This window comes from Neolamprologus brichardi, chromosome 1, assembly GCF_056152115.1.
Source record: "Neolamprologus brichardi isolate AB-2024 chromosome 1, ASM5615211v1, whole genome shotgun sequence".
Lineage (NCBI taxonomy): Eukaryota > Metazoa > Chordata > Actinopteri > Cichliformes > Cichlidae > Neolamprologus > Neolamprologus brichardi.
Genome location: NC_142104.1, coordinates 40,091,076 through 40,235,254, shown reverse-complemented (window position 1 = coordinate 40,235,254; position 144,179 = coordinate 40,091,076). Strand labels below are relative to the sequence as shown.

Sequence of the window (144,179 nt, the reverse complement as noted above, 5' to 3'; positions counted from 1 at the left end):
TCTCTCTCTTTCTGTTCAGCCCGTCTGCTACTGTAGCTGTGCATGCATTTTAATGCCTTTGCCCCCAAGCTGTATAGTGTCAACAGAACACTGTTGCTGCATGAAAAACTGGCACATTTCTTACAGCTTTTTCTGTCTCCACCTAAAGTTAAAGTTTAAACTTTGTGCCAGTGGTGTTTAATTACTCTCAGGCACAGAAATCCATTAAAAACACTGTGTGTGTTATTCAAAGCGCAGTGGTTTGTTCTACCCCTCACATTCCTTAAAGCCTTTTTTCGGTCAATAACAGGATTGCAGAGGCAGTTTGCCTGCTTGCTACAGACATGAAAGAACCACGGGGACGTTGTTCGCTGCCCCGTGGACGTTTTCCTCTAATTAACATTCAAGTTCAGGCACAATCCAGGTTGTAATGTTGAACTGTTATTGCATCAAGGAGGCAGAAACACCTGCCTGTAATCATCTTCCTCTGTGGGTTTACACTAGAATAGAAAGTGATGATTTAATAAATTAGCGAGTGGTTGAATAATGAATCAATGCTCCGGCTGTATGACAAGCCCTTTAATGTCGATATGACAGCACAGTGGAAAACAGGGTTAAAACTGCGTGTCCACAGTTGTGTTTTAATGCGTGTCAGTGTGTGCGCTCACACACACACGCTCAGACATCTTAGGTTCGTTTATGAGTCTGGAATAAAATCTTCTTGAAGGCCCTTCTGAAGTCTCGGTTAAAAATGGTGTAGATGATGGGGTTCAGGCAGCTGTTGCAGTACCCGATCCAGAAGAAGAGGTTGAAGAGCGTGTCAGGGATGATGCAGTTCTCCCTGCAGACAGCGTGGAGGCTGTAAGTGAAGAAAAACGGGAACCAGCAGAGGACAAATGCGCCCATCACCACTGCCAGGACAAATGTGAAGCGCTTCTCCCTCATTTGAGCCACTTTGTTTTTGGATAGAGACGCGTGTCTGCTGCGGACGGGCACCGGAGACGGGAGAAGGAAATGGTTGGAGCCGTGGTCCGATGATGCCCACGATATGGAGGCACAGGAAGGAGGGGGCACAGAAGGAGGGGGTTTCAAACTGTTTGCTGCTCCCTCCGCGTCCTTTCCCTCATCTGTTTTCACCCTCCCACCGCCTCTCCTGGGGAAGCGGAGCGATGAGGAAAAGGACAAGGATGTTTTTATTTCACCTTGGCAGCTCCGTTCCTCTAAGTCGATCTCATCCAGCTCTCCTCTCCTGTGAGTGCTGCTGTTGCTGTCGATGTTGGAAGAACTGTGTCGGGCGGGGGGCCGCGGGCTGTCCAGCTCGTACTGAGGACAGCCCTTCCTTTGGCAAACCCTGGACGTGCCCACGAAGCACGTCTCGGACTGCGACGGCTGCCGCTCCATCATGTTCTTCGCCACGAACACGGTGGAGGCCCGCTGCTTAGCAACGCGGTATATCTTACAGTAAACGAGTATCATGATGACTCCCGGGGCGAAGAAGGACACCAGGCAGGAGGAGAGGATGTACCATGTCTGGTTGTTGAGGAGACACTCCTGTGTGTGCATGTTATCCTCATGGTACGTCCCCAGATCCTCTTTGTGGGTCATTAGCAGCGGTGGGGACGAGATGACAATAGATATGAGCCACACGATGCTGATCATCGTTTTGATCCGCCGGGGAGTACGTTTGCGGTTGTAGCTCACCGCTTTGGTGACGGACCAGTATCGGTCAAGGCTGATGGCACACAGGTGGACGATGGAGGAAGTGCAAAAGAGGACATCCAGAGCCAGGTAGAAGGAGCACCAGGTGGAACCAAAGTACCAGTAGCCCATGACCTGGAAGGAGGACAAAGTGATTAGGACGTGTACGAAGAAAAGTGCTTATTCCTCAGTCAGCATCTGTCAGCAGGGAATCGCTTAATCGAATATTTCACTGCAGTATAAATATTCTGTCAATACCTCATAACTGCCACACTGGCTGCTGCTTTTTTACTCTGGAGGCTCTCACAGCGGCTGCTGCTCTGGTCTTCCTCCAGCCAGTTCAAAACTGATGTGAGCCAGTAATCTTTTCCCAGAAATATTCATCAACCCCCCCCCCCCCTCCCCCCATAGCACCAAGTCTGTCCTTTTGCAATGTCCCTTCTCATCTGCCCTCATGTACTTCACTTTTTTATGACCTGCTTGGTAAAAACAAAAAGTAGCACATGTTACCCTGTTGCACTCCTAGTTTATCGATTTAGAGGTGTGAAATGAGCCTGCATGTTAGATGAGGGTTAAAATAAATCGACTGTTTTTATTTGCGAGATCAGCACGCAATCATAAACAGCAATTCCTAAAACCGGGCCAATAGTTCTTCTTACTTTTCAAGCTGCTGATCATAGCTGTGGCAGACTGAAATAACAGAATACAGCAGGATCTTTAAGTGCATTAAACAGAAAGACAGACAGTGAGATAAATGGGAGGGAAAGCCACAAAAGTCCAGGAGCACAAATCAGTAGTTTCATTTCAATACTATTGTTGTTAAACTGTAAATCTTTATATGGAAGGATCACCATGGAATATTCCATCGTTTTTCTTTGAACATCGTACTTCTTGAATTTCAGGCGGTGGGGTGAAGCTGGCTTCAAGAACAGATAAACAGTTGTGAAGATAAGCACTCAGCTGTAGACTGAGGTGTAAGCTCAGCATTTCTCACAGATTCCGTTTATACACAAGACACAAGCGCACTTTAAAAGTGTTGCAAACATCTCATTTTATGAAATGCCTTTTCTGTAAATTGCCTAACTTCTAATAATTAATAGATTAGTACAATCGTCTGTCTCTCCAGCGAGTCTCCCGTCACATTGAAAGACGCCAACTCCAACATGTTGGACTGCAGCTGGAGCCTGTACTCCTTGTTCTGTTCATTAGCCTCCGAGTGCCTAGCGAAGCACCACGTGGTTGATGGTTAGAGTGGCCCCCTTCTCGTCTCCACCAACTGCAGTCCAAGACAACAACATCAAAGACCACTGTAACCATGACCATCCATCAGCAGGGAACATAAGCCATGTTAGACGGTTAAAATAAGGGCTTTGTAGTTAACTGGTAAGTCTACATATTGGTGCAGTTTCTTTGTGTTCTCTCCAGTCTCATCTCTTTTCCTTGTCAGAGTCCCTGGTACAATAGCCGTGTCCAAATTCAGAGGCTGCATCTTCCTGAGGACCCGGCCTTCGCGGTCTACGTGGGCCGGGTCCTCCGAAGGCCAGGTAGGCCAGAAGTGAGAGGCTGTGAAATTGGACGGTCTAGCCAATAACATTTTTAAGTTATCTAAGTGACTTATGTATCATGTTTAACCTGAGTAGTGAAAGACCGCTGGGGTTTGAAAACGATTTGCCGGGACTTCGCCGTTCTCGCCGGCTCTAGTGAGCCTTGAACCCCCGGCTAGCTATCGAGCTGGTGGGTAACAGACGTCTCCGAAAACGTCTGAGCACTTTTACAAATATGTGATTTGAAGTTTACACAGCAACATTTTCACTTGAAAATATCTTAAAAGTTTATTCTGTGACCCAGAAAGAGTAATAAGAGTAATATTAAAACTAAGTAGCTGCCGCCATTGTTGGAAACTGGAATTGGCCGTCTGAGCCACGCTATGAATCACACGAGGGATACACCCGACCCATCCTTCAAATCTGGGGAAAAGGAGAATGCAAATTTGGACCGCCTTCATCGCGTCACTGTGATGTAATCGACCTACAAATGTGGCCTCAGGAGGATGCAGCCCATGAATTTGGACACCTCCAATGACTCTTCATAACTCCACCCATCCTTCAGCTGAAGAAAGAGGTAGCAGACGAGACTAGGTAAGAACTAGTTACAATGTAACCAGTTAAGTAGGAGACTAAAGACGGCTCAAAGTACCAGGATGACTGTGGTGTGAGAGTGAATACAAAGACCTGAGCAGGAAGGAACAGAAAGTACTGCAGATATGAAGCCATGTCTAACACAATACAGCTGCAGGATCATTTCAAGGAATAATAGCTGTTGAAAAGCAGGAACAAAGCACCAGGCAGTTATTGCTGAGAGCAGAGGAGAACATCAGAGTGGATTCAGCAGCTACACATCAAACAGGTGCCTCCGAACTTGAGCGAGGGGAAACAATTAATTAAATTGTTCAGAATTATTTGTCACTTTTTTTAACAAGCCAAGATGTTGACAGTCTACTTCTCACACGTTTTCATGCAGAACGCGAGCCAGAGAGCGTCTCTTCATTACTCAGTAAGACATTCAAATTGATTTCATGTTTCCAGCTCAAAGGACAACTAACACTTCCAAGTAAAACATGAACGTTTCTCCATATCAGCCCTGACTAGGCTTCCCCGCTCAGTTACTCAGTTACAATATCATGGTCCAGGCTGTCCGTCAGTGTGTAAGGTGTGTTTTTCCTACTTCCTGTCTACCTCGCCTGCCTCTCCTCACCTGCAGCTCATCGGCAGTACTTAAGGAGCAGCTCAGACCTTCACTCTTCGCCAGATCGTCGGCTACTCTGTAGCGGTAAATTAGCCCTAATGGTCGGTTTGACCTTTGTTACTTCCTGTGAGACGGACATCTTATTTTATTAGGATCCTCTATCCAACAAGAATGGGTCAACACTCGTTTTCCTGCAGCAACTGTCCCTTAAGTTCCCAAACATGTTTCAAAGATGGGAGATGTTAGACTGTGGTAACCATGGCTCCGTGTGAGCATCTTTAGCTGTTTTGTGTTATTACCATCAAAAGCAAAATGACTCAAAATGCTTCATTTTCTCAATTGAACCATTTGATGGTTTCTATGTTCTGTTGTAAATAACATGGGTTTATGAGATTCTGCAAAAAGAGCATTCTCTCTAACATGAATCAAAATCCACACGTCCACCACCAAAAATAATGATATTAAAAATGTACCTGAAGTTACACCACCAGGCACCTCTGTGTGTTTGCACCCAGCACATGTTTGAGTACTCACTGGTATTACTTATACAGGTTTTTCCTACAAACTCAGGGGTTTTCACAACAAGCCACATGCTCCCATACCCACGATGCATCATTCGATCCCTTTAAGACCTTTCTAACTAACCCTCACACACACATGCACACTCACAATCTGAGAGATGCATCGGGGGTTTGGTACATTACCTTGCCCATTAAGGATTGGATGAGGCTCAGCTCCAATAATTGACCTTTGGTGTAGTAGATGACCTGCTCTACTTCCTCAGTCACAGGAGGAATCGATAACCCTCTGAGGTCTACATCAGCGTACTGAAGGCGGTGATCCTGACCCTCGCACTAACCAAACACTACACTTTAAAAAAAAAACAACAAAATTGATGTTGTGGGAAATATGTGATTAGCTTTTGCTGCGTGTCAGCAAAGCGATCATGTCTTTGTTCCAGGTCTGCCGAGACTTTGCCTTTCAATAAACACAAAGCCTGCTGATTTCCTGGGGTTAGGGTTAGAGTTGTCCCTGACCTCAGAGCGTCAACATTCAGACTGCTCAATCCCAGCTTTAATTTCACACACTGCGCTGAATCCCCATCGGTGTTCGAGAAAATCTAGGAAACAATTCCATCCATGACTTTTATGCAAATGTATGAGCATGAGTGAATTTATGTGTCTGTCTTTTGTGGTGACAAGAAAGCTGTGTGCTTAGGTGAATGCACCGGAAAGAATCCAATCACCGAGATTGAGCTTCTTGTGTCGGGGCTCAGCCTTAGAGATAAGACGAGGAGATCAGTCAAAGCCATGAGGTGCTTCGGGCATCGCCCATGCCTCATGGGTGCCCTTTTTCTATTTGTCATTTATCCAAGTGAATGGTAAATATGGTAAATGGCCTGTATTTGTAAAGCGCTTTACTTAGTCCCTAAGGACCCCCCCCCCAAAAAAAAAGCTTTGTCTTTCCCAGAGGAGACAGCTCAGAGGAGGGGAACAGTAACTCAAACAACGACTCATTACAACCAAAGTGTGCAGAAGAGCATCTATGAATGCATCATACACTGGACCTGGGCCACAGCAGCAGAAGACCACACCAAGTGCTAATCCTGTCAGCTAAGAGCAGTTTGCAAAGGCTCACCGAAGTGAACAATAAAAGGTTGGACAAATGTTGCCTGATCTCATGAGTCTGGATTTCTGCTGAAACGACATGAAAGCATATGTAACGGCGGATATGTAAAGCTAGCTCATATTCACGTAATATAACGTTTGTGCCTTTATTTTGGTAACTTCCTGTGTGACCGGAAGTGAACGATGTAACGGTAACCAACTTGATGTACAAAAAAGACGGAAGAAAACGGAAAACTAATGCTAACGGAGAAAAGGGAGAGAAAAACATGGTTAAATTGTACAAAAACGAATGGTTCTAGCTACAGTCGACAGGGAAACAAGGTTTGTAATGTACATGATTTAAATTGAGCAATCTGAAATGCATAATATGTATTATATAGTTTAATAGAAAACGGTTAGACCAGCGTAATGAGCAGTTAAAATGGTGTTACATAAATAACATGGTAATTGTTTTATTTGTTTGTCTAGCTCTTACGTTGGTTCATTGTCTGAAACACGGCAAGGAATAATAAAGGTCATTCAACAACCATCAGTTCTGGCCTTCTCAGTTCGACTGGATGCTACAGCATAGATCCATCCTGCCTTGAATAAGTGGTTCGAGGTACTTGTGGCGGTGATGGGAGATATTTTCTTGGCACACTTTGGCTCTTTACCAGCTGTGCGTCATTTAAATACCACAGCCCACCTGAGTATCGTTGCTGACCATGTCTATCTCTTTACAGCCACAGTGTACACATCTTCTGATGGCTGCTTACAGCAGGATATGCAAATGATCCCAATCAGGTTTCTTGAACATCACAGGCTTTGAGGGTCATTTCAAACAGATGAGCTATTTGGGTATGAGATTCCTATTTGATGCAATCTCGCGGTAATGGAGCGGAAAATGGGACAGACTTTGTCACAATGGTAGGAGGGCACGTTGCAATGCTGGGATGAAAAGTGTCGTGATCGGCTGTGTGCTGCAGGCAGGAAAGGACCCAAAGGCAGACTCGTAGGCGAGACTCAAACACAGGTTTACCCGCTGAACGAATAAACTGTACAAAACTAAACTGGAAAATCGAATGAACTGAACACACAGCGACTCACACAACCATGAGGGAGATCGCAACGCCGGACAGAAGGAAACAAACAGCTTAGACAGGGAACAACAAGGGAACAGGAAACACATGGGGAACTCAGATGGAGACAGAGGACGCAAAGCTAAACACAACACATGAGACGAAGTACCTTCAGAGGAAGAGAAGCAAAACAAAACATGGTGTACACAGACAGGAGACTACCAAAGTAAAACAGGAAGTAACGCGAACACACGCACAGAGGCATGACTGGGGAAACACGGATAAACATGACGGAGACATGACGGCAGAAACACGAGGAGGGAAGCAAGACACCAGAACTCACAGCTAATATAAACACACACAGAAAGAGACACAAAGCTAAACAGAACAAGCTAGGCACTTAAACATAAATCACATCACAAAATGACAAAAAGACAGGAAAACTCAAAACGCTGGGTTTTCTTGGACCATGACAAAAAGCTTTTTTTAATTCCAAAAAAATAAATTGCCTAAATAAATTTATTGGGTGACTGGACTTTAATTTAAAAAAAAATAGTGGATGCTTACAAATGATGCAGAATAGTTGAGTCCACAGCACAGTCTGACTGGTACTGGGCTGTACTGGCAGCTACACCTGACTCCAAACAGTCATTTGTATTGATTGCGGCTTCAGCTGAAAACGTAGCAACACAAGAAGCACTAAGCTGTATTATATGGTGACCCGCTCTGAGGGAAGTGAGCTTTTGTGTACTCTAATGAATGCCATCAGGAGTTATTATGTATTACTAAATAACTCAGTACCTGCAAGACCAGTGTCCTTATTAGCTGTTCTGTGTCGTATGATTGCACCTGTCATACGCCTAAATCAGGCCAACGTATTTTAACATACTGTAAATATTGTTTCATAAACAAGAACGAGTTTGGATTTTTGTTTCAGCCTTAACATTTATTAACATGATGACATGATTTACTGTTATCATGGCGTGCCTTAGGACGCATTAACAATGCGGTTTGGCCTCTGATGTACCTCATCACCAAACAGCACGAGGCTGCAAGCTCACGGGGCTCGGATCAGTCCCGTACGCTTGGTACTTGCAGAGGGTCGGTCTGTATAGCAGCCAGTGAGCGCAGAGTGAGAGGATGATGAAAGTGAAGAGAGAGGGGAGAATGGAGGGTGCCCTGAGGGTGACACTAAGGATGAGCAGGGGAGAGAGAAAAATAGGATTGCATTTTTCAGGCTTTTTATATCATGGAAATCATAAATACTCAAATGAAAATGAAGAAAATCATGTTCTCTTAACCTTGATACTCCCAGTGAAACTCATTTAACCATCAAATAATTGTAGACTGCAGTATGTTGAGAAAGGAAAGGGCTGCACAGAGTCTACTCGTCTGTCGGCAGACTCAGCGTTGCAGGAGCTCTGTGGTGAGCCCCTGCTTTGGTGCAGTGAATAATATTTTTTCACAAGAAAAGAATCGAGATGGAGAGAAACCTCCAGACCAAGTTTGAACAACATCTAAAATTATTGGACTTTCAGAGATTTGACCTGATCGGCGCTAATACAGCTATTAATTCTTGTTTGTAAACAGACAAGGAACAGGAACACATAGAAAACTGTGTGAACTTGGAACTACAAAACAGTCGCCTCACCTCATTGGCTAGGGAGAAGGGGATGACCAGAGTTGCCACCAGTATGTCCGCTGAAGCCAGAGACACCAGGAAAAGGTTCTGAGGTGCCCTCAGGGCTCGACTGGTGAACACCGCCACCACGACCAGCACGTTCCCCACCACAGTCCCCAGGATGATGACCGTGACCACCAGCACGATAAACACCGACGCCACCTGCGAGTGAGGAGGTAGAGGAGGAGATCTGGACGAGCCAGAGGACGCCTGGCTGACATTCTCCAGAGAAGAGTTTGGTATCAACGTGGCCGGCGTGGTGGCCGTTACAGGCGTCAACGCCTCCGATACGTCCATCCTGCTTAAACCACTGACGTTGTGATCTCCATTTTCACTGAAGACCAGTGCATGTGTCTTTATGTCACAAAAAAGCCAGCGAAAACACAGAAATGTCCCCCAAGTATCTTCACCAACTTCAAAATATTAAAGTTTCAAAAAAAAGAAAAAGAAAAGATGATTTGTCTCTTGACAAAAATCGATTTCTGTCATTCTCACAGGACGATAACTATCCTGAATATTTCACACTATTATCCTCTGAAACATGCAGCTTAATATCAGTGGTCGTGCCCAAACACACTCTGCCACTACATGAAGGGTTTGCATGAGAAATTTCATTAAGAAAATCCCTTCTTCTAAAGTCGTTACTTTTAAATTTTATATAAAAGCTACAGACTGACCTGTTTAACTCCAGTGAGCTGAAGGAACGAAGACAAGCATATGGCTGCGTGCTCTAGTTGGAGTGAGGACAGAAAGCCTATTTGGGATGCATGGTACCCTCATTCTGCTGCACTGGGAAAACAACCAGCGGCTGAAAAGTGGAGGGAAAAAATACTCAAAAGAAAAGATTAAATCTTTAAAAATAAAAAAAGAGTCAAGAAAAAAAAGCAGGTCTTCACTTTCATGCGAGTTATTGCTGAGCTGAGTGACGGTGCTGCTGCCGCTGCCGCCGCTGCCGCTCACTGAGTCGGTACTGCTGGAATAGAGAAGAGAGGAGGAGGAGGAGGAGAGAGATGAAAAGAAGAAAGACTTGGACAGGAGCGAGAGAGAGGAAGAGGTGTTTGAAGGAGAAGAGGCAAGGAAAGAGCAAAGGAGTGAGACAGAAACGATGGATGAAGTGTGAGAGTGTGGGAGGAGGGAAAAGGGGAACACGGGGAGATATAGGAATGGGGAATGAAAAGGAAACTAATGAAGCTAGAGAGAGCAAGAAGAAGAAGATGAAGATGAGATGAAAGAGGGGCACTGGAATTGGGAGGAAACTGAAAATAAGGGATCGTTAAAAAGAAAAGAAAGGGGAGAGGGGAAATGAAGGGTAAAGATGAACAGACAAAACAGGAAAAGGAAATGAGAAGGTGTAGGAAAAGGAAAGACTGCAGGGGCCTGTGGAGGAAAGAGGAAAAAGGAAGGATGAATGGCAGGAAGAAGAGGGGAGGAGAGGCGAGAAGAACAAGAGTAGTTATGTAAGAAAAAATAAAGACAGAGAAAAGGGACAAAACAGAGGGGAAAGAACGGACAGGAAAATGAGGAAAACTGGGCAAAGCAGACAAGGAAAGTCTGGAAGACAGGAACAGATGAGGAAAACTATGACAGGCTCAAGAAAGAAGAGAGAAGGAAGTGGGAGGAGTAAGGAACTGAGTGTGAAGGAAGCAAAGAGAGAAAGGGAGAGTGGAAAGTGGGCAGAAGAGAAAGAAAAGAGGGGAGAGAAAGGAGAGGAGGTAGAGAAGGAAATGGAAAGGAGCCTCGGAGAAAAGAGAGAAAGAAGAGTTGTGTCAACTTCTGAGTGCTCATCAGTTTCCATTTATCCTGAGATGAGAAAAGTCAGAGCGAGGAGCCTTTTATTTAACCACTGATGCTCTTAATTTAGCTGCCTGGCACCGAGCGCTCACATGTAGGCAGATCGACCAGAATCCGCCTGCACTGTGGTTACACTTCTCCTGCATGTGAATGCAACTCACCACAGTGACACTCGCACGCCTTTCATGCCAGCGTCAGAGGTGGCTGAACTGTCACAGCCATGTGTGACAGGAATCCATGCAGGGAGGTAATCCTGTGGTGCCACGGCCCGTGGGCACCTTTACAGTGGATTAGTGGATACATACAGTCTGTCTTCTTGCTCTTACTGCCTCGCTGCATCAACATCATCAGGGATTCCTGAGGGAGCGTTCATATTAGCCACGTTTGGAGCCGTTTATTCAACCTGTGGGGCTTTAGGTCATTGAGAATAATGAATCTTCATGGAGGGAAATTAACGCATCACCACCAAATGCATTGTTGGTGGTGCTGTTCCATATGTGCTCTTCAAGCTAGCAAAGAGTGTTCCTCCTCTCCCAAGTCCAAAGCCTCATTTTGCTTTTTATTTTTTGAAGTTGTCCAGATCCACACAGAAATGTAGTGGTTTCTTTATTTACCCGTGCTCCTCCTACCTACCAAGTTTGATCAGATTTGGCTTGGTAGATTTTGGCCAACAAACAGACAAATGGCAGTGATCGCCTACTTCTATTCTCTCCCTGGCAGAGGACGGAAAGAACAAGCCCAGGATCTGAGACGCAGGGAGAGTTTCTGTTCACATCAGGCACTGAAAGCTGACTAAACAACTCCCAGAATCACTCCACCATGTATGCTAACATACTTGTGTATATATAATGTGATAGTGTACTTTTCCTAATTGTTGTAGGATACTAGATGTAGTGTTCCTGCTTCCACAATCTGCATTGAATCAGTGTGTTGCAGGTGATACAGATTGTACCATAGTTTAGCCATTTAACACACAGCACACTTTTCAGTTACTGAAGACAAATCTTGAATTTACAGTAAATCCCTCAGAACAAACCACAGTATTCCTGACATGCTGTGGTTTCCTCCCATACACACCAGAGCACGAGAGCTTAGTGTGGATCCAACTTGGAAAAACACAGTGATGCTCATACAATAGTGGCTTCTTAATTAAAAGTCAAACTCCCCCGAAACACTCATACTGTTGTTTCTTGCACACAAGAAAGCCACAATTCTTCTCACTCCAAGCTCGATGACTAAACTCATTGAAGAGAAAAACATCACATCATCTGCAAATAGTAGAGACAAGATCCTGATGCCATCAAACAGACGCCCTCTGCCCCCTGGCTCCACCTGGAAATTCTGTGGACCAATCGCTGACAAATGTTCTACGGATCCAGAGGCTTTCTCACTTACTTTAATGCAGTCTTGTAGAGCCTTGAGAAACTCAGAGCAAATCTCATCCACTGTGAACAGAAAGCCACTTCAACCTTCTGAGTCATCTGATGGTTTGCCAGCTGACTGAACTTCTTGTTCTGTGCGTTTTCCTCTGCCACAGTCCAATCTGCTTTGCTGCTTTTACCTGCCAGTAGTTAACCTGCTCAATATAACAGCTGCCTTCACCTCCAGTGTCCACTGTCTGGTTAGCGGGTTACCAGCACGGTAAGCACCATCTACCTCGTGACCACAACTCTGCAAGAGTCCAGTGAGGTGTGGATTGTGCACCAGCTGAAGGTGGAGACGTTTGAGAAGCCAATTCCATCTTTTATACAGTCGTCCCTCGTTTATCGCGGGAGTTACGTTCTAAAAATAACCTGCGATAGGTGAAATCCGCAAAGTAGCTAACTTTATATTTTACAATTATTATAGATGTTTTAAGTAAAACCCCTCACTACACACTTTATACACTTTTCTCAGACAGGCATGAACATTTTCACACTTTTCTCTCTTGTTTAAACTCTCAAAGTTCAAACCTTCGTAGAAAAATAAGTCCAGTGTCATAGAATGAAACCAAAGGCTCCCGCAGGTGGTCGACAGTGTTGTGTTTGTTGGGGTGAAAACGTACAAACACACAGTACAGCACTTCAGAGTCACGCTGCTAGGATCGAAGATTTATGTGAATTTGACAAACTGAAGGCGTTCTGTACTGTACAGGAGACACGGCACGGAGATTGATTAAAAATCGTCTACAGCCAATCAGGATGCAGAACACAATGCGCTGTGCAAAAAAACTAAATGCATGCAAAATTGCAGAAAAAGAGCGAGGCCGCAAAAGGTGAACCGCGTTATAGAGAGGGAGCACTTTATACAGTTTATTTGCTGACTACCTGGTATATATAATTTTGTAATCGTTTCGGGCATCATCTGTGATCTCTGACAAAAGTATACATACATACTGATGTTTCTGAGGTGACTGCTACAGAGCTGAACATATAAAGGTAACCATGTACTGTGAGAAGCTGCGTGTACCACAAACAACAGTAGTTCAATTCAATTCAATTTTATTTATATAGCGCCAAATCACAACAAAAGTCGCCTCAAGGCGCTTCATAGATACAGAGAAAAGCCCAACAATCATATGACCCCCTATGAGCAAGCACTTTGGCGACAGTGGGAAGGAAAAACTCCCTTTTAACAGGAAGAAACCTCCGGCAGAACCAGGCTCAGGGAGGGGCGGGGCCATCTGCTGCGACCGGTTGGGGTGAGAGAAGGAAGACAGGATAAAAGACATGCTGTGGAAGAGAGACAAAGATTAATAACAGATATGATTCAATACAGAGAGGTCTATTAATACATAGTGAGCGAGAAAGGTGACTGGAAAGGAAAAACTCAATGCATCATGGGAATCCCCCGGCAGCCTACATCTATTGCAGCATAACTAAGGGAGGATTCAGGGTCACCTGGTCCAGCCCTAACTATATGCTTTAGCAAAAAGGAAAGTTTTAAGCCTAATCTTAAAAGTAGAGATAGTGTCTGTCTCCTGAATCCAAACTGAAAGCTGGTTCCACAGAAGAGGGGCCTGAAAACTGAAGGCTCTCCCTCCCATTCTACTTTTAGATACTCTAGGAACAACAAGTAGGCCTGCAGTGCGAGAGCGAAGTGCTCTAATAGGGTGATATGGTACTACAAGGTCATTGAGATAATGAGTAGTGTTTGGTGGATTGTGGTTTATGTGCGATGGTGTGTGCATGGTAAGGATTGTGTCGCCCAGTGTTTGTTTGTTTTTCCAATGAAGCCTTGGGCACATGGAAATAAGATCCATCGGGTGTTTCCACCCAAACAAAATGAATCATTTATTGTGGGCTTTGGTCTTAATGAGATTTCTTGACCATCCATTTTGTGCCTTTGTGCGCTGTGTTTAATGTTGCTTTCACAGCTGCAGAGTGACACACTGCTCTGATTTTCTAGCCATAATTACCACATTATGGTGAACATATTAGCAGACAATTGCCTACTTACCCAGACAGCATCCAATATAAGCATCCATTCACAGGTCTATTTGTATCCCTCTGATCAATGTTAATCCAACAATGACTCGATGTTTCCACCTGCAGTGACTCCAGAGAGGAACAGCTTTTTCATGGAGTTCCACTATGACTGTTTTTGATGTTTGTGCTTTTATTCACTTTAATAATAATTCTTTGTAGGTTTTCATATGGGACATGGTGATTTCATTCAATATGTTTCCCCCAGTTTTGGGGGATTTATCTTGACCAGGAGATCAGCTTTGGCTAACATTAGCTTGTGTGTGGGGAGTGCCAGAGGCTTTGTTCAGACCAGGCAGCTACGTTATGAGTAAATTTCACACAACAAAGTGTTTCTCATTTGGACAATAATTAGATGTTAAAATCGTTTTTAAAAAATGTCTAGTAGCACATTCAGTGAAACGAGGAACATCACTGAGCACTGACAGTGATGCTGACAGGAGGCCTTACTGTTTTAGGCAAGATAAAGAACTGATCCTTTTTTTATCAGACTGTTGAGCCCAGTGGACCAAACTGACCAAACTCTGAGTGATGATTGTTGCGGGATGTTTTTTATGTGCCATCATAAAATAATACAAACTGCTGCAGGAAGAAAAAATCTTGTAACGTTTAGTCTTATCAATTTTTAATGAATTTGAACTGAAAGGTTCATAAATGCTTGCTTGCTGTGGTGGATTAGTGTATTCAGGCATTTTCGTGTTGCAAATGAAGGCCACCAACAGCCTTTAGAGAAGGTACATCTCCAAACAAAAGGCTGACATTTGGAGCTATGAAAGCATTATGCACTGAAAATGACAGACGCAGCTTAAACAGAATTGCACAGCCTCTTATTGTCCTTTAAACTGGTAGGAGTTGAATGGTGTACAAACTGAAATAACTTTTCTCTGACTGACCACTAAGAAGGATAAAAGCTCAAACTTTTCCACTTATATACAAAGATTGCAGAGTTTGAGAATTGCAGGTGCAATGCTGCCACGTTGTTGTTCATGCAAAACCAACATAAAGAAAGATGCATGAAAAAGAAGGAAAACATCCGATCAGGCTGATATCTCAGCAAAGCGCGTGATCGACATTTCCCACGTGGCATCTCCAAAACATTAAACGTTTAGCCACCTAGCTTAATTGTTTACGGCAATTAGGGAATATCACGTTATTCAGGCAAATATTTAGTACGCGGTGTTTGCATGTGTGGGACTCTCAGCTCATACATGCAAACATATTGACATCTCTTGTGCCACAAATACATTTTATATATACTTTATTTTACTTAAAATGTGATACGGTACTGCAGTATTTTTGTCTTTTTATTTTGTATGTCAGTCTGTATTGTGTGTTTTAGAGGTGGGCCTTCTTCTTGCTCCTGTCCATCAACACCTGGGCACCTGAGCTGACCTCACCTGTTACTGATCAGCTGCTCCTTATTTAGGCTTTTAGAGGGTTGTGCTGTGTTGACATGTGCCTTCTTCAATAAAGTTTTCCAGTCCATGAATACGTTTTATTCCAGTCTCGCGTGATATTATTAGAAGGGATCTATGAGAGCTGGCCAAACTGACAGGTTCCCAAACTTATTTTTTTTGTTAAGCCCCCCTTTGTTATACAAGAAAATCCCCCCCCCCCCTCCCCAGCACAAACACACCTATATTTTGTTTTCAAACTCCATTGCAGTTTATTTCACACCTCAAACATTTAGTAAACAATTAAACAAATACAAGTAATCTGCAATAAATTACAGGCAGCAAAAAAATAAACTACTAACTCTTTTACGTCCACACCTACACGGGTATTTTTGAAAATGCAGCTGTTTCTGGGTGTTTGGGCCTTTCGTCCACACATAAACGGTGTTTCGAATCACCAAAAACTGAGATTTTTTAAAACTCAGTTTTTGTGTTTACATGTGGACGAGGAATACAGAGTTCGTCACGCAACCTCAAAGGTATGTTAATCTTACTGTTAATCTGACCATCTGCAGTTTTTACACGCTTACATACACACACAGTTACTGTCCCTCCATTTACAAAGGCAGAGGCGTCACAGTGTGATTATTTTACATGTAGTTGTTTTTTCCTGTGTAATAATATTCAACATTGCTATCAATACATTTTTCAAAAAATGCCTCTCTGAGCAAAATGGGTTCAAAAAATAAACAGCTGTGGGATACTGTTTGTCTGGGATTTCCCACATGGAAAAGATATATATAAATCTTATAAAGTTTGTATCTGTCTTGTGTGAAACTTGTATGAAAAGCATACAAGAGTGAAAACAGATATAAGATCCCTAGAAAAAATATATAAATGAAACTTGTATGTTTTGGATACTTAATAAAACAATATATGAAAGTAATGAGAAAGTGGCCACTTTCATGAGTAAATCATATAAGCCTTATATGATTTACTATATGAAGCAAGCTAAAGCTGATGCAAGTCTTTTATAAGTTTTTCCTATTTCTTTTCCATATGGGTTGGACGGCCCATCGCTGCTCCCAACGCAGGGAAGCTAATGGGGAGACCTACTGTGGCACTTGTGCAGGTGAAGCCAAAGGCAGGATATGCTTCATCATATTTTCTAGTCTTTGGTTTGGAAACATATTTGGCGATGCTTCATCTTCTGCTTTGCGTTTGTGTGGGAGCCCCATCAAAAACCTGTCCAAGCGCTCTTTTCTTTTCCTTTTTTCCTTTTTTTCCCTGCAATGGCTCTCTGCACTAGATCCATATACTGCTTTCATCCTTTTCTTCCTTTGGCTCTACCCTTTAATGTCTCTGTGGTGCCTCCATCTCACCCCACATCTGTTTCAAGGAGGAGTATTGGGGTGATTACAGAGCTTCCTTATTGAACTTACATCCATGAACCTCCTCTGCGCTCCTCTTTTCCTCCTTTCAGCCAATACAAACAGTAAGAACAGTTTTAAACAGCACTATGTAGCATTATTACTTTAAGGGCAATATATTGATCTGAAGGTTAAAGGAGAGGTCAGAGGTCAAATGTGGCATGATATTTTAAATTTGTATATGTTACTTTCTATATGTTGACAACACACTTGTAATAATCAGAGTTTCCGAGTTGTAAGGCTTTTTGTCAATTTGTGATCAATAAACCATTATGGTGACCTTTGTTGATGTAAGGTAAACGTGAATGGATTGTGCGTGCACGCCTGCTCAGCTGAAGGTTAAAGTGATGATAGCTCTATATAGAGCTATTTGAAACTGTGCCTCAATGCTGCTGTTTTTATGGACAGCATATATGGAATGATACACAGGGATTTTAAATACCAAGTTATAGTTTGCATCCAAATATCATATCTCACTTTTACATTTCACATCTGCTTTTTTTTTCGGGTTCACACTAAAATGCATTCGATCGTCAGAGAATGAGCTGCCTCGTTAGCTAGAAATGTGCTGTAGTGCATATTGAATAATATGCTCAAGTTATTCTTGTCCAGTTTCATACAAATCATTACCTGTGACCTACTCCCGCGTAGTGTTTACATGCTAAATACAATAGCACTCCCTCCAAAGTAAATATTACCCAGAGTGCTTCTTGTTGTTATCCTTGGATTCATTGCAAAGCTCACTCTATATTTTATCAGTCTGTACAATATGTGTTCCAACTTACAGCATTGTTTAATTTACTATGTTTAATTTTTTCAGTCTCATTGCTGCATGTGTGTAAAATCCAGCCGTGCTGTCTGCCTTCACCAACATTTGAGAAAAATTGATCGTCCTAAAGAGGTCATTGACTCTGAGCGTTGGACTCTAACAGGATGCCACCTTTGCAAAAAGTCCTTTTGTGATTTCTTCCCTCCAATGTATTCAACAATCAGCTGTAAGTGATTGCAAAGTGGGAGCATTTAGAAACTGCAGCAGCTGAGCCTTGAGGTGAGAGACCGTGTAAGTTTCAGAGCATGTGTCACGGGGTGGAAAGGGACAAGTTATCTAGGGTTTTTTACTATGCATTTTTTGCTGTGTTTTAACTTTTTAATATTTTAATATTGTACACTGGTTTATTTTTATGAGTTTTACTGCATGTTTTTATGGTATTTATTGGTGACTTGTCCTGGAAAGACTCCGCCCCTACCTGATTAGAAACCTGATCACACCTGGGAGGTCCCGGAGGCCAATAAGAGGGCCTGGCAGACCACAGAGAAGGAGGCTTGAGAGACGGCAGGAGTGAGTGGTATCAGGCGGCGGCGCAAGCCCGGAGGGCTGGTGGAGCTTGGCGTTAGAGGGAGGAAGATGCAGCGCCAGCGACGCGGAGCGAGCGATTCGACTGCTGCAGCAACAGGAGGCCAGATTACACGTCTGCCGGAAATTAGAGGCGGCGGACGGGCCGGTGCCGATTGGCGGTTACAAAGAAACGGCGGGCAGAGTTGAGAGCTCTGCCCACCTGGGGTAAGTCTTTTGACTTTTCCCCTTTTAATGAATGAAAGCTGCCTAAAAGAGTAGTGACTGCCGCTGCCTTCCTTTCTTTAGCGCACCGGGGCGCAGAACGCGGAGAGGAAGGCGAGGACGCCGCCGGTGTTGTGCCAAAAAGTGATTGTCTGCCAAAAACTGATTTCCGGTATTTGCCAAAAACTGATTGCTCGTATTTAAACTGCTATAAGTAACTTGTTGGCCTAAAATATGTTAAACATATGTCAAATGCATCCCTTATGGATGACATAAAGTCATCTTGAGCCACAAACAACATTCGTGTAACAAGGTAGAAGCCGCAATCAGTTTTTGGCAGTGACTTTTATATAACCGTTATTTATGCAGTTAAAAAAAAAATCTCATTAACATTAAAAATGTCTTTTGTAAGAGTAAGCTGGCCAAGAGGACAGCAGAAATGCCAACAAATATTGCAATAGTTCTGTAAAAATATTTTAAGTGGGGATAAAGGACCGGATTGGCTATAATGTAAGTATATTAACACAGAGTTGTAAAGATACTTGAAAAACAGATTTTTTTTTTTTTTATTTCTATATGTAACCCCTTTGTAAACGCTGTTCACCGAAGTCTATTTATGAACATACGTAAAGATATTACACATAAAAAAAAAAAAAAAAAAAAAAAAAAAAAAAAAAATACACAGAAACATTGGAAATCAGTTTTTGGCAGACAATCACTTTTTGGCACAACACCGGGTTTCCCTCCTGCACCGCTTCACTGGATTTTTAATTCTTAGTGACTCTTATAACTCGGACGCCACTGGACTTTTAATGTTGTGTTTTATTGATTTTTATTGTGTTGTCCCCTGGCCAGGGTGGTTTTAATTCATTTTATGTTTTTAACTATTTAAATATAATAAATTATATTTTAATTATACAATTTTTAATTCGTGTGCTTTCCCTTGGCTGCTGCACTGCTCTGTCTGTTTGGAGGAAGGTTTCCCTCCTTTAAAAACACTGTGAAAAAAAACATCACGTTTGCTCCGTTACACACGCTCACCAAATGTTGCATATCAGCGCAGAAAACTGCGAGCTTTGTTACAGGGCTCTGGTCTTTAAGTATGTTTAAGTAGTGTGCAATGTCATGATCATTTTGTAGAAAACAAAAACCATTTCCCCGTCTTGCACTGTAAATACACTGTACTATTGTGGCACGGCCCACATTATGGAGTAGATTACTTTCCATTTTCTATATTAATTTTTTACATCTTTGTTTGATATTCACTGTGCTGATGTGGATGATGAATGTTCTATTATGGAATTTCCTATTATCCTGCCATTATAAATGTGATAAAGATTGCTCTCTCTAATCGACTTACAAGAACAAAATAAATCACGATGACTCTGTGCCTTGTGGCCTGTGGGGCTCTTAAAACATACCTTTCAAATGACTGTACAAGAAAGGCGACACTCCTTATTACCTGCAAGTTAGGTAAGTCACTCCATCTTATATTATTACAAGATCACATGAAGAAAAAATGTTGTCTGTTTTTCCACAAAGTTATCAAGAAATGATGCAGTATTTAAATAATTTGTCTCCTTTCCTGTAAAATACATAAAATTTCTTGAATAAAAAAAAAAAAAAAGGTGAAACTGGGACAATGATTATTTGTTTCCTGTAAAAACCTGACTTATCCCCACATTATAGTGTGTCAACCTCTAAATATTTGTAAGTACATTAGAAATAAAACACCCTGAAATTTATTTTCATCACAGGGGAATCAGCCTCGAGTCGTATTATGAAGTCTTATTAGAGTTCCTATGACTGAGCTGGTCCTGTTCATATAATGTGTAGGTGGTCCATCACAATAACACCTCTTTGCAGAAATAATCAGAAATCACAGGAAGTGTGGGAAAACTCTGACAGCACCAGATAATGATGCAGCCAGACTAATAGATGACAGACAATTGATAACTTACCAATATAGAACAATGACCATTACAAAGGAGCACTGGAAAACCAGCTAATAATATCCCAGCGGCAGAAACTGTCTCAGTTCCAGCTGTGAAGTGTGAGTCTGACTAAAACTGACCACCGACATGTGCCGAGGTCTCTCTGACTTTCTCTTCTATTCTCTGCAAAAGTCTTGAAGCCCAAAGGCAAATATAAAGAAATGAATAAAAACTTTAACTTTCTGGTGTCGTGAGTGCCGTTCTCATTCAGCTGCCGCTAGGGTCATTAACAATACAGTGGCTCCTTTTTCCCCCCAAGCTCAGTCTCTACTGTTTGAATACATGATGCTGGAATGCCTCAATATGTAAATATGAAAGTGCAACTTTACTAATATAAACACACACAGCTGCTGTTTTTCCCTGAAATATTGTCTGAGGCAACAGCTGGAGACCTGCTAACGAGTTTAGTTACTTTCTTTTCACATATTTGACATTCACTGTACAAAAGCATTTCCAGTCTGCCTACAGAATGTGTGCATGTGTATATAACCTTGATGCTAGGAGATTTATAAAGCATTTCATATATGAAATGTTTATCAAATAAAAGTTGCAGTTTGTTCACCTACAGATAAATAAACTGTAAGATGTCATGGTCACACATTTCTTGTAGTTGGTCACCAGGTTTACTCACATCTCATGGGCAGTTTTGGGTTTAAAGAGTTAAAGAAACTCTTTCAGCTTTCTCTAAAGATTTTCAGAGTTCCTGAGACCGCTTAGACCAGAGGTCAGCAATCTTTAACACCGAAAGAGCCATTTGGACCCGGTTTCCACGCAAAAGAAAACACTGGGAGCCGCAAATACTTTTTTGACATCTAAAATGAAGATAAGACTGTATATATTGTTTTTTTTTTTTTTTTTTTTTTTTTTTTTACCTTAATGCTCTGTGTGAACAACTAAGGTGTGTTGCTTATGAAATCCTTGAAGTGCTACAGAGAAAATTACAATTTATTTATGTAATTAACACATTTTGAACTCTTAAAGAAGTTGTTGTGAGCCGCCACCCTTATATCGCCTTTGGGCTTTTGGAGCCTTGACCTGACTTTTAAAAAATAATTGGAAAAAAGCACTATGCTGCTAAAAAATGAAAAATAGATATTTGCAAAAAATTCTGCCTAAATATATATTTTACCTGGTTAATGTGTGTGGCGGGGCGTGGTCTGCAGCACCGCTGCAGGGGAGGCGGGCGCACCAGAGGGGCACCCGCAATCACGCCTCGCCACCTTCACGTCTGTGCTCTCCAGTGTTGGGGAGTAACGGAATACATGTACCGCCGTTACGTATTTAAAATACAAAATATGAGTAACTGTATTCTGTTACAGTTACCGTTTAAAAAGGTGGTATTTAGAATACAGTTACTTTGTTGAAATAAATGGATTACACGGCGGTACTTCCCTGTTTCATATTGTGGCGGGTCAGGACTGTTTGGCTTTGTTCTGTTGTTCCAGGTGGCAGCGTTACGGTTGCCATGGTTTCAGGGTGACGCTCTCTCTCTGCATGTTTCCTGGGTGAGAGAGGCCTTTTTGTTGTTGTTGTGCTAAGCTAATAGGCAGAATGCTACAGGTATAGCTCTAAAGAATGTAGCATCATGGGCAGTGTAGTCCGTGCTGCAGGGAGAATGGACTGCCATACACGTTATGTGTCTGTGAGTGAGGGAGGGAGAAAAAGGAAAAGTACGAGCTGTCATCGAGCCGAAACGGGAGCTGGAAGCATGTAAATATAATAATAACCACTGCAGCCAAGAAGAGAGCCTGACGAGCCCAGTTGTAAGTAAGTTATTAAGACTCGACTGTACACAGTGTTCGTGTTTTCCTCCAAAAACAATAAGTTCTGTTGGAGCAGCCTTTCATCGCCTCTCTCTGTCTCTCGCTAGCAAAGTTGACCCACACAACAAAGTAAAGCTAGTTTTCTGCTACGAGCCCGACACAGAACCCACCGTATTAGCCAGAGGTCCCTTTACTACGGTTCGGAGCCGCGGACCTTCAGTAACAGTAATAAATCACAGCAATAGTACATTCATGTAGTTGTAAACAGCATAATAATATATTAAGTAATCCAAAGTATTCAGAATACGTTACTCTCATTGAGTAACGTAACGGAAAACGTTACAGAATACATTTTAGGGCATGTATTCTGTAATCTGTAATGGAATACATTTTAAAAGTAACCTTCCCAACACTGGTGCACTCTATGCTGTTGTGTTGGCATGTGTCGGGCTGTGAGCTGAAAAGCTACAGCCGGCTGTATGAGTACAGCAACCGTGTGTGAAAAGTGGTCAATAAAGAGATGCTGAAAAGCGCGTTCATGCAAACATCGTCGGGTCTGCCGTGATATGTTTACAATGGGACTTCTGGTCCCGAACCTCTGCGCACAGCGTCTGCAAATCGGGGCTGTACGAGTCACTTTCATCTTTACGCAGGACTGTAAGCTGTCATCTGTGAGGCGTGAGCGGTGTTTGTTTTTAACATAGTTCACAGTGGAGAACAGCTGCTGACATAATGTGGATCCGAAGATCCATAATTGGCCTACCTGGGGTTGAAAGTCTTGATAAATGCACGGCGTTTCGGCGGGTACACCGGCTTCTGCGAGTGTGACGCTTATTTTGAGCGATGAAAAAATAATAGAATATTTATTATTATTTTTATATTTCTAGAACTACAAGTTAAAAGAGAACTAACATAAATAAAATACACTTCAGCTAAATACTTCTAATTTATTTTCCCAAACCACGCGGAGCCGCACTATAAGGACTAAAGAGCCGCAGGTTGCCCACCCCTGGCTTAGACCATTCAATGACCTTGGGATGTCACTGTATGGGATCGTGGCTCAAGAGTTGGCCGTTTGTCTTGTCATCGGAAGGTTGCCGGTTTGAGCCCCGGCTCCGACAGTCTCGGTGGTTGTGTCCTTGGGCAAGACACTTCACCTGTTGCCTACTGCTCGTGGTCAGAGGGCCCGGTGGTGCCGGTGTCCGGCAGCCTCAACACCCTGTTATCAGTGCGCCCCAGGGTGGCTGTGGCTGCAATGTAGCTGCCATCACCAGTGTGTGAATGTGTGGATGACTGAATGTAGTGTAAAGCGCTTTGGGGTCCATAGGGACTAAGTAAAGCGCTATACAAATACAGGCCATTTACTATTTGATGTGCTTCTTTTCAGCCTTGATGTCTTTTAGGTGCTTGTCATGCTAAAAGACCTGACTTCAGTGTTCTGGCTGAGGGAGGACGGTTTTTTTCCAAGATCGTACGTAGCCCTGTCCATTGGTCTCTCGATGCAGTGAAGTCATCCTGTATCCTCAGCAAAACAGCCTCATCTCGTCACGTTTGCACGTCCATGTTGGACTGTGGGGATGGTGCTCCTTGGGTCATACTCAGGGCATGAGCTCGATTTTGGTTTCATCTGACCACTTTGTCATGTCGTCAGATGTTCAGTTGCTCAACCACCACCTTTCTCAAGCTCCTCCTCAATCCATGAGGCAAGATCTTGGATGGAACTCCAGCCTGAGTGGGACTGATAGTCATTTTATATTCTTCTTTATTCTAAATTTTATATGGTGCCTTTCTAAGTGTTTTATACAACATTAACCCAACCACGTTTTTCTATACACAAGTTCCTTCTGTCTGACATTCTCACACATTCAATGTGGAGGAAAGCAACTTGCCCAATCGAACCAACAACTTTCAACTAGTAGATAACTTGCACCACCTCTTGAGCTAATCTTCCATTTCTGATTAATCATGTCAACAGTCACCTTCTCAGCAAGCTTCTTGCAGATGGTATCATCGCCTGTTCCAGCCATGTGCAGGTCTACAACCATCAGTCATCCTTTGACCTCTTGCCTGTGGTGGTGGAGAGGTTGGAACGGAAGAAATTGATTCTGTGGTGTGATTTATATACATAAGCTGAGCTCAGGAGTATCTTTCTTTGACTTATTGATACTGTATCATGTACTTATTTCACTCAGTGACATGTAAATCAGTTCATAACTTTCATGCAGTAGCGGTTTTAGATACGGGCGACACGGGCGGTTGCCCGGGGCGGCATAAAAAAAAAAATTAAATTAAAAAAATTGCTCGTACTCATGCTGCGCGACGTCATGCCAGCGCATATTGGGAATGGCATAGGGACCGATCGGTTTTCTATCACCCATTTGCTGTGAGTAAGAGCGCCCTCCGTTTGCGAGGTGCACCTGCTGCTGGCGGCACAGGGAGGAGAGGGCGGGGCGGCGGGGATTCTCTGGCTGGCTGGAGCAGCATCTAATAACCAACTCGCAAAATGAAAGAAAATAAAAACAAACCAACAAACACGAAAACACCAGACATTATGATACAGACTTATAATTTTCACCGATGTTTTTCCTCGGTGCGCCTGCTCGCTGCTGAATTCAAAGTGAACTTTATTGTCATCTCCACTACATACAGTGCATTATATAGAGAGACGAGACGACGAGGCTCCAGTTACAGCAGTGCAAGTAAACAAACAATAAATATAAGAAGAGTAAGAAAATAAATATACACTTTAGAACTCGAGGCAAAGGGATCACTAACAATTTAAAATTTATATTTTTGAGGATTTAATGTCTCACACACAACCCGTGGGAAGGGGAGGGGGGCCCTGCTGCTTCCAAATAGAGCACATTTCATTCATAATGTTGTAAATCCAAGCCCATTATGTATTCATGATTTGAATCCTGGGTTCAAAGCCATCAGGTCCTAGGTTTAGAAAAAAGAGAAAAGAAGAGGAGGAGAAATGAGCAAAAGATACAGGTAAGCCAATGTGTCATTGGATAATGGCAGGTCATGTATCCTGAAACAATCAGAATCAGAATACTTTATTAATCGCTAAGGAAGTTATGTGGGTTACAGTTGCTCCAAGAAGAAATGGTAAAAACAGTAACAGACTAAACTCCAAACAATATATTATGTTACAGATTGTAATATTAATTAGTCATTGTCAATTGTTGATTTGTCTTGTTCTCATTGTATGATGAATTATGATGGCTGTTTGGTAGCTGTTTGCATACTATGCATTCTCTCTCTCTCTCTCTCGCGCTCTCTCTCGCGCTCTCTCTCGCGCTCTCTCTCGCGCTCTCTCTCGCGCTCTCTCTCGCGCTCTCTCTCGCGCTCTCTCTCGCGCTCTCTCTCGCGCTCTCTCTCTCTCTCTTTTCGTGTGTGTTTCTCTTGTGAAATTCAGTATGGTTCCGACAAAAGTTCTATGTTAATATACAATCCTGTGTGGGGGGGGGGGGGGGCTAGGACCGCCACTGCTTTCATGTAATGTGTTTTCAGTTGATATTTTGTCCCTCTTCATTAAATTGAAACTACCATAAAAATTAGACACTGTTCATTTCTTTGACAATGAGGAAACTTACAGATTTATGCAGCGGATAACAGTGTATAATAAAGTGGAGGAAATGTATTTTTTTTTTTACTTTAGTCAAAGCTGAGTGACAGTGATATATTCTTTCTAATCAGAAATATGAAGATCACAGAAACGGTGGCAAGGCGAGAATGAAAAAGTCCCCGTTACACCAGGCAGGTGTTCAGCTGCCCTCGGTGTTTGGTGATGTATTACTGCAGGGAGCCCGTAGCCACTGTGTCGCTACGTCACTCTGAAATTTCAGTGAACTGCAGGCTTTAAAAAACTGCCTGAGTCCTGTCAGCTATGCATCGTCTGTTTAAATTGGAGCTCAAAAATAAAAAAAAATGAAATTAAAAAAACTGCATATTTTCAGTGATGTGACGGGTGATGTGTGTGGACCCACTGCATGAGTCAGATCTCTAACATGAGGGGACGGGTCAGCACAGTTGGGAAAGAGACGCACACCAACACTGAAGACAGACAGACAAAAAAACCCTCTCTGAGTGCAATGTTCTGAAAGCTCTCAGTTTCTAAACTGTGTGACACTTGACAAAGAGTTTTAAATCCCCGGTCATAGTCCAAAGGTCCGACTAATCTAATGGCAAATTAATCCCCAAAAGATGAGAAAAGCTCATTAAAACGTTTCGTCTTTAAATATCAACTAACAGAGAAGCTTAGCAACCATCAAGAGTGTAATGTTTTTTCAGCTAAAGCTCGGAGTGGCTGGGAGTCCTGCAGGACGCTGTTATGAATCTAATGCTGTTTCTTCACTTGGCCCACTGAGGCTGTTTCATTTGTTGTGTGAAATCCCAAAAAACAGCACATAGGGAAGCGAACACGTTTTGGGAAGTCCACATTTTTATGCATTTTTCTCAATTTTCTTGGCAAATTTATCAATCAATCAATCAATACTTTATTTTTATAGCACATTTAGAGACCAGAGGTACAACAAAGTGTTTCTCAATAGCCTCCTGACTACCAGCAATGCAAATTTGTCCTCTGTAGAGCACCTTTCTAAACCTGAATATCTCCCATGCACTGCATACTACAGAATTGCATCCTTTTGGTATCTACAGAGGACATTTAGGGCTTTCCAATGATACCAAATGTTAAGGGGTGGAGCTTTGGGAACTTTAGTTTTTTCATTAAGGAACATGGTGGCCATCGCTGCAAGCACATTTTATGGGAAGAAGAAAAGTAAGTGCATATAACTTCTTATTGAGCAATTTTTAGCTATAAATGTTGTTAACATATTTTAAATAAGTCTCTTAATAACACATTAAAACATAGTATGCTTAATTCTAACTTCATTTTAGTATAGTATTGAAGTGTTTAAAAAAATGTCCTCCGTAGTGGACATTTGCAGTCATTTCCTCCATTTTGTTCTGTTTTTTTAAATGACCAGAAAAGGAGTCCTTTTTAGAAGCAGAAAGAAATTTATTGCAGTTTGATGAGGGAAACCCAGATCTTGAGGTGTCTGATGGAGAAGATCATAGGGAATAAGCCCTTGAAGAAGAAAGAAGGAGGAGCATCAGGGATGGTACTCAGACCTGAACTTGCTGTCATTAAGTGGTTGGACAGTTGTCAAGGCATCCTCTGCCTATGGCAATCAACCTCAGGACAGACGCACAAGATAGTCTAAGAAAAACAAAAGGTTTGTCCATCTGCCAAGTCCACTGGCAATTGCTGAGTACACTACCAACATAGGTGACGTGAACCTTGTTGCTGAATGTTGAGTTTCTACAGGATGGTCTCTCGCACTCAGAAATTGACAGTATGTGCAGTTTTCTAATTTTGATCTGGCAATCACCAACTCGTGGCTTCAGTATAGCAGTGACTTGCAGTTTTGGGGGAAGAAACCACTACAGTTCCTTGAGTTCAAACTTCTCCTTGGTGAAGAGTTGAAGCAAATATTTGCCATCAAAGTTCATTTTTACATGTTTGGCCTTCCAATGTCCTCTGCAGTGGACATGTGATATCTAAAAAATGTAAACTTTTTTTTCCCAAAAAATTATTTCAGTCTTCTAATTACCTTACAAACATTGGGGGATTTAATTTTTTTTTTTTTTTTGATTGGACAACATTTTTTTTTCCTGGTAGTCAGGAGGATAGTAAAATATGAAATAAAATTAATTACATATGGGTACGATAGTAGAGTACAAATACATTAACAGTACTATGTTAAAACAAATATTTCACTCCTAGTGTAAAAGTTAGCTAAAATCAACACAAAAATATCAACTGGAAAAACCCAGTAACTCAATAGGTTAAAATTACATACAGATGCAATAAAAGTACAAAGTGTACATGCGATAAATCACTAACTAACTGAAAATACTAAATTAAATAAGTTTCAATCGTGTTTTAAAAGATTGAATAAATTCACAAATATCAGCAGGAAGACTGTTCCAGAGGTTCGGTGCAGCAATGGCAACGGCACGATCACCTCTGGTTTTCAGCCAGGACCGAGGTTGCACCAAGAGCATTTGACTCGATGATCGAAGTGCTCTCCTAGGAGTATACAGGCTGAGAAGTTCAGTTAAATAGCACAGCACAATATTATTTACGATTTTGAATGTAAGCAATAAAATCTTAAAATCAATCCGATATTTGATGTGCAGCCAGTGTAGGTCAGCAAGGATCGGGGTAATAGAATCAAACCTTCTAGTACCAGTTAAAAGGCATGCCGCTGCATTTTGGACAAGTTGCAGTTTATGAAGAAGGGCAGATTGGAGGCCCAGGTAAAAGGAGTTGTAGTAGTCTAATCTTGAAGTAACAAAGGCATGGATACGTTTTTTCAAGATCCATTCGGGGTATGTAATGCTTAGCCTTAGAGATTTGTCGTAGTTGGTAAAAGCTAGACTAGAGAGGACACTTGTTTATCAAGTTTAAAGGAACTGTCCAAAGGAACACCCAAGTTACGTACTGTATCAGAGAGGGAGGTAGCAAAGGGCCCAAATATATCGGCTAATTGTCCCCAAGGGATGTGGCTATGAAAGACAATAATTTCAGTTTGCTTTTCATTTAGAAAAAGGGAGTTACTGGATAACCAGCCTTTGACCTCCCTCACACAATCAAGAAAGCAGCGTAGTGAAGATGGGGTATCATCGGTCAGACAAAAATAGATTTGAATATCATCAGCATAAAAATGAAAAGAAATGTTATATTTGTCAAATATAGAGCACAAGGGTAGCATGTACAACGAGAACAACATAGGGCCCAGAACAGACCCCTGGGGCACACCACAACGAAAAGGGGTAACAGAAGAAGAGTAGCTCCCCATCGTAACAGAAAAGGACCTATCCAAAAGACACAATTTAAAGCATTTAAGGGCGTTTCCTTTAATGCCTACTGAATATTTATGAAAGTTTTTGCTGATAACACTGGATATGAAAGCATCGCTGTCCTGCACCTTTGGTTTTACTAGTTTTTAGAGATTTCAGTTCTTGTTCATTGTAGTGTCTGTTTTGTTCTTGCTTTGGTTATCATCTACATTCTGCATTCTTTTGAGTCTTTAGTGCTCAATCCAGTTTGTTTATTTGTTCCTTCAGGTTTTCCTCCTGTGTCTTTTCATATGTTTCTGTTTCCATGTTTAGCTATTCTTCCTCACTTCCTGTTACTTATTTGTGTCCTGTCTGTTGTTTACGCCTCTGTGTCTCATTACTCTACTACACATTCTACATTACTCTATACATTACTTCTATTTCCACTCCATCTGTGTCACGGACCCGGCTCTGGAGGACTCGGGGGTCCGTGAGCAGGATGAACCATTATTATTATTATTAGTGTTGTTGTTGTTATTTGGGGATGTGTGTTTTTCTGCACTATGCTGTGTTCGCTGTTCCACTCATATGTAGAGGCAGGGTGTGTACATGTGTGGCTGGAGGACAGCCACATGCAGGCCTGATGGGTGTGGCCCTGCAGGAGGACTCGCCACACCTGAAGTTCCTGCCACACACCTGTTGGTGATCAGGGCTCGTCGGGGGAGCTACTTAGGAGAGTGTTGGAGCTCCCACAGGCGCAGGATCATTAAGCTAAGACTCCAAGTCAGTGTGTGTGTAGTAGTAGGAAGTGCGGATCGTGTGTGTGCGCGGGTTCAGTGTTTAACGGCTGCTTCTGTTATTGTCCTGCAGGTGGAACGAGGGACCAGAAGGGCAGCACGCACAGGGTGTGCAGAAACACAACTGCTGGGAGCACGAGCACGGACGTCAGAGGGGAACACACACACGGGAGTCTGGGGAGCAAAGGGGATTTATTGTGCATCTGTTACCTCACTGTAAATAAACACACTGTCTACACAAGAGCTCCGCGCCTGGGTCCTCCTTTTCCCCACACCCCCCACGGTTTGCCGTGACAATCTGATTACCCCTTCTGGGTATAAATAGCACTGTCTTCCCTTTAGTCTTTGTCACAGTGTCTGTTAATATCCCCTGTTGTTTCCTGTCAGGCGGTGTGCTTTAATTTAATTTCTTGTATTTTTTTTTTTAACCCTTTTTCATCTTTTAAACCTAAAATAAACGGCTGCATTTGGTCCTTCACGTTCAGAAAGGTCAATGAGTTCAAATTTCATTTAAAAGTAAACTAAGAGGAATAAAACCTAAAAGATCTTTTCCGTCCCTACACAAAGACTGAACAAAACAAGACATAAACACAACAGTTGAAACTGTACGACACTAACAAATTTCCTGAAGCCTACACTACACATTTATATAACAATAGCGCCTCAAAATGGTCCCAAAGACATTTCAGCCTTCAGTCTTACAGTGCTTACACTGTTTACATGCCTGTATTTCAGGTGTATGGTAATAAAACGAATACTACTAACTGAAGAGAATTCAGAGTGAAGTACATTTATATCAGAGTTGTAAATGCTGCTGTATGCTGTTATCAGAACAGACAATTACATTTAGTGAAATCTGTCATTTGTCAATATGATGTCACTCTCATACAACTCAAGCTTTAAAGGTAAGAAAAAAACTTTGGTATGTTTGGACACTTGTTTTTTGTCAGCTGGAGGGAAAGTGGTGTGAAAAGCCTGTCATCAGTGTACGCTTTTCATGTAGACACACTAAAGTGATGAAAGCAGCTGACTGAAGTATGCTCAAACCCTGCATCCTTTCTCACCTCTGCACACCTTGCCAATCACTCTGTGAATTGGATGTGATTGCTGGCTTGGGAAAATCGCCGAAATTGCCAGATGCTGTTCAGTCATCCACTTAATCCAGCCTCCTCACAGCAGATGTTGAACCTGGCAAGCGTAGCTTCGCTCTCATTCAGCCACAAGAGCATTAGAGAGGTCCAACGCTGATGTTTGCTGATAAGTACATGGCTTAAAGTGAGGCCAATTTCTGCACCACAAATGTGTTAGGTGACTCGGAGAGGAATGGAAGAAAGTTGGCTGTTAACCCGAAGAAGTTCAATTCAATTCAATTTCAATTTTATTTATATAGCACCAAATCACAACAAAAGTCGCCTCAAGGCGCTTCATAGATACAGAGAAAAACTCAGCAATCATATGACCCCCTATGAGCAAGCACTTTGGCGACGGTGGGAAGGAAAAACTCCCTTTTAACAGGAAGAAACCTCCGGCAGAACCAGGCTCAGGGAGGGGTGGGGCCATCTGCTGTGATTGGTTAGGGTGAGAGAAGGAAGACAGGATAAAGACATGCTGTGGAAGAGAGACAGAGGTTAATAACAAGTATGATTCAGTGATTTAATTTAAATTAAATATGAATGTTCACTTCTAAATTTGCTCAATTTGTAATTAATTCTTATAAAAGTTCAGACGTCTGATATCAGACATATCACACTGTTTTAAAACAGATCCCCTTTTTCATTCACCCTTCAGACCCGCTGCTGTGAGCAGACATCCAGGAAACATGAGATGTGTTGATTTCCTTTTCTTTTGCAGTACTGAGTATTGATTCACTTCCCTCCCCACTAATCCTGCACCAAGTTCTTACTTTTCCATGATAAACAGGAAGTAACACTTTTTTAAAAGGGCTGTAATTCCTACCTTATACTGTGAACACCCCGGCTCATCTTATGACAGACATCGTGAATGAAAGACTGGTTGGATTTGCTGGCTGGCGTTTACCTTTGAATCAGCCATGAGGCTGTCCTGACCTCTGACCAAACATGTGGGATAGTTTTGTGGTCTGAGGTGTCCAGTCAGGTTTTTCCACCTTAAACTGGTTGATTGATCTGAAATCTGCACTACTGCAGCGTGTGGTAGCAGTCCGGTTTCCCCATAATGGAACTAAATAGCATAGATGTACTCAGTTTGTATCATATCGTGTCCAGTTAGATGTGAATTTTCATCGGTTACGAGTTAAAGGAATATCAGTCTGTGTACTTCATGTCATGTTTTAATGTATTTCATTTTTTATTTATTTTCCAGACATTTTTTCAAAGGCGCTCTGAAACCATTAAACATAATATCTACCTGCTGGCATAGTGGCAGCCCTGATACAGTAACTATGGGTAAGTTTTAACTAAGTAATATGAATTGATTTTTTTCCCTCTCACCCTGTGCGTCACCACTTCTCTGTGTGCGTCACACATCCTTCGAGATCTGGTTGTATGTATTTTTCATGACGCTAACATGCCGGGGCTCCAGCGGCTCGTATCCATTTTCAGCGGCATGACTAAGGCTTTGCATTTACTCCCCCTAAGAAACGTGAACAGACTCAGAACACAGTGTTTCATGTTTCTATGCGGTGATGTCACTGGAGTGCACACAGCCTCATCAAATGGGTGATACTGGTAATTATTGGTAGAACTTTAAGCAGTTCCTTAAAAGGACACATGAGGCTGTCCCCAAACATTAGTGACCCCCATAGACTCTTCTGTCAAAGTGGACCTATCATTACCTGACAAATATGTTATTGTCACGGTCCTGGGTCTGTGACCCAGTGTTTCTGTATTACTATTGAACTTTGATTTTGTCATCGTTTATCTTTTCTTCTCTTTTAGTCTGTGTCTGTTGTGTTTCCTGTTTTACTTTGAAAGTCTGTGTCCTATGTCAATGTATTGAGTTTTGCTTCTCCTTGGTCTTGACATGTCTGATTACTCCCAGCTGTGTTCCCCTTCTGTGTCTCATTCCCTCGTTATCCCCCTGTGTATTTAAGCCTTGCGTTTCCCTCTGTTAGTCGCTGGTTCATCTGCGTGTCTACCCCTGTATGTCTGCTGTGTGTTTCTTCAGGTTGCAGGTTTTTGTTCCTTTCATTATTATTTTGTCGCTGTTCCCAGTTTAGGTTTTTGTTAGCGTAGTTCCCTGCAATGCTCTGCTTTGGTTTATATTTTGCCTTTCTTTGCTAATAAACTTTCTCACAGCTACGCTGTCGTCCGTGCCTGCGTTTGGGTCCAAATCCTCCTCCTCCAGATGATCTGCCTCCCAGATTGTGACAGTTAGACCATACAAGAAGATTGTCGGCTGGTTTTATTGAATGATATTTTATTTATCTGGTTTCATTTCTTATTATCATCTTGGCCTTCACATTGATAGTTTAGCACTTCCTTTCTTCTTTAGACCCATCGTCTGATACTTACTGGAGTCCAGTTTATGGGGACAACAGTCTGATGCCCAGACCACTCTACCATGAATTATTCCAAAGCCTGAAGAGATCTGCCCCAGGGCTTCGATCTGGTGGGACATTTCCTCGTCACCTCACATGCCTCCAATACTATCAGACAGAGTGAGCCTCACTCTGTCTTTAAGGCTGAGCCCAGAGTCTCTGCAGAAATGCTGAATCTGCTTGTATCCCCAGTCTCAGTCTCCTGGTTCTAAGACAGCAGACTGTAGTGTTTAAAAAAACTGTGACAACCTCACATCACAGCCTCAGGTTCTTCTTTGGTTTTTGTGTCTCTTGTAAGGTTTCTTTTCTTCACTTCTACATATGAATTAAAGTGAAGTAAGTCTAGACTACTCTGGTGGCTGTGTATATTTCCAAGGACTAAACAGAAAGATTGTAAATTGTGGAGTAGATGAAAGTGACTCTAAAATGCAGAATACTAACTTTCACATTATTCAGACAGCTCCCTTTATGGTATAGACTTTGTCTGGATGGACATATTTGCCATTTCCCCTCCAACATTAAATACTAGGGGTGGGGAAAAAAATTGATACTGTGTAGTATGGTGATATTTTGTTTGCTAATAATGTATCGATACAGGGACAGCAGAAATCGATATTTTGTTACAAAAAAGTTTTTGCTCTGACTTCAGAGCATGTTGATCCTTTTTCTGAGCAAGAATCCTGACATTCCTTCACTGTCCAAATGTGTTTAACTTTTTTTTGGCAGCAATAAACATGACAGTTTACTTAATTAAAATAAAACATGTCTTAAATTAAAATAAGTTTAAAACTTTTTTATTTAATGTAAAATTATATTTTGTTTTAATTTACTTTCAAATTCTTCAGTTGCTGAAGGGGCTGCATAGTTTTCATAAACTGCATAGTTCAGAATAGCTATAATTGTACCAGATGGTTGCATTCAGTTAAGTTGGACTAGACTGTAATACAAACCGTTCAGTTTGTCAACAATAAAACTGAAATGAGAGAAAGACTGAGTGTGAGACTTTGATATTAGATAAAATGAATATTGATAAAGTTTACCTTTATGTACAGAATCTGAATATCGCAAAATATTTTAAAAAATTGCAATAATATCGTATCGTGAGTTAAGTATTGTGATAATATCGTATCGTGGGATGTATGGTGATTCCCACCTCTATTAAATACCCCACAGTGGAGTGTAATGTGCATGAGTTTAAACTCCATCCACAATATGAAGAGCAAAACGTGAATGGGTCTGAATTGATGGGCTGCAAAATGATACTTTTTGGATACTTTCTAATGCTATTCTTCTTCCTGCCTTCAGCAGTTTTGGGAGACATTTTCATTCCTTTTCAGAGCCGATGGTAGAAAGGTGAAGGAAATGAGGTGAAAGAGAGAAGGGATGACATGCAACATAATTTCTCCAGGCAGCCTCCAACCACAGACACTGCAATTACATGGTGACTGCCTTAAGCCCTGAAGCCTGTGAGTGACCTTAAGTCTGCTTAACCTCCCAAGAACGCATTTTTCAAAATAGAAATTGCACAAGTGCTTCCTCTCCCTATTACATGAGAAAACAGCCTAATATATAGCCACCACCTAAAGCACACCTTACAACATGTATCCTAATGTGGAAATTTGAATTGTGCTCATCCCTACGGTCCAGGCTCCTTGTCACTCACAATAGTTGTCTGTATATACGTCTGCGTGGGTCTATTGTCTTAGTGAAGTGTTTATTTTAAGATTCAGGCCTCAAATCTTTGCACAGTGCCGCATGTTCTCCTGTCATTTCAACGGGGAATTAGTTAGATCCCATTTGTTCGAACAGCCTTTTGTCTTTAATGATGAGTGGGAGCCCTGATTGAAGCGCACCTTTATAACATGGCATCCTACACAGAGAGAATACAATAAAGGAGGAAAAGTTAGTTTAAAAGTCAAACACCTATTTATTCTCATCATTTGTCTTTGCAGGCCTGACTGCCATGTTCAACAGCACAAGGACAGAATTTTACATAACAGCCTATTTTAGACCTCAAGTGATTAAAGAACATGTGGCCAAAGCTCATAATATAAAGGTGTCCTTCCCAGAACAACGAGTGTAAAAGGTTTAGCTAGAAAAACAACAGTTAATGGATTTAAATCCAGTCCTCTGAGAATGTACGTAGTTCAGAGTTCACCTGCTGTAGTGTGTGATGGCCATGACAGCCCTTCATCAACCCTGGGCTCCATACTCTTCTCTTCTTCATCCAAAGAATTTCTCTCAGAACTGTGTCAGCTGTTACAGCTGCTCTCTGCCAAAGTCTAATCTGCCCTTCCTGGTCTGGTTTGCACCTTACTGTAAATCTTCTGTATTTACGTGTAGACATTGATCGGCCTGAGATACGCCCACCTCCTCAAGAATGTTCTTGTTGTGAAGTTGTTTTTCTTAACGATGGAGAGGTAGAGTTATTGCTGACAAGTTCAACAGTTAATGCAATACTTTGGATAAACCCCTTGAGTTAACGCTGAAAGTCTGGACTTTAATCATATTTTGACTGTTTGATTTACAGTTCTCTGTATCGTCACAGAGCAGCAAAATTACAAAAACGATATCATCGTCTAAAACCTCATGTACACACAGTTGTGGTCAAAAATTTGCATACACTCATCATGGTCATGAATATCATGGTAAGTCTGGGCTTTAATAACTTTAAACAACAAGAATTTAGAGCACGATCAAAAGAAGCCTAATGGATTGTCACGATCCTGGGTCTTATGACCCATTGTTTTGAGTTTTAGTTCTTTTGATGTTTATAGTGTATGTTTAAGCTTATTAGGTTTCCTATGTTCATTTGCTTATTAGTTCCCCCTTGTGTTTTCAACCCCTGTGAAGTCTCCCTTGCCCTTCGTGTGTTTCATGTCTGTGTGTCTTATGTTGTCATGTCTGCGTCTCATTATATTTCCTGTTTTATTTTGAAGGGGTCCTGTGTTCCTATGTTCAATGTTTTTAGTGTTACTCTCTCCTTGTGACGTCGTTATGTTCATGTGTGTCAGCTGTTTCTCCATGTGTTCCCACTTCCGTCATTATCCTCCTGTGCGTATTTAGTCTGTGTGCTTTCAGTCATTCTTTGTCAGGTTGTCTGCTCATCCATGTCACAACTTCAGGTATCTATGTCAGTTCACCCAGTTTAGGTTATTGTTTAGTTTCACCAATGCCCTTTTGTTTGTACCCTTTTTGCTAGCCTCAATAAACGGCTTGTTTTTTGTTAAATCCACGCCACGTTCAGTTTTTGGTCTGCGTTTGAGTCCTCTTTTGCAAACACATACAGTCTGCCCCAGCCAGACTGTAACATGGATGGTTTCTATGTAACTGCAGACTCTCAGATCTGTAACTGGACATAAGTATGATGTGTCAGCATATTTCCAAGATCTGTAGGACGACCAAATCTGTCACCCAAACAGGAATCTGTTTAGGAACAACCCAGGAACCAGTAAGCCTTAAATCTTCCATGAACTGGCAGCTGCTCGAGCACCAGCACCACGAGTGAAGCCAGTTACTGTAATGGACTGATTGTGCCAACCAAGAATGAAGCCTCAGCTACAAAACATACATGAGCTCGACTGACATGTGCAGCTGCCTTCTGGAGAAAGTTTTATGGTCAAACGAGACAAAGATTGAGCTCTTTGGTTATAATGACAAGACCCTGTTTTTATTTTGTTTCTTTTAACTCAAGATAATAACCAAGTAAATGCAGAGGATTTGATGCCAATTTTACAGCATAAGTGCTGCGCATCAGCAGTAAATGTCAGCACTGGGTGTCAGACAGAATCCAACAGTTCGCTCGTGTTCAGAGCTTTTTCTATACACACACACTTTCCTGTACAGAAGGCAGACAAGTAAGTGTGCATCGTTTGATGGCAGCTAATCCATCAAATTAGTTCACAGCTGTTCTGTAAAGGTCGTTCAATGGCAATAAAACGTACCAAAATAAATAAACCGTTGATGAGGTAGGTTAGAGGAAGGGCCTAAATACTAAAGATGTCCTCAAAGGGTTCAGAAGCCATGATCACAGCTACACTGTGTTTATCTCTACTGTCTGAGCAACAGAGCAGAGTCCACTTCCTTCTTCCTGTAAGATCAGGAGTTCTCCTACCGCCTGCTGCCCGTGGACCACAATGCACTGCTCTGCGCTTTCCGATATCAAAACCTCCACCAGCTCCTGTTCTGTCCCTGCAGGCAGCGAGCCCTCCGAGGTGAAGAGCAGAGGAGTGGAGCTCGGCGCTGACAGGTCGTCTGTGTGGACGTACACGACGGCGTGCTGGATGTTAGCTACGCTATCTCCCTCTTTTGAGGAGTCAAGTGTCTTTAATTTTGCTTCCTCTTCTCCTTTTTCTTGTGATCTTCTCTGCTTCACCTCACCTCCGTCCTTCTCTGCTGTGCCCTGAGGGATGAAGTTCTTCTTGGGTCTGCCTCTGATTGGCTTTGGGTGACTGCATCCTGAACTTGCTAACTCTTGTGGAACCTCCTGATTTCTGGTGTGCATCTCCTCTCCACGTCCTTCTTCTTCCTCTTTTTGAACTCCTCCGTCTGTCCTGTGCTGAGCTTGGTGCCTCAGCAGACTTTGTCTCACAGTGTAGGAAGCGCCGCAGTGGCAGGTGTATGGTTTCTCCTTCATGTGGGCCGACTTCACGTGCCTCCTCAGCTTGGTAGCCAACGTGTAGCCTAGACAGAAAATTCAAAAGTACATTTCAAATGCAAAGATTTACCAAACATGAATATACAATCTGCTGACTCAGATTAGCAACTCGTAAATCAACCCTAAAGTATACCCTGCTTTATCCTCCTTTTCACTTTAATGGCTGGTGTAGTATATCTATATATTTGTCAGGGTCAAACTTTAGCAAGTTCAGAGCATAAAGTTACAGTCCAAGCTGCACAACATGTCTCTACACATGAGCTGAGCATGAGTTTACTTTAATCCAAGGTCATCTGTCATCAGAAAAGCACAAAGAGCGGAAAACAAATTAAACGTGGATGATGGAAGATGAGCTGACTCGTTGTTTACAGCTTTTTACACCTGTATTGTTTTTACAGTGGATGTCTGATTTCATAACCCATCATTATTTTAATGCAATTTACAAAATCAAGAAAAATCTCATATATTACAGTCGTTGTATGTAAAGCACTCAAGGCCTGTGTTTATCTAAGAAATATGATCCTCTGGAAAAAAGGTTTAAACTAAGAACAGCTCATGATTCTCTGGCGTGTAGAACCATCTTTAGGAACTTGAAGAAATCATTTTCTTCATTAGTCTCTCACGTCGATGTGGAGGAGTTTCAGCTCACTCTTCTTTACAACATGGCTTCAGTTCATTGAGGACTGTCGACATTCATCTATCTTAAGGTCATGTTAGAGCATTTTAATCAGGTCTGGACTAACTGGCCCTGGAGTGCTTGGAATCTTTATCCTGCAGCCAAGCTCCATCTCACACACACCGACTGCAGAGTACTTCAGTGTATGGGGGAGGTCACGATCAACCGTGACTACAAGGTGCCCACCGCTCCACCACCCTGCCTGACAGATGATGAGGTGTTTATTTCTCACCAGTTATGGCCAAACATGTCCTCGTATTTATCCAAAGGACTTTGTTCCATGTTCTGTTTAGAGAGACGAGGCTTTCAGTTCAGTCGTTTTTGATTTAACTGTCATGAACTTTTACATTTAACATACTCGTGAGAGCTGTAGAGCCTCAGATGTAGCTGTTTGTCTGAGCTTTGCACAGTTTGAGCCTGGGTGGATCTGTTTGGATGTGCACTCCTGGGAAGACTGCGGCTTCATATTAACACACACCTACATGCAGCACACTGTCAAACCTCCTGCTTTTAGGGAGTCAGGCTCACTTATACATTTGATCATCAGCACCTGCCTCTTATTTAGGGTGCACTTGTTTCTTCACAGGACTGTAAAGAGTACTGTGAAAGTTCTTCTTCACAACACTAAATAACCCTTCATGTATCTGTTAAATGAGGTATAAATTAGGGCTGCCACGATTAGTCGACTAGTCACGATTATGTCGACTATCAAAATCGTCGACGACTGATTTAATAGTCGACGCGTCGTTTGAAGCTTTGTAAGATCACAGAAGACGCAGGAATAAGTAGTAGGATTTAAGAGTGTAATAACGGACTGAAACAGAAGATGGCAGCGCTGCATGTACAAGGATGCCAGCTGCCGTTAAACCCCGAAGAAGAAGAAGTAGCTCTTTCCCAGAATTCATAGCGCAGCCCAGCTCAGTTTCCAACAATGGCGGCAGCTAGTTAGTTTTAATGTTACTCTTATTATTCTTTCTGGGTCACAAAATAAACGTTTAACATATTTTCAAGCGAGAATGTAGCTGTGTAAACCTCAAATATCTGCTCAGTTTATCAAGACACCACATATTTTCAAAAGCGTTTTCTGAGACGTCTGTTAGCCACTAGCTCGATAGCTAGCCGGAGGCTAGGCTCACTAGAGCCATGAGAACACCGGACTCCCGGCAAATCGTTTTCAAACCCACTGCCGTCTTTCACTACTCAGGTTAAACATATATAAGTCACTTAGATAACTTAAAAATGTTATTGTTTGGCTTTTTTCAGTATTTTATTTGTTCCTGAGTAAATCAGTTTGGCTGAGATTAAAGTTTTTACACAGCTGAATAAACGTCAAGCAGACAACTGATTATCAGCAGTGTGAGATGCTCGAGAATTTACTCCGGTGTCCTGTTATATTTTAGATATCAAGGAGTTTATTAAACTTCACCGAAACAATCTGCAAATGTTATTAAAATGTAATAAACTATCATCTTGTCTTTATTTTTAGTTAGCACATACCTTAAACACTTAAAGCTGTAAGCTAATGATGGTTATATAAGATCAGATGCATGCTGATGCAATAAGCTGTACGTTTTACGTCCAATGGATGATGATCTGATTAGTCGACTATCAAAATAATCGTTTGTGGCAGCCCTAGTATAAATACATCTCAGTTGTCCGTGAAAAATAAAATGTTTCTTGTATGTGCTGGACATCAATAATAAAACCCTGAACTTGATGGATGCATACTTTCTGTTTGATGCTTCATAAAAAGAAAGTTGGCCCAAGTTGTAACGAGTAGTTTGTGTCTTCCAGTCATGCATGCAGGACACAACGTTTGCAGATGAGTGAGACAAACGAGGCTATTTGAAGGGAAATTGTCCAACTTTCCTCATTTTTCACTGTTTAGGTTCAGCTGCAGTTTTTAACAAAAAACTAATTTCTAGTTCTTTGACAAAATAACAAAACAGAGAATATAATGTATATAAGGGGGCCTAGTGCTTGACACGCACTGTTGGTTACATCGATGCTTGCTTTGACTCTTTAACCATCTTTAAGTGGTTCACTGATCTGACGGATGGTAACACACTTCCAGTTTTTTCTTGTGGATGAAGGGTTAGCAGGTTTCTGAGATTGGTGCAGTCCTCTTACTGTTGGCTTATTTATTCATCTTTTCAGGCTCGTAAATGTGCACATTATTTTTTTACACCTTTAAATGCAGAATGACTTGCTAAATATAAATGACTGCCTTTAAATCAATTGTAATCATTTTACTTATATTGAGTCATGTGTATTTTTGCACACGTACTGTAGTTGTGCTTCATTTGTTTGTAGTAAGAGGGAGAATACATCTCTATTACGTTTGATTCAGATTTTGACTCTTCAGGGTTTGATTTGAGGCTTTTGTGTTTAAAGGTTTAGTTATTAATATCGATCACCCTACAGCGTGACTGAAAAGCCTCCCGACTAATGCCTTGTGGTGTGTGTGGTCTAAATGTGGGTTTCTCATAGTGTCGTTTTCAGAGGCTTTAAAGTGCATTTAATTCGAGCTCCTGCTCTATAGCTTACTTCTCTGAATCCATAAGGCTTGTGTTTTTCTATTTAATGTATTCAACTTACTGGTTTTCCAACTGGGATAGTATATATAAAGCATACTGTGCTACACAGAGTTACAAGATGCCACAGAGGTAATTATGCAGAATTATACATTTATACACATTACAGGACTTGAGGGATTTCTCATCCTGTTTCATCCAGGCCGGGTCACGGGGGCAGCAGCCTACGCAGAGAAGCTCAGACCTCCCTCTCCCCTGCCACCTCCCCAGGTCAGCCGAGAGCGTGTCCCGGGTCTGCTGCAGAGCCTCATTCTTTGCTTTAAAAAAATGATTTGACTTATAAAGCTTTAATATGCAGCTCTAACCTTTTCCACAGATAGGGCAGCAATGGGGTCTATCTCCAGTGTGCAGTCTCTCGTGGGACCTTAGGCTGTGGGGGTCCCTCAGCGATTTTCCGCAGTAGCTACAGAGAAAACCGCCTCCGGTGTGGGAGAACATGTGCCGACGCAGCTCCGGTTTTTGGGAGAATGTCTGACTGCACTCTGAGCAGGAGAACGGCTTCTCTCCATTGTGGATTCTCAAGTGGCACTCAAGGTTTCCTGCACACACAAACAGACAGAGACAGTTGCTTATTAAAAGGGAGGGGTGGGGTGGGGGGGGCTGTAGCAGCAGTGGGAGCAGGAGAATGAATATGCATTTGTCCAGTAACGTGTTGCTGGTGTCACTTTGACGGATGGAAAGATAAACTGCAGGAATTGATCACAGCTGGAAGCGACGTCGAGTGGAAGGAAAACAGCAGGGTAACAGTCACTTACTGAAAATAATGATGACGTCAGTGTGACCAGAACAAATGTGACATTGTGGGAAACACTTTACAACAGTAAGAAAGTAACACGTTTACTTTTCAGCAGCGTATCGAGTTGAGAAGATCAATATCAATTTGATCTGTGTGTGTAAACAGTTTGTTTCAGGGAGACGACTAAACCTGAAAACCTGCTTCATTTATGACACTGCAGTTTTCCTGTTATCCAAATCAAAGGCCTCACTTTCACATCTATGGACAATTAACTGAACCCCACTAACTGCTTGTCTTTGACCTGTGGGAGGAGACAACCCACGCACACAGAAAGGCCACAGGGTGGCGTCACACTCGGGACTTTCAGTGATATCCTGGGACACGACTTTAACAAAATGTCTCTCGTTTCATTTTGCTTTCACTTTCATGATGATGCCTTTATAGCATCTGTGAGAAATGACCAGCAGAGTGAAATTATGAATTATAAGAATTTAGCGATTGTGATTCCCTTATCTATTTTACTTATTGATTTCAATCCTTATTGATTCTCTTATCATTTCTCATTGTGCTCTCAGCTTAGCATTAGCTTGCAAAGAGCTGAAGTAGCATGATGCAACTTTACTGCGGCACTCTTGTCCTTTTGTGTAATAAACATAAAAACTTACACGCATATTGTAGTGCAAGAGCAGCAGGACCGACAGGCAAGCAGACCAACAATTCCAAGGAACTGGACTACTGGGAACCAGTTCTCTATAAAGACTGGTTTTTGATTCCCATATTCCCATATTCACCAGCCAATTCAATTCTTACTAACACGTCTACATTAAAAAAGCTGCTGCCCCCCCCAGAAGAAAAGAGCAGCAGCTCTGACTGCCTCTGAGTGACTGAGCTCCTCAGCGTATGTCAAAGGCTGAGCCCACAGAGTCCTTCTTAGATTTATAGACACATTGATGATTTATTGATCCCTGTTATATCAGCAGGATAAAGAAATAAAAATAGCACAGTCCACAATAAATGAGCACAGTAAAGTGCCGCAGGTGCATAGTGAGGGTCTTATACTGTGAGAAAATACAAATCAAAGAGTAAAAAGTAAAACTAAGAATTTGCATTAATAAATAATATGTCCCCTATGAATCAAAGAAACTGCTGCAAGAAGATATAATACAGAATCTATTAAGCCCGACAGGTGTGTTCACCTGTGACAGAAAGGAGAGTTACTGTACAGGAATGATTTCTGCCTCATGGCAGCGCCGGGGAGAAGCAGCTCTGCTGCCTCAGTGGAGCAGGTGAAATTATGGACTTCATCAATCATCTTCCTCACTGCATAGTGTACTAATTTAATATTGGGTTCTCTTCAATGATGTTTTAGGTCATATCTATGGAGAAATATAGAACAGTCTAAAAACTGCAGAAAAAACAATCAATGTTCTTAAATAAACTGTGAAACAGGAAGCCAGTATATTTTATAATCGTGCTCAAGTACACTAATCAGCTGATTGTTAGTTTGTGTGGCGCCCCCTACAGCAGCGGGGTATTGACCTTTTTTTTTTTTTTTATTGCACAAAAGGATGCGTTGGTAAAGTGCAAACTGCACACAGGACAGAAACAGCTGTGCTGGAAGCATCTGCACATGTAGCCTATAGGTTTATTTTGTTAAATGTAATAAACACACAATGAAGTGAACCAACAGCACTATCTGTCTACATCTAGATTCAGGCATTCCTACAGGCTTCATTTACCTTGTTTAGTATTTGTTAATTGTGTCAAAATGTTGCTTTAGAGTTTGCTGCAGCCTCGAGGCCACTCTTGTTGTGATTTGGCGCTATATAAATGAAATTGAATTGAATCATAGAGACAACCATGCAATCTGAAATAAAGAGCACCCTCATTAAAGTCGGACGAACTGATTACACCTGATAATAAAATATTAGCAGGCCGGTTATTAAAGAGAAGCAGTGTGAGTTTAGATCATGCAGTTACTAATGATCATAAAACAAAAACCTTCTGACTGCCAACAGGCAGCGTGACGGAGAATCTCACTGCTGGTCTGAAAGCTGAAATGACTTTGACAGTCACAGAGTTTCAACTAAAATATGCAGACTTATGGCTAAAACAGCTGTTTGCATTTTTTCTGTCTCTTTTCTGCTCATCACATATTTTCTTTAATTATGAAGAAGTGACTTATAAAGCAGGTATGTCTGACAATTTTATTACATTTTCTTATATTAAAACCAGACCTGGTGTTCTGTAAAAGGTTGGCCATTTCCAGCCGAGCACATCTAACCAGTGATCAGCTTGTTGCAGCTGAAGGATCACACCCACGCCTCAGACGTTACCTTTCTGACTGAAGCACTTCCCACAGTGCTGACAGATGTGAGGTTTTTCCCCCGTGTGGAGTTTCATGTGGTTCCTCAGAGAGCCCGAGTTAGCCAGAAGCTTGCGGCAGACTGTGCACTGCACCTGGGAGAGGAGAAACACAAAAGCAGCACGTCTTCTTTCCTTCTTATTAAACATTTTCACTTCAAACTGATGTTCAAGGAGAAAAAAAAAGGAAAACAAGACTGGCATGTAAATTTAAAGATGCTACGTGAGTGATTTCAAACTGTGGTGCTGAGACACAAACAACACTGAGAAACAGCTTTATTCACTGCACACAGGAGGAAATGAATCAATCGTATGCACTGTCCTCCTTATTAAAATTACTTGAAAATGTCGGCGCATGTGAGAGAACAAACACCTCGCAGAGTGGAACTCTTCCCTACCTTAGGAGGCTGTGTGTAGCTCATTCTGCTGCAGTGAAGGAGGCGGTGGATGCGTAGGGATGGGCGGCGTGCGAATGCCTTCCCACAGTGGTCACAGGTATAGGGTTTCTCCCCCGTGTGCAGGACCATGTGCTCCTTCAGGTCCCGCTTCAGGCCGTACGTCTTCTCACAGTGAGGACAGGAGAAGGGACGCTCCCCGCGGTGACTCATCTACACATAAATAGATTTTATACAATATTTAACTCAATCTGTTTCTTCTTGTTCAGTGGATCATCTGCCTCCCCCGCACCCTACCCCAAGCATCTTCTCCTCACACACCGGCCCTCTGCTTGTCCACCTTCTCTTCCTCCTGCCTGGCAGCTCAACCTTTCTACTACCCCTCCTCTCCATGCACATGTCCAAACCATCTCAGCCTCTCAAACTTTGTCTCCAATCCACTCAACCTGACCCCCCAAAAACATTCTGGTGTGCAATTCAGAGGCCACTTTTTCTACTCCTTGGGCTAACCCAGCAAACAGCAGAAATTCACCTAAACATTGACACTACAACACAACACTTTTTGTGTCCACCACTCAGAATAAAAATGAAATAAAATCATTTAAAAACTGTGTTTTTACTTTACTTTTACTGTACTGAAGGAGAGGAACCATTTTGGGACTCAAAGCCTGGGCATAAAAAAGGACACTCTGAACAGCACGAAGAGAAACAAAGATGTGTGAGAATGTCTACAGGTGTAAGCAACCTGCCTGTGGTTTAGCATCCAGACTCAGGTTGTTCTGACCCTGTACGGTCTCAGATGAACAACAGCACTTTGACTGGAAATTGCTGCAGTGACAATTTACTGCTTTTTAAATGCACTTTTCCTAGAAAAGGACCTCCATCCAACCTGATTTTTCCTCAAACTTCAGCTCATCGCAGACAAATTGCTGTATTGTGTATATACAGATCAGCCACAGCATTCTGATCACTACCTTGGGGTGGCTGTAGCTCAGGAGGTAGAGCAGGTCACCTACTGATCGGAAGGTCGGTGGTTCGATCCCTGGCTCCTCCAGTCTGCATGTCAAGTATCCTTGGGCAAGATACTAACCCCAACTTGCTCTCCGATGCATCCATCGGAGTATGAATGTGTATGAATGTCATTAGAAAGCACTAAGTATAGATAAAGTGCTTGTGAGAATGGGTGTGACTGGGTGAATGAGGCATGTTGTATAGAGCGCTTTGAGTACTCCGGGAGAGTAGAAAAGCGCTATATAAGAATCAGTCCATTTTACCTCAATCATTTGGATTTTGTATTCAAGAAGAGGAGAAAATAAGAGAATAAGAGGAGAAAAGGGAGCAACTGGGTAAAGGCATGAAATGAAAGAAGAGGCTTTTGATCTGGTTCTAATAAAGTGTTTTCCAACTTTTTTTTATTTTTTAACACTACCTACACTGACACTTTACATCATTCAAATAAATACTTTTTGTGCAGCCCCTCAGTTCACCCAGTGTCAGAAACAAGCCGATGTACTTTCATTCCCTCTCACTATAAAACACCTTTCTTCTGATTGGTTGCTCCTTATGACATCATTCAAAGCCAGGACTGAAAACAACTGTCTGAAACACAGCGTTTGGAACAATCTGAAGCCAGTGTCACAAGCTTTATTTGTATATAAGTGAACCTCCTAACTGTAACTATATTAACTATATTTAATATGTGCATTCACCATCATGCGGTGTACTTATGAGATAAAATTAAGGAGTCAAAATAAAGGACTAGTCAGTAAGCTGACTGAGTGATACCTGATGAGCCTTGAAGCTTTCTGCTGACGTGTAGTTTTTCCCACACTCCTGGCAGGTGAAAGGCTTCTCATCCGTGTGACTGAACTGGTGTTTCTTCAAGTGGCCGATCTGGTAGAACCTTTTACCACATATGGGACACTTGTAGCGCCTCTCTCTGGTCTCTGAATGCCATATATGGGCGACTCCATCGGGACAAAGCGCTGCAGCCATTTCAGCTTCTGGTATCTCTGTGGAGCTTTTTCCATCTTTGGTGGAGGTCTGGCTCTGTGCCTCTAGGCGTTTGGATGAGTCGAGGCGGGCATGGAGTCGCTTCACCCGGCTGTTCAGGCAGTGAACCCGTCGGGGTTTAGCAGCCAGGCGGGAGCTGCAGCGGACAGGAGCGGGTGCAGGAAAGACTCTGGGCTCTGCCATTATTCCTTCAGCAGAGTTACAGTGTGGCTGACTGTCCACAAGAGACGGGACACTGTCTTTGTTACCAGTTACTGCTGTGTCATTATCAGGTGTCCTGTCTGTTACACTGTCTGTGGTATCGTCCTGCTGTCTGTCATAGTCTGGACTCGGCTCCGACAGCACCCCCTTGACTCTCTTCCTCCCTTGTGTAATTGGGTGACTCCTCTCGATGCATCTTTTGGGGTTTCTGTCTTCATCTTCTTCATCATCCTGCATTTTCTCTTCCTGTTTGTTAGCTGTCACTTCTTTATTTATTGACACACTGGCAGCTGTGGCTTCTGAGTGGTCTCTCTGCTCCACCTTCTCTCCTGGCCAATAGAAATACAGTGAAGCTGTCAAAAACACCACAAATTCTCTGTTTCCAGCTTTAAATATCGAGAAATCTGCATTTGCTGCTTTTTTCTGCCTTATATTATGGTAAACTGAATATTTTGAGGTTTTTGTGATTTGAGTTGGAGAACAATCAGTCCCTGTTGGCTTTCAAAGGGCAGAGCACTTCCACACATGTATTTCAGTAGGAGGCTGTAGCTGGTTGCTTAGCCTACAATAAAGACACAGGTAACTAATACACCTCACAAACTAAACAAAGAGCTATAATCTGATTTTACAGAGGTTAACAAATCAGATCATTTCTTATGCTAGGCCTAAACTAGTTGGCTTCCTGCCGTGGTTACCACAAGACAGTGGCTCTTAAGCTAGTTCTTCCCCTGCCTTCAGTAATTATGCTAAGCTAAGCTAACAGGCTACTGATGGCAGCCTCAGGAGGAGGAAAGTGCTGTCAACTTCCTCATCTAAGCATGAATAAAATCATGTTATGTTGGAAACATCATTTTACTGTACAGCATAAATGTCAGTGTTAAATTATTCTTTACTTCATTGCTCAATTATCACATAATTTTTAACAAGCTATTGCTAGCTCATTCTGGCTAATGTAGCAATTGGTTAAAACATCTAGAATTCAGAACTACCAGATTTCAGACACTGCAGCATTTTTTACATTTTGTATTGCTAAACTATGCCATGAGTTTTTAAGAAGTTAAACATGGGGGACTGCAGCTGCGTCTTCCTCCCCTATTAATCCTCCTATCGTCAGTATGGACAGTGCTCATCGTTGCCTTCTTTTTTCTTACCGTGCTCACTGTATTCTCAGTAAAAAATCAAATATATCTTTACATTAAAGATGGACATAGACACCCACTGAACTGTGGCTGTCACAGCATGTCAGGTTTTAAACAAGATGGCAGGATTATGGTATGGATCTCACTCAGAAATCAATAATCGTTCACAGAGCACAACCTGAATCTACTTTGATCCTTTATACACATCCTGTGGCTGACAGTCATTCAATTTGTGCAACACTGCTGTGCCCATCTGCTGACACGGCTCGGTAATCTGGTAAAATTCCAAGCGTTAAAGATTCCGGTTGTCCAGCCTGTACGCCCAAAGACCGGATTTCAAAATGCACACATCAGGTTTACTGTGAAGTAGGACTTTAACTTACGGGGGGCAAAAAAAATTAAACCTTATTTTGGGGCCACAGTGCCAACCTTTATGTTTTACTGGACTGGTAATTCTACGCACGCACTTTTTATTTTCCACTGACTGAGATTATAATCATAATACTTGATGGTAAATTAGGTTTTCTGGACTCATAAATATAAATACTCCTAAATACTATTTACCAAACTAACCCACTGGAAGTTGTCTCCTCAGTCATTCTACTCAGTGACTTGAATATGAAGTGTACTGAAGAAAAACTAAACTTTACAGTAAATGTTTATGCTGTGCTTCTACAGCCTTTTTCCACATTCACTGCAGCCCTGTGTAGACTTGACAGAGATGCGTGTGAGGATGCCAGTGGTACCTCAGCCAATCTTTAACCTAGCAAATGTGCACTTGTTAGTGCAAAGTGATGATGGTGATGGTTTGCAACTTTGCTGTCACTGACAGCCCAGTTATTTAAGCGCTCACATTTAAAGCAACTGAAGTCTGAATGCTAGAACACAGTTTTTGTATCCTAGCAACAATGAGCGCTTGACAGAAGTGCTCAGAAAATGAGGTCGTAGGCACTTAACACGGAAACAGCAGCCTGTGGACACGAGCCCCATCTGAAAAATAACTCAACAAGTTCAACATGTTCAACAAGTGCAGCACAAGAAAAACTAAGCTGTTGTAACCGTCTGTCTCTTATCTCTGGACTGCAGTGAAACATGGACTAAACCAGCTTCAGAACTAATGCGGCAAAGCTTTTGTGCCTCAATTATATCTGTATCACTGTATTTATGTTAATGTTGTGCCTTTATGTCCTAAATATCCACCGAGCACCGCTGTGCTGTCCGTGCGCTAATTAGGTTTAGAAACAAATGTCTTTATTGCATTTAATGACTTATAAACCCATATTTAGACAAACACATACTACTTATGGACAGTAGTTGTCTGTTTTATGATTTGCTTGCTGTGTTTTTCTTCTGGAAGGATTTCAAATATTTTCCATCTATTTCATTGCTTACCTTTGTTCTTTCATTATTTCTTTTTCATTTTAATTCCTTTATGTACTCGTTATTATATTCTTTATATTGCAATTTTCTTTCCCCCCTCTAAATCTAATTACTATCTGCCACCACAACAATGTAACCTCCCTGCAGGGATCAATTGCTTTTATCTTATTATCTTTCATTTAGCATTCAAAATTGTGTTGGAAATGCATTTGAGATTTATAGCTTCAGCCTGAATCAACACAACATAAGCACAAGTTTAATAAGACATCCACAGTCTGGTGCTTTTGGGTATTTTCTGCATGAAGCTCCTCCTCAGCGTCCCATTGATCACAGCATATAGCACATCACTCCTCCACAAACATAAATAATAAAAGATAAGCAGAGCTGGAGAGTATATTATTGTCTCTAAAACAAATAAGCTCAACATTTGTTTTCTTCCATTTTCCCTTTTAATTAATGCATTCTGTGTTCCAGATTTTTTTACATCTACTAATTATTAATCCCGAGCTTCCATCCTAGTTTTCAGTGACTTTTATCTGACTGCAGAGATTTTTCAGCGTGCAGTTCTCGGCTGAAACTAAATGATGCTGTTAAACATGAAATAATGTTGACATAGAAGCTGAAACATTCAAGTCTCAGACCTACGGATTGGAAAATGTCCCCCTCGATCCTGCAGGTGAAGCACATAAATCAGCATAGAGAGAAAACTGCACCTTACCCACTCGAACTTCTGTTTGCACACTTCACAACAACAGCTATATGAAGTACAAGAAGTACTCCAAGAGTACGAGTATTTCCAGCAAATGTGTCTGATTTGTTAACTCATCTTGACATTTGCAAAGGGTTGGTGTGCTAGGTGTGCTCGTTTAAGCAACTTTACAGCCAGCCGATCATGTGATCCTGGTTTAATACATAAACTCTTACAGATACGAATCAGGAGCCACAGATACATGAACATGTAATAACTGAAAGGGCAAAATGTTATCGCAGACTTTAACTATGACAGGCTGGTTTCTGATGCTGCTGATCTCCTGGCATCTTCATCGCAGCAGCACTGAAATGTCTTGTTCATGAGAAGCATTAAGAACTCAGATCACGACTCTTTCTAACTGCACTGAGCAGAGACAGCCACACAACGGTTGAGAAAAGTACAGAAACAGTAAGCTGCAGTGGGTTTAAGCTCAACCAAACTAGACTGCTGAAGAGTGGAAATAAGGAGACTTTACTGCTAAAAGTCATTTTATGAATTGAATCCACATATCATCATAACAACAGGCTGATGCTTGTGTTACAGTGTTTTTAACATTAGGACGATCAGCATAACGAGACAATCCCTCGAATAGCCTGTTGATGCCACCACAGCTTTCCTTGGAGGCCAGACGACCTGATTACAAACATCATCTTCTTTTGGCTAATGCTTAGCCTAGCTTAGTGTAACTTAACTTGTTTGCTAGAAAGCTAACCCTAATAAGGAGCCACATCTGCTTTTTTATTTGTGGAGTTTGTAGCTAGCTGCTCACTGTTGGATTTTTAAGACAGCATTAAGGCGATGCATTGAAAAGCAGCATACGCATCATATTCTTTGGATTTTCACAGAAACTACATCATTCAGACAGAAGTAACGAGCTAATACAAAGGCCACATGAAGCTGGGAGGTCTGTAGTGGCTAACTCTGCAGAAAGTCTGCAATTCTGCCTCAGCATCGCTCATTTGTTGCCAGTCAGGAATATTCAGCAGCGAGGACATTTTGTGACTGGACAGGTGGCATCCTATCACGGCACAGATGCTTGATTTTACGTACTTGTGACCATGAAAGTGATTGGAAGACCTGAATTCAATGACCTGGATGCGATTTTACACACAGCCTTCTATTTTGGGGAGCTAAAATCTAAAGAGCCGCTCATTCGTTTCCATGACTAACTGCAGCTTAAGAAGAAAGTCTGTGAAGGTTCTCAGTCATCCAGGTCATCGTAGTCAAAGGAGCTTGCAAAGAAAAGCGTCTGGACTTCTTTAAGTTGCTTGAAGACGTTTCACCTCTCATCCGAGAAGCTTCTACAGTTCTAAGAGTCAAATGGTGGAGAGTCCCAGATTTAAGCCCAGTGGGAGTTTCCCCCCAAAGAGGGACAAGTGTAGGTCAGATGGCCCAGGATGTGAGTGGGCGTTAAAGCATCTAGGGAGGGAACACAAAACTGGATTATAGATGGCAGACAGTTGGTGTCGTAAACCCTGCCTCTGTTCAAAGATGGTCGCTCACAGTGGACATAGATGCTTCTTTCACTCCTCTTTCAAACCATCTGTCCTCTCTGTCCAAAATGTGAACATTGGCATCCTCGAAAGAGTGACCTTTGACCTTCAGATGCAGATGGACAGCTGAGTCTTGTCCTGTGGAGGTGGCTCTTCTGTGTTGTGCCATGCGCTTGTGAAGTGGCTGTTTGGTCTCTCCAATGTAGAGGTCTGGGCTCGGTCGCAGCAGATGGCCCCGCCCCTCCCTGAGCCTGGTTCTGCTGGAGGTTTCTTCCTGTTAAAAGGGAGTTTTTTCTTCCCACTGTTGCCAAAGTGCTTGCTCATAGGGGGTCATATGATTGTTGGGTTTTTCTCTGTATCTATGAAGCACCTTGAGGCGACTTTTGTTGTGATTTGGCGCTATATAAATAAAATTGAATTGAATTGAATTGAATTGAATTCCTCGCTACACTGTACAGCATACACCACATTGTTAAGTTTGTGTTTAGGAGTTTTGTCTTTCGGGTGAACCAGTTTCTGTCTGAGTGTGTTGCTAGGTCTGAAATGCACCGGGATGTCATGCTTGGAGAAAACTCTCCTGAGTTTCTCTGATACACCGGCTACATAGGGGATGACAATGTTGTTGCGTCTGTCCTTCTTATCCTCCCTCGCTGGTGTCTGATCTTCTTTTCTGTGCCTCTTTGCTGACTTTATGAACGCCCATTTAGGATAGCCGCACGTTTTGAGTGCTTTCTTTACATGTGTGTGTTCCTTCTTTTTCCCTTCAGGCTTAGAGGGAACATGTTCTGCCCGGTGGTGTAGGGTCCTAATTACTCCAAGTTTGTGTTCCAGAGGGTGATGGGAGTCAAACAGGAGGTACTGGTCCGTGTGTGTGGGCTTCCGGTAAACTTCGATGTTGAGGTTGCCATTCTCTTCAATGTGCACAGCGCAGTCCAGGAAAGGCAAACAGTCGTCCTTTGTGTCTTCCCTGGTGAACTTGATGTTTTTATCCACAGCGTTAATGTGCGCAGTGAAGGATTCCACTTCTTGTGTCTTGATTTTGACCCAGGTGTCGTCTACATATCTGTACCAGTGGTTGGGTACTCTTCCTTTGAAAGAGCCAAGAGCCTTCCTTTCCACTTCCTCCATGTAAAGGTTGGCTACAATAGGTGACACGGGGGAGCCCATGGCACAGCCATGTTTTTGTCTGTAAAAGCCTTCGTTGTATTTGAAATATGTAGTGGTGAGGCAGAGGTCTAACAGTGTGCAAATCTGATCGGGTGTGAAGTTGGTCCTGTCTTCCAACGAGCTGTGTTCTTGTAGTCGTTTTCTGACAGTCTCCACTGCCTCCATGGTTTCATCTGGATCCAGGGTAAGTTTCTGGACCTTGTCAGTGAAGTCGGTGGAGTTCTTGATGTGGTGTGGGGTGTTCCCCACGAGAGGTGCAAGGATGGTAGCAAGGTGTTTTGCAATGTTGTAAGTGGCTGAGTTTATGCTACTGACTATGGGTCTGAGTGGGACAGCTTCCTTTTGGATCTTAGGAAGTCCGTAAATGCAGGGTATGGCATCCCCTGGGTAAAGGCGGTGATATGTAAGGCGGTCAATGATTTTGTCCTTTTCAAAGTCTTGAAGGCAAGCTATAACTTTCTTTTTGTAGCTGCTTGTGGGGTCTCACTTTAAGGCTTTGTTGGTATTGTTGTCACCGAGGGATAAGGGAAGGTGCACCGTGGTCCTAAACACTACAGATTACCACAAAGATCACTACGCTCCTCAGTGGAAAATAAAAATAAAAAAGTTCATCTGCATCTACAGGTCAAAGGTCACTCTTTCGAGGATGCCAATGTTCACATTTTGGACAGAGAGGACAGCTTCTCAGATGAGAGGTCAAATGTCTTCAAGCAACTTAAAGAAGTCCAGACGCTTTTCTTTGCAAGCTCCTTAGACAGCTTAAGAAGAAAGACGTTCTCTAGGACCAGTGAGGGACAAACCCGAGCGAAAAAGACGATAAATATTGGATTTGAAACTGTTAGTGAAACAGAAACTCTTCCTTGCAGATGACAGAAGATGTTGGTCTCTGTGTTAAATAGATAAATAAACCTTTGATCATCTCATATATTAAATGTATTTTAATTGGCTGTGATTTTATTTTAACATGCTGCAAAGTTCTGTGACGATGCAGTTAAAAAAGACAAATACAGATCTGAGTAAAAATCCAACTGAGAAAAAGCTCTAATATTCCTGATATAACATGAATGACAGACTCTGACATGAGGAGACCGTGTTCTCGCTCTCACCTGTATGTCCAGCGGAGTCACCACGAACATGTGAACACACTTTTCCCACGCTGTCAGCGTACAGCAGCTCTGTTCCCGGCTGGATGTCCCGACACAGACGCAGACGGACATCCACACACTCGCCCTCGCACACATCCCCACACACACACTGCACCGACACGTTCTGCTGGGCTCTGCTTGGTGCCTGGCAGGCAAAGCTGGGGGAATTCAACAGAAATACATACTAAAGAAAAATTTATATAATCAGAGAAGCTCCCAGAATTTATAATGCATTATTGCATTTGATTACTGAGAATTAGGGCAAAAAGGCTGAATGCCAACATAATGTATGTGAGGTGATGCATAATGTGGCAGCAGAGTCTATTTGATTACTCTTTATTTTCTTTGTCTGTGTTTGAGTATCTGATGGCCCATCGCAGGAGACAAGCGTCAGAATGTGATGGTAATATTTGTGTTTCCAGTTTCAGTCAGTGAGAGATAAATGGTCCAGTTTTCAATCAGGGAACCGTGGAGTACACTGCCTGCAGGAGGAGGTAATGTGGACGACATGCAGGCTGCAGCACTGAAAAAACAAACCACCTGGTAGAAACTTCCAGAATGGACGGAGATGGCTGAGGAACAGGAAGTTTCAAATAGTGATGCAGGAGCCATTCCAGCATCCAGATGTTGAATATGATGGGTGCTTTATACGAAAAGCTAAACATTATCTGAACACTCCAACACATCTAAGCAGCAGCTGCAGCAGGAGCCCATGGTGTTAGCACCGAACACGCCTCCACCCAGGCTGCCACTCTCCTTCCATGCCACACATTGAACACGTACCTGAGTCTAGTAGAATATCTAAGCCTGAATATTTTCAGGAGAAAATCAACGTCTCCCAGTTTGTCTTGTTTCCGCTTCTACTGCATAAGTCACGATGGTAAAATCCAGACTCCAGGCTTACTGAACCAAATCACAATCAATCAGAATACTTCAATAATAAATTACACTGAATGTGACATTGAATCACATCACCTCCATGCATGCTGGACATTCACGGACCCACTCAATGAATATTACACAAACGTGTCCTTGACCACGAAGTTTGTGCTGAAATATCTTAACAGTTATTACCTGCTAACTATACTTAGACTGCACTGTCATGAATTATAATAACATTATTAGCCTTTAGATTAGTGTAATCATTCAATGTCCTGTATTTGAATAAGCAATTATTAATATTTTACCATTTTATTTCCCTGGTACATGGAAATTATCACGCTAACTTGTGTTATTTTTATACAAAGTGTATTTGTTTGCTGATGAAATAAAGGAACGTTGCATTTAAGGAAGTCCAGCCTGTTCAACCTCCTCTGTTTTACTGGGTGGTCAGTCCAGAGCTCAGTCACTGTGCATCTGAAGTCCAAATGTGATACTGGACAAAGTAGGCAACCCTCACAATGAATACAGCCTGTGACTTTTTAAGAACTGCAACTCTGTACTGTTAGCATGCTAGCGTTGTCTGTGGGACAATGTTAGCATGCTAATGTTACCTTCTGGACAAAAAACCATTGTAAATAAACTTCTGGTCAACCACAAGTTAAAATGTTGCTAGTTGGTTAAACTACTCATTAGTTTTTTTTGTTTATTTAATGTTGATAAATAAACAGCCGATAATGGTTGTAAGATGTTAGCAGCCACATGCTAGCAGGCAGATAGCAGCAACACCTATCTCCTTTTCTTTGTGACAGGAAGTTGTAAACATGGTGTTCATAAAACCAACCAGACTGACGTGTAACCACACTGAGTGCAGGGTTTGCCACGCCCGCATTGACACACGGCGCCACACGTGTTCGTGACATTTGAAAGCCACTTTAATGATTAGAGAAGCAGTTTCACATGCATCAGGAGTATTTGCAGGGACAGTGTTTGACCTCACCCATTACATCCTCCTCAGTTTTCATAGGTCTACCATACACTACTACAGTTCCTGTAGGACAGTGATGGACGTGACAAATTTGATGTGTTTTTATTTCAGTGGCAATAAATCAGAGGAGGGAGTGTTTGATTTCACTGTGGTGGGGTGGCTGTAGCTCAGGTGGCAGAGCGGATCAGCCACTAACCAGAAGGTCGGTGGTTCGATCCCTGGCTGCTCCAGTCTGCATGCCAAATATCCTTGGGCAAGATACTAACCCCATGTTGCTCTCCGATGCATCCATCGGAGTGTGAATGTGTACGAATGTTAGATACTCAGCACTTAAACTTAGAAGTGCTTGTGTGAATGGGTGTGATTGGGTGAATGAATTAGCTGTATAAAGCGCTTTGAGTGCTCGGACAGAGTAGAAAAGCGCTATATAAGAACCAGTCCATTTACCATTTACTGTCCAAAATAAATCAGATTAAATGTCTGCTTTGAAAAACTGACTTACTTGACCCAGATGACTCTTTGTATGGAAGCTTCTCGAGTTGCTGCTTTCACCACTGAAGCCTGGAAAACACAGTTAATATATGTTTTATAATTCACACACCGTCTCACATCATGCACCGGGACTGACTCTGCCATACGTGGATGAAATATGTACTTTTATTATAATGTTCAGAATTGTGATAATTACCCTCCCGTCTGTCTCAGAGGGGCAGCTTGTGCATTGTACGTGGATTGATCGAGGTGCCCTTGCAAATTATCTGTGAGAAATCTTTTTTTTAAAAAGATTAATCACAGATAAAGCGACGCATCGCTGACCAGATCTCTTCATGTTTTTTCTCTTTAAAACGTTTAGTAGAAATTACAAGCACTGATTCATTATCTTCCCACAGGCTCTGCACTTAATTAAGCAGAAACACTCCCATTTACTGCTCTCGCTCCGTCTGCTGCCGACACAGCATCGGACAAAAGCTCCCACACAATGTGAAATTGTTATGAAGCATCTCAAGGCTGACCCCACAATGAGATGCCTCAGTCAGCCAGGAGGGATTCAGGTCTGAGACTTCACTCTGCTGGAACGACGCTCGAACGTTTCTTTTCTTACAGGATCAACGTGTTTGCTGCAGAGTGCTTACTGCTTTTGTCCTGCAGAGCTGATGTGAAGAGCTCAGGTGCAGCCACGATTCAGGCACAAAGATGAGATAATTGAAGGTTTCTGTACAGGTTCAATTTAATTACTGCCGATTTGTTCTATCTCTGCTCAATGTTAAGCATGCAGAGAGAAACTCTATCACATGCACTTAGGATGGCAGCGCTTTAAAGGGCATTAAAGCAACAATTTGTCCCACAGCTGAGAGTCAGCTGCATCATAAAGGCACAAAGCTTTGAGGCAGGAGGAAGGAGTAGAGCTGTGAATAAAGAGTCCAAAATCACACACAAACAAATCAGACTGCCGCCCCTTATTGAACTTGACGCTAATTTAGTTCACTTTTCAAGTTTGATTTTTCACTCATTCTACATGCAGTAAATATTCAGCACGTTCATCCATGTCCCGGCTTAACCACAGGGCACTGGAGCTTAACCCAGCTTCCACTGGGTGAGGTGGGAGAACACGCTAGAGGAGCTCCAACACAGACAGTATAAAACATGGATGGAGCTTCCAGGTGGGAAGCGTCAGCCACAGCTCCCAAAAATCACTTCTAGAAAAAAATGGAGGATCATCTGTGGTATGAAACTGCATGCTCACAAAATCACCGTGAAAAATATTGCGATATTCTGGGGTGTGTGTGGGTGTATGTGGGGTGTGTTTGGGTCGGGTGTGTTTGGTTGGGATGTGTGTGGGGTGTGTGTGTGGGGGGGGTGTATGGGGGGTGGGGGGGGGGGGTGAGTGTGTGGGGTGTGTGTATGTGGGGTGTGTGGGTGGGTGTGATATTGTCCACTGGTGGTAAAAAAGCTGTCACAAAGAAAGTGACTGCTTTCCCCTCACCTGCAGCAGACACTACCTTCTGATAAGTTCAGTGCTTACAGAATGACGAGTGACGTCCTGCCTTACTCATCATCACTCACTAAGTAAAACTATGATATGTAATCATAGTTTGAATGCAGTGTACTTTCTCTTTAGCGTGACTCTTTGGCTGCAGGCTGTACTCTCTGCTCAGATTCAGCCTGAGAAAACAATCAGAGTGCAAACAGGTAATGACCCGAGCAGAGCAGAGCAGAGGTCCTCAGAGCTGAATCCTGAAAGACCCACAAACAGGCAACAAATGAAGGCAGCTGCTGTAAAGGCCTGACAGAGGAAAAGAAGCATTTTGTGATGTTTGTGGTTTTGAAGGATTTTCATCCAACTGTTAAAATTGTGTGTGTGTGTGTGTGTGTGTGTGTGTGTGTGTGTGTGTGTGTGTGTGTGTGTGTGTGTTTAGCCTGTGGGAAGATTTTGTACCTGTAAAAACCCTGAATGACAAATAAAAGTCAGTCATTTCAAACACAACTTAATTGTTCGACTTAGAATCCACTATAACAGCGTGCAGAGCCAGTAATGTGTCACTGTCCCAAAGCTTAGGGACCTAAGTGTCATTTAAAAGTTCAGTTGCTGCTTCACCCGTTCTCCCTACAGGCTGATTTTCTGGCCAGTGCTCTGCCAGTCTGTGATATCATTCAGCTGCACCTCCTGTCGTTTTTTTTCTCCCACCATCGGGACTCCAGCTCTGCGATGTCACTGAGGACAAGATGTTTGACTTTTACTGGATCAGCTGTCTGTTTATTTCTGCGAGACAGAATCACTGAAAAGACTTTCAGGAACACCAGTGTGTGTTTACTCTCCTCACTTCTTTACATACCACATGCACAGAATCCAGATCTGCAGCTTGTTTTTGTCTCTGTCAGGCTTACAGTTCTTACACAGCCAAAACAATGTCATGAATCATGATTCACATGCTGGTCCAACATATATTCTTCTGCACATGCAGCTTTCTTTACATGTCTGAGGCCTTCCACAGCTATTTAGCATGTTTGAACTGGACAGGTGAGTACTTGGAGGTAAGTACTTGTCTACAAGTTTCCAGATTGTGAGGATAAAGCCAGATGTCTGTCTCTGTGTAACTCTTGGCTACGAGCAGAGAATAATAACAGGAATGTAATCAATGCAGAGGCTTCTTGTGTGAAGACCTTGAAAAAGCCAGCAGCTCTGACATGACGCCGTTGTTGCTCGGGCCAAATAACAGGCTTGTCAGTGAAGCTTCTCGATACTGTCGGTTTAGCGTTCTGGCAACCTCCAGTGCTGAAAAATGAAGCCAACACGGAGACCAAAAACTTCATGTCCTGGAGTTTTGGCTGGCTCCAAACGCGTTTCAATCTCCAAAAACATTTTACAGCATTAAAAAGTTTTTTTACAGCTCTGTACAAAGAGTGGTGTTGGCCTCTGTGGATGGTTTAGCCCCTTCATAACAGCTCTATGGTTTTCCTCCAGAGCGACAAAGGAGTGCTGATACAGAGTGTCATGGTCGGACGGTCCTTCCCGGGGGCGACCTGCCTGTGTGTGTGTGTGTTTCTCTCTCTCTCTCTCTCTCTCTCTCTCTCTCTCTCTCTCTCTCTCCTCCTCCCCTACCCAGTGGCTGACACACCTGCACCTAATTTGCCACCCAGCTGTCACTGATCATCCTTCGTTGTGGGCTGAGGTATTTAACTGTGTGTCCAGATGGCAGTCGACGCTGGATTGTACTGGAAGCTCGGTAGTGAAGTGTTTGTTGACTTGTAGCTTAGCCTTAGCCGGCTAGCCCCCTCACTTGGTGTTTTTGCTCATTTGTAGGAGGAAAAGATACAGAGCTGGAGGTTGAAGAGAAGGAGCCCGCGGGGTTAAGCTATTGGAGGAGAACACACACTTGGATGTAACTTTGGGAACTCACCTGCACACCACTGGGAGTTTGGAGAAGATCACCGTTGGACTTTGCACTTCACTTTGTGTTTTGAAACTGTTTTTTGGGCACTGTAAATAAACGCACTGTGTACTTTGCACCCAGAGCTCCGCGACTGAGTCTGCATTTTTCCAGTATCTGTGACACAGAGAGCTGTAGCTGCCCCACAGGCCTCACCTCCACTCATTCAAGTTACTCAACTGGGCAGTTCACACACAATACAGGTGGTAGTTTAAGTTTAGCAAGCATTTGGTTGGTCTTTTGCCCAGCCCTAAACAGCAGTGTCTACATGTGTGAGTCACACACATACAGCTTATAGATGCAGCTCGCTGATATCGGAGCAGTTCCCCCTCTCATCCAAATATGCTCACCGTCACTGTATCCAAAACAAAAACCAACACGGCTGTGGCTAAGACGCTGACGCTTCAAAGTACAGAGTGCAGAAATCTACAATGGGTAGGGTCACTCATCATGTCCATCTTTTATATACAGTCTGTGATTTTCTCCAAACACTAATACCTTACAGTAGCAAGATCAGACTCCAAACAACTTGAACAATCTCTCCAAACAGCAGCCTATTTGCTATTATCTCCCTGCATTATATGTTAGCTTTGCACACCAGCTGCCGGTACTGCATGCTGAAGCAAACAGAGAACAACAAAGTGCGCTGAGTGGATGAAAATAAGGACATGAAAGTGTGCTCATTGATAGCCAGTGCAGATATTTAGATCTGGAAATATTTATAAAATAGGCCCAAATGAAAAATATACACTTCTCCTTCAAAATCAAGCACAGTCAATATTAATAGTGACTATAGCCCACTCTGTCTGCATACTGCGAGCACTGAGCATTACCTGTTCTTCCTCTGTTCTCGTGGTCTGATCTCTTTCAGCCTCAAAGTTTGTGGCGAGTTTGCCGTCTTCACTGTGAATTTCCGGCTCAGCGTGATACTCTGAGGCCCACTCAATGTCCCCGTCTCTCCCCAGCAGGGATCCAGCCTCTAGTGAGCGTCCGACCCACCAAAGCCCCAGCCTGCCCTCGTGGAGACGTGAGGGGCCTACAGCAAAGCCACAGGGAAGCGACGAGTAGAGAAATGAAGCAAGAGCAGATGGGACGGGAGGACCGAGAAAGGCCATCGAGCTGTAGAGAACAATACGAAGCAGGTTACAGGCACGAGTTAAACCAAGGATAACTTTGTAAACTTGCAACGCTGTGCTGCACATATTTGGCACTGCAGAAGATCTAAGCGTCCCATGAACCACTTTCATTGCAGCTCACTTCCACCACTGTTTACAATAGCTTTTAAACAACAACTCATTTTTACACTACAATTCCTTCTTTATTGTACTTCATTTGAACTCTACTTTTGAACGCTTATTTGGATCCCTCTTGAATTTTTGCAGAATACTTAAAAGTTCCTGCTGAAGTTCAAGATTATTTTTTTGTTGAAATGCTGCTGTAGTTAAAATGCAGCCTTCTGACTGTAATTCCAGGGACTCATTAAAACCATAGCATTAACAATGTAGGCATTATAGCTAACAAATGAACAATTCTTAAAGATACAAAACGCCCTGTAAAGCTCAGCTATACCGAAAGGTCTGTAAGACAACAAGCTGTATCTGAAGGCAGGTGCAGCAAAGGTCCAGGAGAGGATCTCAAGGGATGAAACACATCACTGGACAAAGTCCATGGATTCTGCAAAGGATTTTTATCCTAGTATTAAAATATCTTTCATATTTATAGCTTAATGTTGCTATATCTCAATATTATATACTAATACTGTTAAGTCTGTGTAAAAGGAGGGGGTATTAAAAAAGTTCAAAACTGGTTAATGCACTATTTGTAAATTATATTTCAGTTTTATTTCCATGTGCAGAAACCAAATATCATTATAACCATCTAATGCTCAAATATAGCTACAACCGGTCATTTCAACAGAGGTGGACTGACTCGTTTAAAGATGCACCATCAAAACTTTGGACTTTTTCTTTTCATCTTGAAAATTGTTGAACTGTTTGTAGTATTTACTTCTCACGTTGTATATTTGACTCTCACCTCTGATTATCTGAAAGGATACTGCTTTAACCTCCTAGGACGTGGCGTCCACATATGTGGACATCATATTTTGGGCTGTCTAGCCACAATGCTAAATTTTACACATTTAGGTGTAAACATGTTCACACGTTTGAAGTAGCACTTCTGGACAAATGTTTCGTGTTTCGTGCGATGTTCAGAAATCCTTTACAATAGTTTTACACTGTCATAGACATACGTCTTCCTGCAGCTGTTAGCAGCATTTCAAATGAGCCATACTGCTCAAAGAGGCACAACTGTTGTTTTTGTACTCAGGACACCAAAATAAAGACACCAAATAAAGAGTTTTGCACATCATTATTTAAATGTGACTTAGTGTTCTATCGAAATTTAAAGCGAATGTCCTCATATGTGGATATCAGTTTTCTCAGAAACTACATCAGGTAAAAAAAAAAAAAACATTCTTTGTTTACAATCAGCCCAAATAGCAAAGAGAAATTAAAAATGCATGCCATGAAAGAGTTCGGGTCTAAGGAGGTTGAGCAGGACTAACGCAGGGAACACGCATTTCTGGCCAACTGTGATCGCTACAGCTGCGCTCCTAGGTTAGCTGCAAAGCGTTTGGCTCAGTGTAAGCAGTGCAGTCTCATACAGCGGACCGTGGACTTGGTCCGTTCGTTCAAGGCACCTACGTTGCTGTGAAAGTCAACAGTAACTATTGGTGTCGATGTTTTACAGCCACCAACTTTTCAGCCCGCGTAGCGCTGGTTAGCTAACTAACTAGCAAAAGTCCGTGAACCACAAACGACTTTAGAAGTTATTTCTAGAATTATAATAAATGTGTACATACACAGTGAGCGGTCGCTATCTCGAACAGATAGTTTATTATAACACTATATGTATTCCGCTTGAAACTCTGGGAAAGCCATCGTTATCCAGCAAAAGAAAACATCAACCAAAGTCCGCGTCTTCTATTGTCCGACCTGGAAACTCAAACAGTTCTTTGGTTCCGGACCGGAAACAAGGCTCCCTCTCTCTGTCTCTCTCTGTGTCTCTCTCTCTGGAATCTAATGTCCAATAATTATATTTCTAAGCATTTTTTTTAGTTATTGTCACACTTTTACTTTATATTTCAGTTTTTATATATTTATAAAAGTATTAAAATTATCTACACTACATATGTTTATATGTGTTATATATTGTACATATTATATATTTTTTGTTTCTTTTTTGCGCTATTTTGAGCCAGGAAATAGTTATTTTTTTTCTGCACTGTTTAGTGTATAGACTGGATGGCAATGAAGTCTATCTATCAATACAGTAATTTCTAATGGTAATTTTTAAAAAAAAAAAAAAGAGTAAAATTAGTCTTTATTTGTATGCACATAAAAATACATATATATACCTCAAAAACGTAACGCTTGTGACATTTTACTAACTATTTTTTATATTTCTATGTTAGCTGTATTAATTCAGTCCTATTTGTCAGAAAGACTAGGCAAAAACTGCTGATCGTAGAGGGGTGGAAGGCATGATGAGAATCCATATTTTGTGCTTATCTGGATAATTTTGGGGGGCATTTGCAGAGGAGTGTCCTTTACTTTAGATTTTTAATAATAAAGGCCTTGAGATGAGGCATTGTTTGTCTGATTGAGTGCTGCCCTTAACTGTCAGATTAAGGTTTTGTTTTTTTTTAAGAAAGAAAAAGAAAAGAAATAAATAATATTGCATAAAAGCACACAGGCGAACATTTCCAAACCATTCCCAAGGGAGGGGCGGCCATCTGCTGCGACCGGTTGGGGTGAGAGAAGGAAGACAGGATAAAAGACATGCTGTGGAAAAGAGACAGAGATTAATAACAGATACGATTCAATACAGAGAGGTCTGTTAACACATAGTGAGCGAGAAAGGTGACTGGAAAGGAAAAACTCAATGCATCATGGGAATCCCCCGGCAGCCTACATCTATTGCAGCATAACTAAGGGAGGATTCAGGGTCACCTGGTCCAGCCCTAACTATATGCTTTAGCAAAAAGGAAAGTTTTAAGCCTAATCTTAAAAGTAGAGATAGTGTCTGTCTCCCGAATCCAAACTGGAAGCTGGTTCCACAGAAGAGGGGCCTGAAAACTGAAGGCTCTCCCTCCCATTCTACTTTTAAATACTCTAGGAACAACAAGTAGGCCTGCAGAGCGGGAGCGAAGTGCTCTAATAGGGTGATATGGTACTACAAGGTCATTAAGATAAGATGGGGCCTGATTATTTAAGACCTTGTATGTGAGGAGCAGGATTTTGAATTCAATTCTGGATTTAACAGGAAGCCAATGAAGGGAAGCCAAAACAGGAGAAATATGCTCTCTCTTTCTAGTCCCTGTCAGTACTCTTGCTGCAGCATTTTGGATTAACTGAAGGCTTTTCAGTGAGTTTTTTGGACATCCTGATAATAATGAATTGCAGTCGTCCAGCCTGGAAGTAATAAATGCATGAACTAGTTTTTCAGCGTCACTCTGAGACAGGATATTTCTAACTTTAGAGATGTTGTGCAAATGGAAGAACGCAGTCTTACATATTTGTTTAATATGTGCGTTGAAGGACATATCCTGGTCAAAAATGACTCCAAGGTTCCTCACAGTGTTACTGGAGGCCAAGGTAATGCCATCCAGAGTAAGAATCTGGTTAGATACCATATTTCTAAGCTTTTCAGCGCCGAGTACAATGACCTCAGTTTTATCTGAGTTAAGAAGCAGAAAGTTAGTGGCCATCCAAGTCTTTATGTCTTTAAGACATTCCTGCAGTTTAACTAATTGGCGTGTGTTATCTGGCTTCATGGACAGATAGAGCTGGGTGTCATCTGCATAGCAGTGAAAATGTATGCTATGTCTTCTAATGATGCTGCCTAGGGGAAGCATGTATAATGTAAACAGAATTGGTCCTAGCACTGAACCCTGTGGAACTCCATAATTAACCTCAGTGTGTGAAGAGGACTCTCCATTTACATGCACAAATTGGAGTCTATTAGATAGATATGATACAAACCACTGCAGTGCAATACCTGTAATACCTACAGCATGTTCTAATCGCTCTAATAGGATATTATGGTCAACAGTATCGAATGCTGCACTAAGGTCAAGAAGGACAAGCACAGAGATGAGTCCACTGTCAGAGGCCATAAGAAGATCATTTGTAACCTTCACTAAAGCTGTTTCTGTGCTGTGATGAACTCTGAAACCTGACTGAAACTCTTCAAATAAACCATTCCTCTGCAGATGATCTGTTAGCTGTTTGACAACTACTCTTTCAAGGATTTTTGATATGAAAGGAAGGTTGGAGATTGGCCTATAATTAGCTAAGACTGCTGGGTCTAGAGATGGCTTTTTGAGTAAAGGTTTAACTGCAGCCACCTTGAAGGCCTGTGGTACATAGCCGATTATTAGAGATAGGTTGATCATATATAAGATTGAAGAATTAATCAATGACAGGACTTCTTTGAGCAGTTTTGTAGGAATGGGGTCTAAAAGACACGTTGATGGTTTGGAGGAAGTAATTATTGAAGTTAACTCAGAAAGATTAATTGGAGAAAAAGAGTCTAACTTAACATCAATGGTACTAAGAGTAGCTGTAGATAATATTACATCTGTGGGATGATTATTGGTAATTTTTTCTCTAATGATAAAAATTTTATTTGTGAAGAAGTTCATGAAGTCATTACTAGTTAATGTTAAAGGGATGGTTGGCTCAAAAGAGCTCTGACTTTTTGTCAGCCTGGCTACAGTGCTGAAGAGAAACCTGGGGTTGTTCTTATTTTCTTCAATCAGTGATGAGTAGTAAGCTGTTCTGGCTTTGCGGAGGGCTTTCTTATAAAGCAACAAACTATTTCTCCAGGCTAAATGATGATCCTCTAAATTTGTGACACGCCATTTCCTCTCCAGATTACGAGTCATCTGCTTTAGGGTACGTGTTTGAGAATTATACCACGGGGTCAGGTACTTCTGATTAGAGACCTTAGTTTTCACTGGAGCTACAGTATCCAGAGTCGTACGTAGTGAGGAGGTGAAATTATTAACAAGATAATCGACCTCTGTTGGGGTAGCGTTCAGATAGCTGCTCTGCTCTGTGTTGGTACAGGGCATTGACGATGATAACAGTGGCTGGATTATATTCTTAAACTTAGTTACAGCGCTTTCAGAAAGACATCTACTTTGATAAAGTCCACTCTCCACTGCTGCGTAATCTGCGTACCCAGCCGTCTTTCCCCAGCTGCTTGGGACCTGCCGGGGAACAGCTAGCGGGGCCTACGCTATCTTCGGCTGCACCAGCTACAGGGGCCTGGCTAGCTAAGGGTGATAGCAGGGTGCAAAGCCGAGTCTCCAGTTCAGTAATCCTGGCCTCCAGAGCTGCAAATATGCTACATTTGTTACAGATATCATTACTGCTAAAGGAGGCCGAGGAGTAACTAAACATCTGACACAATGAGCAAGAAAGTGCAGAAGGGACAGGTGAAGTAGCCATGGTGCTAACGGGTCGGCTACGAGCTAAGCTAGCGAAACAGTACAGAGACAGTGAGTGAATACTTTGGCTATAAATTAGGTAGTGAGTACACAGAAAGTGTGCTTCGGATGAAGCACGTGAAGATTATACTGTGAAAAAAGAATGTATTTAAAAGTTGTTAATTAAACTGCTAAGCAAATAAGCTACTCAGAAACACCACTGTGTTTGAGCAGGAACAGGAAGCGATACTATACCACAGAGCGAGCGAACACCAAGTGACAGCCTTGGTGTATAGAAGTGCAAAACATGTTTAGAGCAGAGATGATTCATCTCAAGGGCGGCGATGTTTCTGTTGCTGGACACTGTTGAAAGAACCTTATTCAGAGACAAGGCAGCACTCACCACATGCATCCCACCCTGTTGGGTAAATACAAATTCACCATAATGTTATTATTCCCATGAGTCAGCTCTGTGTTATTTACCACAGAAACACTGAGCTCACTGTGACATCAAAAAGGTGAAAGACCTGTTTGTTGACTCTACCTGGCATGTTTGGGTGGTGACCTCCTGGATTGACACAAGGCTGACTGAATGAAGAAAAAAATTAACAAAATTAACAAAAACATTAGTAAATGAAACGTTTATTAAGGTTTTATAAATATAGGACAGTCTGGGCAGTGAGCACAATGTAATTTTACATATTTACCATGTAGAAAAACTGAGATGTGCTGTTGAAATTTCATTGCTTTGTCATATATTAAGATATTTCAGTGATCATGCTGTACCCTCGACATCCCTCATCTACAGCATCACACATGCAAATTTAAGACTGACAGAGTCATAAGAGAAACACCAGCCCATTACAGGAGGTAACAACCAAAGGGTTTATTTAACACTGAGCAGAGTCACTACACACACTAAGACACTGAGTTGGTGGGTGTATTCCATAATGAGGCAAATGTGTGTTTATTTTCATTGTTACGTGTCAGGGATTCATATCCTGGAGCACTCTGCTGCTCGGTGCTCAAACACATGCTTGGGTTGACGCTCTCATTTTCACAGGCACATGTGAAGCACACGGTTGGTTTTCCCTGATAGAGGAATGTCACTAAAAGACTAAAAACATCTGAGTTCCTCTCTCAGTAGCTGAATATTTGTACAGGCTCAAAGTTACCTTGTTCCCTTAAATGATCATAAGATATAATTTATATATACATGCATGTGAAAATATGATTTACTGCAAATATACTCTTGATCGTGGCTCAAGAGCTGGCAGTTCATCTTGTAATTGGAAGGTTGCCGGTTCGAGCCCCGACTCCGACAGTCTCGGTCATTGTGTCCTTGGGCAAGAAACTTCACCCGTTGCCTACTGGTGGTGGTCAGAGGTCAGTGGTCAGTGTCCGGCAGCCTCGCCTCTGTCAGTGCGCCCCAGGGCGGCTGTGGCTACAATGTAGCTGCCATCACTAGTGTGTGAATGTGTGTGTGAATGGGTGGATGACTGGATATGTAAAGCGCTTTGGGGTCCTTAGGGACTAGTAAGGCGCTATACAAATACAGGCCATTTACCATTTATTGTATTTACAGCAGACAGAAGTGTGTGTGTGTGTGTGTGTGTGTGTGTGTATTCCTGAGTCAATATACAACAATAACACAGTACATGTGAGAAAGCATTCTTTATAGTTTTTTCGTCTTTTTTAATCAAACCAACAACACTGTCATATAGACAACAATAGAAACTATAGAATAGATGCATTTTATTCAGTAAAAAAGATTCTATGTCAGAAACATGCACAGCTTTGAAGGTGAACTCTTGCTCTTTGGTTTATGCTTTTTAAAGAGGCACAGCCTCCATGTACAGCATCAGTGACATAAAACAAGTGTACAAATGAATGCAGTCAAAGTTGGGAAATAAAGAAACTGTAACGTCTGCAGCAAAGAGCCCCTGTGGTCCCATAAGGGGACATTTTTCTACAGTGTGTCCCAGTTTATCTGTGACAACAGAAACATCTGTGACGAGTTATTCATCTGTGTGTTTGAACTTCAGCAGGCTGTCCATGTCTGCATGACTAAAAGCTTTGACTTTGTGCATTACTGTAATGCATAGGCGTACCTAATAAAGTGGCTGCTGAACGTATTTAGTATGATGAGAGAACTGTGCCAGAATGATCGAGAAACACCAAACACATAATGAAGTCTCTCGCACAGATGAAGAACTTCTCTGTGGACATGACTCGTCCACACAAATAAATCCTGTGTTTGCAGAGAAACATGGCAGCTGACGGGCTCCGTGCATTTCTTCTGACGTTACAGACATGAAACAGGAAACAGGTTCATTGTTGTAGCTCCGCTGAGAAGCTACGCACTGCACAGCTCGTGGCGGATGATTAATGCCTGAACATAGAAGAGAATGCTAAAACCAGCCAGCGTGACAAACTGACTGCTTTGGGCATAACATACTTAAGAAATAAAGCTTGAGCTGAGCAGAAGCTCGTGTGTGCTGCTAATGCTGCTGTTGTCTTGGACAATAGTTACTGGCTCAGTAATAAGGCATATTGGATTTAGCTCGGCCATGCTTCATGTCCATAAGGCCTCTCTGGGCACACAGAAATAAAGATTTCATACAATGTCAATAATACACAAGTGCTGAGTTTTTCTTTACTGAATCTTCTTTCTCTGCAGTAAGCAAATATAATATTCATATTAAATAATATAGATTTTTGGCTAGTTCTTGCATAACATGGATCGCCACAGTAGTTGAATGAACCTCTCAGCTGTATACCAACAATAAAATCACAGATAAATTCACAATATTACTGATTTATTTAAGGAGAACTAGTGAGAACCATTGTGACTTTATGTCCTCAGTTTGTTACAAAGTCTGTTCACGTGACACTCGGAAAAACAACCCCAGGTCTAAATTAAACCACCTGACAGGTGTGATAGCACAGTCCCCTCAGTTCTAGTTAAACTTGGATCATTTCTGCCCAAACATAACCCAAAAGTCCAAATGACTGAACTCATATATCTTCATGTATGCGGCCTGTTAGGGATCTCTCGGCTTTAGAGCTGTCTTACATGCTCATGCCTTTTAAATGTAACTGCACTAGTTACACTACTGTGTAAATCTTTAACTGAACCTCAGCTGAATTTGAAAAAGAAGGAATAACCTTGAACCTGCAGAAGTATCTCCGGCGTGCCACATACACCCACACGTATGACCTTTTTGGTGCCTGACTTCATGAATCATGTTAACATGATTCCTGCACCAGCGTCCGTCTCTATGATAACATCTACAGCAGAACCATCTGTGAATCAAAGTGTGCCAGCAATACTAAACAAAAATATATTACAAGACACACAATAACCATTAACAACCAGAACAAAAAAATAAGGACAGGAGCCACAGAAAAAAAAAAAATCACATTACCACGGTGTAGCCACTCCCATGTGTGTGTTCCAGAACATTACCTCTAGAAATCTTCTTGACTTGTATAGAAAATTCATTTTTGTGTCCCATTAATGTTCTTTTGAAATAATAAATTGCTATTTCGACTCCTTAGCGACGCCTGCTGTTGCGTTCTGGACTCCTGCGGCTCCTCCTCTGTGCTCTCCTTTGACTTTTCACTGCAGCGCGGGAAAAAACAAACAAAGACTTATTATGAGAAATAACTTCTCAGTACGAGTCTATACAGAGCATGCTCACCATCAGTGCATTTCACTTGGGGCTCCTCCCACTGTCCGTCTGGTTGACAGCGCACCAGCGGTAGATGGCGCTGTCTAAATCCTGGATTGCACTGATAACGAATGATGGAGCCGACGGGGTACACCACCCTCTTTTTGCCAAACATGCAAGCATTGGCCACCTCCGGCGGGGCACCACAGGACACTGAAGGTAGTACCAGAGGACATCGTATCAAACAATGTGTTTCCTGCAGTACGTATTTTAGGTAAAAAGCTAAAGAGTTGAGTTTGTTTTTGGAGACCAACAGCCAAAATCCAACACGTTTGTTTTGTTAGGGTTAGGACTCTTTCACAGAGCCCAGTATGAGTCACACTGTAGGACGCTTTAGCCAGTCTAATGCAAAAAGATAAACCTGCTCCACCTATGAAGGAGTCCAAACCACTGGACATATATTCTACCATTCAGATATCTGCCTTGTATTGATAACCAGACCAAACACTAGACTTGAAGGTTTGATTCTCTACACCAGCAAGCAGAAGAACTGACACCACAAAAGAGCCAATCAGGAGAAAGTTCCAATTAATGGAGGGCGACCTTGAAGGACGTGGAGCTAACACTGCTAATTTTAATAAGTCCATAAACCGATTAAAGGGTCAGTGCAAAATAAATAATGATTTCTAAAGCTACTTTGAAATAGTCTAAGTATAAATATATAAATATAAATGTATACATTATACATGTGTAAATATAAGAGGTCAGTTTTAAAGGTGACATTGTCAGGTGCTGTGAGTCTGCCAGTGTGTGGTGGAGCTCCAGAGGTTTTGCTGAGCCAGCCTACCTGAGCCTTTCTTGCAGGTGAAGGGCAGATGATAACTACAGGGTACATCATTCCACTGGCCGTCAGAATGCCAGATCATCACCACACAATCTTCTTCAGAGTTCACGTAGTTGTCCGGCTGGTTCGGCCTCCAGTTCTCGTATTGCTGAAGAGACGAGAGCAAACAGGTAAACCTCAGAGTGTAAACAGGACCACAACAGCTTTACCAGTTGTCCTGTATGTCATCTTTTACTGCTAAATTAGATTTTATTGTTTTGTCTTTTCTCAACAGCAAAAAGTTCAAAAAACAATAGAAGCATTAATCAATGAAAATGTTTCCACACATAAAGTCGAATTAGACTAAAAAGCATAAACGGCAAATTGTCTTTGAATGGAATCGCTTCATGCTCACAGCTGTTACACACTCGTTTTCAGACCCCCGCTCTTTCGCTACTCAGGTTAAACATGATATATAAGTCACTCGGATAACTTACAAATGTAATTGTTTGCCTTTTTTTGGTGTTTTATTTGTTCCGGAGTAAATCGGTTTGACTGAAATCAAAGTTATTAGATTAAATAAAACTTTATTAATCCATCGGGTGGGTTCCTCCGGGATTTTCACACATCTGAATAAACGTCAAACAGAAAACTGATTAAACAGAAGTGTGAGACGGTCGAGAATTTACGCCAGTGTCCTGATATATTTTAGATAGCAAGGAGCAGACGGCCGAGTTTATTAAACTCCACCAAGACAGCGGTGACGCAATTCTGAAGGCTAGACCGTCCCATTTCACAGCCTCGCACTTCCGGCCTTCTCGGTCTTTGAAGGACCCGGCCCACGTAGACCGCGAAGGCTGGGTCCTCCGAAGGATGCAGCCGACGTTTTGGGACACAGCTATGGTCAGCATCCTGACAGCCCAATGGACGAAGCTGTCTCTCAGTCTGTTCTGGCCCGGAGGCTCTTCAGTATCATTCCTGATGGCAGCAAACTGAAGACGCTGTTGAAGGGATGAGTGGAGTCACCTGTAATGCAGAGGACCTTCCAGATGAGGCAGGTGCAGTAGATCTTCTGGGGAGGGAGGCAAGAGAGGTCCCCACAATGCTCTCGGCTGCTCTCATTACCCGTTGTCATTTTTTCCTGCAGAACCCAGTATAGGAGTCATACCACACAGTGATGCAGCTGGTGAGGATACTCTCAACTGTGCCTCTGTAGAAGGTGCTCATAATGGGGGTTGAATCTCTTGTGCTTCTCAGTTTGCAGAGGAAGTAGAGTCGCTGTTGGTCTTCTCCACATTCAGGGACAGGTTGTTGTTGCTGTACCACTCTGCCAGATGGTTAACTTCACCGCTGTAGTAGATCTCGTCGTGGGTCAGCAGAGTGAAGAGAAGGGGGCTCAACACACATCCTTGGGGAGCCCCCGTATTCAGTGTTCTTGGGCTGGAGGTGTCGCTGTCGACCCGTACTGTCTGCTGTCTTGCTGTCAAGAAATCTAGCAGCCCGTTATACAGCAAGGTGCTGATCCCCAGCAGATCCAGGTTGTGAATGAGTTGCTGGGGAATGATGGTGTTGAATGCTGAACTGAAGTCTATGGACAGCACTCTGACATATGAGTCTCTAGTGTTCAGATGTGTGAGGGCTGAGTGAGGGGCAGTTGATTCCATCATCGGTTGAGCGTTTTGACCGGTATGCGAACTCAAATGGATCCAGGTTGGGGAAAAGTGGTAATTTGATTTGATGCATGACTAACCGTTCAAAGCTCTTCATAATGATGGAGGTGAGTTTGACAGGACGGTAGTCCTTAAAGCAGGAAGTAGATGACTTCTTGGGTACAGTAATGATGGTGGAGGCTTTGAGGCATGTGGGAACGACGGCCTGACCCTAGTGATGTGTTAAAGATGTCTGTGAAGACATTTGTGAGTTCCACAGCATAGTCCGTCAGTGCTCGTCCAAGGATGTTATCAGGACCTGGAGCTTTGCGTGTACTGATTTTGGCAAGGGATCTCCACACACTGTCTGGGGATTGTGTCACCACGGTCTGTAGAGTGGGCTTGTAGTCTGTGATGGTTTGTATTCTTTGCCACTGCCTCCAAGTATCTCTGCCTTCGCTGAAGCTTTGCTGTAGCTGATGCCACGTGACAGGTTTGCCCTTGCTGTTCTTAGGCTCACCTAATTCCCGGCTCTGAAGGCTTGCATTTTTCAACCTTAGGAGCATTTAAACCTGACCTGTGAGCCATGGTTTCTGATTGGCCCGGACAGTGATAGTCCTGGTTTCTGTGACATCATCAATGCATTTTGGGATGTAGGCAATGACAGTTTCTGTATATTCCTGAAAGTCTGTGGTGTTGTCGTGTGTGGCAGCCTGTGGTGGAAAAACCTCTGAGGACCCTTCTGGCCACACCTGTACCTGCTTACGAACTGGTTTGGTGACTTTGACCAGGGGCCTGGGGGAACACATGGCACACCTAGGTTTCTGCCTGTACTGACCCTTATGCAAAATAGGTGGAATTAAGACACAGTTCCAAAAGCAAACACAACTGATCAGTGCTGAGAGTGGTCCTGTTGCTGAGGTTGGGGTGATCCGGTCATCTCTTATGAACGACCTCCAACGCTTCTATGACTGGGATGCAAGTGAAGACAGATGTAACATCTCTCTCTCACTGTACATGTACTGTGTATAAAATTAGGGAAACATAACCTGCACAAACAAAATAATTTGCAGGACAAATGTTTGACATCAATTTTGTTCGATTTGAAGAAGGTAGGGGGGCCAACTTCCCTCACATGTGTTTATAAGGTTGGGAAAACCTGCAGTCAGCTGAGACTGAAGAAGTCACTTGGATGAGTGACGAAACATTTCTCCAACTGAAAATGTCCAGATGAACAGAATCAACATTTTGGGATTTACTTACCTGGATGATTAAGCACGCATCAAGATGTTATTTTATTAATATTTTTAAAATGATAGCAGCACAAACAAAAAATTTCGCAGCACAAACCAGCACAAACGTTTGACATCAATTTTGTTTGATTTGGGTAATGTGGGGGGGCTGGTTGACCTTTTGACCTTTACATTTTCATTAATATCTTTAAAACAGAAGCAGCACAAACAACAATTTTAGCAGCACAAACCAGCACAAACGTAGCACAACTGATTGAAACCCATTTTGTTTGATTTAATTAATGTGGGGGGGCTGGTTGACCTCTGATGACCTCTAGAAAATTTTATTAATATCTTTAAAATGATAGCAGCACAAACGAAAATGTTTGCAGCACAAACCAGCACAAACATTTGATACCACTTTTGTTGGATTTGAAGAAGGTGGGGGAGGCAACTTCACTCACACTGGCCCCTAGCCCTACCAGTGTAGCAGAAATGATGATGATGATGCAGCAGCAGCCGTTCTTCTCTGCGTGAGTAGCTTAATGTTGTTCGTGTATAATTTACGTTGAGTAGGCTAACCACGTTATTACATTAATGCATGTAAGGTGAACTAGCAAATACCATCATAGCTACATGCGGCTGTCTTCTTGTTTGATGGCAGATACTCCCTTCACCCTGGACAAAAAGGCTAAAATGACCAAAGAAAAAGTGGAAAACAGCTGAACATGAGAGGTTTTTGGACAAAATTTGTGTTCTCCATTCTTTAAGCACCGGTTCAGCACCGTTTAAGCACCGGCACCGTTTCAAAAGTACCGGTTTGGTACTGGTATCGGATAAAACCTAAACGATACCCATCCCTAGTGACACACTGGAGGGGAGCACAGCTGATCCTAATTCACAAGACGACAGGAAGACACAAGCTGACACAGTGATAACAGACACAGACCTTCAAAGTAAAACAGGAAATCCACAAAGACAAACTCAGGGACACGAACAAAGATGGAGAAACAGGTTTACCTTTTAGGTGACATGAATGAGTTGAAGAATTTATAAACTGTTTCTGAGAGACAAATAACACCAGCATCCTTTACTAAGTAGCTGACAGCTGGTAACTGTGCAGGGGCGGGTCAGGTGGGGCATTAACAGGGAGAGGGGCACAAAGAAATACTTTTCTTTCTTATTCTCATTTAAAATGTCTCGCTTTTAATAAATAATTATCTGAATCTTACAACAAATGTTTTCATCTGATGTCAAATGTATAGAAATCCATTATTGTACATAGTCATTTTTTTAGGCTCCCATCATAATTTCTTCAGAAGTAGCCAAGTACTGTTTATGATGCCAGTATTTTCCCACATTTTCTAGATTCTGTACCAGTACTGTGTGTAAAATGCCATCAAAAAGTCAATTAAGTTTTATTCTTTCTCACCTGTCTTTCTGTCTAATTTCACTTATTAAAGGTTGCCATGTTAGAAAAAATATTTTGCCCTGCCATGCTGTTTATTGATGTGGCAAATGAATGGTTTATGAAAATATATCTAAATCTGTCATCAGTAATCAGTAATGATCATGTCTCACCTCTAGTCTTCTCTGTCTTAATTTCAGGAGGAGGATGGTGTAGGTTTAAGTTTATTAGATTGGTACATATATACCAACAAGACAGAGTACATCACTGTGACAACAGCGTTTGTTTTCATTCAAAGGCTTTATGGTTTTTCCTATAATACCCGGTGGGCCGGTCTCTAGTTAAAATGCCCGGGCTGATTTTTTGTCCCAGTCCAGCCCTGTCTAGAACTGGAAACCCTGGAAATGAAACCTACATACTAATAAATATAACCATGAAGAAATTAAACATCATATCAGCTAATAATAATAATAATGCCAAAACACAAAACGCTGGGTCAACTACCCAGCACCATGACAATGTTGCTGCCATCACACTCAAATTGTACGTTTCCTTAGTTCAAGCACTGATAGATTTTTGTTCTGACCCAGTGTGAATAATATCCTGTTCCCTCACAGAGTAAAACACCAGTCCAACACGCCCACTCACCAGAGGAGTGCCGTCAGTCCACTGGAAGTCATTCTCTACAGTCTTGTCATTCAGCCCGATCCACTGGTAGTCTTGTGCATTTGCTGTGGAGACAAAACAAAGTGCCTCGATTCTCTCTCTGCTCCCGTCTCTCACACACATCTGACAAATACTTACCGTTGACAAAGTTCTGCTCTTCTGGGGAGATGATGCTGACCAGGTGGGCGTTGTGATCGCGGCAGCGCTGCTCCGCTGTCACCCACGTCTCTCTCTCGGTGAAGTGTCGGTAGCAGTTCCCCTGAAACTTAGTCCAGCCTTCTTCACACGGCTGCTCCTCTGTGGCCGCAACAGCAAAGAATGAGCACTGTGAGACCGCTCGCTCACTTCAGCGCACAGATTTCTCAATGCAACGCGTCTTTTTCAGGGCTCAGAGTTTAGATACGAAGTGTTCATTAAAGCTTGTTACTCGTCCACAACTACAAACGAGCGTGCTGAGTCAAGTTCAATTCAATTTTATTTATATAGCGCCAAATCACAACAAAAGTCGCCTCAAGGCGCTTCATAAGCGCCATCTTCTCTTCACTTTATTGATTTTTGCTCTCGGCTGTTGATGTTGTGAGTCAGTGAGAAGCACACTTTGCCCTGAGTGGGTTTGCTGTTGTGTACAGTTTGACAAAGGGCAGCGTTTCCATCCTGACCTACAAAACAAACAACTCTTTACGGAGAGGAAAATCAGGCGTAGCATCCTGCTGGCCAGTAGGGCCTGCCCAATTTCCACCTTTTACTGCAGCATTCAAAGGCTTCATTCACTCTGTAGCTCCGTTCTGTTCATTTTCATTTATGGGCCACTTCAAACAAATGACACAAAACACACACATTTTTCCGTTTAGTCCTGTTTAGCTGTATTATAGCAGACAACTCTGGATTTATCTGAGACATCCACCCCTGAGATGCTTTGCCTGTCCACATACAACACGTCTTTAATAATGGAAATTATTTCTGTAATTAAGAAAAAACTCGCAATGTTGGATTTGGGCCTAGAAATCTCAGGAACGTTTCTATTTACACTGGATTTTATTCTACTGGCCTCCAGTAACACCGTGAAAAACCCTTTTAATCTGCACATGAAACGTGTCCTTTAATCTGCACATGAAATAAATCTGTGGACCTGATTTTACTCATCTGTGCAACACTGCTACAATTAGAACCACCGCGTCTCACAGAGATGCACAGACACTGATCCCTGCACAGGCAGGGCTGTGGAAAGTCCTCGTTTTCAGGTGGAAGAGCCGTCAGTTGAACCAAAACGCTGCTCTGATTAAAAAGAGATCCTATATTATTAGTTTCTATTCTAAGGTCCCAGTTAAAAGAAGAACTTGAATGAATGATCAGACCCCATCATACGATCAATCAAACTAGTAGGGGTGGGGGGAAAAATCGATACTGTGTAGTATCGTGATATTTTGTTTGCTAATAATGTATGGATACAGGGACAGCAGAAATTGATATTTTGTTACAAAAAAAGTTTTTGTGACTTCAGAGCATGTTGATCCTTTTTCTGAGCAAGAATCCTGACATTCCTTCACTGTCCTAATGTGTTTAACTTTTTTTTGGCAGCAATAAACATGACAGTTTATTTATTTTAATTTAAGACATGTTTTATTTTAATTAAGTTTAAAACTTTTTTATTTAATGTAAAATGAATGACTGAAGAAGTCACTTGGATGAGTGACGAAACGTGTCTCCCAGAAAACGCTACGTCCAGATGAACAGAATCAACTTTTGGAAATGTAAAATTATATTTTGTTTTAATTTACTTTCAAATTCTTCAGTTGCTGAAGGGGCTGCATAGTTTTCATAAACTGCATAGTTCAGAATAGCTATAATTGTACCAGATGGTTGCGTTCAGTTAAGTTGGACTGTAATACAAACCGTTCAGTTTGTCAACAATAAAACTGAAATGAGAGAAAGACTGAGTGTGAGACTTTGATATTAGATAAAATGAATATTGATAAAGTTTACCTTTATGTACAGAATCTGAATATCGCAAAATATTTTTAAAAATTGCAATAATATCGTATCGTGCGTTAAGTATTGTGATAATATCGTATCGTGGGATGTATGGTGATTCCCACCTCTACAAACTAGCCCAACAGAGCACTTCCCTCTCACACTGTGGGCTGACTTCCTGGGGTGTTTGAAAGTAAACTGGGAGGCAGAGCCTTCAGCTCTAAGGAACCAGCTCCCAGTTTGGATTGGAGACAGTTCTGCACACAACTGTTGGTCTAGTTTTTATTCTGAGCCTAACGTGCCTGCTGTCTCACTCCTCTGAGTTTGAACTACACGTGCTGCTGTCTTCAGCTTTGTTTTGGTTAGTCTAGTTTATTTTGTGTAGTTTATTTTGTGTAGTTTATTTTTAATCATTTTAATCATTTTTAATTTAAATGTTAATAAACTTAGGGACTCCAGTAGAGACAGACAAACTCTCATTATTAATAAAGCTCTGTTAGGACTGGACCTGGTGAACAGGTTTCTTCCTGTTAAAAGGGAGTTCTTCCTCCCTCTGTCTCCAAGCACTTGCTTGTAAGAGACCACCTGGTGGTTGGGCTCGTTTCTGAATATTGTCTATGGTCGGTTCTTTCCCTGACACCTTACAAGTATCTTGAGATGACTGTTGTTGTGAGCTGGCACTATGTAAACAATGTAAGTGAATAACTGAAAGAAATTATAATGATAATTCACACCAAAGATCTGCAGGCCTGAGTGTGGACTGAAGTTTATGAAGGTCTAAAGAATGTTTTTGTGTACATCAAGATGCTCTGTAACCTGTTCACTGTTACTCTGGCTCACCTGTCTGCTGCAGTAAAATGAAGTTTAGTAAATGTTTGCAGCAGTAAAACCACTAAACCATTACTGCCTCTCTGACAGAACACAGGCTCCCATTGCAAACCAGGAACATCACAGATACATGCCATGAGCCACCACAGCTGCTCACACAACAACTAATACTGCCATCTGCTGGTGATGCCTCTCGTTCTCTTGCTTCAGTTGTTTTTGAGGTTGTTAGTATTTTTTAGCTGAAGCTGATCTCATACCGATCTCACAGCGCTCCCCTCCGTAGCTGGGCAGGCATAAGCATTTGAAAGAGTCTACAGTCTCCACACAGGTGGCTCCATTGGCACAAGGGTCGGAACGGCACACATCTACCTCTGCAAAAAAGGGGGGCGGGTAACACTACTGTTACAGCGAGGTGTGGGGACGGGAGGCGGATCAGCAGGGTGGGGAACAATACCATGCAGTGCAACTTCAGATTAGACTTACTGCACCTAGAATCATCATCCATGTTCCTGTGTTAACAGCTCTCTCAGGTTAGCATGTGTGAATGACATTGACATTTATATACTGAAATATACACCAAAATATCCGATTGTTGCAAAGAAGGATGATTCTAGTCCCTGCAGTAAGTTTATCTTTGAATCCTTTGCTAGTTGCAGCAGAAAATCCCCATTTAACTCCCAGCAGGATGAAAGCACAGGTGTTGCAGCAGTTAGATTTAGCATGCATGCATGAGCAGAGGAGGCGTGCTGGCATGGCAGACCAAAAACAGCACACAGGCTGAAGAAGACACTTGTGATGAACACGAGACACAGACGCGGTAAATCCTCAGAGCAGAGACGATGCACATTTGACAAACGGCCGAACGTGGACATCTGTCACACAAACACAAAGACCCAGAGCTCGACACAGAGAGACAACAAACCCAAGCAAAAATACAGTCAGGACACAACAGCAGAGAAGGAAAACAGAGACTGTGAGTCTGCTTCATGAACACTGACTACAGTTACAACAGGTTAAATGTTTATCTGGAAATAAACCCTCAGATAACAGGCTGATTAATGCACAGACTGCAGACCAACAACAATGTAACACATGCAGACAACAAACAGAAATGTTTCAGGCAAAGTCTGTTAACAGGTGCTGAACGAAGCTGCTGTCAGAGAAGGAAATGAGAAACTTACCGTCACAAAAGGCAACGCCGTTCTCTGCAGTGCATGAAGCATCGCCACAGGGGTTCGGTTCACATGGGCCAACATGTCCTTAAAAACAATGCACACTGATTCACACAACACGTCCTCCATGAATGACACACACCAGCACAACTTAGAAAGACACAAGAGGCTTTGGCTTTAGCCATCTCAAATATCTCTAAGACGGAAAAGACTGTGAGATGAGCACACTCACATGTATACACTGACTTAATTATACAGATGAACTGCTTAAAAGGTATAAGTGTGACAAATTCTCAATATAGGAACAGAAAACCAGAAACACAAACCAGAACATATTTACCAAGAGTTTAAAACAAAACACAAAAATTCTTCTACTGGAATTAATATGAGCAGAGGAAAAAACACAAAAGTAAGTATTAGCTCCATTAACACACCAGAAAATTACAGTTAAAATAATAAAGAAGACAAACTGGGAACAAAACACAACCTGACACTAATAAAAACTGAGAGCTCAAGAAGAATAAACACTCAATAAACCAGATCAAAAAAACAGCCAAAAACAAAATAGAAAAGAGATCCATGGAGGCAAAATAACAAATGAGACACGATGAAGAAAATATAGATAATAAATTATTTAAAACACCAACTGACTAGATTTCAAAAGTAACAGCAAAACAGACAAAATGTTCACTGTGATGTTGCACTGGAGTGGAAAAGCATCACAGTGTGAGGCTGAGAAGGATGCAGCACATGCAGCTACACTGTGTGTACTACACTGTATACGGTGTACTAAAGAAAAAGAAAGAAAGACGTAGATTAAGAAGCAGAAGAAGCATGTTGTTTCGAGTGTTTCTGTATTTTTAAACTATATTTATTGTTAAGCTTCTCAAAAAACTGTGACAGCACGAATGCAGTAATTTGTTGGGCTCACGACTTATCATCTTGTCAGCACAGTTAGGCTGAAATGTAAACACTGAGTCTGTGCTGGCATTGAAATTTTGCAAGATACAAGTAATGTAGATCCTGCACAAGTTTCCAAAATACGACAACAAAGTAACAGAAAGTGTACTTGTGAAGTTATTATTTTTAAGGGGCTTAATGCTAAAATTCAAGTATTTTCTATTGTGCATTGATTAGCTGAGCCTCAGTGACATCTGTCATGGGTGAAAACCCAGCAATAACCAAAGTTTCACTCATTTAGCAGTTGTTAGCGGCAGCAAGGATTTGGGTTTTGCTATGTGATCACCAGCCAGTCTCTAGGCCTTTATGACTTTTTAAAAGTAAAACTAAATACACACGGACAGCTGTTGCATGTACAGGGATCATATCTTACTTTTCCATCAGTCACTAAACTAAGAATAAAACCTTGCAGGTCACTAAAATCACTTCTGTTTCTGATTTTCTTCACTTAGTCGGGGTTAAACAGTTTCAGTGCACATGTAAAAATCAAACTGATATCCGCACTGCCTGTAACACTGACTGTGCAATATGTCGCGCTGCGAGTCGGCTCACAATCAGGTGTAGGAAAGTAAAAGAAATAAGACTTTATCACAGCTTTGGTAAATGTTCTGTTCTCATGTATACGAGGGCTTTTTTTCTCTACCTGAGCCCTTTAACCTGATGTTCCCAGACTCAGAAGACCATGGATGCATAGCTCCACGTAGAGTATCTGTAGAGCGGGAATCATACCAATGACGTTCTGATTGGTACCAACTGTAGCTCCTGATCCATAAGACTTTAATATAAACGCCTTTTGATCATTTATTTAAGTTTTTGCTCTCTTTAAACTTTGTATCTGTTTGTGACACACTTCAACATTTAACTGTTTCTATTCTTGACATTTAATGTCTGTGTTCATTTTTCTTTGCACAGTTTGAATGTTAGAAGAAGATCATGGCTCGCACAGGTAAAGTATCAACAACATTTAGGCCGGGTGGTTCCCACTCACAGGGTCTCTTTACAACCACAGGCCCACTGGGTGGATGCTTCTGCAGCCCTGCCTTACTTAGTTTTTCAGTGCGCTTTATAAATAAAGTTTATTATTATTATTATTGCTTTGTTCACGGCACAAGTTAAACCATGCATGCAAAACAGTTTACAGGGTAAACCAGCCGTTCCTGTAGTTTGGCATCAAATCAAAGAAGTCGCTTAGGTGAGAATGACTACGTGGACATGTAACGTGCTGCTAACAGTAAGTAGCAGCTAGCTTGGCACACGCTAACTTTTTCAGGTAACAATCATTCAAATCTGATGCACAGCTTAGTTTTTATTGCTGATGAATGATTTGATTTTTTGAATACCACCAAGCAAAAGCAAGTATAAAGTTAACCATCTGTTTCGGGAACTACAATAAAGCAACAGTTTCCTCTCAAAGGTGCATATTTGCAGCAGCTAGCACATCAACACACCACCACCAAGAAAACACACCTGGTGGTTATGGTTATAGTGACACCCTTAAAAGTAATGAACTGAACGTTTTAATTGGCACAAACAGCTACAGAGTACTTCATGTTGATTTGATACACTACCAAAGACATGATATTTTAAATCCAGAGCAGAAAATATAAATTGTGTCAAGAATATATTTACTAACCTTCAACAGGGCCTGATGTCTGAACAGAGGGTGGTGCAACTGTAATGGGAGGTGCTGCTAGTCCTGCCGGGACAACCGCAGGGGCCAGAGTTACAGGGACATCATCGGGGGTCTCTGGCACGACATTAGGGTCCTCCTGTGGTCCTGTGGTGCTCTCTGTCACATTGCACTCAATGATGGGATAGGCCACTGGCAGATGCCTAGAAGGGCCTTCTGAAAAAGTCGTTCTGGTAGCAGATGAGTCAGAGTCTCCACTCCCAGGGTAAGAACCACTGCCACTACTACTTCCTTCTCCACTGTACTCCAACGGCCCCTTACCAAGCTCCGAAAACAGCGTGCCTGAGTCCTCTGGTGATGTGTTTTCAGATACCTTTGTCATTAGATCCTCAGACAGAAAGATAACACTGCCTCCTCCTCCACTTGTTGAGGACTCGTATCCAGAAAGTCCTGATCCAGACAGAGAATGAAAACTTGAGCTTCCAAATCCAGACAGATATCCACCACTTCCCTCTGCAGAACTGTAGAGTAAAACCCCAGACGCCTCCTCCTCCACTCCAGACGATGACCCTGTCAGCTCAGTGAACCCTGAACCCACCAAAGTCACACCAGGGAAAAATTCAAAGACCCCTCCAGAGGCCGAGGCACTGAGGTCCCCACTGAGGTCCCCACTGACGTCTCCACTGAAATCACCACTGAGGTCCCCACTGAGGTCCCCACTGACGTCTCCACTGATTTCTCCACTGAGGTCCCCACTGAGGTCTCCACTGAGGTCACCACTGCAATCTCCATTAAGATCACAAATGAGAACGCCAGATCCTGAAATGTCCCCAGAGCCACTGAAGAAGTCTCCACTAAGCTCACTGTATTTACTGGAGGTGGTTGCATCAATCAGTTTATCATCTATCAATAAGATCTGAGCGTCTCCACTCCCTGAAAGCTCTCCTGACTGTCCACTACCACTTCCAGAGGCAAATGTGGATGGAAAACTGCTAGAGCCAGAAAACTCCTGACTGGTGACGAAACCAGAGGACATGTCTGTGGAAGAACCACTTTCTGTAGAACTGAAACCAGATCCAGACCAGGACGCATCCCCACTACCACTCAGCACTCCAGATCCCACATCAGATGAAAGGAAAGTAAGGATCTCTGTGCTTCCCTCTCCAGCTTCTTGAGGTCCTCCAGAACCTGAGCCCTCGCCTGAAGGAGTGGAGTCAGTGCCTGAAAAACAAATACTGATCGTGGACCCTTCTCCACTACCTGATCCAGAAACATCTGTACTGCTGGGACCTGATTCTCCGCTGGGTAGGTCAGCATGCGCACTGCCAGCCATGTCTCCAGAGCCAGAGGAAGGGAGGTCTCCAGAAGCAGAGCCATCTCCAGAAGTAGCCTTATCTCCAGAACCAGAGGAGTCTCCAGAGAAAATCTCGTCTGCAGGCTGTCCAGATCCAGACGATTCTCCAGAGTGACCTCCAGATGTGTAATCTACTACAGAAGTGTCTCCTGAGCCTGAACCAGAGCCTGAATTCTCTACATTGATGGGAGGAGATATGGAGGGAACAGCTGAGAACAGAAATTGAAAGTTAAGCTTAGAAACAAACGGGAGCAAATGGGTAATCCAGTCATGCTCTGAAGGAAACTCACCAGGTCGTAACAAATGGGTAGCTGATGTCAGATTTAGTAGAGCCTCCTCAATTTCTGTGACATTCAGTCCAGTTTCATCTGCAATAAGTCGAACGTCAGCTGTGAAAATGTAAGTGAATGATGATCATGGTGGTTAAGAGTCAAGTATAAGGTATAAATCGTCAATGATAAGAAGCCCTGTTTGGGAGAAAGACAAATGAATTTTCTGTCCCCTGGTTGCCAAAATTGGGAAAATAGTTTTAAAAAGCAAATGTGCAGTTAGACCTCAGAGGGTTAATGAATAGTAGAGACATTCAGAATTACCTCTGAAACAGTAAGCATCAAATCTGGCATCAAGTTCAGGATAGCCAGTCTGGTGATTGTACACAGTGTGCACTCCTATTTTCCCCGCACCGCACTCCGCACGTGGATTGTTGATGGGATAACGCACACTGCGATCTAGTAGCCAGCCTGCACGGCACTTGTCAAAGCCCATTTTCCAGGCAGCATAGAGATGTCCTGTGGAGGCCGCTGTGGCGTTCTGCTCTTGACAGCTACGAACAGCCTCACTGTAAGTGAAACCTTCAGCTGATCCAATGTGGAAAACCTCTCCTGTGGAACAGATGACAGTGAATAACAAAAATCTATACAATATTACAAAGTCATAACTAAAACTTTAGGCTTTTATCACCTTTGAGCCCGTCAGTGTAGCAGTACACATCGTATCTCTCGTGTGCTGGCCTCAGACCGTAGGATCGAACCCCGGGTCGATCTCCCAGATCTCCTACACAGCTTTCTCGAGGGTAAGCGATAGGATACCTACAGAGCACACAACTATAAAACCTGGTTTAAAACAGAAATCTCTTCACTTGCTCCAGAATAGCGATCCAGAATTACCTTACAGTCTGATCCAGTAGCCAACCTGCGTCACACTGCTGGTATCCAGCTTCATACGCTGCCTGCAGCTGCTGCGGCGTGGCGATTGAGCCTCCGACACTCTGGCAGGCTTGTTGGGCCTCGACAAAGGTGAAAGCGTAGCGGCCGGCAGCTGAACGATAATGGAAGACCACGCCTGTAGAGGAATCAGGAAAGACTACTGTGGGTTGAAATCCTGGAACGTCATTATTAGGGAATCTCTCTGGTCCTTCTTCAGTTATTATAGCATGCATCAGCGGCTCATTTACTGACCACTTGGAGGTATCACAAAGCCTTTGTGTGGCTCCCTGCCAACATCCGGCTGTGCTGTGGCTGACTGTATCAGATCAGTGACAGACACGGTGATGTTTGGCAGCTCAGCCAGAGGCGGGTCGGTGGGGCTTTCTGTGTAGGTGAAGTCCACGTTAGTAGGCATCATAGTCTCCACCTCTCCGGCAGCCTCACTCTCTGTCGTCGTGCTCCTGAAGAACACCTCTGGGCTCTGTGTCACTGTGGTGACTTGCGGCACACCGCTGCCCTCCTCTGTCATGCCTGAGCCGTCTTCATCAGTCGATTCTGAAGGTGAAAGAGGAGATGACGTCTAAAGGTGAGTTTTTAAAGAATCTTCTGGAGGAGCTGGTTTGAGCAAGCCACCTATCCAGTCGTTAAGTGATGACCTGACGAATCCTACTTCCGGGCCTAAAGTAGTCTGCGTTTAATATGGCTTTTGTGTTGTTAACATGTTTAATGTTTTGTATTTTCTTCTATTTAATCTCAAAAAGCTCCTAAAACAATCAGTGATCACTGTTGACCTCCCTCGGCTTTTATTACCGCTAATCATTTATTTAAGCTCAGTTTTTAAAACCTTAGGATGTAACTACAGCCCAGCCCATGCAGCAGTATATGAATGACTAACCTCGTATTGTGGATGGATTATCTCAGTTGTTCTCCTGGCTGAAGTTTGGTCCTTTTACAGCATCCTGCCATGCGATTACATTTGTTCCTGACCACCGAGAACACTCACGTTAACTTTTATCGAGTGGAAAAAAAGTTAGCTTGTTTATATTATGCTAACATAGCTGTGTCGCTAGCGGTCACGTAGCACATCATTATATACCAGCTAGCCAAACTTCAGCAACCCTACAAACGTCACTGCTGTTTAGTTTTCTGTCTTCATTTATGTTGGAAGTGATAACAGAGCTGTACGTTTTAATTTGTTTCCAAAACCCCGCAGTCAGGACATGCTATATTGTATTTAGATAGAAGCTAGCGAGCTAACTTCCTGCTAACTTCTAACTCCGTTTTCATGTATGCCTGGATGTTAAACTCAATTGTTACACCTGGTAGAGCAGAACGCTGATCATTTTATTAAAGATGAAAGACTTTAGACAGTTTTTCAACTCTTAGTAATGCCATAGTGATCGTTTGATATATGGACCTGCAGCGGAGTTTAGGCCCAGACACGGCTAGTGACGTCAGACTTAACGACCGGATAGGCCATAAGGCTAACGCATTAGCCGGGGAATCTGCCCTGGAGCCGTTTACCCAGTCTTACCCAGTCTAACCCTAGCCCTAGTCTTTTAATTAGGCCTTATCCACTCACAGTATTCAATGATACACGTCATTGAAAAACTTACAATATGGTGTATTATTTATATAAAATCCCAAAATGTCATGTTGTGGTCAAAGTCTCACAAAAAGTAATTAGATTACTGTTACTTTCCCGTAAACACGCTGCGTTACTAAAACGTGATTTTGTTTGTGAGAGTCTCTCATGACAACGACGTACGAGCGTGCGACGTCTGTGGTAACAGACATGTGCAGATCAACAATGGATAATATGGAGTGCAGGAGAGAGTACGACCGTGCAGCGTTTACAGCGTGGAAGTAATCACATTACTTTGAGTTTGATTCTGTAAAAAGTGACACAAACATTAGCGTCTGCTGTTCACTCTGCGTGGGAAGAAAACTTCTTTCTACAGCGAAAAATGAAACTTCAAATCTGAGCGAGCAGCGAGCACGCTGCCACGGGAACGTGACAGCCACAGAGAAACCCCCGGATCCCCCCACTGACATGACCGCTGTGGGCAAACCTCCACCCACCCCACTCCTGCCAAACACAGACAATAGATTTAAGAGCTGCTGAGTGTTCGATTCTATTCATTTTTACTGTGTTTTACTTGCATCTATTTGAAAGAGTGTAAACACAAAACATGATTTTATTTTATTTGCTGGAATATGCAGAACATAGGTTTAAATGTTAAACACGTTTCTTCAAGTCAAAGACTGTTGATATCATTTAATGTTTGCTTGATGCATAAAGATAAAATTAATAAAACATTTTTTTCATTTGATTCAGTTTTGTATGATGGATTATGCAGAAAAAATAGAATTGGGCTTAAAGTTCTGTTGCTTTATTACGTATTCAGGTTATTTTTAAAAAGTAACTAAGTAATAAAGTAACTAACTACTTTTGAATTACCTTTTTCAAGTAACTTGACCGACACCACCTACATGTTAGAACTACAGGAGCTGCTCAGTGAGGGAAACCCTTGCCATGAAGCTCCTAGTGCAGTTTTTGTGCTGATGTTAATGCCAGAGGAGCTCTGGGAAGCTCTGGGAAGCTCTGGGAAGCTGCAGTTACTGCGTCAGTGGAGTACTGGCGTGTTTTAGACATCATGCACCACAGCACTGGGTGACCTCTCTCTGTAACTTAAGTGGTCTGCCACTTTCTGGCTGAGTTGCTGTGGTTCCTAAACACTTTTACTTCGCAAGGGGGAAGAAAGTTCAGCTGATGTGTAGCATTGGCGTCCTATTACAGTACTACACTCAGTTAGCTCTTTAGAACGACTCGTTTTTCACAGATATTTGCAAACTGCATGATTTTTTTGCACTATTCGGCCACGTGATGCAGTATTGATCAAGTGAATAATGCCACAGTCACACATTTGACTGTGGCATTATTATGTCAGTGGCTAGAGACCAGTCAGTGACCTTCTGAATGGTAAACTGGTTGGTGAAACCCTCTTTACTTTTACCCATCGAGCGGTTATAAGACTGTAAACAATGGCACACAAACAGTAAAGGGAAATTATTGGCCTTCAGAGTAAAAGCTCTGTTCCACAGTTGCATCTTTTACATTGAAGACAAACAGTCCCTGTCTGTGGTTTGTGTTGGTGCAGCAAGCTGGTAGCATCCAAGGGAATCACCAGAAGGTTTCTGCTGCAGAACTGTCTTTCTGACCAATGTCAGCAGAAGGCCCCTCCAACTCTGGTGACAGGTGATTGATCACACTCTCTTGATCAGTGTGTGCAGGACATGACAATCCTACAGCCCCAGAGAAACCGTGGCATCTCTGGGGCTGTAGGATTCAAAGATTCAGAGGTTTGTACTTTAGTCCGTTTAGTATATGTAGGTTCTAGTAATATGCAACTGTTTCCTGCACATGTAAAATGTGGCAATACAAAGCTATAACTAGTGAAAGTACAGATGCACACTTGTGTGCTTTTATTGTGTGAGCGATACCTGTGTAACAGAAGGCGTCACAGCGAGACTCGGGAAGAGGATATCCTGTCTGGTTTGCGTGAAGATAAACAGTCCGTACCCCGATCAGCCCGCCTCCACACTGTGGCCTACGAATGTTGATGGGATAGCGGACACTCCTGTCTGCGAGCCAGCCAGCGTTGCAGACATCCATCCCTCCTTGCCAGGCCAGGTACAGCTGACCTGTAGTGGCCAGCTGAGCACCCTTATTAGAGCACGCCAACACAGCCTCTGAGAAGGTGAACTTCTCTGCAGTCGCAGTGTAGAAAACTCTGCCTGTCTCAGATAAAGAGCTTTGTGAGAAAAATAAAGAATACAAATCATGAAAGGATGAGTTTAAAATGCATTAAAGTGTACCTGTCATCTTCTCAGCGAAGCAGTAAACATCATAAGTCTCATTGAGATCCCTCACGCCGTAGGTCCTGACTCCAGGCAGTTCTACTTTGTCACCATAGCAGTTCATACGAGGACTCTGGATTGGGTACCTGTGGTTAAACAAAGTAATGTGAAGAAGAAAACACTGAAAACTAAACTCATGTTTGCTGCTCTACAGAAGTTTAACATGAGCACATTATGGTAAATCGTAAATGGACTGGTTCTTATATAGCGCTTTTCTACTCTGTCCGAGCACTCAAAGCGCTTTATACAGCTAATTCATTCACCCAATCACACAAGCACTTCTAAGCTCAAGTGCTAAGTATTTAACATTCATACACATTCACACTCCGATGGATGCATCGGAGAGCAACATGGGGTTAGTATCTTGCCCAAGGATATTTGGCATGCAGACTGGAGCAACCTGGGATTGAACCACCGACCTTCTAGTTAGTGGCTGATCCGCTCTGCCACCTGAGCTACAGCCACCCCTTATGATCTGCTCACATTAGCTTTGTCCTTTCAGACCACAATTCATTGATTTCACGTTTTTCCTTAAATCCACAGTAAAGAGTTTTAAAAACACATTTCAAAGAAGTTGAGAGCAGACTGGAAAATATGTCTATTTTAAGAAAACTCCCAGTACGACAAATTGTATTAACTGCTAAACATGACCAGGAAAGAAAGGAGAGGCTTGGTGCTTCATAAGTGGGAATGGAACTGAGCAGCTCCTGTAGTTCTAACATGTAGGTGGTGTCGGTCAAGTTACTTGAAAAAGGTAATTCAAAAGTAATTAGTTACTTTATTACTTAGTTACTTTTTAAAAACAACCTGAATACGTAATAAAGCAACAGAACTTTCAGCCCAATTCTATTTTTTCTGCATAATCCATCATACAAAACTGAATCAAATGAAAAAAATGTTTTATTAATTTTAACTTTATGCATCAAGCAAACATTAAATGATATCAACAGTCTTTGACTTGAAGAAACGTGTTTAACATTTAAACCTATGTTCTGCATATTCCAGCAAATAAAATAAAATCATGTTTTGTGTTTACACTCTTTCAAATAGATGCAAGTAAAACACAGTAAAAATGAATAGAATCGAACACTCAGCAGCTCTTAAATCTATTGTCTGTGTTTGGCAGGAGTGGGGTGGGTGGAGGTTTGCCCACAGCGGTCATGTCAGTGGGGGGATCCGGGGGTTTCTCTGTGGCTGTCACGTTCCCGTGGCAGCGTGCTCGCTGCTCGCTCAGATTTGAAGTTTAACTTTTCGCTGTAGAAAGTTTTCTTTCCACACAGAGTGAACAGCAGACGCTAATGTTTGTGTCACTTTTTACAGAATCAAACTCAAAGTAATGTGATTACTTCCACGCTGTAAACGCTGCAAGGTCGTACTCTCTCCTGCACTCCATATTATCCATTGTTGATCTGCACACGTCGTTGTCATGAGAGACTCTCACAAACAAAATCACGTTTTAGTAACGCAGCGTGCTTACGGGAAAGTAACAGTAATCTAATTACTTTTTGTGACACTTTGACCACAACATGACATTTTGGGATTTTATATAAATAATACACCATATTGTAAGTTTATCAATGACATGTGTATCATTGAATACTGTGAGTGGATAAGGCCTAATTAAAAGACTAGGGCTAGGGTTAGACTGGGTTAGACTGGGTAAGACTGGGTAAACGGCTCCAGTGCAGATTCCCCGGCTAATGCGTTAGCCTTATGGCCTATCCGGTCGTTAAGTCTGACGTCACTAGCCGTGTCTGGGCCTAAACTCCGCTGCAGGTCCATATATCAAACGATCACTATGGCATTACTGAGAGTTGAAAAACTGTCTAAAGTCTTTCATCTTTAATAAAATGATCAGCGTTCTGCTCTACCAGGTGTAACAATTGAGTTTAACATCCAGGCATCCATGAAAACTGAATTTATGACATTTAACAGAGTTAGAAGTTAGCAAGAAGTTAGCTCGCTAGCTTCCATCTAAATACAATATAGCATGTCCTGACTGCGGTGTTCTGGAAACAAATTAAAACGTACAGCTCTGTTATCACTTCCAACATAAATGAAGACAGAAAACTAAACAGCAGTGACGTTTGTAGGGTTACTGAAGTTTGGCAAGCTGTAGCTAATGATGTGCTACGTGACCGCTAGCGACACAGCTATGTTAGCATAATATAAACAAGCTAATTTTTTCTCCACTCGATAAAAGTTAACGTGAGTGTTCTCGGTGGTCAGGAACAAATGTAATCGCATGGCAGGATGCTGTAAAAGGACCAAACTTCAGCCAGGAGAACAACTGAGATAATCCATCCACAATACGAGGTTAGTCATTCATATACTGCTGCATGGGCTGGGCTGTAGTTACATCCTAAGGTTTTAAAAACTGAGCTTAAATAAATGATTAGCGGTAATAAAAAGCCGAGGGAGGTCAACAGTGATCACTGACTGTTTTAGGAGCTTTTTGAGATTAAATAGAAGAAAATACAAAACATTAAACATGTTAACAACACAAAAGCCATATTAAACGCAGATGTATTAGGCCCGGAAGCAGGATTCGTCACGTCATCACTTAACGACCGGATTACAAGTAATTTGGGGATATCATAATCTGCAGTCTTGCAGTCTCTGTTCTAAATTATCCCAAAGTTATCGTATCAGGTTAAGCTCAGGACTCTGTGCAGGCCAGTCAAGTATTTCCACACCAACCTCAGTCATCTTTATGGACCTTGGTTTGTGCACTGCTGCGCAGTCATGTTGGAACAGGAAGGAGCCATCCCCCAAAACTCCAAAATGTCTTGTTATGCTAAGCATTAAGAGTTTCTTTGACTGGAACTACGGGGCCAACTCCAGCCCTGCACCATAATCCCCGCTCACCAAACTTTACCAGCTCTTAATCAACATTTTTTTGATTAAGATGCCAAATTACAGTTTTTTACTGAACAGAAAAATGAGTTTTAGTCCTATGTTGTTCTGCTTGGTTAATTCTGACCTCAGCGCTTGCTTAAACTTAAATTTAAAAAAGTGAATTTAGCCGTTTTCATTTTTGGCAGATTTCTCAAATATGTTTCTTTTCTTGCTTTTATGAAGGGCCATGTTATAAATTTTGGAAATAAAACTAGTGAGTAGTTGCTCCTTGGGTGGGTGCTGACCTGACTGTGTGATCAGAGAGCCAGCCAGCGTCACACTGGTGAAAACCGTCATCGTACGCCGCTTGGAGCTGTTCAGGTGAAGCCATTACAGCACTATTCTGGGTGCACGCTGCCTTTGCCTTTTCAAAAGTCAAACTGTAGCGTCCCATGATGGCCCTGTAGTGGAACACAGTGCCTGGAGAGACAAAAAGTGGGATAACAATAAGAAAGAGCGATGGTGCGATGTGACCAAAAAATCCATATAATTTTGGTCCTTTTGTCAACACTATCACATAAAAGTGAAAAGGTATCGACTCCTGCCTCGCAGACATCATGTGTCACTCATACCTTGAACCTGGACGTGCACGATGCTGTGGTTGTCCTCGATGTCGTGCTGAACCTCACAGCGATACACTCCCGTGTCACTGGAACGCAGCTCAGATATCCTGATGCTAGCGTCTGTCGGGGTCCCAGGATAACCTATCAGCTGGACTCTGTCCTGGTAGTTCTCAGTGATATGCACTTTCCCCCCCTGGGCAACAATGATGGTTGTGACCTTTTCTTTAGTCACAAAGCTCCATTTGATCCGATGAGACAAGGGGGCAATGGTGGGAGCGCCAGGGTCGTCAACAGTGTGATCCTATGAGAGGCGACATCATTTACAAACATTTTCGAGGGTTTATAGACACAAACATACGTACATACATGTCAGGTAGTTAAAATAATACGACAGGTTCAATCTAAGCTTCTGTTACTTTATTTGCTGACTAAGCAGCTGTACTGTTGTTTGGATGTCAGGTCTGCTGAGATTACTGATCTATTGCATTCTGTGTAGTGGTTAACACGTGTGCTCCTAACGCTAACGCTGAAGCTAATGATGTCATGGTGGCTAAGGCCTTCTTTTATATGGCACACAAAACAAAGGTGTAGTTTGCCATTTACACACCTCAAAGTAGCACGGTAACGTCAGCGTTCCCCCCAGCAGAGGGCGCTGTGGACCCTCCAGGAGAATGATGACACTCAGTACATCCTCTGGGTCTGTGAAGGTCAGACATGCACACAATGTAGAAAGACAAGACTGCTACACGCCAGTGCTGACTGATGAGGACACTGGAGAGAAACTGTAAGCTGCACTTCTTACCCATATAGGACTGCTGCTCATAAACATCATATGTGGCTGAGGTGACAGTCACATACAAAGCCATCAGCACCGTCCCCTGGATCATGTTCATCCTAAAAATCAAACAGGAAAATTAGCAGGAACACGACTGTGACTCGAACTCTTCGTCACACTTGGACGCTGATGTTAAATGCGAATCCTTTTTTCTTATGTCCTACCTTTAGAAGTGAAAAAAGAGAACTTAATCTAAACTGTTGAAGAACAGGTCAATTAAAATGAGACCACAAAGGTATTATAACCTCATTTTCTTACCTCCTGCAGTCCATAGCCTGAGTGTGTAAAACGTGCTGTACTGAGATGCTGTAGCACTACGAGGCTGGTTCTGATCATTTATTCAAATGAAAACAGAAAGGTTTCAGGTTCTTCGTCTCTGGTAAAGACTATACTTATCATAATAATCCAGTAATACTAAAACTTACACTGAAAATAATAAAATTACACTGAAACAAAAACTACTGCAGCTAATCTGAACTGATGATGGAAATTATAAACCCCCCAAATTTCATGTATAAATACAAAGCTGTAGTAAGTCGTCAGTCCAGTGACCAATATATTCGCACAGGTGACCTTTTGATGGGCGGAGCAGTGGAACCGTGCAGGGACTGATTTGTGCGTTTAGAATTTACATGTTTTGTTTGGAGGGAACATTTTACCTTCTTTTCTTATTTATTTCAGTATTACTAAAGCTACTTTTTGGATTATTCATTTATTTATTTGAGATGTGCCAAATCCCACAAGACTTAACTTTACTTCTAAGATTTTTTTTTATGTTCGCTGGAAGAGACATTTTGATTTTTAACATACTTTTTTGTTTAAATTTGTATTTGTTTGGCTGAGTGTGTGAGAGAGATAAACACTGGAACGGCCTGGAAACGTGGCTACAGTGGAAAAAAGAAGCCAGTTTCTCTCAGTTTCCCTCCCCACCATTGTGGGGTTTTTATTTAAATAAAATGATTGTTGTTTTCTGAACAGAGGCTGCTGCTGTTCTGAGTAAATGAATCACTGCATTAGCAGCGGGAAAAGGCTGCCGTTAAAACAGCACTATCATTTTTTCTGCTTCTCTTAGTTCAGCCAACATTATTAGCAAACTTGCTCATGAGCCAAATAAATAAATAAATGGCTCTTGTATAAACGATCGGTGAAAGGCTCAGCCTGTCCTTAAACCTTAAACTGGCTCACATACAAATAGACATTTGATATTTTCTACTTTAATTATTTACTCCGTGCTTCATGTTTTGTCCTGGTAAACTGTTGCTTTTGGCTTTTTGGAGGAAGTTGGTGAACAAATGGGCAGTAACTGCACGATCTGATTGGATGTCCAAATTTAGCACAGAATTTCACATAATGCTTTTTTTCTTTCTTTCTTTGAACTCTTGAAGCTGGAGGGTCGATGTCTGGACTAAGTGACAGCTCATTAGCACTGAGTTTGTGTGAGTGGTGCTGGTGGCCAGCTCCACACTGCATTCATTCAGCCGCTGTGGTAAGGTCCACTCCCACAGAGACTGGGCCCATAAGACCAGATCTGTTCCCCGTGAAGCCTGTGTTATGGCAGCTCTGACGACACCAGGGCTGTGTAAACAGCACAGCGTAGATTCCAGAGTCCGCCCTTTCCATCACGTCCTAACACTGCTCACATTCAGGCTGGAGACCGGAGTGCGACGTGATGGAGGGAGGCCAGTCAGGCCTTTGATCCTGGACAACGACTGAATTTATATTTCTTTAAATGAGGCAAAACGTTCATGTGATGGTGTAAAAATGTCATGTTTGTCACAGGTGATGACTGTGTTGTTCAACCATGGGAGGAAATTAAGGTGTGAGATAGGATGGCTGAGCCCCAATACTGTGCTCTTCAGTGAACTAGCTAACGTTAAGCAATGTTCAAATATGGACTCAGAGTTCTGCTTCCAGGTATAGATGCATACAAGATGGTTTGGCCCACCACCCACCACTCTGCTTTACAAAGTCAACAAGGACAGTTTAAAATCCTTTTCCTGGTTACTTTTCTTTGACCTTAATGCTAAATGCTAATTGTAAAGGCTGCAGCTTCAGACAGATGCTGAATTACAGTAAACAATAAAAAAGGAAGAATTGATAAGTTTGATAATATTTTTGGTCTAAATGCTCTTTCATTTGCATAAAAGCAAATGTAACAGGGTCATAAATCACATATTGTTATAATTACACAAAATGTGTTCTAAACCCCCAAACTGTTCCTTTTATACCTGACTTTTAGGACCCCAAGCCTGTAGTTATGTTCATTATCAGTTAGAGCCCCTCCTCATTCTTTGCTTCTTCTTTTTTGGTGCAATCCTATAAATACAATGTACCACTTTTGCCTCTCCCCTTTTCTACAATTCCCCTGTGGGAGAGGAGCTGGAGTAGGCAAATTATTTACTTGGAGGTCTTTCTTTCTTTACCTTTTTTATCAGACACAATGCAGAATCACACCAGTTACACAAACACACTAAACTCTGAGAGTTAAAAACAGACCAGCTGACCAGAGAGGCTGTTCTCACACTTATTACTGGGCACGCATGAAAAAAGGGATGAACATGTTGCACTGTGAAAAACAGAAACACCAGTAAGAGCCGAAGAGTCAGTGAACTGGTGCTACTTAATGCCACAGTTCTTCTTCTGATCTGAGGCGAAGCATCAAAAAATGAGCTTTAAGAAAGAGCGCTTAAAGATGTACAACCATGAACAGGAGTAATAAAAGGCTGCAGAGGCCACAAATGACGGCTGAATCCTACTGAAGGAAACGCATCACCAAAAAACGGCAGCACATAAAAAAGACGAGAGCCTCAACCAACCCAGTGTTAGTGATGTCATCACTTGTTGTAAGCACGGTTATAGTTGTAACCAGATTTGTTGAAGCGTCGCTACATTGTTACGTGACAGCAGCATCTTCATGTTTAGGTTTTTCCACAATTACATTCCTCACATTGATCCATTTTCAGGTAGGAGAACTATACTTCCTGAAACCTGGGATTTTTTCACAGCCTCCTCCATGCCACAGGCAAAAGTCCTGTAAGACCCCTGCCTGTCTTACACTGTGGACATAACAATCTGTTACACTTTTGATTTGATTATACTCAGATATAAAATCAGAACAGAATTGGGGGAAAAGGCTTTTAAATACGCTGCCCCTGCTTCCTGGAATAATCTGCAGAAGGAACTGAAATGATCAGAATTGGTTACCTTGGGAGAGCTTAAGTCTGTCTTAAAGGAACGAGAGAATAACTCTTTTACTCAGTGTGATTGTTTTTAATGTACTCTTAGTTTGATCTGTTATTGTATATTTTACACATGTTGGTATGGGATATTGTATTTGTTTTAAATGTTATATACCTATGTGGTATGTGACTTTTGTTGCCATGATGTCAGGTCTCTCTTGGAAATGAGAGTTTTAATCTCAATGAGATTTTTAACTTGGATAAATAAAGGACTAATAAAAAATAAAAAATACTTGGCATAACATCTGGGGTGACAAAAAAACTGTTATTCTTATTTATGGTCATGATTTTTTGTGCGTGTGGATGACTGAATGTAGTGTAAAGCTCGTTGGGGTCTTTAGGGACGAAGTAAAGCGCTACACAAATACAAATACAAATACAAATACAAATACAGGCCATTTTTACCATATTGCTGATATTTCAAGCAAACGATACATCAAACGATTTCTTTATTTCTGTAATTCTGGGCTAATACTTGTAACATTCTGAGCTATTTATATTTGATTTATCTCAGGGCTGTTTAAATGTTTACTGTGAGATACTGTATCTTCCTTTAGTGATATTTTCTGTAATTCTTACATACAGATATATAATGAAGACAACACTAAATACAAGTATGCAGATCAGCACCAGAAGGTAGACTTGAACTCATCTGGGGTTTTCACAGGTATAGTTTATGATGTAAAAACACAGAATTTGTTGTGAAAATAAGATTTAAGGAAAAGCACCCAAATAACATATATGCATGAGTAAGAGCATCCATCCTTCCTCAGAAAATATGCCCGAAAAAGTCTTGCAAAAAAGCAGATTACTCACCTGTTGTAGAAAGACTGGCACACCTGTGGCTGTTAAATCCTTCTTCACGGTGTGCTTCTTGAGCTCCAAGCTGAGAGTTTAAAAGTCCCGGCGAACAGCAGGAGCAGAGAGCTCAGGATGCTCAGCTGTGTGCAGAGGAAGGAGCCTGAAACCAGGTCTGGCTGTCAAACCTCAGGGGGGCCACGCCACCATCAAGCTGCTCAGAATGAGGTGTGGACAGGTCTGATACCTGCTTTCAAAGTAAGAGCACATGGAGCAGATGGTGACTTCAATTCTCAGAGGCAGGATTGCTGCTGAGGAAGTTTTTCAGCCACAGTAAAATGATTTTAGAAGAACTGATAAAAACTCGTAGTGGGATTTATCTCTGCACTCCAGGTTTAGTCATAATCACACATTTCACTGCATGGATTTGTTTTCATTATGAATATAATAGAAACATAAGAAGTTCATGTGATGATACATGGAAACCTATAAGCTGTCCCACGTGGTTTTGGACAAGTGATGATGTAATTACTATGAGCCCTTAAAACGGCAAAAAAAAAAGCTGTGTTGTTGTCTTAAAATAATAATATGGGCATTACTATTCAAGTATGATTTATAACATTTCAATCAGGGGGTCAGCAAGCTTATTTTAGTTACTTAACGTTATTGTATGTTCTGGAATTTAACTTGTGTCCAATTTCAATAATAATAATATTAAGCAGATCTTCATATGATATATACTATCATATGTTATCTGTTAATTTGCTCATAATTCATGACTAAATGAAAAAAGTGTCATAGTTATAAAGAAAGTAAAACAGAATCATGCCATGCTTTTATTTTGAAAGAACAGTGCAGGGTTTTTAGGGGGTTGGTTTGTGATTCGTTTGATGGGAGTGTAGAGGGGAGCTGGAAGGATGTGCAGCATCCCACAGACATGGTGGAAATGACTGGGTGATATTCTTCAGCTGATGTTCACATTCAGACGTGTTCGGCAGACGCAGTGTCTCAGAGATGAAGTGATAATAAAATGCGAGGGTATTTCTGAGCCAAATATTTCACACAGCAGGATTTATGATAGAAAACTAAACCTTTAATCAGATAAAGTGAATAATGGCACCCTACAGATTCCTTATGGTTTTCTGCTGTCCTGACATCAAACCTGGACTCATTAATGGACACTGCCATCAGGCCTCACCCCCACCCTCTCTGTGTTTGATTTCACTCCTGAAAAAGTAAAAAGGACCTCTACACTAGGAACAAAGCTGCTCTTTCACTGCTCGTAGGGCAGAAATTACAGAGCGTTCACATGGCTAATGTGTTGGTGCCATTGACACTCATGATTGGGATCTAGCTTGAGTTTGAGTAATGATGGTAATACTCTTTTCCTCCAGCAATACAAATTATGATTTTAACAGTTTGCTGCTCAGGTGTATGAATGCTGTGATGGGAGGCTGATGGATGCAGAGTGGGAGCACTGGCCTGACTGGATTTAAATCTGAATGGTGTACTGTAACCAGACTGCCTGGACTTTGCTTCAAAGAGGAGGGGGAGGAGGCCCCGGCTGCGCCTGTATGCCCGGAGTTTCAGCACTTGTCCCTGTTTTCCATGTTTAGAGTTTTCCATTTTTAGGTTATTTATCCACAGTCTTTGGAACGAGGTGTGTCTACAAGTTGGGCTATTAATGCTGGACCCAGAGTGAGGTAAGATGACCAAACTGTTAGACTCAAGCCCTACGCTGGAAAACTGTCATCAACCTGAAGAAGCAGCTTTGTAATGCAGTGACATAAGAATAACGGTAAACTGTGAGTTATTCATGCACCTGTGGCTGTTACAGGCACATTATAATTGTAATTCTGTCGTCTCTGAGCACACACACAAACACACACACACACACACATCATGGATCGATGACAGTTTCGGTTCAGTCCTTGGGGATTAGGAGACATTTAACTTTATTCATAAGCTCCTTTCACTGCAAAGGCCACCTTAGACAGTGCTGTTGTCTGAGAGTTGCATGACACAGAATAAACCAGTTTGCTTTGTCTTCACCTCTCTGTGTATGTACGCCACTTTGCTGAGACTGAAATAAAACTGAGCACTCAAATGGAGCCTTGAGTGCTCAAATTGAGCAGAAAGCACTGTATAAGTACCAGGCCATCTAACATGTAACAGCTTTGTAGGAGGTGGTGATCTGTGAGTGAGCAGATCCCCTGTGGAAACAATCCAAACCTTCACACTCTACCAGCTGAGTTATACCGACTCTTTCTCAGGCAGAACATCACACCAACAACACAAAAGCAATGCTTACAAAAATACCTGTGCATGTGGATTGGGCCTCAATTTATGCATGTGTGCCCTAACAGAGAAACGGTGAGACACTATAGTCTCTCATGTGGTGATTAAAAACACATTTGTATGGAGCAGCTGCTGTTGGTGACGCACTGGAGATCAGTCGGCAGGTGCAGATGGCACAGTGCACAGAGACCATGCCTGAGTCCAACTGAACGTGCCGGGCCCACCTTATCAAATGGTCACTGTACTCTACGAACTGGACTCTGCAGGTCAAACGCCCTTGTGCACTCAGATCAGCTGATCTGGGAGAGGGCGCTGCTCTGGTGACGATCAGCAGGTTGTCTCATTGACCACGGTACAGATCACCTGGTGTGAGTCACTCTTTGTCTGTGCTGGTCCTAGCTACAACTCACCATGTCTTTGGTACTGGTTCAGTCCAGAACCAGGAGCCTCAAACCTTTTGAATTTGACGAACTGGAGAATAAATTTCACATTAATTTTTTATAAATCACAGTTTCAGTAGAGGGGCTTTAGTTTGCAACTCCTCCTTGTTTTCCTGTGTTAAAGGAAATAGCCATCAGTGTTTCAGCAGGGAAGCCCTTGTGAAGCTTTTATTAGCGTTTGTTCATTTTTTAGTTGTATTTGTTTTATTCACTATGTGAGCTGATATTGCATTTCAAACAAAGAGCAAAGAAAAAGCTGATAAAGCTTCACCTGTCCTAAAGGAATGTTTTACTTTAACACAGACACAGCTGTTATATAAGTTTGATGGGTATCGAGCTACTTCCATTTGATCTTTTGAGACCTGAGAAGCTGTAGTCAGGAAGTCTGCCCTCCAGTGCTTTTGTTAGAAACCCCCCCTGGAGAACTTCTCCTGGAAGCAGAGCCTGTTTATTTTTGCTTGCTATGTGGAAGAGTGGAACTACAACAAATCTCTTGTTGGAGCCTAAAATGTAATCCGGTCAAACAGAACAAGTTAAATTTGATGTTTTGTGTTTATTTTTGGATTTTTTTAGGAACTGAGGTGTTGCAGAGTTTACAGCATCAAGCTTAAAAGGAAAAACAAACACCGGCATGAAGTGACTTTGGCCAAGGACTCTGTAGTCCACAGGAACACAAAGTGTTTAGTTAGTGGGAGAACATTTACTAAAAGAAAACTATGTGCACACCACATCAAAATAAAAGGAAACGTTTTATTTCACATTTGTGTGATTAATAGATCCCCAGTTTGATCCCGGGAGGAGTCCGAAACAGGCAGCCCAAAGTAGCATTAGCCATCTTCTTGATCATCTTCTTAGAGGGACGCTACCAAATCTGGGTCAGGCACATTTGATGATGATTGAACTCATGTGGGGTTTTTTAAATGCAGTGCAAAAAATAAAAATACACACACACAGATATATAAATATTTATATATATATATATATATATAAATAAATATTTATATATATATATATATATATATATATATATATATATTAGGGGTGCAACGATACACAAAATTCACGGTTCGGTTCGGTTCGATACTTTGGTGACACAGTTCGATATTTTTTCGATACAAAAAAAATGTTCATGCCTTTTTAATTTGTCATTTATTAAAATTATAAATATATATTTTAACTCAAAAGTACAGTTTTTAAATTTAATGTTGCTGAAACAACAAAGTAATAAAAAAATTAATCTATCTGATGGAGAAATCCCTCATCTTTGGAAAAGAGTTTATTACAAATAAATTTCTCTTTCCAAATATAAAGCTATACTATACACTTCTTCTGGGCTATATTCTCAGCAGCATATTAAACATATCAGGTCCCCATAAGGAGAATCATGTGCTAACGGCTGTCTAAATGACTCTGTAAAGTTTGTAGCATGCGTGCTTGTTGTTTTTGTCTGCTTCCACTTGTCTTTGCACTAGGATGATGTCGGTGTAAATGTGCAGTCATATTCGTTGTGTTCCCACTAGTGCTGTCAGCGTTAATCTCGTTGAAATGAGGTTAACGCCACAACACGGCAAATCTCCGTTAACGAGCTACCGCGGATCGCCCCGTGAGTGGGGCTGGATGGCCAACACGTTAACGAGCTAACTGCGCTAACGCACTAGTTCCCACCAATGTAATTGAGCATTGCGTGGCACATCCAACATACTGTTTTACTTTTGTCTATGACGCGCTTACCTTCAGGGTCATACGTCACATGAAAACCAAAATAGTTCCAAACGCCACATCTGAATGAGGGTGGGGGAGGTTCAATTTGCCATGTTGCAATGAGAGCTTAACTTCTGTCTCGCTAGCTTGCCCTGCACTCAGTGAATCTGCGTTCGACTACTCCGCCTAAGCTGCACTGTCGAGCACAGACAGCATCGTCAGAAGAAAAGTTGATAAAATAAATTAAAAATTTTGTATTGTTCAATACATATGCGTACCGAAAGCACTGTATCAAACGGTTCAATATCGATACGAGTATTGTTGCACCCCTAATATATATATATATAAATATGTAGAAGGAAGGAGGCCAGGGACTAGTGAGTGTCAGCACCACAGTCCAGGATGAGACAACAAACATCCACCAATACATCAGGAAGATGGCCCCAACTGACCGGGTGCTCAGTGAATACCTCAGGCAGCAGAAACTCAAGAAAGAAGAGGAACCATCATGGAAGGACATGTACCACCAGCAGATAGCAGAGGTGACTGACATTCAGAAATCCTACCAGTGGCTGGATAAAGCTGGACTGAAAGACAGCACAGAGGCACTAATCATGGCAGCACAGGAACAAGCTCTGAGCACAAGATCCATTGAGGCTGGGGTCTATCACACCAGGCAAGACCCCAGGTGCAGGCTGTGTAAAGATGCACCTGAGACAATCCAGCACATAACAACAGGGTGCAAGATGCCAGCAGGCAAGGCATACATGGAACGCCATAACCAAGTGGCCGGCATAGTATGCAGAAACATCTGTGCTAGGTATGGCCGCGAAGTCACAAGGTCAACATGGGAGACGCCTCCAAGGGTGGTGGAGGATGACTGAGCTAAGATCCTGTGGGACTTCCAGATACAGACGGACATACTGGTGGTGGCTAACCAACCGGACAGAGTGGTGGTAGACAAACAGAAGAAGACGGCCGTAGTGATCGATCCCAATGACAGCAACATCAGGAAGAAGGAACACGAGAAGCTGGAGGAGTACCAAGGGCTCAGAGAAGAGCTGGAGAGGATGTGGAGGGTGAAGGTAACGGTGGTCCCCGTGGTAATCGGAGCACTCGGTGCGGTGACTCCCAAGCTAGGCGAGTGGCTCCAGCAGATCCCAGGAACAACATCAGAGATCTGTGTCCAGAAGAGGGCAGTCCTGGGAACAGCTAAGATACTGCAGGACCCTCAAGCTCCCAGGCCTCTGGTAGAGGATCCGAGCTTGGGGGATAGATGGAGACTGTTTCCTAAATCTAAAAATACTTTTTAATGTGTCATCATGACAGTGTAGTCACTGTTTGTCCGCCAATATATCATCTTAAACATCCAGCTACCTTCCCGTTAAAATGAGATTGGGTAGTTAATCTGTTTATGGTGTTTGTCACAGAGCTGCGTGTCCTGTGGAGGACAGAGCAGACCTTCTTCTGCTGGGCCACAATCACAGCTAATAAAACACAAGTTCCCTCAGCCAGACCACTGCTGGGTCCACTCCCAGAGTCACTGATTACTCTATCAAGGCACTACTGTTGAGACATGTGTCCCCACCCTTTATAAGAAGTCTTATAAGTGTTTTGTATGACTTTCTGACCCCAAACTCATTGAAGTGGGCCAAACAGGATGTGTTTACAGGTAGTGGCAAAATAGCTTAAAGCTACTCTAGCTTCTTCATAAAGCGAACCCTTTGGATAACTAGCACAATTTGCACCTGTATTTATTTTTATTTATTTATTTCAAAGGTCTTTTTATTAGACAAAGGTTCCAATACAATGTATACAATAACACAAAATGCTTCAGAATATTCCAAAATTTCAATCTTGTTCCCACCCTAACCCCTAAAACAACAAATAATTGGCAGCCTGCTGCCCAACTAAACCAAAAAACAAACAGAAAAAAACAAACAAAAGCAAAAAACAACAAACAGACTCATAAAAGGAAAAAAAAAAAGAAAAAAAAAAACCAAGAAGGGGGGGGGGGGGGGGGAGGTTCCTTGGACTACTCAGTAACAGTAGTTGTGGGCCTTTCAAAGAAGTCCAGAAAGGGGGACCACAGTTTATAAAATTTATTTTTAGACCCACGAACTGTATATCTAATCTTTTCTAAATCCATACAAGACATTACATCTTTTAGCCATTGCGTGTGTGAGGGGGGAGAAGAGTCTTTCCACTTCAGCAGTATAGCTCGCCTGGCCAACAATAATGAAAAGTTTAATGTTTTGAGTCTGGAGTTGGACAGATTCAGATTCTGGACCGCACCAAACATAGCACAGAATGGCTCTGGTTCAATTTGATGCTGCAGGACTTCAGACATGGTATGGAAAACAGATTTCCAAAAAGTGGACAAAGAAGGGCAGGACCAGTACATATGAAACAATGTACCAGGGGCACCCCCACACCTTACACAGGCTGGGTCCATCCCTGGGTATATGTGTGCCAGTCTATCCCTGGACCAATGCCCCGATGAACTATCTTAAATTGGATGAGTGTATGTCGAGCACACATTGATATATTGTGAACCCGGCCAAGGATAGAGTCCCACAGTTCATCCGTAATACGAAAGGTAAGGTCCTTTTCCCATTTAGATTTGATAACAGCTACTGAAGAGCCTTGTAAATTGGAAATTGACCTGTACAAGGCTGATATTATGCCCCTTGAGGTTGGGTTTACCATTAAAAAATCATCTACTGGATTGTGTGGAGGCATCTGGGGGAATTCTGCTGTCACACTCTGCACGTAGTGTCTGGCCTGTAAGAACCTAAAAAACTGAGCTGGAGCTATGCCAAATTTGGCGGATATTTGAGAGAAACTTACAAATTGTCCATCTTCATATAAGTCTGCAAAGGATTTTAGGCCCTTTTTATGCCAGATATGAAAAGCATTATCTGCCATTGAGGGAACAAATAGGTGGTTTGCTGCAACTGGGCTTTGAATTGATTTATTTTTATTTTATTTCTTTTTTTCTAGTATATGCAAAAAATATAAATGAGGAAGTCACTCTACCTGTTTAGACACAGGCACAGTAATGAATAAACATAAATGATTTCAGGTAATTTTATAACGATATCACTAATGGCTACTGCAGACCTGATTATTCACAAATAGGTTTCTGACCTGGTATTTTGTTTCGGCCATAAATGGCTGCATGTTTGGAAGAAAGGGTGGAGTGCTAAGCTATTAGCTGATGCTAACAATGGTTAGCAAGTGGTGCGTCCATGTAGTTTGCATGCACAGACACACATAAACAGAGTAGTTAAGTAAGATACAAATATAATGCTTAACTTTCACTCACCAAAAAGCAGAAATCTTCTTCCACAATATGTCAAATATTTGTTCTATAATTCATTTTAAAAAATCAACCAACAGCAGGCCCAGAGCCGCAATTCCATGGAAAAAGGCCTAGAAAACAGCTGTTAGCTAGTCTACACCCATCAAAGTGGCCACAGCTAAACCAATAAGCTTAACCAGTATCCAAATGGTAGACTTGTGAACTTTTGGGACAAATCAAATATCTTACCTTGTGTTATCTTGTAAAAAATATTCACCCGTTGAGCAGTTTAAGAGGAAAACTACCTACTGAGGAGTGTTTGACATTTTAATATTAGAGTCTATGGGAACTGGTTCACTTTCCATTGGTTCACTGCGATGGCCAGAATCCTTATAAGAATATTATAATGAAATTATAATAGAACAGATGGTTAATTGGTGTTTCTGAACAACAGTCAGTTAGTGGAATTAAACTTCTGAGGTGTCAGATATTTAAATCATTATTGGGGGATTTTTTTAATGCTCATTTCAAGATATCATCTCTATCAGTGATGAACTGAAGCTTATTGTTGCAATCAACTTGTGCTATGATCTCCAAATCCACGGTAGGATACACTGATCGTGTTTTTCTAATAAAAAGAGGAAATCCATCATCTCGTTCAGCGACGTGGAGACAGGAAGCACAGCAGCAGCAGGCTGGTGTCCAGCGGCACAAAGACTGGATCTGCATTCATAATGAAACCTCTTGACGTGCGCTGACCTACTGCTGTAAGTCACAGAGAGTGTAACGCCCCTGACTTCGGCAAATGGAAGCCATATGAGGGTGGAGGGCAGCAGAGGCCTCCTCACAGAGGGTCTTTGTGGCAGACGCTCGTAGTAGTGAAAGAGAATACGCAGATCATTTAGATTTATTTGACTGAATGTGTGACAAAAGATGTCTCTTCACCTGACAGCCCGTTTTACTCTATACACTGACAACTAAAAGGTAGTTTTATTTTTTACCAGCAATATTTGTGGATGTGGGCGCCCCCACTCCTCTGCACGTTCGCTTACAGAAGAGCCTTGTTACCACCCTGTTGAGCCTGCTGTTAATAAAATGCTCTTTTCATAGCAGTCCTCTGCAACCGCCCATTGGCCTGCACACAAGTATGTAACCGAGTATCCCGTGGTTACAGGGTCCTGTCTACACAGTGGCTCAGAGAAACACTGACGTCAAAGCTGGCCCTCACATCAACAGCAGCAGCAGCGGCAGGATGGAGGTTTTGTTCCAAGAGTGCAGGGTCACCTTTTAAAAAGGCTGAACCTCTGAAATGAAGAGATTAAAAATCTCTAATTCCTGGAAGGTGTTTTTAAAAGCCTTGAATTCAAGCTGAAAGTCTGCACTTCAATCACACCTTGATTGATTTAAAATTCACTGCAGTGGTGCACAGAAGCAAAATTACAAAAGTTCATACTTTTAAAAAAACATATATGGTTTTAGATCATCTTCTGTATGTCCTCCTGTCCTGACTCCTGTTGAGTTTCATGCTTGATGCCTTCATTCACCAGCCTTATGTCGAATTTCCATGTTCTCCATGAGCCTGGACAGTCTGAGCAGTCCAATGCTCAGACTGACTACACAAAGTTGTGAGTGTGAAGGAACAAAGTTTTATTTCAGTACCTCAGAAAGTTTAAGGCCAGCTGACGCTAGATCCCATCAGCAGTAAGTGCTGTAGAACAAGACACTGACCTCCACAAGTTATAAGAACCACAGAATATGAAAATTATATTAAATATTAGTACTTTTATTTAAAACAAAATCAATTAAAAAAGAGACAAATGTTAAAAAAGCCCCGGTGCATGTGGCTTGCCAACCCAGCCAGACTCATGAGAAAGCAGCCTGTGGCTTCGGTGGTCCTGCTGGATTCAGAAACCAGCTTCCAAGATTACAGAGGAACAGGTATTTTCTAGATACTAAAACCTTGTAAACCTTGCCAATCACAAAGGGTTTTCCAGTTTTCCACTCGTAGATCAAACATGTTTGTCACTTTGTATTATCAGCCCACAACAGGCACCCAAAGGGCCTTTCCTAGAACCCTCTGTTAGGACAGGAACTGAAGAAGATCATTCTTTTTCCCATTCCCGTTTGTGAAGTTGAGGCCTGAGGTCGAGGCTTACTGCTCCCAGTAGTTCTCCTCTGTGTTCCTGCCTGTTGACCTGAGACCTGAAGTTTAGGGTGGGACCTTTAGCCAAAACTCACCTTCTTCCTCTTTGCCCTTACCAGCTCTGTGCAGCTCTCTTTCATGCTTCTCATTATGGAGGAGTAAAGAGTTTGGATTCCCAGCAGTCCTCTTTCCCATTCCTGCTTTTTGAAAAGCAGAGGTCTGGGGTTGAGGGAGCAGCCTCCTCTAATCTCTGTCCACAAAAGGTACCAGTGGAGTGGGGGAAAGACTGCCAACAAGAGTAGTGACAGGAGCACGTAAGGCTACTCTCCTGCTGGAAGTCTTCTTCTGTGACAAGAGAAAGAGGCTGACCTTTATAGAATAGAATAGAATAGAATAGAATAGAATAATCCTTTAATTGTCCCACAAGGGGAACTTTGGGAGTAACAGCAGCAAGAAAGACACATATACAAAGAAACAGGAACCAGAACAGAAACATACACAATTTTTACATGTTTACAGGTCAATGGTTACCAAAAACAGAGTACTGTACCGTTATTAAATTAAATAAAGTTAAATACAGATATGAGGCAACCCCTGGTTATGGTGTGAATCGGTTGATAAAATAGTGCCAAGTTACAGCGCTGATGTAAACATCTATGTTTGTTGGGAGCAGTTCTGATTGTACAGTCTGACAGCTGCAGGGAGGAAGGACCTGCGGAAACTTCATGCGTCGAGGATGCAGCAGTCTGGCACTGAAGCAGCTCTGCAGTTCAGCAGCATTTACATGCATGGGGTGGGAGACTGTCCATCAGAGATGTGATTTTGGCCAGAGTCCTTTTAAGTCCTCATCCATGGAGTTTTACCCAGAATCCTCGCTGGTCCAGTAAAAAAAACCACTGCTTCAAAAATTAAATACTATAGTAAATATCACATAATATTTCAATCTTATCAGAGAGACTAACTAACTGTTTTGTTACCCTTCATTCTAATTTGTGTTGTACAGTTATCTCATTTTTAACTTTAATTTTAATATTTTATTTTATTTTATTCCTTCCTAGTTAAATTTACCCTTTTTAATTTTCATATTTATTTCCTATCTTATTCATAGCCTTTTCTTTTTTCTTAGGTCACGAGCAGTTGTCTAAGCATTTCACTGCATATCGTACTGTGTATGACTGTGTATGTGACAAATAAAATTTGAATTTGAATTTGATTTGATTTGAAATTCTAAAAAACATTTGCCTCCTCCTCTTAAGCTCTGGAAAAAAAAATAATAATAAAAATAAAAATGTGTTCATTAAGGTGAGAAAACTTTAAGATAATTGACAAAAGTATTTGCTGGTCTGCCTTCACACACATATCAACCTGAGCGACATCCCCTTCTTAATTCATGGGGTGTAATATGATTTATTGGCATCATCGCTAGAGGACGCTAACGATCCTTTTTTTTTCGTTGGGCTGAGTGTCCCTCATTGGCTCACGTGATTTGTTTTTACGTTACGCCTCCCAGGAAGTTCGCTTTTCTGATTGGCTGATTCACACGCTCATCGGCCTATGTCAACCTGAGAAAAATAAAAAGATTGGTTTCACATGCAAACTGTCAAGGGACGGAAGAGAGCCGATGGCAGTGGTAAATCTTCCAGTAACACCGTGAGTTCACACTTTTGTCCTGAAGCCCTGAGAACGGGAACGTGCTTGGCATGTAGCTGGTGTTAGGCGTTACCATCGATAGTTGCCGGGCTGGTTGGACTGTGCTTCAGATGCAGACAGAATGGCCTTGGGGAGACTTGTTTACATTGGCGAGCCAGCTAGCTGAATGCTAACATTAGCTAAATGTCAAAATGAAAAATGAGAAAAGTAACGGCACCTAACGATAATTTCTTCGCCGAGTGAGGCTTTTGTATTCAACCAGCTTTCGCGGTTTGGGGTTTAAATGTGGATATTAATAATGAGTCACGTTTATGTAGCCTACATTTCGGGACAACAAGTCATTTTGGCATACAAAGGTATTTAAAGTCGGACCCTTACATGTCAGGGGTCGTTCATGTGAGCTGTCCGTCAGTTGGCTCTCTCCCGCCTTGGGTGTTATATTCATGTAGTTAAACCCATCAGGCCTTCTTCCAACTCGAACCCGAGCCACTAAAACGTCTTTCTCCATGCTAATAATGCAATCTCTTCACGTAGTTAGTATCACTGTGTTTAGCTGTGTCGGTAAAGCAGGGGGCGAGCAGGTTGTTTTTACTGACACACAGAACCAAGAACCGGTTTGGTGGAGCCCACTGTAAACAAGAAAACTATATTCAAACATATTACTTTCATTCTAATTGATTTTCGATATCCTGTGCTGTGCCCTTGTAACGATGATATTACATGAAAAGAGGCGCTGGAAATAGTTTTGTATACATATTTTCTCCACTATTGTGCAAAACTGGTATTTAAATCATTGAGGAACAAAGTAGCAACACTGCAGTGGAAAATTACAGCGTTAAGCAGAACTGCATTAATACAAGTACAGTGTAAAGTAAATGCAGAGCGAGCTATTTGCCAGTATAATCTTGGATCACAAGTCAGCATAATAACTTGAAAATTATTCGAGTGGTGCACAAAGTACAACATATACTCACAAAATACAGTAGAGTAGAACTGTAAGTGTATCTAAGGTGTACTTTAGTACAATACCCGACTAAATGTACTTGTCTCATTAAATATGTGATACTAAAATTCATTTGTTTAGGTCAGAGCAGCAGCTGATGGTGGGTAAATCATCTAATAGCTTGTCTATAAACTGAAAACATGACCTGACAAAGGTCTAGTTTCCCCTGACAACAGACTGGCACGAACGACATCGTGTTTATTATCAGTTATTACAAAGAAAAGCATCAACTGCTCATATTTCACTAGAAGGGACCAAGAAATGTTTTTGCTCTTTTTTTCTTCTTTTCAGAAATTGAACATCAGTATTGTTTGCTGTACTTCAAGTGTCACCTGTTTAAGACATATTGGTTTATTCTTTTTTTTATAGGCTAACTTATTGGTAATACAATCAGTGTTGCTAAGCAGCAGTTTATCTCAAGGCTTCCATACATAACCATCTGCTGACCGCAGGGGGTGAAGATTTGTCAGGAAATTTTTCAATTTATCACGCCCGCTCAAAAAATAAATAAAACCAAGTCAAGAGGAGAACATTTGCTCCCTTTATAGAGAAGAAAGGAAGGTTTATATTCTCTTCAGCTGTGTTGCTATCAGCAACATCAGCATTTGGCAGTAAAACGTATCTACACACAGTCTTAGGCTTACAATGTCGTTTAAGTGGTGTGAACCTCCACTGTCGAGTGCCTTGGCTCCCCATTAAACATTTAAAGGAAGCTGGAAACTCACTGATATGAAAAGAGTTTTATCTAAACAGTTTGGGGAGTCTCTAATTTTGGGAAATCCCGAAAATTAGGAAAATGGCAACTATGAAGAAACATAATAAGGCTGAATTGAATTCTTTTGTTGGTTGCTTTGTTGAATTTGAGCCAGCTTCCTCCTCCCAGCCGGAGTTGGTGGTGCAGCGTTATCTGTAAAGTACTTGCATCAGTATTAGAATTGCTCTGAATAATCTATTAATGACTTCAGTTCATTGCCCCAAAAACAAAAAGCAACAACAGTATTTTTTTTTTATCTTTGTAGATTTAAAAACGAAACGTATTCCCAGGCTTAAAGCTTTCCTACATGTTTTTTTAAATATTCGGGGTATTTACATATCACTGGCAATGATTTGGAGCGTTCTTTTTATACAGGACCGTTATAGACAGTCCTGTTTCAGGCCGTAGAAATGGACTAGTTAAGGAAAATTGTCAAATAAATCAGTAATGAAAACTAAAGCTCTGTCACATTTAAAAACCTGTGTAAAATGAGGGGCAGCAGGGTTCAGCTCACAGCAGCTCGTTGTTAAACTGTGGAATTTAAACTAAGACTAAATCACCTCAATAGTCTTGTGAAAAAAACAAAGGACTTGATGACCTTGGTGTCCTCAGTGGGAACTGCAGCCCTGCTGGTAGCTGGCGTAAGCAGGTGAAAGGAGCAGATTAATGCTCAGGCTCTCACACACTCATCCACTTTGGTATGAAAACAGTTTAATTTAAATAATGAAAGCATGAGAGTGAATTTCAGCAGAAATGCAGTATTCATCAAAACAGGCTCGGCAGGTGCTGCAGTCATGCAAAGCTGTCTTTGAAATGTATCTCTGTGAGTATCTGTATGTGGATTATTATCTTAATATTTCATGTGTAAAATGTTCAAAGATTGTCCCTATTTCTCAATTAGCTTTATTTTTGTAACGGTACACAGCTCAGTTTATTATCACTATTATGCTATTATACTATACTATTATGCTCTGAACACTCAGTTCAAATGCTTCTTTTTTCTTGAATGGGTTCTATGTGATGTCAGTAAGAGCTGATATTACTTATATGGTCATCTGGGTTCACCCTGCTGTTTTAAAGTTTCCAATTTAAAAAAAGAAAAAGCTGTTTTAAAAGGATGGTGCAGGCAGATTAAACAGCGTGTTTAAGATGGTGGCAAACTGAAGGGGATTATTACCATCACATTATGTTCCAGTGAAGATCAGTATCCATTAGTATGGATTCCATAGTATGGTATACTATAATATAGTATTCCATGGAATCCATTAGTATGGATTATTGTGAGCATGCAGAACAACTCCAGGGGAGTCCGAGCTGCAAACGAGCCGTCCTTGAAACGATTGAACAACAACAAAATCTCTGTGGCGTTCTGCTTGCTGTCGTGTTAATTAATGAAAGCTGTTACGTAAGAGCAGTGAGTTTTCAGGTCACTGGAGGCTTAAAATAAACAACCAGACTCTGCAGAGAGAGCTTGGCCTTTTTGTGTGTGTTCCCTGACTTTGAAATCCTCAGGCATTTGTGTAATCGAGTACTGGTTCGTACTCTCATTGGGAGCCTTTGCAGCTTTTGCCTGAGTGACTGTGCCTGCTGCTGAAGTGGTTTGTTGTTCAGCTGTGTCATCTAGTGCGCCAGGGAGTAATGAGTAGTTGTGGTCTGCTGACGTGCCCGGCTTATGTTGGGCAGAACAGAGCTGACGGCCAGCACCAGGCTGCAGCGTCACTTTAATGTGTAATCCAGTAATGACGAGGCTAATTCTGCTTAATATCGGGTGAGATTTGGAGCGTTAGGCTTGATGTTAATTTTTCTAATAAACACAAAGTTGTTATGGAGCTAAAAGACTAAAATGAAAACATTTAAATCAAACCACTGTTTGAATATTGGGCCTGTGGGGGAATGAACAAAGGATTTAGTCAGTTTAACGTGTCTGGATTCATTTAATAATCTTGTTTCAATGTTGGTAAAAAAAACAAAACAAAAGAGTTTCTATGTGTTTTTGCACACTCAGCAAATTGGCTTATTAGAACAAAGCTTCCAGGACATGCTGACCACCACGAAAGTAAAATGAAATCATGAGCTAAACATAGTGGGACATTTATAACAGCTAATATTTGTAACCTGGTAACAAACAGACTACAGGCAGTGCAGATGAGCATTGCTCTGCACTGTGAAGCACAATCTCATAAGTGTAGCTTTCATGTTGTGCTCTCATTTGTTGCAGGACTGTCAAGTTTGCGTACAAATGGACGACGGGACCGTCGTTACACAAGTGGAGCCGTAGCTCGTTGCTGGAGACTCTTGTGAAATACGAGCGAGCTGTTTAACACGTGAGTTTGGTGAATGAAGAATGAAATGCTCGAGTGAAGTCGTCACCACGGAGGACCGGCCTGGACCATAATTTCCTACAAAACCTTTTATGCTGGAGTGCCCTTTGTTCAGTCTCGCCTTGCCGCTCTGCCTTGCCCGCCTTCGTCCACCGGCTCTGCTGCGTCGCCCCGGCAGAGCAGTCCCATCCCTCTCCCCAGGCCTGGCTCCGGCGGCGTGTTGGTGTACGATGGTGCGGCGAGATGCTGAGGGCTGCCGTGGGGGACTGTGATGTCAGAGCCCAACAGCCCGGGCGAGAGCCGGTGTGGCGCTCCCAGATTCTTCGTGGGCTGCGAGGACGATGAGAGCGAGGTCCTGGAAGATAGCATAAGGACAGATATGGAGCTGTATGAGGACGGCGAAGACACAGACTCGGTGGGTGACTCTCCCGTCACAGCTGATTGTCACTGATTAGTCAGCAGCAGGAAGCTCTAAGCTATCATGTTGTAACCATGGCAGCCGTAGTGACCAGTATATCCATGGCTTTTGACCAGTCGATTATTTCAAAATAATCAAGTCATTGATTCATTAGGACTTATCACTACGTCCAAAGTCATGCTACTTGATGCAAATATAATAGAGCTCTCCTTTATGTTAGGTTTTACAGTTTAGTATAATTAGCTAATTGTTTTAGCAGATGTATACATGTAAAGAGATGAGAAGTTTCTAAAAGCCACCATAGTTTGTATTTAGCTTCGATTAAATACATGTAGCTATGCATGGATTAGTGAGGTGGACAGATGCTGACAGAGGATAGAAAGTAAAGTCATCTTAGTTTAAATTTTAGAACTTAATGAAGGTCACAGAGTTGGTGATATTAAAAAATGTATAATTTAGTCTTTTTACAGATGCACTTTTAGAGAATAGATTTGCCGTTGCTTTCAGTTAATGTACGTAGAGCCGAAAGTTTAACCGGCGTGCTCTGCTCTTCCTCGTTCAGCCCCCAGAGCGACAGATTGTCGTGGGGATCTGTTGCATGATGAAGAAGTCAAAGTCCAAGCCGATGACCCAGATCTTGGAGAGGCTTTGCAGGTTCGAGTACATCACTGTGGTCATCTTCCCAGAGGACGTAATCCTCAACGAGCCCGTGGACAAATGGCCTCTTTGTGACTGCCTCATCTCCTTCCACTCCAAGGGTACAGTGCCCTCCCCAACTGAAACACACATGCAAAAACACAACAGACTCGTTGTGCTTCTTGCTTCCCCGCTTCGTCACATATTGATGATGTTTGTGTGACGTAGCACACATTCTGCTGTGTTTATCATCTTATAAAGTTCCCAAGCATTCGCACACTGAGCTGAATGGCTGTCTTATAGTGAAGATTATGGTTTAAGAGTCTGTTTCAGGTTTCTCTGCATGTTTGTGTAAAACAGGATTTCCGCTGGATAAGGCCGTGAGCTATGCCAAACTAAGAAATCCTCTGCTCATCAATGACCTGAATATGCAGTATTACATACAGGACAGGTGCGCTCTTTTACTGAAACTATCTACTTCCATCATTTGAGTTAAATACACGTGAAGAGAATCAGGATATGTGAAAATAAACACCCAGTGCTTGTTCCTCTTTTTGTTTCTTCATTTGATTTTGACAGGAGAGAGGTGTATCGCATCCTGCAGGAGGAAGGGATTGATCTACCACGCTATGCTGTGCTGAACCGTGACCCCGATAAACCAGATGGTCAGTCTCCTGCTGATAATAAGTCACTACATATATGCACTGAGAACATTTGTGACGATGCAAAGAGTGCATGTTTCAGTTAAAGGGCCTCTTTCAGGTCCCGTCAGGTCTCTGCTGGACCTTATTCCAGGAAGTAGTAACATAAATGTCTGGAAGTAAAACATAAATAAATGAGTTAAGGTCATATGGCTATTTGTTTTGTTGTTGTTCTTTCTGGACAAGTATTAAGGAAAGGCTTTTAGAAGCAAGCTTAAGCATCATTTGCTCCTAAAAAGTGACTCCACTGTAGGGCTGCACGATTTTGCATAAAATGAGAATCACGATTTTTTTGCTTAGAATTGAGATCACGATTCTCTCACGATTTTCTTTTCCAGTATAAATATTTATTGCGCTTATTAACTGCACATCAACTTCGTAACAGTTGAGACTGAACATAAAAACAATAAATAAACATAAAAACAACAAATGTCTCACATTTTGTCGTTGCCGCAAAATGTTGTACTGCTTGAAATTCCGTCTCCACCGTTGCTCGACGCTGCGTGTATAGAGCAGGTAGTGCAACAATACAAAAATAGTTGCGGGACGGCACTGTGTAGCTTTTGTCTAGGGTGTTGATCATTTTCCTAAATCCCTCGTTTTGCACAGTGTTGATGGAGCCATATCTTTGATAGCCTCCGTAATTTCTTTGTGCCTGCGGGAGGTCGACGGGTATAGGGAAGCGCTGTATAAGGTTCCTGTTATTGATGTTTGGGTGGTTGACCGGGACGGATTTTCTCGTCACTTTCTCGTCATCCCTGACGTGCTCTCCGTTGTTTTTTTCCCTGTTAATTTTAGCAGCCAGCTTCTGTATCACGTGGTATAAGGCTCCGCCCTTGTCATTTGTTGAGCAGGAAGAGTGAGCGCTTGTTTTCATGCAGATTACGTCCCGGATCAAAATGCGGTACAATCGTCGTCGTCTTTTTTTTTTTTTTTTTTTTTTTTTTAAATCGTTGTCATTTGGAAATGAGATCGCACATAAGTATGAATTGAGATCGCGATTTTCTAACGATTAATCGTGCAGCCCTACTCCACACGCTGTGGGAGTTCACCAAGGGAGTCGGGGCAGGTCTCACTTGTTGTTACAAAGTTACAGTCTGTTTCATGGTTGCCAATAACAGCGTTTCATACGTGATAAAAATGTTGCCACCATTAATTCTAAAACTTTAAAAAGCTCAGAAAAACAGCCCAAAGCTCCCATTGTCCATGCAGCATCCTTGGGTACTTGTTGGCTGTACTTGTGTTTTTTTTAGCTGAAGGATAAATATAGCATCAAATTTGAAGCAGTCACAAGTGTCCCATACTTAAGTGCTGTGGTATGTTGGCTCTGTCATCCAATCCCCGTTTAAACACAGTGACACAAACTCTCCTGACTGATGAACGGTCAGATGTCTTAAGTGTCCTTATCCTTGACACTAATGACTGTTTTTTAAATGAGTGATGAGTATCACGTGGTCGAAAGGGTAGAGCTGCTTCACAGGGCGCTAGAGTAAACACGGCACGGTGGAACGTCGTGTGTTATATTGGGTGCTAATGAAAAGAGGCTGCGTGCTAAACAGATGCATTTGATCTGTGTGTGTCTGTCTCAGAGTGCAACCTCGTAGAAGGAGAGGATCATGTGGAGGTGAACGGAGAAATCTTCCAGAAGCCTTTTGTTGAGAAGCCCGTGTGTGCCGAGGACCACAACGTCTACATCTATTACCCCACATCGGCTGGTGGTGGAAGCCAGCGACTCTTCAGAAAGGTCTCTGATTTGGCCCTTGTGGCTTTTTTCTTTATAAATAAGCGTTTCATGCAATGTGGTTAAAGTATGGAAAGAAAGACCAAAAGCGTTTTGTTGTTGCCAGAAGAATTCAAAAAAACCCAGTGTCAGAAATGGACCAATCAGAGAACACGAAACAGAGAGTGCATTTTATTGGCTGATGTATTGTGCAGTGTACAGTGCAGCAGCAAAGTATTCAATTTGTTTTTCACCTCAAAATGTTAGAAACAATAACCTGTAATGACAAATATTCACAGCCTGTTCAAGTACAGCCTCAGATCTCTTTTAGTCTGCTGTTACAAGCTCAGTGCGTTTTTGGACAGTTTCTTCTTTGCAGAACTTCTCAGACTCCATCAGGTTGGATGTGGAGCGCTGATGCACCTTCATAGATGTTCAGTCGGGCATTCATAGAGTGGTCCTGGAGCCACTCCTCTGTTATTTTGGCCATGTGTTCAGGGTCGGTGTCCTGTTGGCAGATCAACCGTTGTCTGAGTCTGAGCCAGAACCATCACTGCAGTTATTTATGTGCACGTAGCAGCCTGGGCTGGTTCCATTCACAGCCCTTTCCCTAAACAGCACCCCAACTCATGACACTTGCTATAAGTGAAGCCCAGCCTACACAGGCTGTTTTCTCTGCTTCCCCTCTCCTGGAGGTTCATGTTAGAAAATATGCTAATTCGTGTTTAAATATGCAAACAGCCTTAGGCCAGCCGGGCTCCGCGGGATGTGAGAAAGGCGGGGATCGGCTTTGACACTTGCAAACGGCTTCTGCCATTTCCTGCTTGCAGGAGGTGAGGTATGTTTGACACCCATCCAGAAGAAGCAGAAGGGATGGAGATGTTTCCCTAAGATTTTCAACCCTCAAGGAGCTGGACTGGGCCAGTGAGCGACGTCTTAGGGGAGCTGTAGCTCATGGTGGGAGTGAAGTACCTCTAGCTGAAAGGCTAAGGCTCTTCTCTTAATGATATATAACAGGGGTCCCCAACTCCAGGCCTCGAGGGCCGGTGTCCTGCAGGTTTTAGATGTGTCCTTGATCCAACACAGCTGATTCAAATGGCTAAATGACCTCCTCAACATGTCTTGAAGTTCTCCAGAGGCCTGGGAATGAACTAATCATTTGATTCAGGTGTGTTGACCCAGGGTGAGATCTAAAACCTGCAGGACACCGGCCCTCGAGGCCTGGAGTTGGACACCCCTGCTATACAGGGTTCATACGGGTGCTTGAAATCCTTGAATTGTAATATTGTCTTTTCAAGGTTTGAAAAGTGCTTGAATTTCAGATGTGGTGCTTAAAAGTGCTTGAAACTGTATTTCATTCACCACAAATAACTATCTGACCGAATAGTTTTCATATCAGACAGAAATATAAGATGAGTCGCAAAGTTTAAAAGCAAAATTTCTCCGCCGGGGCTGCCAAGCGCCTCTGCAGGTCAGTCTGTTTCAATGTGTGACCCCCACCCCTCCCCGCACAGCCTGTCCACAGATTCATGGTGATGTAGCTGCTCCTTTAACTGTTTGCTGTCTTTGCTTTGTTTGGTGTTTGTAGACATGGTTTATATGAGATTTTATCTGAGATTCAGAGGTTTCTGTGACACTACTCGTGTCAGCACTTTCTGACCTCGTGTTATAACAGATTGAACATGATCTCCTCCCTTTTGCCCCCATTTTTGGGGCCGTGGGTGCTTAACTAGTTAAAAAACAAACATCTGTCTCCTATTTTTTTGTGTCATACAGGAAAGAAGCCTCAATATCTGATGAGAAGACTTCTTAATTTGGCCTTGCTGTGTATTATTGTGGTGCTTGGTGCAGATTTGTTCACATTTTCAAATCTTAATTTTTAAGAGAAATGTGTTTGAGTTTGTACACTAGCGAGTGCATATTGCACCATTTCCTTTTTTAGTTTTTGTCTGTGGTGCATTTTTCAGTTTTAACAAAATTGGAACAAAAGACATTTAAGTCGACGTGAAATGATTTCATTTTGACATGGCCTTACTGGGGTGATGCTAAGTGAAACATGAATTCTTTTTTTTGGGTAATGTGCTGGAAAAGCTTGAAAATGGACCTTAAAAGTGCTTAAAAGGTGCTTGAATTTGACCCTGAAAAATGGGTATGAACCTTGGATATGGGACTACTGCTGCTCATCAGTAATTGCATTGTCTTTGATCCACAGCAGCATTGTCAAACACAGGCTGTGTCCCAATTCAGGGTCTGCACGCTTGAAGTACGCATTTTAAGTGTGATCACGTCACCGCCATGCGACGACGGCTGTCCCAATTCGAAGTGTACTTCAAATGCATACTCCAAATGCGCCGTCGATTTCCCCAAATATCAAGCGTGGTCCGGTGCACGCTTCGTGATCCCATATATCCCACAATTCATAGTGCGGCAGTGGGTGTGGATAATTTTGCCGCAAAATACGGCAGAAGGGAGCGGCCGAAAAGTGAACTGTCAAAAGTAAGTACTGAATATGACGTCACTTATTTATGTGCGAATGTTTAATAACGAAGAACATTAAAACATTGCTGTTGGCCACATGTGGCAAAGTTGTGTGACATTAGTGTTGTTTGTACTTTCAACGTTAACTAACTTAATATATATATCATAATAATCTGAGAATACTATAATATTGGCCATATTATATTTACACTACCACAGTGAGATGATTTTAGTCTCATGAACAACATTAGCTAATTGTTATTTACTAACTAATCTTAAATGACTGTTCAGTACAGAAATGAAGCCCAACAATCATGTTTTACTGTCCTGTGGTCTCAGCCTCAGATACTCAACTAATCAAAGTGATGTCATGACAAAAATGAATGACTAACAAAACCTTTTTCTTCTTCATTTCTGTCAAACAAAGCTGTATGAGACGTTTCTCGCAGTTAGTATCATGGTTGCTAGGCCACCTGAACAGCGCAACGAAGGCTAGACCGTCCCATTTCACAAGCCTCTCACTTCCGCACTTCTCGTACTTATAGTACGCACCGTACGTAGTGCGTGTAGTGCGCGTACTTCAAGCGTGCAGACCCTGAATTGGGACACAGCCACAGTGTGGCCTTTAATTTAGAGTTTGATGGGTTTTATGGAAACCACGCAGAGGTGAACCTCATAAACAGAGCGGCCGCTCAACGACTCTCTGGGTTTTGTAGATTGGGAGCCGGAGCAGCGTCTACTCGCCAGAGAGCAGCGTGAGGAAGACGGGCTCTTACATCTATGAAGAGTTCATGCCAACAGATGGCACAGATGTTAAGGTAGAGTATTTGTCACATGGTAGATCAAATATGTGCAAAGAACACTTTGTTAATGCTAATAAAGCACCTGTAGAAAGGATTTCATCAACTGTCACGTTCATCCACATTAACCTGAACTGTGCTGGTGTGTTCAGTAAAACCGCTGATATGATTTAGAGGACCTCAAGGATTTCTCTCTATCGTGGCTGTCGGGCAGCTGGAGGCACAGATCGTCTTTAGGCGTTGTGTCAATAAAGGCCTCCAGTGTAAAACTTTATCAAGTCACACGACGAGGGGACTACCCGCTTGGGTCATCTCTCAGATTTTTGTGGGTGTTTTCATTTCACGTCAGGTGTACACGGTGGGACCGGACTACGCTCATGCCGAGGCCCGAAAGTCTCCTGCTTTGGACGGGAAGGTGGAGAGAGACAGCGAGGGCAAGGAGGTTCGTTACCCCGTCATGCTGTCAGCCATGGAAAAACTGGTGGCTCGTAAGGTCTGCCTGGCATTCAAGGTATGTGCAGTTGATACCTCAGGTGTGTTACAGTTTTCTGGTTTCTTGTCGTGGAGTATGAACCACGTCCTCATCTGCTGTCGCTGCAGCAAACAGTGTGCGGCTTCGACCTTCTGCGGGCCAATGGACACTCCTACGTGTGCGATGTCAACGGTTTCAGTTTTGTGAAGAACTCGATGAAGTACTACGATGACTGTGCCAAGATCCTCGGGTACCTCCTTTAGTTCTTTTCTCTTTTCTGGTGTTCACTCGTTCCGATCTGGTGATGGAGTCTGCGTTTCTCTGCAGGAATATCGTGATGCGTGAACTGGCTCCGCAGTTTCAGATTCCTTGGTCTATCCCTACTGAGGCTGAAGACATCCCCATTGTTCCCACCACTTCAGGGACCATGTGAGTCATAACAGGAGCAGACACAGAGGACTAGACTTATCACAGACGCCTGATTGCAGCTCGCGCTGCCAAGGCTGCCAAAACCAGTCATTAGATTTAGGGCCAATTATTTTTTCACATACAGCCACAAAGGTGTGGGTCACTTTTTTCTCCCACTTAATCAATTAAATCGTTTAAAAATTAAATAAATAAACAAACTACATTTTATTCCATTTTTGCCTAATATAGTAAAAGTAGTTTGATAAATGCAAAAAAATAAGAAATTCTGTCACTTTTTAAAAAGCGGAGTTGCTTCTTCAGTTGAACATAATAACTGTGCGTTAGCTACAGTAGATGACAGTAAGCATGCCTCTGAGCTGAGCACGCAGCAGCACAAACTAAAGCCAAACAGATTTCTAAAATCATCAGTGTTGGTTGAAGCGTGCGCTGCATTCAGCACATTTTCACACAGTTCGTCCTGATTGAGCCCATCACACTCCCGAAGCTCAGCTGCATAGCAAAGGTGCTGCCTTAATTAGTTGCAGTCACTACAAGCACAGCTTTATTGAAGAAACGCGTCATGTACACAGATTTATACTGATGCAACTCAAATCTCTACTCACGCTCTGCAGGATGGAACTTCGCTGTGTCATCGCCGTTATCCGACACGGAGACAGAACGCCCAAACAGAAAATGAAGATGGAAGTTCGCAACCCAATGTAGGCCTGCCTCTCTGTTAATATGCTCCTGTTTCCTGCAGGTTAAAGATCTTTGATTAACGTCTCGGATGCTTCCAGGTTCTTTGATCTGTTTGAGAAATATGGAGGATACAAAACTGGGAAATTAAAACTCAAAAAACCAAAACAACTGCAGGTAAAAGAAGAAAACAATAGCCAAGGTTTCATTTGTCATTGCAGCCTCTGTGAGGACAAAGTGTGTGTGAACATGTGTGTGTGACTTTGAACCCCGACAGGAGGTGCTGGACATCACCCGGCAGCTGTTAGCAGAGATCGGGCAGCAGAACGACTGTGAGATAGAAGAGAAGAAGTCCAAACTGGAGCAGCTGAAGACTGTTCTGGAGATGTAAGTGAGAAGCATTTTATTGACTCCTGATCTCATATTCATTTAATCTGTTTCTGGCTCAGCTCGGCAAACTGTTTGAATAAAGCAGGGGTGTCAAACATAAGGCCCGGGGCCTGCTGCCCCACCAGGTGACTTTAGAAAATGGGAAGGAGGCCTTCAAATTTTTGACTTTTTATGACTTTTTCTGCTAACATTCACAGTAAGTAACAACAGAAGCCAAGATTTGATATTACAAATTTCAGTTTTTACATTTTCTACAAGTTCAGTTTTATAATGACTGGGCAGTCTGGTCAATGAACTGGTTTCTTTCCTGTAATTTGACACGTGTGTTTGTTACAGTTTAAACTAAAACAGTCGTGTCGACAAATTTGTGTCAGTGACTCCAGCAGCATTTCTTTATCACGTGGACACACTGAGACACACTGAGGTATAAGCACACTTCTTTTTCTTATATTCAGATGTCTCTGGGATTAAATAAACTTCTTTATGCTGACAGGAAGGAGCGTTTCAGTCTGGACCTCGATATAAAACCAGTCTGACACCCTCTGAACAATAATGAGTGAACTTTCTAAAGGATGGGGATCGTTCCCAAAGATTTTTATAAAGCTTCTTGTTTTGTTGAAGGTGTAGATCTTTCTCCGTGTTTATGACAGATGGGTTTCTCAGAAGTTACCAGTTCACTTCTTTTCTACATTTTCATAAGTTTTCAAAGTCAGTCTTTCTGTTATAACACATATTTACAGTCACAGCCAAGGCCGTATTTTGGTAGTCGTCATAAAAGCGAGCCCGTCTTTCCTTATCAGAAGTGAGATGTCATGCATTGCTAACTATAAGTATCTTTGGCTTTTTTCCCGTAACAAAGGTACGGTCACTTCTCGGGGATCAACAGAAAAGTGCAGCTTACTTACCTGCCCCATGGGCAGCCCAAGACCTCGAGTGAAGAGGAAGGTAGGAAGACAAAGACTGTTTAAGGGCTTCTTCCCAAAGGAACGAGCCTAAGCTGAGTGCTGACTGCCCGTCTCTGTGGTTATTTCCAGACACTCGTAAGGAAGGGCCATCGCTGCTGCTGGTGCTGAAGTGGGGGGGGGAGCTGACCCCCGCTGGCAGAGTGCAGGCTGAAGAACTGGGGAGAGCCTTCCGCTGTATGTACCCCGGAGGACAAGGTGAGACGCACACAAGCATGTTTCCTCTGGAACATGGTGTTTACCACACGCAGTGCTGCTGGCATTGTAACTCTGAGCAATAAGCTGGTGATGGAAAAATGAACATGCTGAGATCTCAGGTCCATGTTGTTCACTCACCAGTTACGTGTTATGAAAGGTCTTAAACAGAGAAATGATTTAAAACAAGCCTGCGTGTGTGTGTGTGTGTGTGTGTGTGCATGCTGTGTTTTGTAGGAGACTATGCTGGATTTCCAGGCTGCGGGTTACTGCGCCTACACAGCACCTACAGACACGACCTGAAGATTTATGCGTCTGATGAAGGCAGGGTGCAGATGACAGCTGCTGCTTTTGCAAAGGTACGCAGCATCCTGCTGTTCTAAGAGCTTCAGTCAGCACAGAAGTGTAATAACAGAAATAGGAAGGCTGAGGCCTTGGAGTTTTGGTACAAGCCACGGACGTGCAGTAACTAGTGAAATGTGTCTGTGTGGGCAGGGTTTGCTGGCCCTGGAGGGCGAGCTGACTCCCATCCTGGTTCAGATGGTGAAGAGCGCCAACATGAACGGGTTGCTGGACAACGACAGCGACTCGCTGAGCAGCTGCCAACACCGCGTCAAAGCTCGGCTCCATGAAATCCTGCAGAAGGACAGAGACTTCACCGACGAGGACTACGACAGGGTGACTGACCAGCTGTGTTTATCGCTGACGTGCCAGAGCAGTTTGTGTGGTTATATTGGAGAGCATGTGTGGTAGCAGGGCTGCACAAATAATCCGAATCTTAATGGCAAAGTGAAAGCAAGTCGAGTATTCTGTAAGCCTGATGGTGTGGCTGCATGTGCGCGTCTCTGCGCTGCAGTGATGATGGGAGAAACAAGAGTCTGACGTCTGGGACAAACAGGAGGTGAAGAGCTCGGTTCTACAAGCGGATCATCAGCTGCTGTCTGGAAATGTCTGGATTTAGGGCAGGTGATGTTAAGCAGGAACAAATCATATGCAAAGAGCTCCGCAGAGGTGTGCCTGCACCACAAAGCAGCACATCGACCTTATTCAGCAGCCTGACAGCACAGCAGAGACTACAGTGTGATGAACGTGCATGCAGGCCGGGAGGAACTGTGCAGTGGTGATAATGTGAATCGTCCGAGTCTGATCTCCATAACTGCGAGCCCGTACAGCACGTCAGCATATCTGTAAACGTCACAAAGCCACACTGCGTTTGGCCAAAGACGTGCAGTAACCAGTGTGAGAACAAAGGTTTCAGGATGTTTTTTAAGATAATCTTTTTTAAGCAATTCGCTGAGTTTAGGTGATTAAGGACGTTTGTACATTAGCAGGGATGTCACACAGCATGTGTGTGCGAGTCCAATACAAGTATTTGTGTCACTAATACCAATGAATTCATACGATCTCAATATTGATCAAACTAACAGTGATAATCAGTCAATACAACATCTTTTTACTGGTTAAACAACATTTCTTCCTCAGTGTTTGTGGCAGTGACACAGGGTATACCTCCCTGTGTGTCACCACATGCATCGTGTTCCTTCAACTAAATATTTCAGTATTAATCGTTCATTTTTCATGTCACTTCTTTTTGTGTGGTTGGAAGTTTGGCTCTTTTAAGCCTTTTGTAAAGTGAAAGTAGTCGTTCGGTTGAGTGAGCATCTTTTTAATAAAAGCTTTTCTCCATGTGGCTCTTACAGCTAGCGCCAACCTGTAGCGCCTCTTTGGTGAATTCAATGAAGATCGTTAACAACCCAGTGGCCACATGTGACCAGGTTTACGCCCTCATTCAGAGCCTCACCTCCCAGATCCGCAAAAGGATGGAAGACCCCAAGTCTGCAGGTGAGCTCAGGCCTCAGCGCGTTTTCTGAAGCTCAAATAAAAACCCAACATTTTGCTTTTGGAGCTCCCTGAAAGGTGCAGTGAAAAGCTGAAAACATCTGTTGCTCACCAGACCTGCAGCTGTACCACAGCGAGACGCTGGAGCTGATGTTGCAGCGCTGGTCCAAGCTAGAGAGAGACTTCCGCATGAAGAACGGCCGCTACGACATCAGTAAAATCCCCGACATTTACGACTGCGTCAAGTACGACGTCATCCATAACGCCACCCTCGGCCTCGAGGACACCCTGGAACTGTTCAGACTGTCTCGAGCTCTGGCTGACGTCGTCATCCCACAGGTGAGGGGGCGGGGGGGCAATAAGGATGGTTCAGAGTGACAGATCCATGCATGAGTCTTTATATAACTGATGTGCCAATAAACACATGAAACAAGCAGCTCCTCCAGGTGCAAGGAAAAGATGACATGCTGCTGAGGCTGAAGGTTTTATGTGACAGCAGAATCCTTTGTGCTGCACTTTACAGCTGTGGACTCCACAGCTGATGTTGACTTTGTTTAAAAACACTCAGTGTATATTGAGTGCTGTTGTACACCTATATACAGGCCCACATATGTCAAATATGATTGATGATGGCAGTGCTGTGATGTGCTGTATAGCTGCTAAAACCAGTGAAGCTAAAGGAAAGTTTAGTCTGTGCACAGCTGATATTTTCACTGTAACAAAGTGTAAAACTTTCTTAAGCACCTGAAAATCACACGGTTTAATTACTCTGATATACTCTGAGTATATATTAAAGTCGTGTAGTATTTTAAGCTCATTTGTCTGTTGTTTTTTGGGTTTTTTTTGCAGGAATATGGCATAAACAGGGTGGAGAAACTGGACATAGCATACGCCTACTGCCTCCCACTGGTCAGAAAGATCCAGCTGGACCTGCAGAGGACTCACGAGGACGAGTCTGTCAACAAGCTGCACCCTCTGTGGGTCTAAGATTAGGAGTTGCGTGACTTAAATAGCGTTCCGACCGACCGGAGAATATTTTGAACTTGACCTCGCTTTTACGTTTGCAGGTACTCTCGAGGAGTGATGTCTCCTGGACGCCACGTCAGGACCCGTCTGTATTTCACCAGTGAGAGCCACGTCCACTCCCTGCTCAGCATTTTCCGCTACGGGGGCTTGCTTGATGTAAGCAGATGTCGATCTGGCTGAGATTTGAATGTTTTCAGAGGAGGCACAAAGTCTGTATACGTGTGTGTGTGTGCGCAACAGGAGGAGAAGGACCAGCAGTGGAAGCGTGCCATGGATTACCTCAGTGCTGTCTCCGAGCTCAACTACATGACTCAGATTGTCATCATGCTGTACGAGGACAACAATAAGGTGTTTTTCTTTCCTTCTGATGTTCTGTTTGTGGTAGACGTGCAGTCACATGGTTCCATTTGTGACATGCTAGCTTTATAGCGTTTCTTCTTTTTAGTTGAATAAATTCGATACACAGCTGTTTCAGGAGTGCAACCATCTTTATCTTCTCCTGTTTGAACACCAGCGATTAGTCAGACCCTCCCAGCCATGCTTCAGCTGATACCTGGTAGCTAGCAGAGCGGCGTGCAGGGCAAATCAGAAACCTCAAAATGTTAGAATATCTTTATGATCAGTCTAAAAACAACAAGCAGCTGAAGGTGTGTCCCTGCAGTCGGCTTGAGGTGAAGCTCAGGCTGCTTTGACAGCGACGTGTTTTTGGTTTGGGTGTTTCATGATGATGATCCTCTGTAAAACCGTCAGGTCAGCAGCCTTTGCCATAAATGTGGTTGAACATACCATGGATCTCTGTGTACTGACCTACACAGAGATCCATGGTATTTATACTGTTTATACTGAATTTATAGGGGTGGCTGTAGCTCAGGTGGTAGAGCAGGTCATCTACTGATCGGAAGGTTGGTGGTTCGATCCCTGGCTTCCCCAGTCTGCATGCCAAATATCCTTGGGCAAGATACTAACCCCAAATTGCTCTCCGATGCGTCCATCGGAGTATGAATGTGTGTGTGAATGTTACTTAGAAAGCACTTAGAAAAATGTGCTTGTGTGAATGGGTTAATGTACAAGTTGTGTACAGCGCTTTGAGTGCTCAGAAAGAGTAGAAAAGCGCTATATAAGAACCAGTCCATTTACCATTTACCATTCCATGAATTTGAGATCCCAGGTTTCAATTGTAAGCCAAAGTCATAACACCCCCCAAAAATAGATATTTTTTTATATTAAAGGCTCACCAATTAGAAATTTCTAATAACCAATTTTATCTCGCTACAGGACATCTCCTCTGAGGAGCGCTTCCATGTGGAGCTTCACTTCAGTCCCGGGGTGAAAGGTGTTGAAGAGGAGGAGAACGCTCCCACCGGCTTTGGCTTCAGGCCCGCCTCTGCAGAGGTAGCACGGCAGGTGGGATTGCAAAGAGTCTTCCTCGTTGCTCTTCTGCAGGTGGCAGTGTTTGCCGTCAGGTTTATACCGTATGTCTGCTCAATCCAGAACGGGCAAAAACAACCCGACCCCAGCAGCCTGGAGGACCTGTCACGGGATGAAACCGACCGGGCTGTGCCGCTGTCTGAGCCAATCACCATTCAGAGGAAGTCCCCACTTATTCGCAACCATAAGACCGGATCCATGGAGGTGAGACTGGCACTGAATGCAGAAAGAAGCAGACGCAGAATAGGAGTTTTAAAATAGTTTCAACAGCTCTTCACTGTAGACACTATAAACAGTGTAACTGAACTCTGTCTGTTAGCGTCTGCAGAGAAGAATCGTTCACGTTTTCCTGTGTTTTATCCACAGAAGACTTGGTTCCTGTGGTTTTAGCCTCTGGTCTTATCTACGGCTGTATTTCACTAAATAAAGTAGCGGTGGCTGATACGTGATGTAAAACATGCTTGTGGTATGTGTGGCGTGTTCTCTCCACCAGGTCCTGTCGGAAACATCCTCCTCCAAAGTCGGCAGTTACCGCCTCTTCTCGTTCTGCTCTCGTCAGTCCCCGGAGATGAAACAAAGCGGATTAGGTAGGTATTGTAATGCTCTGTTGCCGCGGCAACTGTGTGACACGACTGAGTGGGAGGCTTGGGTGTTTTTATCTCGGGAAGACATTTTTATTAATGAAAATGACACAGAATGAGGGCGGTGCTCATTGCTCTGAGACATGCACACAAGCTTTTTTCGAGCTGAGCATTTTGCAGGTTTGTGACTTCGTCAGCATTCAGAGGTAAAACATCCCTCTGTAGCAGGGCAGCCTAGTTTCCTGACATAAAATCAATTCTGCACGGATACACGTGTCTGACACTGTTGCTAACTGCTGCTGACATGATTTCAAGAAATCAGAAAGGAAGTCATTTTGAGGTTGTTTCTGCTCCATTCATGCAAACTAAATATGATGAAAATGATTGGTCACCAGTGTCTGTGTGAATCTTGAATTCAGAGTTAAAGAGTGAACCTTTATGCAGGCCCATGAAGCCTCCGGGGCTTTCTCTGCCTCTGAGCAACTCCAGGGGTTGATTGTGATTGAGCTGTTGTAAAATCCACCTGAAATGTTTCCTCTCTGTCTTTCAATGATGTGTGAATGACATCAGGCACAGTCTGAGCTAAAGTCGAAAACATCATGGATGATGCTGTTAATCCTTCTCAGTTAACTTCTACGCTGCGTCTGCACTGGAAGCAGTTTGGAGCGCTGTGGTGACCAGAGGCCACCGAAGGTGAAAGACACTCAGTGATTTCAACAGAATAACTGCTGGCAACATGAATCGAGCAGGACCGCAGAACATTTTCTCTCTTCCAGCAGAGCGATTGAAGTGGCCGCTAGCGTGAGGATACTGTCAACTGACAGATCTGGTAGTGAATACATTCGAGTGGGGATTTCAGACTCCTCCTACATTTCTGTCATTTCGTAAAGAACTTGACTACATTTAAACTAAACATTTATTCCCCGAATAAGAAGAACAAGTGCAGTTTCATCAGCACAGTTTTTCTACATGATAAAAACATGCTACTCCAGGCTTAAATTATAAGAAATAAATGTGTAAACTTACAGAAACGTTCTGTTAGCTCGTTGTGCAGCCTGTCCTCAAGTTATAAAATGGACATTTTGGGTTTTTTTCATGTGAAAATCATATATTTCTTAGACGGTTACTTTAATGTGTGAATGGCCATGGGGGAGGTGCTTATCATTAGGACAAGCTGTAAAACGCATGAAAATACAGGTAAAAGTTTAAGCGTTCTGTCCTCCTTCACATCACATTGGAGTCTTTCGCAAGCCAGTTCTGGCCCCCGGGCCTTGTGTTTGACACCCCATGCATTAGAGGGTTACCTAGGCAATCGGGGCTTAGTGTCTGCAGCCAGCCAAGCATCAGCTTCAAAGCGAATTGTTTCCAGTGTGGACGCAGCTTACACTCCTCTCCTCTTTCTGTACTCTTTGATGTTCTTATTGATGTTTAAAGCTTTCTGTATGAATTAAACATGAAGGGGACGAAGAATTCTAGCCTTAGCTACAAAGTTGCACTTAATACATTTAAGGGGACCTTTAATGTGGCTTAGTTCTGCAGCCCCTCGTGAGTGCACGGTCTCCCACGAGTCCTTGTTTCTGCTTGTCTCTTTCTTTTTCCTCTTTGTGTCTCTGAATCTGTCTCTTTCTGGTCAGTTGTTTGAGTAACAGCATGTGATGTAGTAGTGACTAACCCGGCCCGCCCCCCTCACAGGCTCTCAGTGCGCTGGGCTCTTCAGCACCACTGTCCTGGGTGGGTCCTCTAGCGCCCCCAACCTGCAGGACTACGCACGCGCGCACCGCAAAAAATTCTCCACCAGCAGTCTGTCCTACAAAGACGGTACGTGTTTGAGACCGCGCGCCTTCACAAACCTGCACAGGACAACAGCAAATCAGCACACACCTCCTCTGTGTCGTAATGTGTAAATTATATCTGTCTGACCTGCGATGACGCCTGAAAGCTGCACACGTGAACATGAAACATGTTTAAGCTGGAGTCATTACAGTAGTTAGATACTCAGTGGACTGGGACACATGCCCATACATGTATAGAATATTTTTTTTACATTTTAGTCATATTTCTGTTAACTCCATATTCATTCTAGTCACCATATCCACTGACTCTTTTGTTTCCTCCTTTACTGCTTTGAGTAAACTTGATGTGCTCCTTTTTAGGATTCCTGCCTCAGGCCAAACCAAAACTTTTTAATATTTGCCAAACAGGAAATGCAGAAAGGTTTAGCCAGAATAGCACGGCTGCTTTAAAATGAGTTTAGGATACACTTGAGAGAAGCGTGGCAGTAGATGTACTCTGAGTTTGTGGAGTCTCACACGTCTTTGTAGAATGTCAGTTAAAACCAATATCACTGCAACATGAGAGCTAATTTAGTAAATCAGTAGGTAGATAACTATTTACACTGCTCAAAAAACTTCTTTACATTGTGGAATTCAGCTTTTAGTGGACGATCGATTCAAAATCTCGCCAAAAATCTGAGCTAAACTTTGAAATCACAGATCCAAATTGTGTCATAATGTGGTTAAATGGTGTGTATTGTCCTCGTGTCCCTGTATACACGCCCACTGACATCTGGGCAGCTCCTAATGAGCTGACAGATGTTCGTATTACCTGGATCAGGGCGTCAGTGAGCTCCTGGACAGTTTTTGGTGGATTTGGATGCACCGATGCATAAGATCCCAGTCAGTGGCATCGATGCCTTCAGCTAAGAGCTGCCTGCCCACTCTGGTCACGTGAGGCAGGGCTTTGTCCTGCACCAGTAGGGACACAGGACAGTGCCTAAGGTCCGAAGCCAGGTTTGGTACCAGGATTTCATCCAGCCACCAGGTAGCAGTACTGACCAACCTGCAGGACCCTTTTTATTTTGGCTCTCTACCTTGCAATATAAAGCACCTTGGTCCTTTGTTCTGTAAGGTAGCACTTATATAGCGCCTTAGCACGATATAAATGGAATAAAGTAATACGCGTCCCCATCGCTCTCCCAGTGCCTGACTGGTCATGGCAGACGACCTGTTTCACGTTTTTACATCCTAACGTGTTTTTTAGTTTCTTAGTCTATCATTACGTTTCTGTTTAGCTGCTGAAGCAACAGAAACATCATCACTGAGCAGCTAACTGCCCCTCTTCCAAAGTCAGAATCTCAGTGCTGTATGTCAAGGGTTGTCATGTTGTCCACCAGGTGGCAGTGCAGTATCATAAAGCATCCACAGTTTGCTCTTTTGTCATCCATCTTGTTCCACCTCATATTCAAGACTGCAGGTTCCCTTCTGTTTTCAGCCAGTGGACGCTCGCCTGTCAGAGTAGTCGGGGTCATATTTATATTTATTTTCTATGCTGAAGCATCGTAATGCGGGTCATTTTTAAATTGTTGCACACAACCCAGTCAGACTGCACCTGTCACAGTTAAACTCGGAGGCAATGAAAGCAGCATTTAGTCGTGAGTATCGGGCTCGTGAATCCTCATGTTTTTAAGTTAAACTCATGTCATTTCACTTTATTAGAAGATGCTGTGCCAGTGTTTCGACCCACAGCCATCTTCAGCCATCTTTAACCATCCTGTTTGAACAGCACCTTCAGTCAGGGCCGCTTCACAGACTGATTCCTAAAGCACACATTTGTAGTTGATGACTCTTCTTCTGCACTACGTCCGCCTTAGACAAGAACAAGAAATGATCAAACCTAATCTACACTTTACTGTGGCTCATAGTAACACTAGTGATTTATTTATTTTTTTTATTTCCTCAGAGTTGTTGTCTATGCCGGCAGTAAAACGATTTTCTGTGTCGTTTGCAAAGCATCCGACTAATGGTACGTCTGCTTCTTTCAAGTATTTTTCCACTTCACCTACCTTTGTCTTGCATGTCTTCAAACTTTTTTATAATTTTTTTTTTTACCTTGGATTTTTTTTATTTATTTTGTTTTTTCCACATGGCCCTCCAACATTCCAGGTTTCCATTATCTTTTTATTTCTAATTATTTTAATTATATTTTTGTTTACCCATACACTTTGGACTTTTCTAACACTACCTGACATTCTCTCTCTAACCAGGGTTCCCACTAGTTTGTAAAATATAGTAAAGTAAATCCAGAGACAGGGAATGTCAGAGAATCATACAAAGACCAAATGGGACTGAAAAATAAAACATCTTGTTATTGCTGCTGGTCTGCTTTTCAAACTACCAAGTAGAGGAGGGATGTCCAGGAGAAGTGGAGTAGACTGTGCAGCACAGTTTGCCTTCTGTTTGAACAGCACATATCAGTTTATATAGGTCCCCAGCAGTGCTGATGTAGTTTGGTCCTGACCAGGAGACTCACAGGTTTGAGATCGCTGGGCCAGGGGAAACAAAAACGTCTGAATGACAACAATCACAAATAATTTTTTTTAATTTTTTCATCAACCCTGCCTTATCAGAGGGCTGTTTTATTTATTGTTGGATTACAAAAAGTTTTGAGGACTTGCAACAGACAAAGAAGGCTCAGAAATGAAGCAGAATCTTTTACTGTAGGTCAAAAAGCCACAATTGCAATTTCTGTTCAGCTAATTAAGAACCAGTCAGATGTTTACCAGCCAAAGTCTCACGACTCCCTGTGAGGGTCTGTCTGTAGCAGACGACAGGAGATAGATCCGCGTCACCTTCAGGTGCCGGAGCTGCCGGAGTCAGGAAATAGGATCCATCTGACAAAGCTCCAAGATTCTTTTCCTCATTCCTCATCTCGATCGCATGCTCTTTCTCTCTGTCGTCATGTTCAGTGTAGCACTCGTTAGGAAGATTTTGATTGGTCACACGTGTTGCCAACTCTGGAGTATGTCATTTCATCTGTCTGTCAGCTCAACTTCACGTGGAACAGGTTTGTTAAATTAGAAGACAGCGTGTAGCAGTGATACTGTTAAAACAGCAAGAACACAAATCATGTTTTAAACTTCTCACGTCTTTTATTTTGGGCCTGTTGTCATTTAATATCTTACTAAATTAACCCAGTTCAGTGTTTAAGTTCTTGGATTTATTCATTTTTCATGTTTCATCTTATTTTTTTACAAAGTTGGAAGAACGATGTAGAAGTCGAGCTGAAGTCGGCGTGCGTTCCATTTACAATACCACCACCGTTTATTTGCTCATGCAGACCCTACGATTTTCAACTTAAGCAAACATGCTGCTGTTCAGTCCTCCAACATCGTTGTGCACCTTCTTCTTCTTCTTCTTCATTTCGGTTGCGTGGCTCAAAACATTGAATTTACCTGAATAGTAAAATAATACCATTTTCCGTGAGAGGCTGCTCCGGCTCCATCGACTCTCTGAAACAATCTCTCTGCCGCCTCAGATGTGGTCCCAAATAAACTGCCCCACTGACATCAGGAAATATGCATGAAGGCAGTTTCAACTCCTGGATCAAACCATTAAATTCTCCTTGCTGCTGCTTTCTCTTGAGAACTGGATGAACCCAGAATTGTGCATATTTAGAGAATTTCCTGTTGCTTATTTGCAGCACGCTTGGTGTTTCATGGCCTTTACACAGAAAAGAACAATTCCCAGTCTCGTCCTCACAGTGAGGAACACACCATATAGTCTTTTATTTATGTTTTAAGGTTATTGAATGGAAATGTGTTTGTATATTATGAATACATCTTCCAACAAATGAATGCATTCTTGTTAACTTGGAATTTATCAAGTCACATTTCCTCGCCATCTTGAACACAGTAGCAGATATGGACAAGTCCACATTCGTAGCATGCCAGATTAGTTATTGCCAATATTGCTACTTAAAGTCAGCAAATTGGACATGTGGGAGGGAGAAATCTGCAAAAGCTGGTAGTAAGCTAACATGGTGCCAGCTAACGTTGGGCTAGAGTGTCCTAAACATCACACTTTGATACACAGTTTGATTACAGAGTTTATTTACTAAGTGTAAAAGTCCAACAATGTTAGTGAAACTGTCTTTGAAAAGGATCTAATGCCTGTAATAGCAGCTAACAGCAGCTAACAGAGGCTAACAGCGGCTAACAGCGGCTAACAGACTCACACACTGGCAAAAAGCCTTACCGCTTACTCAGCGACAAGCTCAGGATGTTCTCAACAAAACGCCTCAGCGTCGCTGTCATTGGACAGAAATGAGCTTTGCTGACTCGTCTTCTCATTTTGGACTCCATGTCTCAGAGTAAACAGACGCTCAGCTTGAATTAAAGGGGCCAAGAATACACAATTCAGTTGACTGCAGTCTGCTGACATCTAGCCAATGTATCTGCATAATGAAGAGCACTTGCTAGCTGTGAATACACCAGACTCTATAATCTAGCATCAGTGCAATCAGACATCAAGAAGGCATTATTAGAGGGAGCTTTTGGTTAAAGTTCAGCGCCTCTATAGGATCATTCCTAAAGAGAACATGAAAGCAACTTCTGACTGGTAAACATCTGTCAAATCTGTGTTAACACTGTAACACGGTGCTGAGGTACATTACATTCTCTAGCATTAATCAGCTGTTAAAAAGAAAAAGCTGCAGTTCACTAAATGATCTTCCCACCTTCTCAGTTTCCTCAGTTAGAAAGCAGCAGAAGATTGTAAAGAGCTCAGGGTGGGAACCCTGTTTAACATCCCACATACAGTCTGCAGATTGATCACCATTACCCCAATAATTCAGTTATTGCCTTTTTTTATTTCCCCCCTCCCAGTCAATAGGTGTGTGTGTGTGTGTGTGCGTGTGTGTGTGTGTGTGCATGCGTACACGTAACATATACACCTGTGGTCCTTATCATAGAGGTTGTCAGCTGAGCTCATTGTTCAAACAATAATCAGTGTTTAACCCGTCCCTTCTTTCCTCTGAGCTCAGCCTCGGTGATTTTAAACCTGCAACTTTTCCTCCTGGTTTGCTCGTCCAGTCACAGCCGATCAAACCAGGATAAGCTCCTACCGGCAAACTGGGAAAGGCTTAAGGCTTGGCTCATCCCATCTCCTTTGTCTGTTGGGTTTTCCCTTTTAAATTCATTAGCACACAGATGATATCATTGCTCACAAAACCTGAACCTTTCTTTTCCACTGCTTTGTGACGGGTGTTGAGTCAGGGGAGCTGTAGTCACCCTAGCACCACATGCTCTGGACCACATGCTGGTGTGCTCGGCTGGCTTTTCTGTCCTCCAAGGAACTGGTTTAAATGGGTTTAATAGACCTGTAGTTGGGATTTATATGGATTTCTCATCTGGGTTGAGCGGTTTCTTTCGTCTTGCTTGTGTAACTAGTGCGATGGCTGAAGGAGTTGTTGCTTTGGGGGCAGGTTTCTGTGAACATCACACACGAAGACTCTATTTAAACGTTTAAAATCGCCCACTTTCTTGCAGACACTGACAAACCCTGAATGAGTTTCTCCTGGTGTTGTTCACATACAGTATGTCATTCACCACAGGAACACAAGATGACACCTCCACCGTTGCAGTGGCCCCATCACGCTGGTGCACTGCGGCAGGTACGAGCACCCCGCACTCCCCCCGCCCCGCGTTGGCGTTTTTGTGTTGCAGAGTAACCGAGCGGCGTGGCCGGGTGGCCCCGCTGCGGACAGTAGACGTAGCATTTAACAGCTCCTGGCGTCTTTCTTTGGAGAGGTGGTGTCAGATTTGGGCTCTGCGCTTCCTGTTAACGTCCTGCGTCACTCTTGCTCCTTCGCGGGTTCTCATGGTTTCTGTTACCACAGCTGTTTTAACGTTGAGACGCCGCAAAGGAGCAACATGTGTGTTTGTGTCTTATTGCTTTGTTTTTCCTTTTTTTCCTTTTTCCTCTTGCTTTAAGCTTTACTAAAACGCTTGACGATCTGCCGCTTTTTTCTTTTTCCCGACCTTTGGCTGTGTGGCAGCCAGGAGACGCTGCTGGCTGCTGCTTGTCATTTTAGAGTTTCCCCTCATGCACACATCTTTCCTCTGTTCCACCCGCCTCCCGCCGAGCTCTTATTTCTCCTCTCATCTGTGTCGTACTTCAGTGCTTCTCTCTCCCCCCTTCCTTGCTTAAAACCTCTCGTTTCATGTCTTTTGTACTGCTCCCACCCCCCTCCCCTCTCCGACCACTGCTCTGTCCTTTCTCGCTCTCCCTCTTCTTCTTTAGAGCCCCTGGAGGAGCACCACGTGGCCCAGTTGTTGAGGCGTTTCTCCACCGACCTCAGCCTGGGCCGCCACCTCTCTCTGGACCGGGCACTGGCCCACCACCTCAACCAGTGCTCCTACCACCTCCGCCTCTTCCGAAACTGGCTCATCTCCGGCCACGATCCCCTAGAGTACCTCCACGGTCAGCCCCTGGCCCCGCCCTCCATACCCCAGCCTCATGCTCTGTTACAGCCACAGCTCGCGGTTTAGTTGGGACTGTGCTTGTTCTGTGGTTGACTCTCATGCTTTGCCTCTTGATGTTTCTGCATGCTTGCCTGTTTCTGTGGTTATGCAGATTGCAAGCTGGAGTCGTGTGAGCTGTCGGGGGTTTTGTGGGGGGCATCATTGTTTTGCAGCTACTGTCCTTCCTCTCTGAGGTGGTTGCTGCCTCTCAGGTTTTGATTGCCTTTTTCTTTAGAATAATATCACATTTTTTCCAATTTAGCTGAAACTACAAGTTAAAAGTAAGGTTTCACCTAACAGCCCTAAATAATCTCTCGTGTATGTTAATAACAGTTAGCACTGCAATTGCCATAAGCCAGCCCGCCCCCCTCCCAGTAAGTTGTGTAGTCTCAGCGTCAGCTCGTGGGCCTCTGGTCACTGTCCTCTCATTGGTCAGTCACCAGATTTACTCCAATAAGCAGCAACACTGTTAGACTTTCCCACAGGTGAGTTGACGGCGCAGGCCTGTGCAGCACCCTCTTTGTACTGCGCTGTCTGTTCAGGTTTCCATGTGCCATCCCAACACACGACCACCGCCACACGTGTGCGTTTGGGGTCAGCTGTTCGGGTTCGTGGGAATGCCAGTCGCCCTTCCACCTGACCTTAACCAGCATGTGATTCCTGCTTGTTTGCTGTACATGTGGCGTACACTCACCACCCCCTCCCCCCAGCCCGTGCAGCCGAGCGCAGTACGAACACCCTCTGTGGAGGTTGTGGAAGGCCGGGGCAGGCTGCAGTTTGATGCTTTGTGTTTGTGAACGGCTCTGGTGAAATGCGGCTTGGTTGTGAACTAACAGCGGATGAAGCGCCTTGGATGACGAGTCGGGGCTGAGCTGCGGTCTGGACGGCTTTGACTGCTAACGTGCTGCTGTCGCAGCTGTGTAACGGGACTGAGCAGAAGGGCTGACGTTCTGTATTTTTTGCGACCTGCTTGCTTTTGCAAATCCCGCGAGACGTCTGAGATACGTAGACTCGTTCTGTTTTTGATATGGTGTCATGTTGTCTTGGCGTCCAGCATGGTTTTTTGCAACTTGCCTGGGTCGAAATGAACCACGGAGGCTGGCGGGAGTCCACACGGGGTTAGAGCCTGTACTGAAGCAGGAGCAGGATTTCAGAGCACTTTTTTTTAGGTGTAGTGATGGGTGGCGTTGGGGGCAGTGGTGTTGGGTGTCAGCTGAAGTGGTTCTGCCTGCTCTTCTTCTGACTCCCTGGGCAGACTCAGGGCTGATGGGCCTGCTGGCTTCCTATCTCTCTTCTGCCGCAGGCTTTGAAGGATGCTCCATGGTGCCCTCCATCTATCCTCTGGAGACGCTGCACAACTCACTGTCTCTGAAACAGGTTAGCGAGTTCCTCACGAGCGTGTGCCAGAACGCGGGGGATCCACACACTAGGACCACCAGAGGTAAGACACACAAACCAACACACTCCTGTTTGTATTTATAGACATCGTAGCCACACCTGACTACGCTCAGCCTGACCTGCGATCCCTCCGTCTCTTTGTAGCTTTGTCAGCCATGTTTGGCGCACACAGCCAGCCGTCAGTAGACTCGTACATCCCTCAAAGGGTCCTCTCTTCCTCCATCTCGCTCAGATCTCGTTCTGACAGGCCTCCTTGGTGTGAGTATCGCAGCACATCCTCCATCTCTCAGGATCTGACATTTCTAGGTTTCTCTGCTGTGTCACTTCCAGATGTTTGGGGATTATTTATGGAAGCCAAGTTGTCCCTTACAGCCTGTTTTAAACTAAGCTCACAGTCTTTGTATTTATCTATTTTTGTGATAAAGACTGCAGAACCCAGTGAACCGACCAGAGACCCACCCATGTGGGTTTTTCAGGGGCGATACACTTGGATTCAAATAAAACTTTAATCATTTGTGATGCATGTGAACAGCAAGGAGGAAATAGACTATTTAAAACTATAGAAATTGGTAGTATCAGTAATATTTATATATTCAGCAATGAGTGTGACAGGAACAACAGATAAAAATTAGCATCCTTCTAAGTCGATGAACACGGTGAACCTAAGTGTTCATGTTGCGTCTAATTTTCTTTGTCTTCATATAATTTAACTGTTTCTTTGTTTTTTTACCACTTTCATGGCTTCATCAAAAAACATATTAAACGATTGTTATGACAATTGTGGTTTACCTGCAGTTGTTTTGGCTACTGGCTAACTTAGCCATTAGCGTAATTTTACCCTTTTGCTGTTTAATTTTATTTACACAACACCAAATCACAACAACAGTCGCCTCAAGGTGCTTTATACTGTAAGGTCGACCCTACAATAATACATACAGAGAAAAACCCAGCAATCATATGAGCCCCTATGAGCAAGCAGTTTGGTGACAGTGGGAAGAAAAACTCCCTTTTAACAGGAAGAAACCTCCAGCAGAACCAGGCTCAGGGAGGGGCGGGGCCATCTGCTGTGATTGGTTGGGGTGAGAGAAGGAAGACAGGATAAAGACATGCTGTGGAGGAGAGACAGAGATGTTAGCATAGCCTTAGCAACTGTAATCTGAAAACTGCTAAATACAAACCACAGCACAGAGGAGTGATCCCTAGAACCAGTGTGCACAGGCTTCCTCTGCAGATCAGACCTTCTTTTCTGTCCCTGCAGACAGCAGCGGTCCATCCAGTACCGTATCCAGCGCTGGGCCCTCCTCTCCCACCACGGCTGACACCTCCCCAAGGTTCAGCTTCAGCGATAAGATCTCCCTCACTCCTCAGAGCAGCGAGGAAACCCACTCATCTCAAAACCTTTCTGCTCAGCTGGCACCTGCGGTTGAGTCACCAGCCCACGAATCAACCGACTCTGCTGTTCCAAACCTCGCCGAAGTCCTTTTGACTCCAAATAACTCACCAGAAGATGATCCGGAGCCGTGTGCAGTCACCGACCAGAAGCCCGACAACCCTGCACCACCGCTGGAAGGGGAAGAGGGGCCTTCGTTAGCTGCCGATCCCTCGGATCCCAGCCTCAGGCCTCCATGCTCGGCTTTAGCTGAACTCTCTCTGGGTCGGCTGGAGGGTTACTGCCTCCCGGGCTCCCTGCCTGTGCTGCTGGAGCTCAGAGAGAGCAGCAGCGAGGCAGGCTCCAGCTCCCAGACACCCCAGTCCCCAGAGGGGCCTGACGAATTCTTTGACACCCATGAGTCCATGGAGTTGTGGATGGACAGTCCAGAAAGCCTCCTACATCAAGAGACGCCCCTGGAGGCTGGACGCACTAACACGGGCGAGCCGTAGAGCAACACTGGGGCAACTGCTGTGGTTCGAGCATTCATCATTAATATGAACAGCGTAGTATTGAACTGAGCTACAACTATCCAGGCCTTCCCTTTTCTCTCTTGTGACTCTGATGAGGGATCTCGGGCAGCTCTGTGTTGGAGAATCAGATGACAGTGCCGTACATGCTGCTCATCGCCTGCTCGGTCCTCTGGTTCAGTCCATCCACAGGTGAAGATGGGACAGCTTGGAGAAGGTCAAGCTAAATAGAAAAGCTTTTTGTTACTGTCACTTGTTCGCTGTTATAAATGACTTTGTTTGAATGATTGTAGACAAGGGGTCTAAAATGTGCTATTAGGCTAAAAGCTTGAGCTAAATGAGGCTGAAAAGCTGCAGAAAATTGTCCAAGATGATTTTCTTTTTTTCTTGATTTATTGTGACCATAAAGTTACTGATTAACGGAGCTTTAAATTGTGTTACGTGTGCTGGATGTATATCTACTCTCACAGTACCAGTTTTCAGGGCATGTTGGTGTGGCTAATGATCGTTAGCGATCAGCGAGCTTTGTTTGTTCCTCAGTACAGGAACTAAAAGATCAAACACAGACTCTGAAAAATACAATCAGCAAATCTTCTGCTTTTCGTCAATCTGCAGCGTCCCTCCAGTGCCGGGCGTCCGTGGCACTGCATGTTTGATTTTTAAAGAGGCTGAAACTGAGTGGAAGTGTTCAGTCTCCGGATCAAACCATGTGTGCACTGCTTACTGCCAAAGTCCTCAAGCCTCATTACAAAGTTAATATAATCAGTAGGAAATGATAGAGGAAATATTTATTTTGAAACGGCATCTAAAAACAGAAGTCTGTATTTTTAATACCCACACATCGGATATGGAATCGTAGCACAGCTACTGTGTATATTTGTGTTTTTGTAAAGTTACGATGTGATGCAGGAAGGATCCGAAAGCTAATCTTTCATGTCATCACTGAACAAACGGGAGGGGCATTTTACATTCGGTGTGCTTTTTAATGTGGCGACCAGTTATGTAGCAGCCGTGTGCGTGGAGGCAGGCGCACGCGCTTGATTCAGGTAGTCGAGGATGCTGACGTGCAATTGCGTGTTCAATCAGTCCGGTTTCATGTTACATCACAAAGTACTGCAGGTGAAATCCATGACTGTGAGTTTGGGAAACTCTGACCTGTCTGTGTGTGCAGAATAAAAAACGTGACACCAGTGTGGCCCCGCTGTCTTCTTGAGCTCATGTTTTTTGTGCACGATGGGTTCGTTTATGTCCTTCTGACTTACTTATAGCGTGCAGGTTCTATCCCTCAGATATATAGACGTCATCCATTTCACTCCACACAGTCGCATTGAAGCTGAAGTTGCATGTAGCCAAACTGTTGGGCGCAAAAGAGAATTAAATCTCCAAACTAACGACCACTCAGGAACGAGCTGTCCCAGCCTGGCAGTGGGGCGAGTGCCCCCAGACGTTTATTCTCCATGGTCGCTGATGGGTTCCCAGAACCCATGTTGCTGAACAGAATGTGGTTGTGTGGATCATTGATGCAAACGGGGAACGAAGGCCGAATGCTCCGATCCAACAGAGGGGCTGCTGCACCATCAAAGATGGCGCTGGCACGGCTGGCAGCCTTAACCCAATTTCCCCTCGGGATGAATAAAGTATGATCAATCAATCAATCAAAAAAAAGTCTGATGCTGGTTGTGGTAAAAAGGTGTAATAGTGTTAGCGTTAGTAAATGCCTGTTAATTTAAATTGACTTGAGACAGCCGGGGTGGCTTCGCCCCCCCTAGCGACTGTAAACTGGATACGTAAGAAGATGCTTTCAATCTACTGCCAAGCCGTTATTCAAGGTTTTCAAGTTGATGTCAGGACTTGCAGGTTGTTCCACTCTAAACATAATGTTGTTTTCTTTATGATATTTTTCTCTATGCATGGAGCACGTTGTAAATTTAAAAAAAAAAAAAAGTGGGGCAAGGTTCAGAGGCTCCAGCGCTCTTCAGGACTCTGAGTCTCTTGTCACCGTGGAGGTCAGCGCCGTGAGTGATGAGCTGGAGAACAGAAGTGCAGAGGAACGTAGGCGATGGGGATATTTTATGAATGGAAAAATTTCATCTGCACCATTTCCAGGTGTTTGATGAACACACTCAGGTAAAGAGTAGCACGATTCTCTCTTAAATGTTCCCAAAAGCTTCTTCTCTTTTCAGGAATACAAAGACATCTCAGTCACCAAGTCCTGTTAATGTCCAGGGTTGCGATGTTCAGGTGATGTGTTAGAAAGTCCATGAAGTGAGGTGTATTTAAAGTCATTGTCGCCTTGCTGCCATTGTCTTTGGATTTTTCCTTTGGATTTCTGTTGAGACTATTTTCAGCCCAATGAGTTTGGATAGAAAAGCGTATGAAATTCTTTAAGTTGCTTGAAGATGTTTCACCTCTCATCCGAGAAAAAGCTTCAAGCAACTTAAAGAAGTCCAAGCTCCTTAGACTACGATGACCTGGATGACTGAGAACCTTCACTGACTGTAGAAAGTTTTCTGCTCTCATTGGTTCAGCCCATCAGTCTTTCTCAAGTTGTTGCACCTCCGTCCTGGAAAGGACCCGATATTTTTTGAACATTTGATTTTCCTGAAGTCCTATATTCTAGGACCTAGAATATAGTTCCTCATGTATCCGCCTGCCTGCCTGTAACTGTTGTGCCAATCTATAGCAGAGCCAGGACCAGAGCTAAGTGACTATATTTGGATGAAGTTATTAGCTCGGCACCCCATTCAGTCAAACCAAAGCATTAAAAAGGAAAATCGCCCAGTGTAAACTTGAAGGAGTGCTTCTGTATCAGCTGTTTTATATGCGTAAACTAATCTTCTGACATTCATCACCATGCAAGGCCTGAAACATTAGTGATTTATGAGTGATCAGTGGGTCCAAAACATAAGTCTAACGGAGAAAGTGTTAACGCTAGACGATTTAATACGCCAACGCTGAAGTGGCCAAAACTGTAGTTTACTCTGTGCTGCTTGAGGTTGGCTCCAAACGTCAGTCTATGTTGCAATGGTAGTTAAAGTCTTACAGCCCAGTACAGGAGCAGTTCAGGCTGATAATTACTGGTGTCCCAGTTGGAGTCTGCTGGGCTTCATCCACTACTTCAAGTCGTTAAACTGGACCTTTTTATCGGGTTTTGGATTATCTGACTAATACTATGACCTGCTGTGTGCTACAGACTTTTGTGTGAGTATAATTTGTCTGTTACTTAGTATTAATTAGCCTATATGTGTCTGCTGCACCTGTGCAGTTTAGTAATGCAGCTTTGCTAACTAGCATGCTAACTCCACACTTTCATTTGTAAGGTAACTTCTGCCTCCAAAAACAAGATTTGGACAAAATCCTGAAGTTTCCAAAACAAATGGGAACATCATGCTGTCTGTGGATTCACTGACCTTTGACAGGTCAGATATGACGGTTTACAGTTAACAGGCTTAGAGTAACCAGCTAGGCACAAATCTGCTTCAGAGGAGTACGTGGTTCTTTCCAGCTCCGAAGCAAAGGGAAACATCCACATCTATTGTTCCCTCTATTCTCCAGCCTGATCCTGTGACCCAGCGAGTGATGTCATTGCTGCATCCATTCATCAGATTATCACAGCGAGGATTGTCCTCCAGCTTCCAGGCTGCTCCTTCCCCTAGGATGGTACCATCTTCAGACTCCACGGTGTCTAGGAATCACTGCCGTATCTGTTTGCTTTGTTTTGGTTGATAAATGGCTCCTATCACCAGTGGAGGGCCTCGGCACTCCAATCCAGCATAATTTGGGGCTCTTAAACTTTTATTTTTATTTTTAAAGGGTTCATCAAGCAGAACGAAGCCCAGATTGTTCCAGTGTCTGCACCGCAGAGTGTCAAGATGAATCCACAGGAGCTAAATCCACACTAAGGCCACGAGGAAGGAAAAGTAGTCTATGAGTGGTTCATAAACTTAACCATTCATCACTTATAAAGGCATATAAAAGTGTAAAGCCTTAAACAAACTGACTCTATTTAATTAGAATATATTAGGATTTCTTTTAGCTTTTACAGTAACCAGTTTCCATGGCTCGCGGTTCTCACTGCTTTGCACCTGAGAGTCTTAGAAACCCTTTAACAGCACGTGGGGTGTATCATGTGGGGTATCACTGGATGAACCAAGGTTTTAATGGTTTGATTACGATGTGGTTGTTTCAGAAGCTGTGTCTGGCATTAGTGGTGTTATGTGGTGGTTTCCACCCATTTTTACTGAGGGGGTAGCCAGAGTTGGTCCGCAAACATGATTCAGACCGAAATAAAAGGTTTTGCCAGAGCGGTCTGAAAGCTTTGTTCTCTGGTGATGAACTCTACTGATCCTATGACCTTTCTTATTGTGCCAAGATAACTAATTGTCAACACATTAATGTCTTCATAGAGGAAGACTCCCAATTATTGAAAAACATCTCCCCATAAACAAGCTGGACTGTCATGATCCCCAGAGGATAAACCGTGGTAACGTTTCTATCAACATTGTAGTTTTTTTGTTTCAACATCAGGCTCGTTCAACCTTTAAATACCAACACTGCCGAAATTCAGAGAATCCAAAATATACTTAATAGTATTTTTACCCCTCTGCAGTAAGAGGCTGAAGAATGAAGTGAGGTTGGAGTTTCACCCCATCCATGTAACTCCTGAAACTCTTGAACGAGTTCAAATCTGTGACCTCAAGGTGAGAGGTCAAGTTTTCTAAAAGTCTTCAATTCAGTTTTAATTATATAGCGCCAAATGATAAAGAAAACCCCAACAATCATATCACCACTTATAAGCAAGACCTTTGGTGACAGTGGGAAGGATAAACTCTCTTTTAACAGGAAGAAACTTGCAGCAGATCCAGGCTCAGGGAGGGGCGGGGCTAAAGACCCACTGTGGAAGAGAGCCAGTGATCAATATTTACTCATGATTAGATGCAGAGTGGTGTACGAACATGTGAGTGTATGAAGAAAAAACACCCAGCAGACACAAAATGACAAGACGACACATTTTCTTTCGGTAAATGATATTTTTATTGAT

The 144,179-nt window shown here is 42.7% G+C and overlaps 4 protein-coding genes and 1 pseudogene across 10 annotated transcripts; 2 read left to right on the top strand and 3 right to left on the bottom strand.

The window, feature by feature from the left end:
- Positions 1–630: 630 nt before the first annotated feature.
- Positions 631–9,365, bottom strand: LOC102783832 (alpha-2Db adrenergic receptor-like). Its single transcript, XM_006804562.3, has 2 exons — positions 8,760–9,365; positions 631–1,812 (listed from the first exon to the last, which is right to left on the bottom strand). Exons 1-2 carry the CDS (start codon positions 9,084–9,086, stop codon positions 667–669), a joined length of 1,473 nt encoding a protein of 490 aa, XP_006804625.2. The 5' UTR covers positions 9,087–9,365; the 3' UTR covers positions 631–666.
- Positions 9,366–36,992: 27,627 nt separating this feature from the next.
- Positions 36,993–62,842, bottom strand: znf408 (zinc finger protein 408). The gene is made up of 9 exons (XM_006804458.3): positions 62,720–62,842; positions 60,690–60,975; positions 56,430–56,488; positions 54,022–54,218; positions 46,557–47,314; positions 44,775–44,984; positions 44,349–44,472; positions 41,582–41,815; positions 36,993–38,032 (listed from the first exon to the last, which is right to left on the bottom strand). The coding sequence occupies exons 2-9, from the start codon at positions 60,969–60,971 to the stop codon at positions 37,383–37,385; spliced, it is 2,514 nt and encodes an 837-aa protein (XP_006804521.2). The 5' UTR covers positions 60,972–60,975; positions 62,720–62,842; the 3' UTR covers positions 36,993–37,382.
- A 6,625-nt stretch (positions 62,843–69,467) lies between these two features.
- LOC102800223 (aggrecan core protein-like) lies at positions 69,468–105,074 on the bottom strand. Its single transcript, XM_006804454.2, has 21 exons — positions 104,946–105,074; positions 97,197–97,428; positions 93,109–93,200; positions 92,914–93,005; positions 92,316–92,607; positions 91,989–92,163; positions 88,804–88,931; positions 88,429–88,722; positions 85,177–85,479; positions 84,886–85,060; positions 84,680–84,807; positions 84,313–84,600; positions 84,010–84,108; positions 82,369–83,928; positions 79,785–79,862; positions 78,861–78,974; positions 75,943–76,101; positions 75,787–75,869; positions 70,874–71,018; positions 70,057–70,239; positions 69,468–69,977 (listed from the first exon to the last, which is right to left on the bottom strand). The coding sequence occupies exons 3-21, from the start codon at positions 93,197–93,199 to the stop codon at positions 69,910–69,912; spliced, it is 4,455 nt and encodes a 1,484-aa protein (XP_006804517.2). The 5' UTR covers position 93,200; positions 97,197–97,428; positions 104,946–105,074; the 3' UTR covers positions 69,468–69,909.
- LOC148106485 (uncharacterized) lies at positions 102,055–102,871 on the top strand (annotated as a pseudogene).
- Positions 105,075–108,604: 3,530 nt separating the features above from the next.
- On the top strand, positions 108,605–140,328 carry ppip5k1a (diphosphoinositol pentakisphosphate kinase 1a). 7 transcript variants are annotated; one of them, XM_087841969.1, is made up of 32 exons: positions 108,605–108,714; positions 112,690–113,207; positions 113,773–113,968; positions 114,207–114,297; positions 114,426–114,511; positions 116,137–116,291; positions 119,462–119,563; positions 119,895–120,056; positions 120,146–120,267; positions 120,345–120,446; positions 121,058–121,144; positions 121,223–121,298; positions 121,399–121,508; positions 122,371–122,456; positions 122,546–122,671; positions 122,906–123,027; positions 123,164–123,346; positions 124,369–124,510; positions 124,623–124,846; positions 125,357–125,484; positions 125,575–125,689; positions 125,774–125,881; positions 126,809–126,937; positions 127,025–127,165; positions 127,455–127,548; positions 129,235–129,360; positions 131,281–131,343; positions 134,932–134,991; positions 135,621–135,800; positions 137,145–137,282; positions 137,384–137,497; positions 138,498–140,328. In XM_087841969.1, the coding sequence occupies exons 2-32, from the start codon at positions 113,064–113,066 to the stop codon at positions 139,118–139,120; spliced, it is 4,335 nt and encodes a 1,444-aa protein (XP_087698095.1). In that variant the 5' UTR covers positions 108,605–108,714; positions 112,690–113,063; the 3' UTR covers positions 139,121–140,328. The 7 variants fall into 7 exon arrangements, with proteins under 7 accessions (XP_087698095.1, XP_087698101.1, XP_087698104.1 ...); XM_087841975.1 differs by lacking the exon at positions 131,281–131,343; XM_087841978.1 differs by lacking the exon at positions 135,621–135,800.
- Positions 140,329–144,179: the final 3,851 nt, after the last annotated feature.

What these genes read in the sequence shown, in the direction of transcription:
- LOC102783832 (XM_006804562.3), bottom strand. Translation starts at nt 9,086, where the DNA reads ATGGACGTATCGGAGGCGTTGACGCCTGTAACGGCCACCACGCCGGCC. An exon ending in CCTTCTCCCTAGCCAATGAG is followed by an intron (nt 1,813 to 8,759) that starts GTGAGGCGACTG and finishes TCCTCCTTCCAG; the next exon opens with GTCATGGGCTACTGGTACTT.
- znf408 (XM_006804458.3), bottom strand. Translation starts at nt 60,971, where the DNA reads ATGGCCTTTCTCGGTCCTCCCGTCCCATCTGCTCTTGCTTCATTTCTC. An exon ending in CAAAGAGTCATCTGGGTCAA is followed by an intron (nt 54,219 to 56,429) that starts GTAAGTCAGTTT and finishes GAATTCCCCCAG; the next exon opens with CTTTGCCTGCCAGGCACCAA. An exon ending in GAAGTGCTTCAGTCAGAAAG is followed by an intron (nt 41,816 to 44,348) that starts GTAACGTCTGAG and finishes TTGTGTGTGCAG; the next exon opens with GAAACCTTGAGTGCCACTTG.
- LOC102800223 (XM_006804454.2), bottom strand. Translation starts at nt 93,199, where the DNA reads ATGAACATGATCCAGGGGACGGTGCTGATGGCTTTGTATGTGACTGTC. An exon ending in TGACGCCTTCTGTTACACAG is followed by an intron (nt 85,480 to 88,428) that starts GTATCGCTCACA and finishes TTTCACCTTCAG; the next exon opens with AATCGACTGATGAAGACGGC. An exon ending in CGGCGTTGCCTTTTGTGACG is followed by an intron (nt 78,975 to 79,784) that starts GTAAGTTTCTCA and finishes CCTTTTTTGCAG; the next exon opens with AGGTAGATGTGTGCCGTTCC.
- ppip5k1a (XM_087841969.1), top strand. Translation starts at nt 113,064, where the DNA reads ATGTCAGAGCCCAACAGCCCGGGCGAGAGCCGGTGTGGCGCTCCCAGA. An exon ending in CAGTATTACATACAGGACAG is followed by an intron (nt 114,298 to 114,425) that starts GTGCGCTCTTTT and finishes TGATTTTGACAG; the next exon opens with GAGAGAGGTGTATCGCATCC. An exon ending in GACTGTGCCAAGATCCTCGG is followed by an intron (nt 120,268 to 120,344) that starts GTACCTCCTTTA and finishes GTTTCTCTGCAG; the next exon opens with GAATATCGTGATGCGTGAAC.